At 39.3% G+C, this 144,179-nt stretch overlaps 6 protein-coding genes across 9 annotated transcripts in view; all 6 read right to left on the bottom strand.

The window, feature by feature from the left end:
- Positions 1–10,687, bottom strand: part of mapk12a (mitogen-activated protein kinase 12a) — a 14,535-nt gene extending 3,848 nt beyond the window's left edge. Inside the window, exons 1-7 of the mRNA XM_062036062.1 lie at positions 10,154–10,687; positions 5,188–5,317; positions 5,040–5,098; positions 4,849–4,960; positions 4,738–4,767; positions 4,557–4,604; positions 527–641 (exon numbers count right to left, since the gene is read on the bottom strand). Of these exons, the coding sequence (XP_061892046.1) occupies positions 527–641; positions 4,557–4,604; positions 4,738–4,767; positions 4,849–4,960; positions 5,040–5,098; positions 5,188–5,317; positions 10,154–10,272 (613 nt within the window). The 5' untranslated portion in view covers positions 10,273–10,687. The remainder of the gene's footprint in view (positions 1–526; positions 642–4,556; positions 4,605–4,737; positions 4,768–4,848; positions 4,961–5,039; positions 5,099–5,187; positions 5,318–10,153) is intronic.
- Positions 10,688–15,828: 5,141 nt separating this feature from the next.
- Positions 15,829–35,750, bottom strand: selenoo1 (selenoprotein O1). The gene is made up of 9 exons (XM_062035347.1): positions 35,087–35,750; positions 30,203–30,406; positions 29,937–30,114; positions 28,036–28,166; positions 27,640–27,917; positions 26,967–27,135; positions 17,825–18,010; positions 17,444–17,600; positions 15,829–16,477 (listed from the first exon to the last, which is right to left on the bottom strand). The coding sequence occupies exons 1-9, from the start codon at positions 35,644–35,646 to the stop codon at positions 16,247–16,249; spliced, it is 2,094 nt and encodes a 697-aa protein (XP_061891331.1). The 5' UTR covers positions 35,647–35,750; the 3' UTR covers positions 15,829–16,246.
- A 19-nt stretch (positions 35,751–35,769) lies between these two features.
- On the bottom strand, positions 35,770–53,593 carry trabd (TraB domain containing). Its single transcript, XM_062035348.1, has 10 exons — positions 53,521–53,593; positions 53,032–53,075; positions 51,790–51,856; positions 48,219–48,385; positions 47,758–47,898; positions 47,366–47,476; positions 47,141–47,280; positions 43,303–43,475; positions 42,968–43,064; positions 35,770–39,606 (listed from the first exon to the last, which is right to left on the bottom strand). Exons 2-10 carry the CDS (start codon positions 53,053–53,055, stop codon positions 39,435–39,437), a joined length of 1,092 nt encoding a protein of 363 aa, XP_061891332.1. The 5' UTR covers positions 53,056–53,075; positions 53,521–53,593; the 3' UTR covers positions 35,770–39,434.
- Positions 53,594–54,048: 455 nt separating this feature from the next.
- On the bottom strand, positions 54,049–83,112 carry panx2 (pannexin 2). The gene is made up of 6 exons (XM_062036148.1): positions 83,012–83,112; positions 81,191–81,789; positions 71,748–72,862; positions 70,081–70,216; positions 69,615–69,800; positions 54,049–55,916 (listed from the first exon to the last, which is right to left on the bottom strand). The coding sequence occupies exons 2-6, from the start codon at positions 81,417–81,419 to the stop codon at positions 55,591–55,593; spliced, it is 1,992 nt and encodes a 663-aa protein (XP_061892132.1). The 5' UTR covers positions 81,420–81,789; positions 83,012–83,112; the 3' UTR covers positions 54,049–55,590.
- Positions 83,113–86,743: 3,631 nt separating this feature from the next.
- Positions 86,744–112,530, bottom strand: mlc1 (modulator of VRAC current 1). 3 transcript variants are annotated; one of them, XM_062035432.1, is made up of 12 exons: positions 112,400–112,530; positions 107,131–107,390; positions 104,647–104,736; positions 102,238–102,291; positions 102,066–102,167; positions 101,876–101,977; positions 101,733–101,804; positions 101,548–101,664; positions 98,086–98,142; positions 93,989–94,111; positions 93,742–93,906; positions 86,744–87,108 (listed from the first exon to the last, which is right to left on the bottom strand). In XM_062035432.1, the coding sequence occupies exons 2-12, from the start codon at positions 107,374–107,376 to the stop codon at positions 87,064–87,066; spliced, it is 1,173 nt and encodes a 390-aa protein (XP_061891416.1). In that variant the 5' UTR covers positions 107,377–107,390; positions 112,400–112,530; the 3' UTR covers positions 86,744–87,063. The 3 variants fall into 3 exon arrangements, with proteins under 3 accessions (XP_061891416.1, XP_061891414.1, XP_061891415.1); XM_062035430.1 differs by having other exon boundaries at positions 86,744–87,836; XM_062035431.1 differs by having other exon boundaries at positions 86,744–87,836; positions 107,131–107,387; positions 112,400–112,529.
- A 6,989-nt stretch (positions 112,531–119,519) lies between these two features.
- The window catches only part of btbd11b (BTB (POZ) domain containing 11b), a 235,948-nt gene continuing 211,288 nt past the window's right edge, over positions 119,520–144,179 (bottom strand). Inside the window, exons 7-17 of one of the 2 annotated variants that reach the window (XM_062035657.1) lie at positions 143,042–143,143; positions 140,627–140,720; positions 140,381–140,516; positions 136,635–136,855; positions 136,359–136,537; positions 131,106–131,211; positions 130,771–130,873; positions 127,384–127,465; positions 124,568–124,636; positions 120,437–120,550; positions 119,520–120,367 (exon numbers count right to left, since the gene is read on the bottom strand). In XM_062035657.1, the coding sequence (XP_061891641.1) occupies positions 120,158–120,367; positions 120,437–120,550; positions 124,568–124,636; positions 127,384–127,465; positions 130,771–130,873; positions 131,106–131,211; positions 136,359–136,537; positions 136,635–136,855; positions 140,381–140,516; positions 140,627–140,720; positions 143,042–143,143 (1,416 nt within the window). In that variant the 3' untranslated portion in view covers positions 119,520–120,157. The remainder of the gene's footprint in view (positions 120,368–120,436; positions 120,551–124,567; positions 124,637–127,383; positions 127,466–130,770; positions 130,874–131,105; positions 131,212–136,358; positions 136,538–136,634; positions 136,856–140,380; positions 140,517–140,626; positions 140,721–143,041; positions 143,144–144,179) is intronic. The other variant, XM_062035658.1, reaches the window with a different exon arrangement.

Raw genomic sequence — 144,179 nt, forward strand, 5'->3', positions numbered from 1 at the left:
TATTTTCATTGTTTACGGTTTCCTGCGTTTTATCAACTCAATTATTAGACATAGGCAACACTGTATTCCATGCTATTAATTTAAAACATTTCACGCTTGTTAGATAAATAAAATGTGGTAAATGTTGCGATGTGAAAAAATATATATATGATATACGTATTATCTATACTTTTTTTGATGTGCAATTACACCAAAAAGTACAACAAAGATGTGCACTGTTTTTTGTCTTACAAGTAAATTTTACTTGATTAATGGACTTGCTACAGCGCAGATATAAATAGTTGACTCCCAAAAATGCTGTAGAATCAGTGGATCACAAAATGCAGCAATGCAAATGCTTTGAGAACATACAGTAGCTGTCCTGACAAGAATTTACTTGCCAAATACTCTCTTCACTTACTTACAAGTTCACGCCTGTTAACTGAAGGTTTCACATTTTTTTTGTCAACTATCTGGCAGTCTTGAGTTTGCACATATATATGTATGACAAAAACAGGGTTTTTCTTGACAACAAGATATCTATTACCAGTCTGGGTGTAGTGCATCCAGCTCAAGATGACCTCTGGTGCTCGGTACCACCGAGTCACCACGTACCCGGTCATCTCACTGTCTGCCTGCCGGGCCAAACCAAAGTCCAATATCTGACAGGACAGGACAAAGTAAATCACAACAAGGTCATCGTGACATCAGGATACATTTTGTCAGCGATAAAAAAATCCACCCAGTCATGTTGGTAATTGTTTAATTTATTTCAAACACGCTTTAAGTTAGAATAAATGCTTTTAACATGTCTGAAAGCCAGTACAAGGAAGCCAAGCTTATTTTATCCTACCCATTTTTCAGCAATTATTTATAGTTTAGCTTGATTGTTAATATAAAATGGCAATGATATCGGTCCAATATCAGCAAAAAATATATTGGCTGGCTTTGATATAAGCTGCAATACAGACTTTCCTGCAGTGTGTTTACTTGTACAAAGCTAGACAGCCAGTTAACATCTAAATGCCCTTCAATAAGCACACAAACTTGGTCTTTTCTTGTATTTTAGTCAAGTAATTTACAACAGGTAAACATGATAGGCTATAAGCACGTCCGACCGGTAGGAGGCCACGGGGAAGACCCAGGACACGCTGGAAAGACTATGTCTCCCCCGGATGGCCTGGGATCCCCCTGGAGGAGATGGACGAAGAGGCTGGGGAGAGGGAAGTCTGGGCTTCGCAGCTTAGGCTGCTACCCCTGCGACCAGACCTCGGATAAGCGGAGGAAGATGGATGGATGGATGATTTGTGCTGATATTGTATCGGTATAAGCCAATACTCTAGGCTCCAATATCCGTATCGGAAGAGACAAAGGTGCATCGGAACACCCCTAGTGATGTCAATAGTAAGATGAATGGCTTGAATAGTAACATGAACATGAATAATAGTATTGTTGGTCTATACACAATAAATACATCAAATAAAAATAGTCACCTAATTTATTTTACATTGTTCAGAAAGGCTGCCTGCTCTGTGAATTACTATCAAAGTGGAGGTGCATATTTATGTTTGTGGCTATAATGGAAAAAGGTCACTGACAAGTAAATAGGGATGATGTTTGATAAGAAATTATCGAGTTCGAGCCTATTATCGAATCCTCTTATCGAACCGATTCCTTATCGATTCTCTTATCGAATCCAGATAGGTTGTTGTATATGGAAAAAAAACACACAATATTTGGTTGAACAAAAGCTCACTTTTATTATATAAGAAAAAAATTCAATCTAATGAATAAATAAATATTGAGTGTTACCCCCCTAAAAAAAAAAATATATATATATATATATATATATATATATATATATATATATATATATATATATATATATATATATATATATATATATATATATATTGACTGTTGTTACCCAAAGTATATTAAGTGGGATTTTTCAGAAAAACAAATATATACAGTAACACAAAAACAACCTGTCTCTGTGATCACTATAGGTGTATAAATAATAATATAGTGTTAAATAAAATCAGTCCCTTGGGCACAAAACTGAAAATAATACAGCTCTCCAAAAAGTGCACTTTTGCTGCTATTTGACATAACTGTTTGTTATGATATGTTGAAGAGGTTAATTTAGCCTACTAATGTGTATTTATAAATGGTTGATTTATATAGGCTAGTTATGTTTGTTATGATGCTTTGACATTTTTGCACTTTTATTTCTTTATTGAAAGAAAATTCTATGAAGACAAAAGTTGTTTGCAAATGTGGTTACAATGCTAAAAAATGAAAAGTTAAAGCTACAAAAAAGAAATACACTTTATTGAGTTAACATTATTTCTTTATAGGGGGAAAGATGTGATTTTATGAGCTAGGGAATATAACAACTACACTACCCAGCATGCAACGGGAGTGACGAGCATGCGCGGTAGCCCCGAAAAGTGTTGTTGCATGACGTCACCGGCAGCTAAGAATGAGGTTCTGAGCACGCTGTGAAAGTAAACGTCAAGAACTCAGCCAACACGCCTCGTCTGCATTATTTATAATTAGACAGACAACACATATACAGTGTGATTTTGTTTTGTTTACAAGGAAAGAAAAACAAAAGTTAAAAAAGGGAGATCATGTCATATATGTTGTATATATATGTATGTGCTGCGGTTGCTTTAAGAACGTTGCGACAGCTCCCATAAAGGAGGTGCGTTGCTAGCCTGGTTGCTATGTTTCCGGTTGGTCGTAAAAGTGTTCGTCATGTGTTTGTACCCTGCTCAAATCTCTCAGTAAAGTTATTCATTGGATTATGCCTTTTGTTTTGAACTTTATTACACCTTGGAGCGCGGTCCATTGTTTTTCCTGCTTTCGGTATCTGCGCCTAATGACTGAGCAACGTGACGTCATTTCTTGTGATGTCCCACGGGGCATTTCTGGTCGGGACGGGAGTCGTTCCGAGGGATTCGAATAAAGAACCAACTCTTTTTCTTTACTATAGTGGTCTCGATAACAGGTAACGGTTCTCAAAAAGGGATTCGAGTCCGAGGACTCGGTTCTTTTCTTATCGAACAACCGGGAAAACCGGTTTCGAGTATCATCCCTACAAGTAAATGTAGCTTTAAAGGCCTACTGAAACCCACTACTGCCGACCACGCAGTCTGATAGTTTATATATCAATGAAGAAATCTTAACATTGCAACACATGCCAATACGGCCGGGTTAACTTATAAAGTGCAATTTTAAATTTCCCGGCAAACTTCCGGCTGAAAACGTTTCGATATGATGACGTTTGCACGTGACGTCAACTGTTGAAGCGGAAATATTCGGAGCCCATTGAATCCAATACAAAAAGCTCTGTTTTCATCTCAAAATTCCACAGTATTCTGGACATCTGTGTTGGTGAATCTTTTGCAATTTCTTTAATGAACAATGGAGACTGCAAAGAAGAAAGTTGTAGGTAGGATAGGTGTATTAGCGGCGGACTACAGCAACACAACCAGGAGGACTTTGAGGATAGCAGACGCGCTAGCCGAACGACCTCACCTTAACTTCCTCCGTCTCCGGGCCGCCGACCGCATCGGTGATCGGGTGAAGTCTTTCGTCGTACCGTCGATCGCTTGAACGCAGGTGAGCACGGGTCGTGATGAGCAGATGAGAGCTGGCGTAGGTGCAGAGCTAATGTTTTTAGCATAGCTCTGTCGAGGTTTTGTAGCTAAGTTAGCTCCAATGGTGTCGTTAGCAACAGCATTGCTAAGCTTCGCCAAGCTGGAAAGCATTAACCGTGTAGTTACATGTCCAGAGTTTGGTAGTATTGTTGATCTTTTGTCTATCCTTCCAGTCAGGGGCGTATTTGTTTTGTTTCTATATGCAGTTAAGCCCGATGCTATCACGTTAGCTCAGTAGCTAAAGTGCTTCACCGATGTATTGTCGTGGAGATAAAAGTCACTGTGAATGTCCATTTCGCGTTCTCGATTCTCATTTTCAAGAGGATATAGTATCCGAGGTGGTTTAAAATACAAATCCGTGATCCACAATAGAAAAAGGAGAGAGTGTGGAATCCAATGAACCCTTGTACCTAAGTTACGGTTAGAGCGAAAAAAGACACGTCCTGCACTGCACGCTAGTCCTTCACTTTCACGTTCCTCATCCACGAATCTTTCATCCTCGCTCAAATTAATGAGCAGAGCAGAGCAGCTTTATTTGTCCATTCTTAATGGGGTAATCGTCGCTTTCTCGGTCCGAATCGCTCTCGCTGCTGGTGTAAACAATGGGGAAATGTGAGCAGCCCTTCCTCCGGTGACGTCACGCTACTTCCGGTAGGGGTAAGGCTTTTTTTTAATCAAAGACCAAAAGTTGCGAACTTTATCGTCGTTGTTCTATACTAAATCCTTTCAGCAAAAATATGGCAAAATCGCGAAATGATCAAGTATGACACATAGAATGGATCTGCTATCCCCGTTTAAATAAAAAAAAAAACATTTCAGTAGGCCTTTAACATGTTTGTTTTTGTTTTGAGTTTTACTACAACATTGCTTGTGTTTGGGTTATGAGACAGGAAGTGTGTGTGACTGTACCTTGAGCTCACAGTCTTGGTTAATGGCTAGGTTTCCTGGTTTGAGGTCCTGCAAAAGTTCACATGCGTGTGAATTTAAGTAAGGCACTGAAGCAAACAAGTTGAATCAGCGTTAAGAAGTGGCTGTTGGGATAGGACATGTGTGGATTAGATAACATTCAGGGCAACTAAATGCAACTTACCCTGTGAATGATGCCAGCAGAATGAATATACTGTAATAAAAGAAGATAAAAGAAGATATGAAGAACAACAATTACAGGCATACAACAAGAGGTACAATGACACTTATTCACCTTTAGCCCTTTGAGAATCTGATAGACTAAATACTGGATTTTTTCTTCAGACAGCCTCTGCAGCTTCATCAGCTTGCCCAGGTCTGTTCCCATGTACGGCATCACCAGATAACTTGAGGGTAAAGGGTGCATTTTGAGTATGAACTGAACAGCAACTTACCATACACACAAGCAGCATTATTTACACCTACAAATCGTTAAACTTGTCCAAAGAGAGGTCTGCAGTAAACACATCTAATAGACCAATCACCTGCAACAGAGAAACACATACAGCATCATTATGTATAAGCGTGTTATATTTTAAAATAGTACAATAGAAAAGGGAATTGTCCTTCTTACATTTTCATGTTTCATGTGTTTGAGGAGCCTGAGCTCCCGGTAGGCTCGTTTGGCAAACAGATCCGACTGGAAAGGTCGATATAGTTTCTTGATGGCCACTTTGATTCTGGTTCTGAAGTCCACTGCTGAGCTGCGAGGAGAAAATGCATCACAGCTTTACTTCTTTAAAGAAAAAAAAAGATTTGTACAAACACAACAACTTTGAAGAAGTATCAATGTGTTTAATGGAGTAATAAACATAGGCATTCAGACAGTCCAAATATAATGTGTTTATAGGCAAGGAGGTAACAGATAGCCAAAGCTATTTCGTGATGAAAAAAAGAAAGAATTAAAAACAAGTGTAAAATCAAGTAGGGTGGCCATATTTAACGCATGGGATTAATCACAAAAATGATCACATCATGTAGAAACGCAGATTAATCGCACAGTTAATCACGTGAGTTATTAAACGGTCGGTGATCAGGTCAAAGCATACATCAATGAAAAGATGAGTGAGGAGACTAACTGTTGTGCTTCCTGGCAAATTCCGCATCAAAATGCAGCCAGACGGGAGTTTAGACAAAACACTGTAATACAGAGTTTTGATAAAATAAATGATGTGCATTCAAATAAAGATTTAAAAAATGTTCCCGTATGTAATTCTGAATACTGGGGTCTTTTTTAAACATAAATTACTTAACTAGTTACTGTGATTAATTGCAATTAATCAAAATGTATGTGTGATTAATAAATAATAATAATAAATAATTGTTTGACAACATTAAATCAATATATTAAATAATAGAAATACATGAAAAATAAATACTGTAGATGAAATATAAATTATTAAATAGCAGACAACATTAAGGACATTTATCAAATTGGATCCACTGCAAGAAATCTGCTTAAATACAATCATGGTTACTTCTGAGAGTTATTAATTTCACAACATATAATTGACCTTTAACAATAAACATTATTACAGAACATACAAACAACGATTTTAGCCAGGAACACCAACCTGTCAACTGCTTCATTATGCTGTGTGACAGGCTTTGTTCTGAAAAAAAAAAACCTTTAAAAAAGTAATTAATTATAGTTACTCGTTACTTTACAAAAATGTAATTGAATTTTTCCCTTAACGAGGCATCTCCTCCTGACTACCGTAATTTCCGGACTATAAGCCGCACCTGACTATAAGCCGCACCAGCTAAATTTAGGGGAAAATACAGATTCCTCCATATATAAGCCGCACCCGACTATAAGCCGCAGGGTTTTGATGTGTAATTAGCGTAGTATATAGGGGTTCCTGCTACCACGGAGGGGATTGTCGGGACAGAGATGACTGTTTGGGAACGCAAAGCGTCCCATTTATTAACAATAAATCTTTCAATCATTCAATCAAACTTTCACATCTTTGACATGGCGAACAGCATTCGTGCAGAGTACAAATAATACAACGGTGCAAAGTAATACAAAGTGCTCGCCTGTACGTTATCAAAATAACCAGCCTACCGGTATATGAAAAGTCAGTCTTTAATCATTGTGTCATCGTCTTCCTCCTGCGTACTAAAACCACCGAAATCCTCTTCGTCGGTGTCGGAGAAGAACAGGCCGTAAATAAGCCGCACCCTTGTATAAGCCGCAGGGACCAGAACGAGGGGAAAAAGTAGCGGCTTATAGTCCGGAAATACGGACAAAAAAGTTTGATCATATTACGCCTATACTGGCTCACCTGCACTGGCTTCCTGTGCACTTAAGATGCGACTTTAAAGTTTTACTACTTACGTATAAAATACTAAACCGAGAGATAGGATAGGATGGAGCTAGACGCTCCATCCGATCTTGCTGATTGTATTGTACCACATGTTCCGGCCAGAAATCTGCGTTCTAAGAACTCCGGCTTATTAGCGATTCCCAGAGCCCCAAAAAAGTCTGCGGGCTATAGAGCGTTTTCTATTCGGGTTCCAGTACTCTGGAATGCCCTCCCGGTAGTTAAGTTAAGTTAAGTTAAGTTAAGTTAAGTTAAGTTAAAGTACCAATGATTGTCACACACACACTAGGTGTGGCGAAATTTGTCCTCTGCATTTGACCCATCCCCTTGTTCACCCCCTGGGAGGTGAGGGGAGCAGTGGGCAGCAGCGGTGCCACGCCCAGGAATCATTTTTGGTGATTTAACCCCCAATTCCAACCCTTGATGCTGAGTGCCAAGCAGGGAGGTAATGGGTCCCATTTTTATAGTCTTTGGTATGACTCGGCCGGGGTTGGAACTCACAACCTACGGATCTCAGGGCGGACACTCTAACCACTAGGCCACTGAGTAGAGATGCCACCTCAGTAGAAGCATTTAAGTCCCATCTTAAAACTAATTTGTATACTCTAGCCTTTAAATAGACCCCCCCTTTTAGACCAGTTGATCTGCCGTCTCTTTTCTGCTCTGCCCCCCTCTCCTATGTGGAGAGGTTATCAGGTGACCACGGATGATTCGCTCGCTGTTCAAAGTCGGGACCCGGGGTGGACCACTCATCTGTGCATCAGTTGGGGACGTCTGCGCTGCTGACCTGTCTCCACTCAAGATGATCCCCTGCTAGCCCCACTATGGACTGGACTCTCACACTATTAACTAGATCCACTTGACGTCCATTGCACCGGTCGCCCGGTGGGGTTTCTGCGGTCCCCTCCAAGGTTTCTCAGAGTTTTTTCTTGCCCTGATGTGGGATCTGAGCCGAGGATGTTGTTGTGGCTTGTGCAGCCCTTTGAGACACTTGTGATTAAGGGCTATATAAATAAACTTTGATTGATTGATTGAAACTTTGAATTACTAATTAAATTACTCTTAAATAAATGTAATTAATTACTACAGAAACTAATGTGTTACTTAAAAAAACCTTCAAATATCTGGCATAAATGCAGTTAAGATGAGTTTCAGTGTGTGCTTGTGCCTTTTAAAAGGCAGTGCATGTTGCCTAGTGACATGTGACGTCAGCGAGCCACTCAGGAGTCTGAGTTTGAGCTGTGTTTGTTAGCTTAGTAGGCTAGCGGCTGTAGTTTGTCGGCAGCTCTTTTGAATCTTTCACTGCTTCGTGTTACCTCTGCTTAATAAAAGGATCGAATGTGCTTCCATGGCTGTATGTTCTTGTCAACAAACAGCATATTGTTTGAATAGCAAGTTTGTTCAATATTCCCTCCGACCCTCACAGTTACTAGCGCCAAGTGCGTTTGTGTCAAGTGGTGGTGAAAAAAAACATTGTCTTTTACTGACCAGTTCCTTCAACTAAGATCTAGTTGCATCAATGTTGAACAATGAGTGTGTGAGCGAGGAGGAGCAGTCCTGCTCCCCTCTGTGCATGTCACAGGTGGGGTGGTGTGGGAGGATACACACAGCGCTCAGCGCAAGTGATCTATCATTTGGTTATAGTTTAAATTTATTTCAAACATGCTACAGAGATGGGCGAAAATGTTTACATTAGTACAAATTTGGATGGATTTATTTTAGGCGCAAGATGCGACAAAAAGGTTGAAATCCCTTTTCGCACATGAGCAACAGTTGTAGTATTTTTTAAGTCACAGGGTCTATTTTTAGGCGCATTTGCGAGTGAATTTGTTGCAACGTACATCACTGGTTATAAGGTATTTATTTAAGAAATTGTTGAATATTATGGTTGTAGTTGTGCCTCTGAGAGCTTCTAAGACAACATATTAGAAACATCTGTACGTATGATGCAGCCTACAATAATAATATCAACTAATAGTAATATGACATTGTCCATCTCAATCTAGTGATACACCAAAGAATCACTCAATTAAATATTCAAACACAGTGTTACTGTTCAAACCAGGGGTCCCCAAACTTTTTGACTCGGGGGGGCCGCATTGGTTTAAAACAATTAGGCCGGTGGCCAAATATATATATATATATATATATATATATATATATATATATATATATATAAAATGCAAGTGCGCCCTCTTTCAGTCAATTAGTGAATGAATGAATATATATATATATATATATATATATATATATATATATATATATATATATATATATATATATATATATATATATATATATATATATTGCACTTGCATTTTCCCATCGATAATGTGACATCACGCGATTTCACATTATCGATGGGAAAATGCTTTTTTATACAATACTATTTGCCTGAGCGGCTAGGATACACCGAAAGTAACAAGCGGTAGAAAATGGATCAGAAAGGACAGATTAAAATTTTTTTTTTAATTATTTAAAATATATATACTTTTTTTTTTTAAACTTGGGACTTCCCGCGGGACGGATTTTGGACGCTGGCTGGCCGTAGTTTGGGGACCCCTGGCTCAAACTGTATCCAATATTACTGTGGCCAAATGAATACTTAGACCTACTATGCTACTGTATTTTAATATTGGTCATTATCGTGGTAGTTGGAGAGCCACATCTTTTCTGAGGTGGTGCTTGGTGAAAAAAAGTTTGAGAACTGGTCAACTGAGCTTGGAAAAAATGTGATTTTCAAAAAAAATCTCCATTATTTCATGTATGTGTATATTCATGAGACAGAAATGACGTATAATATACAACAAACAAGATATACTAATTTTGTGAGACTTGTTTGTTATTGTCTGACTAAGCCCCGCCCACTGGGGTAAATGATTGACAACAAATCTGCTAGAATCAACGTATAGTTCTAGGAAGACACCAATAGAATTGAACGAAACCATTTTACATTGTGTATGTGTGACAAAATGTATATATATATATATATATATATATATATATATATATATATATATATACACATATAATTGTGTGAAGATATACAAGGTGTCCTTTTTTAAAACACGACACAATTGGGTTGCCAGGCTGAATGTATAGCGCCATCTGTCCCTCCCTACGACCCTTTGTTAGCATGGCACTCCACATAAAAACCTTTAAATTGACTTTTTTTTGATCGATTTTGACCACTTTTGTTTACATTTTACTCACCACACAGTGCCGTAAGCTCCCGTCCCCACCTGCTTCAGTTCGCGGTACCTGTCTGGTACTTCCCATAATGTTTTGTTGATTTCCCGACGATAATAGCCCGGTCTTACACGGTTGGTCATGTTTGTTTGCGATTAAAAAAATTAATTTCTTCTTCTTTCGAGGTTCAGTCTTGTTAGAAAGCTACACGTCCATGGTTCCAGCCTTCGTTGCGCCTTGGTGGGGATGTGTGTGTGAGGCAGGACGCACCCTAAAGTCGACCAAACCACTCCCGTCCCGACTCCTCCTGTATGTTTGAACGGTGGCTGCTAGCAAAGGTGAGACACCTGGAATGTGTAACGTGACACGTAGGGGACTAGTTCGTTGCGTTGCCAGATGGGAAATGACAAATGATCGTACCAGAAACGTAACCACGATCATATTTTGCGGAAAAGTGACGTACATACCCGATTTAAACTAGCTCAGTGCCACGTGATAAAACATAACGTCACCACAGACCTTGTACAGTTGAACTTATATTGCATTTCGAAGGAAAAAGCTGCCACGGGCAGATCAGCGCCTCTACCTGGCTGTAAAGGGGCACTTTTATTTTTTAGGAATCAAATTGCTACATTGTGGGCTGTTTTATTATTTTAATTATTTTCAAAGCCAAATAGGACATACGAGACATTAAGCCTTTTTTTAAAACCGTGAAATCATTTGACTCTTTAAAAAAAAAAAAAAAAAAAATCTCATTAAACTTCAGTCTTAAACCAAAATATGTTTTTTTTAATATTCACAATTTTGAAGGCCGTTTGATAAGATAATGTCACAGGTTTAAATAGGTAAAATAGCTAATCTTATGCAAATGTATACGAACTGACAACTGTGACATTTGATTAAAAGGCCTTCATAAAGGATATGAATGATTACATTTGGTATTTTTCTTTTGGGGCCCTGTGATGAAGTGGGGACTTGTCCAGGGTGTACACCGCCTTCCGCCCGAATGCAGCTGAGGTAGGCTCCACCCCCCGCGACCCCGAAAGGGACAAGCAGTAGAAAATGGATGGATGAATGGATTTTTCTTTAGGGATGAAGTTGATTGAGAGATTTGAGCAAACAAACAAAAATCCATCCAAAATGTCTGTATGGCCTTTGAAAAACTGAAGGTTTTATATGTCCTGTTTGGCTCTGGGGTGTTGTTGAATAAATGTCAGAGTAGCAGACGTCTGTGGAATAATTGGAAATTGAAATTTTTAAGTTTACCAGGAAAGTTTACCCTCTTTGAAAAAAATTATGTATAATGGAGTAACAACAAAAATTCTACAAAAACATTTACAGAAAAAAGTCAGCATTTCACTCCTGGGGGTTAATTATTGATCATCCATTATACAGAGGGTGACATTATTGTACATACACAACACATATTGTACGTTTGGTGTGCTGGGTGATTGATCCAATTAAGTAATTTAAGTGTCATATCGGATCAGTATATTATAGTCTGATTAGATGCTGTTAAGTTTCTTTTGTTTGAGTTTGAGTTTATTTCGAACATGCATGCATACAACACGATACATCACAATTTCCAGTTTTTCTATTTGACATGTTTGAAAAGGTGTAGGAAGAAGCAGAGCTTATTTAATCCTACCCCTTTTCCTTTACATAGCAGTTGCTAAAACTTTTGTTCACTCCCTGTTCTCAATTTATTCACAATATACTCCATAACTAATAACATTAAAATAAATAAATAATCATTAGTGCAGAAAGTTATATTTCATATGGTGAGATAAGTAAGATTATCTAGAAAATGAATGGATGGATGAAATAAATTCAGAATGTTCATCATGGTTCTTCTTCTTTGTATTTTGTAAACTCTTTAAGTTTGAAGACTTTCTTGAAGTGGATTATATTATCAGTACATTGTTTGATTTCTTTGGTTAATCCATTCCACAATTTAAATCCACATACTGATATACTGAAGGTTTTAAGTGTTGTACGTGCGTACAAATGTTTTAAATTACATTTTCCTCTAAGGTTATATTTCTCCTCCTTCTCTTCTGTTGATTTTTACAAATATTTGTGTGTTATTGTAGCGTTCAAATCTCTTGCCTATTTATACAGTTTAGGAACTAGGGGAATATTCCCTTGGACACAGGGTGCAAAGGATTTCAGCAAAAAAAACAATAGTAGTTTTTGCATTTTGTTAACATATTTTGTTTAAATAATTGTATGTAATTAAAGGGAATAACAGTTATTTTGTTGATATAGTTACATTGTATTATACTTTTGTATGCCTTATTATACACACGAGGGATAATAAGGACTTAGACATGAAGACTGTGTGAAAAATCACACACTTTGGGCTGTCTTTTGAACATTGTTGATGTTATAAAGAACAATTCATTAAAAGAAATCACACAAACCTGACGAGCTACAGTATCACTTCCTCAATGAGGACACTTGAAACTGGTATAAACTGGTTTATGCTGGCTGGATTTCATTTTAGGGTATACGGTATCACCTTGATGCAAAAGACGACCAGAATATACCAGAAATACTACTTCATCCTGCCAAATTTATGACATATACAGTATATTTTTCCTTGAGGTCACATCATTATCACAATTTGACTGATTAATTATTCTGTTTTATGTATACAACCACTGGCTACAATATTATGGCCACCTGCCAAATCTGATGTAAGGGTGTCCGAAATGCATCTCTGGGGCTATGTTCAGTCTGCAGCTGATTTTCTAATTGGCCCATATGGCACATAAAGTGCATACGGAAAGTATTCACAGCGCTTCACTTTTTCCACACTATGTTACAGCCTTATACCAAAATAGAAAAAAATATTTTTTGTACTCAAAATTCTACAGACAATACCTCATAATGACATTGTGACTTGTGTTTAATGTTTGCCAATTTATTGAAAATAAAGAATCACACATACAGTAGGTACGAAAAGTATTCAGACCCCTTTAAATTTGTCACTCTTTGATTCATTGCAGCCATTTGCTAAAATCAAAAAAGTTAATTTGATTTCTCATTAATGTGCACCAAGCACCCCTTCTTGACAGAAAAAAACAGAAATGTAGAAATCTTTGCAAATGTATTAAAAAATAAAAACTGAAATGGCACATGGTTAGACCCTTTGCTGTGACACTCTTATTTAACTCACATACTGTCCATTTCTTCTGATCCTCCTCGAGATGGTTCTGCTCCTCCATTGGAGTCCAGATGTGTTTACCTAAACTGATTGGACTTGATTAGGAAAGGCACACACCTGTCTATATAAGACCTTGCAGCTCACTGTGCATGTCAGACAAAATGAGAATAATGAGGTCTAAGAAACTGCCCAAGGAGCTCAGAGACAGGGTTGCAAAAAAATTCTGCAGTACTCAAGGTTCCTAAGAGCACAGTGGCCTCCATAATCCTTAACTGGAAGAATCAATCAATCAATCAATCAATGTTTATTTATATAGCCCTAAATCACAAGTGTCTCAAAGGGCTGCACAAGCCACAACGACATCCTCGGTACAAAGCCCACATAAGAAGAAGTTTGGGACGACAGCATCTCTTCCTAGACCTGGCCGTCCAGCCAAACTTAGCAATCGTGGAAGAGCCTTGGTGAGAGAGGTAAGGAAGAACCCAAAGCTCACTGTGGCTAAACTCCAGAGATGCAGTAGGGAGATGAGAGAAAGTTCCACAAAATCAACTCCACTCGTTGGGGTTTTATGGCAGAGCGGCCGGACGGAAGACTCTCCTCAATGCAAGACGTATGAAAGCCTGCATAGATTTTGACAAAATAACACATGACGGACTCCCAGATTGTGAGAATAATTCTCTGGTCGGATGAGACCAAGATTGAACTTTTTGGTGTTATTCTAAGCTGTATGAGTGGAGAAAACTGGCACTGCTCACCAATACAATCCCCACAGTGAAACATGGTGGTGGCAGCATCACACTATAGGGGTGTTTTTCAGCTTCAGGGACAGGACAACTGGCTGCAATTGAAGGAAAGATGAATGTGAATGTGGCCAAGTACAGAGATGTCCTGGAAGAAAACCTCTTCCAGGGGGCTCAGGACCTCAGATTAGGCCGAAAGTTCACCTTCCAACAAGACAATGACCTTAAACACACAGCTAAAATAACAAAGTGGCTTCAGAACAACTCTGTGACCATTCTTGACTGGCCCAGCCCGGGCCCTGATCTAAACCCGATTCAGCATCTCTGCAGAGACCTGAAAATGGCTGTCCACCAATGTTCACCATCCAACCTGACAGAACTGGAGAGGATCTGCAAAGAAAAATGGCAAAGAATCCCCAAATTCAGGTGTGAAAAACGTCATCATTTCCAAGAAGACTCATGACTGAGCTCAAAGGGGTGCGTTTACTTAATACTGAGCAAAGGGTCTGAACAGTTATGACCATGTGATATTTCAGTTTTTCTTTCTTTTTTTTTTTAAATAAATTTGCAAAAATGTGTACATCTGTTTTTTTCTGTCAAGATGGGGGGTGCTGAGTGTACATTATTGAGTAATAAAAAACTTTTTTCATTTTAGCAAATGGCTGAAATGAAACAAAGTGAAAAATTCATAGAGGTATGAATACTTTCCGTATCCACTGTACATAAGTATTGACAGCCTTTGCTCAATACTTTGTTGATGCACTTTTGGTAGCAATTACAGCCTCAAGTATTTTTGAATAAGATGCCACAAGCTTGGCACACCTATCTTTGGGCTGTTTCGCCCATTCCGCTTTGCCCGTTCCTTCTTTCCTATTTCTCTTTGCAGCACCTCTGAAGCTCCATCAGGTTGGATGGTAAGTGTTGGTTTTCATCCAAGATGTCTCTATAATTTGCTGCATTCATCTTAGTCTAGTCAGGGAGATGACCAAGAACCTGGTGGTCACTCAGTGGAGAGAGGAGAATCTTTCAGAAGGACAACCATCTCTGCAGCAATCCACTAATCAGGCCTGTGTGGTATAGTGGGCAGACAGATGTCATTTCTTAGTAAAAAGTTTGCCAAAATTAGGGATGGGTACCTTTCACATTTGAACTGATAATGTACCAATTACCGGTACCTGGGAATCGATACACAGCAGCAGCCCAACTCAGGTACCGAAACAAGGCACCATTGGATTTTACGTGAATCAATGCCCGGCAGGACCGTCAGGATTTAGTCAGTGCCAAAAATGTAACAGATTCCATGCCCATCGCTAGCCAAAATGTATCTGAAAGAGACTCCGACCATGCGAAACAAAATTCTCTGGTCTGATGTAACAAAAATGTAATTATTTGGCGTGAATGCCAGGTGTCATGTTTGGAGGAAACCAGGCACTGCTCATCACCGGGCCAATGCCCTCATTAGAGTGAACTATCATGCTGTGGGGGTATTTTTTAGCAGCAGGAACTGGAAGACTAGTCAAGATAGAGGGAAGGATGAATGCAGCAATGTCTGTAGATGTTCTGGATAAAACCAAGGCTTCTCAGCCAACCCGATGAAGCTTGAGAGGTGCAGCAAAGAGGAATGAGTGAAACTGCCCAAAGATAGGTGTGTCAAGTTTGTGGCATCACTTTAAAAAAGATTTGAGGCTAATTGCTGCCGAAGGTGCATCAACGAAGTATTGAACAAATGCTGTGAATAACAAATTATAACAATCAGTGCTCTACATACACCACTGCAAACTACAATCACATATTTTTAAACTAACATTTATTTGACAGTGCTAGTGTGTATTGGATTACAGAGCAAGTAGGCATTAACTGACTAGAATGTATGCATTCTATTTGGCGTATGTTAAAGATGCCACACCACAGTTTATCAGCCTCAAACGGGTCCACGCAAGACTTGTCGTTTGAGTCGTCATTAACAGCCATCAATGCCAAACAGACGAGGAATAAAGTCCACTTATTTCCCGACTGCTTTGTGTCACCGATGTGCTCTATGGGGTGTTGAATCTCAGTAGTACTTTCCTGACACCTGCCCACCACAACGATATAAAAGGTTGTGCAAACAATTCACAAGGGGTATTAAATGTGAAAAAAAACAGGAAGTAAAATGCTAAAACTTCCCTCACGCTTTGGCAGGCCAGATGATGACGCTCAGGGAAGTTATTAAGAAGATCATGTGACACAGATTCCCTGAGAACAAGCTGGAGGTTTGCTGTCGTACGGAATAGGGTCTCTGGCTGTCGAGGCAGATGCCACCTCTTCCTGTTGCTCCTCCTCCACATTGTCGTCTCTCTCACCCTGTTGGGTGGCACCGCTTTGGCCCACCCACGCAGGAGCCTCTAGACCTGGCTGCGAAGAGAAAGGCTTCTCCAGAACTTTAAGGACCCGCTGAACCTGTTGTATAAACACATATTAAACATAATGGAGGTAGATTTAGCAATCTGACAATGGGCATGATAGTGTCTCAGTGCAAAAGGCAAGGTCTATAAAGAACTGCTCGGAATAAAATGATTAAAACAAACAAAATAAAAAATTGATACATACATTATGTTCTTGCTCAGGATGTACCAGTTTAACAGTCCTATCAAATATCGGATGGGATTCTATATTCGATACAAGCAGTACCACAGCGTGTTTACTTTTACAATCCTGGACAGCCCGTTAACATCTAAATGTCCTCCCACAAGCACACAAGTTTGATCTATTGCTTTATTTTAGTAAAGTAATTTACAATTTGTAAACATGGCAGGCTACAATATACTGTAGACTACTAGGAGCTAGCAGCTACAGAACAACTATGTACACATTAGCAAACAAGATAGACATGCATAAGTGTCCTTAATTGAACAATATAGCAGAACATATGTCAATATAAACAAGTATAACATTATTATTTATACATATTACTTACAGATATGAAGTCCCCAAGGCAAAAGCATATTGGGAAGTACCCAGTAAAAAATGTATCCACATCATTCAAATCACTGCATAATGAGCTTGACATAATGAACTGAAAGACTGCATAAGTCCATTCCAGAGGGTTAATAATACATAGGTTAATGTTTTTCATACCTCCCATTATTCGGTTTGAGTACTTACACTTGATGAAGCCTTTTCTAAAATTTCACATCACAAAATAATAATTGTATGATACACATCAGATCAATATCGGTGTCGACTAATACTCAGGGCTCTAATATCGTTATCGGAAGTGAGTTATTGGATGTTCAAATTATTTAAGTCCTGATATTTGTATTAATTTAAAGTATTTATCTAAAATGACAAATTACTGTATCTCGTAAAAAAATGGAAGAAGAAATTAAACTTGAATGAAGATCAACATTAAGAAATAGATCGTACCTCAGAGAAGTCCCCATTCTCAGCGGCCTCTATTGCATTCTGGGCTATGTAGTTCCGGAGTACCACACGTGGGTTAGTACTGTCCATCACCCTCACCCTCTCTTCCTGCACGGCCTGCACATCGCTCTGGCCCTCCAGTTCCTGCGCCAGACGCTTCCTGCCAGAGTGATACCACAAAACACTAATAGGAACAATAATGGAACAGCCAACAGCCCATTTCCTGCCCTTTTTCACTCTACGCCCAATTTATCAGTGACACTTCCACCGGATATCTCTCTTTCGGGTCAGGAAGTTTCACAATCACCTGTCAATTTTAAGCCCCAGCTGTTTTATGTTGCCACCAAATGAGGCATTGTCTCTATTCTCGTCTGTATATTTCACCTATAGCGTGTGATCCAGCGGGTCCACTCCTCAGTCTGTTTGGTTTTAAGCTCTTCATCGGTGGTCTCCATTAGTTCTTTCAGTTTGCTGAGTCGGTCGAGCTGCCTCGCTATTGTTGTCCTATCTGAGATCATCTGGAACAGTGCAGGGTTGCTCTCTGCCATGGAAAGCAGCATCGTCAACTCCCTGTTGGCAGCAGACACAAATAATGAGTCAATGTTGTTAGGTAGACAGTATATACAGAAGTATTGGGACACCTAATTAATAGAGTTGTGCACCTCTGCAGCTACAACACCTTCAACTCTGCAGAAAGAGCATGTCTGTGGAGTTTTTTTCTCCATTAATCCAGATGAACATTGTTAAAGGTTACAGTTTTTCAACACCACTCTCAAGCATATCTTTATGGACTTGCTACGTGCATCACGGCATAGTCATAGAGTAATCCACAATGTTTTGAAAAAGTCTAGGATAATTCAAAGACATCTGCCCAACTGCTAAAAGCTAATTAACTGACTGTTTACACGGTGTGTCTCATTACTTAATATTAAGTAAGAAAAAAATCGAATAGAAACCAAAGGGGAACAAAGGACAGTGACAGCAGCTCTCTCTAATGCCAAGCCCCCACCCTCAAACCTCTCTTTTTAGGAGAGAAAGCAGTATAATCTCTTTGAAAGGATAAAAATATCACAATCTTGCCAGCAGTCAATGGGAGATGTACAGTCATTCTCAACACAACTGGCTACCAAAACAAGTTGCTTGTACTTCTCAAAGACACTAACATGTGTACTTTCCTAAAAGAGACCCAACCAGTGGGTACAAAAGGAGAATCACTGAGTACCTACACATGTTAAAGAAGTCAGAAACATCAGCCATCGACTTTATTACCGATTATACCCAGAAGAGACTATCGCTGGTATTTATGGGCTTCCAAAAATACACAAAGATGAGGCTCCTCCCAGACTCATTCTCAGCAGCATTAACTCTGACATTACTACTAAGTATGTGGCTAATATCTTAGCACCTTTGGTTGGCAAAACACCACATCATGTCTAAAACTCCAAGGTGTTTGTAGAGGTTTGTCACCTCCCTGTTCACCCGTATTCCAACCCAGGATGCAGTAGAGACTTAGAGACTGTGTTTACTACATGATCACACCTTACAGGATGGAGCCACACTAAACCCACAACAGATATACCATTTGCTGAAACTTTGATTAATACTTTATGCTTTCAATTCCTGGGAAAATGTTACCGACAAAAACAGGGTTGTGTCATGGGTTCATCTGTATTCCAAATTGTGGCAAACCTTCACATGTAAGACATGAAAAAGAGAGCTCTGAGCTCTTTAAGGGAACATCACCAAGTCATTGATACAGATATGTGGATAACACATGCGTTAAAATCCGAAGCCAAAAAGTGCAATCCTTCACTGAACATAATAACTCAGTGGACAAAATCCCAAAGTTCAAACATGAGGATGTCAAAGACAGTAAGTAACCTTTTTTTAAACTGACGTCCACATTGTAGAGGACATGGGTCTCCATGTTGGGATTTACCAAAAACCCACACATACTGATCAATACCTACTTTTTGACTCACACCACCCATAGCAGCACAAACCGGGCGTAACACAGAGCGGATAATGTACCAGGCGACAGGCCAAAAAGAAAGCGGATGGTTATCCCTGCTGGTCCTTTGTGAAAAGTACATCCAGTTGTAGAAGAAACAAGAACAGAGTGGATGAAGAAGAAAAAGGTGACAAACGCAATAACATTGTCATTCCATACGTATCAGGTTTATCTGAGGAACTCAGAAGAATTTTCAACCAACACAACATTCTAGTACACTTCAGACCAAGCAACACCCTGAGACAGTGACTAGTGCACCCCAAAGACCAGTCACCACAGACCCATAAAAACCATCTGGTGTATGCTGTCCAGTATAAAGATAAATGCAATGATTTATACATTGGGGGAACTAAACAAACCACTTAGCCGGCGTATGGCACAGCAAAGACGGGCAAGTCAAGACTCAGCTGTCTACTTGCACCTCAAAGAGAAACAGCACTTCTTTTAAGGACCAAAATGTACAGATTCTGGACAGGGAGGCTGAATAGTTCGAAGGGGGAGTGAGGGAAGCCATCTAGAAAAACATTCCTGAACAGAGGAGGTGGTCTGCAACACCACTTATCTCCCACATATAACACTGTCCTTTCAATTATCCCTAAAAGACTCTACAATTTAGGCTCCAACTAATCACAACAGTTACAAAACAGAGATGGCCCTTTTTTGTGCAATTTTTACAACTGAATTGAATGCTAACCTGGGTGATTCCAGTCCAACAACGGATTTTGGGCTGGAAGTGGTCGTTCCACAGCGATCTGACGAATCTAAATCTAAGACTGGATTTGACCAATCTACGTCTATGAGCATGAACTGATGAAGTCTACTTGGATGAGAGGCGAAACGTCAAATACAAACTAAACAGTCCAGTTCCAATCAATTGAATGCTATGAAAATACAATGACCTGAATGAATGAGAATATCCATAGGCATGTTATTTTTACTAATTCACATGTGCTATGTACAGAAATTATGGCAGACAATCTGAAAAACAGATTAAACAGTAATACAGGTAAGTGTTTAGAAGTGGCTCTGTCAGGGTGGGATCAGTTGGTTCTAACTCTAATATATCACCATTAAAAATGATGGCTTTTTTGTATTTCAGTACACAGTATCTTATATTTTGTTATCTTAACAGAAAAGAGTATTGCAGTAGCTTTTATGCAACTTTTGAGTCATTATTTTGACAGGTTGTGGCTCAATTTCTTGTTTTTGTCTGAGGAACTGAGCCTGCAACAATTTTTCACCATATTTAGTGAAGTAAATGTTTTGAACCATATTCCACATAGGATAATCAAAGTCGATGAACTTCAACCCATCTTCAAATGTTTGGACATAATTATTTTTCAAACTCCGACCTCAGGGTTTTCCGACGTCGTAGCGCCCCACCACGGCAAAAAAAAATACAAAAAAAAATATATATATATATATATGTAAAAAAAGCAATATTGTATGAATGGATACATAATATATTGCCTATTATGTATGCACTGTTGGCAATAATTAGTTTGAAAAACATCTGAAATCATTAAAAAGTGTTCCGATACGTTTTATTTTGAAAAAAACGTGGATCTGAATCGATTGTCAGCATAAACACTACAGCTGGTCGCACACCTGATCGGCCCCTAAACAGAGATGGCACTTGGCAAAAGTAGAGAAAACAAGTTAATAAAAAAAACGTTTTTCAAGTTAATTAAAGCATTTGAAAACCACCCTAATTTTGACATGACTATCAACAGTAGCGTCATATTTTTATGCAGTGTGCATCTTCGAACCTCCATTTTTTTGTCTCTGTGTGGAGTTTGCATGTTTCATCATGTGTACTCCGGCTTCCTCCCACATTCCAAAAATATGCATTTTACCAACATATGCTACCTAACATTTTTAGCTTCATTGGAGACTGGAAATTGTCCATAGTTATGAATGTGGATGTGAATGATTGTCTTTCCATGTATGTGCCCTGTGAGTGGCCATACTAATTTTGGTTAGCCTGTCAATAGGATGCATTTGGTAAGTGACTTTTGAACGGAAGTACACACAGTGGTGGGCCACCAAACCAATATGGCTACTGTACAGCAAACAACGCACAAACTCTCCCGAGTACACAAGGGGCATAGATCTTACCACTAAAAGCAGATACTGGCAACAAAATCTAACTATGCAATGGAATTCAGGGTTTCCCCTAGACTGCCAACATACCTGTGGCAGTGGGGGTGTGGTAAGGAAAATGGCTATGGACGTGATCACCATGAGGTCATTTGAGTAATTTGCAATGATATTTTTTCTTCAAAAAGGCTCAAAAATATATCCATACATTTAAAAACAAATATGTTATTATTAATTAGTATTAAAAAGTATTTTTTCGGTGGTCGAGTTTTCGGTACATCACTCGTCAATAGTGCGCAAATAATAGGCAATATATATAAATTCATACTGTGATGACCAGCTGGTGTTAATATTTTATGTTTGAATTTGAGGTCAGTTTTTCCCATGTTTGCAAACACATCGTCCCTGCCTGAAAGGTGATAGGCGGAGAATGAGGAACTGTTGTTTTGTGTCTGAGGAAGCGTGGACTCACGGAGACAAAAGTGTTTGCACGAGAGGAAAAGCCTGCTGGAATTGTGCCGTTTGTTATCATAAGATTGGTAATAAAAATTAAAAATAGCGCCAGAATTTGTGTGATTTCTTCTGGGGTCTACAATACATTATATTTGATTTGTATAAAGAAAAAAAATATATATATATACACTATATGGCCAAAAGTATTTGGCCACCCCTCCAGGTGTCCTAATCACTTGGTCCAGCCACAAGTGTAAAAAATCAAGCACTTAGGCATGGAGACTGTTTCTACAAACATTCATGAAAGAATGGGCCGCTCTCAGGAGCTCAGAGATTTCCAGCGTGCAACTGTCATACGATTAGGGTTGGGTATCGTTTGAATTCGAACGATTCCGATTCCGATTCTTTGTTTCGATTCCGATTCCTGACGATTCTCGATTCCGATTCTTTTAAGAGGCAGGGTCAAAAAAAAGTTTAGGATATTTTAAATGAGCTAGCTAACCTAAAGTCTTTTTGAATGAAATAGTCTGACATTCTCCATCAATTTTAATTCTATTAACTTTTTATGAACTTTACTATAAATTCCTCACAGGGCTGTTTTCAACTAGAATATAAATATCCAAATCTATGAACTTGAATATAAATATTATAAATTATGAATACATTTTCCCAGGGGTACACTTTCCTCAAGAGAGCTTTATTTTTGCAAACCTCATGAAAACACATTTACACACAAGTGTATGATCCTGCAGGAAACCTCATGAAAACACATTTACACATAAGTGTATGATGCTGCAGGAAACCTCATGAAAACATTTACACACACAAGTGTATGATGCTGCAGGTACTTAAAAATGTTACCGTGCTCCCACTGATGGGCTAACCTGGTGCAGAAAAGCAAATAAACAATAAGAAACAACTTGCAAAACCCAGTCCAGATTAGCAGCAGGTACAGTATAAAATCAGAGACAGTTCTTGTTTAGGAAAATGACCATATCCGCCTTCTCAGGCAGGATGCGTGAGCGTTCTGGACAGATAGTGTCTCCTGCTGTGGAAAATACACGTTCGCTGGGTGTGGAAGAAGCTTGAACGCATAAATAGGAGAAAGCGAGATATGACAGCAAAGGATAAGTCTTTTGTTGGTTCCACCGGACCACCACCATGCAGCAGGGTCGTCAGACATAAGTATCGGTGGAACGTCCTGGTACATCTGCAGCTCTCTCTCTCCACTCGTTTCTTGATGGACATGGAGCTCTGTTATTTCGCGGTTATTTCATTTTTTTTTATAAAGTAAAGCCACACTTTCGACCGCCGACGCCCGCTATCCATGCTTGAGCTTGACTGACTCGCTCGGCTATGCTAACACTTCCGGCGGTGGGCGCTTCTTCGTTGGTGTTCAGCGGCTTCTTCTTCCGGTTCGGCGGACATATTTTTTTCCGGTCGGCAGACTGGGTATCGAAACTAGGAATCGAAATTTAAACTTTTGAACGATTCCGGGAGAATCGGAAAGTTAGTCCCGGTTCCAATCGATACTCGATACTCGATACCCAACCCTACATAGGATGCCACCTTTGCAACAAATCCAGTCATGAAATTTCCTCGCTCCTAAATATTCCAAAGTCAACTGTCTGCTTCATTATAAGAACATGGAAGAGTTTGGGAACAACAGCAACTCAGTCACGAAGTGGTAGACCACATAAACTGATAGAGAGGGGTCAGTGGATGCTGCACAGTCAGTTGCTACAGAGCTCCAAACTTCATGTGACCTTCCAATTAGCCCACGTACAGTACGCAGAGAGCTTCATGGAATGGGTTTCCATGGCCGAGCAGCTGCATCTAAGCCATACATCACCCAAAGCGTGGGATGCAGAGGTGTAAAGCACTAGAGCAGTGGAGATGCATTCTCTGGAGTGATGAATCACGCTTTTCCATCTGGCAATCTGATGGACAAGTCTGGGTTTGGAGGTTGCCAGGAGAACGGTACATTTCAGACTGCATTGTGCTGAGTGTGAAGGTTAGTGGGGGAGGAATTATGGTATGGGGTTGTTTTTCAGGATTTGGGCTTGGCCCCTTAGTTCCAGTGAAAGGAACTTTGAATGCTCCAGGATACCAAAACATTTTGGACAATTTCATGCTCCCAACCTTGTGGGAACAGTTTGGAGCAAGACACTTCCTCTTCTAACATGACTGTGCACCAGTGCACAAAGCAAGGTCCATAAAGACATGGATGACAGAGTCTGGTGTGGATGAACTTCACCGGCCTGGACAGAGTCCTGACCTGAACCCGATAGAACACCTTTGGGATGAATTAGAACGGCGACTGAGAGCCAGGCCTTGTCGACCAACATCAGTGTGTGACCTCACCAATGCGCTTTTGGAAGAAGGGTCCAAATTCCTATAAACACACTCCGCAACCTTGTGGACAGCCTTCCCAGAAGAGTTGAAGCTGTAATAGCTGCAAAAGGTAGATCGACATCATATTGAACCCTATGGGTTAGGGATGGGATGGCACTTCAAGTTCATAAGTGAGTCAAGGCAGTGGCCAAATACTTTTGGCAATATAATATAATATAATATAATATAATATAATATATATATATATATATATATATATATATATATATATATATATATATATATATATATATATATATATACGTATATATATATATATATATATATATATATATATACGTATATATATATATTTAAAAAAAAAAAATTTTTAAGGTGTGGCAGTAGTTAAAATGCCGTGGCGGCCACATTCAATTACATTAAGGGAATCTATCCCTATATGTTATCAAAAAATGATTTGTCGAGTGACCGCAAGGATTATCCGTCAGTCGCATTCCCAGACATATCGAACCATATCTGGTGCTCTTGACATCATTCTACACGACAAAACAGATGAAAGCTTGGAAAAGCATGATCTACCATTTATTTGTGTGTGGCTGGGTCAAGGAAATTGGTATCAAGGTTCTTCAATCATGCATTGATTTGTTTGGATAAGGTTGCATTTCATGATTTAATTTTGCGTCTAGTCATGTCTGTTGCGTTTTTGTTGTTGCACGCACTGTTTACGAGTTTGCACGTTATTCCCGTCTTTGTCAAAATAAAAAGATAGATCTCAATGTTTTGTGTACGTGCTGAAATCTTCATTTATAATTACTGCCTTTTGTAAAAGCTTAACTCTTTTAGGTTTAGCTCACAATTGCTTCCTTTTATTTAGACTTGCCGAGTTGGTGCTTTACAAAACACTTGTAGCAAAAATTTTAGTTTTAAGAACTCAGAAACAAGATAAAATACAAATTAGATCAAAATAATACTTAAATGGGAAATGCTAAACGTTAAAAGTATATCAAACAAACATTTAACAAAGTGATCACTGCAAACTCTTGCGTTCTTCGACTCTACTCCCTTGGTCTCGAGTGCGTGACACTTTTTTTCGTCGTCTTTCGTAAATTCTTTCGCTCTTTTGCCCTTCTTTATTACCTTTTGAAGAACTCTTCAGAAACTTTTATCCCTTTCGCGATTTAAACGGTTCTCACAGCCTAAAACAACGCAAGCATAGGGCATTTTTCTTTGAGAAAGGCAAAATGCCGCCCAGAACGCTATTACAACAGATGCTCGCTGGCCCACCACTTTGAGCCTCGCATAGTTAATGAGAAGGACATGACATCAGGTTAGTACAACCTATGAGCTGCTCCATTGTACGTTGTACGTTAGCATTAATTTGGCGGCATTATAGCTAATCTTCATCATGTATAATTGCATTTCTTTTTCCCAGTTTATTTCAAATTGTATTAATTAAAAGTGATTCCTACATTTCACGTGCAAATATGAGGTACTTTCCTTAGTGTGCTTAGTTTTAAAGTGACTCCAATGTGGAGAATACCAATAAACCATCTGGTTATTTTTTAATCTCGAATTCACAACTTATTTGGAAAACTAAATTCCAACATTCAGGGAGGGCAGAATATAATGTAGCTGGTGTTACATTTTACCAAAAGCAGCAACGATTGAAATAAAGAGAACAATATAGGAAAAATTATCCATTCACCCATCAATTTTCTACAGCTTGTTGTTCCTTATAACTAATAACTTAAAATTGTTTTTAAATACACAGCACATGTTTGTTTGTAGATATACATACAACATTTATATCCACCATTGCCAATCAAAATGATCATGACGCCATAGATATGATGCCACATTGACCACGCCCCCTCCATGCCCTAGCCATGCCCCCACCTCCACATATATATTGGCAATCTGGAGCACAGTTTGTTCTGATAATTTTCGTTAACCTGTCAATGAGATGGTCCATTGTACGTTAGCATTAAATTAGCGTCATTAGACCCAATCTTCATCCCGAATAATTGTATTGTTTTTCAGTTTATACCAAATTGTAATATTAATTTAACGCGATTTCTACATGTATGTGCACCCCATGTGTATATTGATGTACTTTTCTTTCGGTGCTCAGTTTTACAATGACTTAATTAACTGTTTACATATTTGGCAAACTAAATTCCAACATTCAGTGAGGGCAGAATATAGTACAGCATGTGTTACATTGTAAGATACTCAGTTGGAACTGAAAAGAGCAAAAAATGTATGTTAATACTCTTAACACAGATTTTTAAATACATGTAGACTTTTTAAACCAATTTAAAGAAGATATAGGCATCATCGACGCGATACAAACTCTATGATGTTATATCGGCCACGCTCCATCACACCCCAAGCATCGCCCCCCACCACCCCGAGTATATTGGCAAGACATCCTATCCAAGATGCTGTGTATAAAAATAGAAAACTAATTACCATTTAGCTGTGCACTTTAACATTTATTCTTCCAAAAAAAAAAACACACTTCCCTTAAAAATTATACTCAAAAAAAAAAATTCTGCAAACTCTGTTGTGTTGTGTGTTCAGGGTGTAGTGGCCCAAACAGCTCACCGTGGGTCCATGGTGGGTTTGTTGGCAGCTTTGAGCTCATCCAAAGAGGCGCAATGCTCCAGTAGCAGCTTTTCAACTTCTTTGACAAGGTCCTCTTCTGTGTCACTTTCTCCCTCAGTGGGACACGAGATCTGACTTAAACTGCGAAAAGTGTTGGTGAAGTCAGCGCCTACATAATAATGGACCACAAGAATGAAAAAGGGGGAAAAAAACACGTGAAAGACAAAGTGTGGATTTTTCATATGTATTTTTCATATATATATATATATATATATATATATATATATATATATATATATATATATATATATATATATATATATATATATATATATATATATATATATATATATATATATATTATATTATATATATATATATATACACATATATATATATATACACATATATATATATATATACACACACATATATATATACATATATATATATATATACACACACACACACACACACACGCACACACACATATATATATACACACATACATACACTTACAGTATATATATATATACATACACACACACACATACATACATACATATATGTGCATGCATGAATGCATACACATACATACACTACACAGATACATACATCAATGTAGAATGTTTCCTTCACTGACAATGTAAACCATTAGACACTCCTGTCTCACCCGTGTCGTGCATTGTTTGCATCAGCTCTGTTATCAGCATCTCATCCTCTGGTTCCTCCTTTTTGAATAAACCCAGCTTATTTCTCATAATATTAAGGTAGAATCTGTTATACGAATCCAAATATTCCTCCATAACAGCCTTTGCCCGGTCAGGTGGAAGCTCTGGATCGAGGGCCTCTGCTAACTTGATGAGATTCCACCGGCAAATAGCCGGCTGGGCCTGGTAAGAGTATCGCCCTGAGTTGTCTGATGCGTTGCAAATGAAATTCGGATCGAACCTAAAGGGAAATAAAAAGGGATGAATAAAAAGGGGATGAACATAGACGTTCTGCATAAGGAACACTAATGCATTGTATTTCTAGTAAAATGTCACTTGCAGTTTTGCAAATATCTCACCTGTCCATGAAGCCATAAGGACCATAGTCCAGTGTGAGTCCTAGGATGCTCATGTTGTCCGTGTTCAGGACGCCATGGCAAAAACCTACACACTGCCACTGAGCTACCAGTCGAGCCGTCCGACACATCACCTTCATACAAGCGGGAGTCGTGGAAAGAGAGGGCAGAAAAAGTGTTGAAAGTATAATTATTTACATTTATTTATCTTTGAATTAGGCCACATGCCCATGGACAATCACATACTTTTATTGGTCAATTTGTTTAGCTTTTTTGTTTATTATTTAATTAATCTTGCATTCACACAGGAATTTGAAAAGCATGATTCTACCATTAATGTCTTTGTTTGAAAATTAAGTCCTTCTTTATGCTTCTGGTTGGATCCAATGCTAATTATACAGGTGGATATTACGACACCTGGTGCTTGAAAGTAGAGTTGCAAAAATTATTATTTCAAAGTAGGGAATTTGAAAATTATTTAAGGGGGACATTACAGAAATTAGTTAGAACTAGGGCTGCAACTAACGATTAATTTGATAATCGATTAATCTGTCGATTATTACTTCAATTAATCGATTGATAATCGGATAAAAGAGACAAACTACATTTCTCTTCTTTCCAGTATTTTATTGGGGAAAAAAACAGCATACTGGCACCATACTTATTTTGTTTATTGTTTCTCAGCTGTTTGTACATGTTGCAGTTTATAAATAAAGGTTTATAAAAAAAAATTAAAAAATTAAAAAAATATTTAAATAAAAAAAAAAAATAATAATAATAATTGCCTCTGCGCATGCGCATAGCATAGATCCAACGAATCGATGACTAAATTAATCGCCAACTATTTTCGTAATCGATTTAATCGATTAGTTGTTGCAGTCCTAGTTAGAACCAAAGTGTAGAATGTACATGCGTTAATCAGAATCAGGAGTATGACTGTAACTGATTGTTGATATTCAAAAATCAAACACCACTCCTCCAATTAATACCATTTCAAATGTTTATGTGTTGAATTGTTGAATACATTGTCACTTAATGTTTCATACTTTCAGTATTTTTGTTTAGTTTGGTTCTTGATTTATCTATTAACTGGTTTTAGGCTCCACATTGTTTTTTCTTTTACTTTTTAACTCTTTTTCTATTGTTTATGAACATAAGTAGTGTAAATGATTGATTTGTTGATTGATAAGTAGTATATAGTGATGCTGCTCCCATGGTAAAAGTGTAATTCCGATGTTATGTGCATTTAAAAGAAGAAAGAATAAGGTAATCAAAAAAAAGTATGTATTTTACTTAAAAGACACATTGAGGCTAAAAAAAATGTTTTTTAATTCATTACAAAAAGTAATCGACGGATTACTCAATTACTAAAAGAATCAACATCCCCAGCTCTAATGAGATAAATGAAATACTGTAATATTACTCGTAACTAATCACTTTAAAGGACTGCACTTATATTTCATCAAAACATGTAAATACTAAATACATTTTGTTTGTTTCTATTTGAGCGACATGAGATGGGTTTTTTTTAAGTAAGTTTCAAATAGTGTCCCTGTTTGACAGACGCCTACGAAGAAAATACGGTTCACAGGTATGATGCACTAAATCGGTGTCATTGATTTTGCACTATTGTTGTTTATACTCAATTAAGTTATGGTTCAATATATAAACCTTGAGTAAGGGCAAACAGTTTTGGCCAGCATCCCTGAATGGTTGGCCATAATCACATAACGAAGGCAGGACAATGGCTCTGCACAGGCAGTCACTGAGACATTAATCACAGCTTAACGTAATAAGAGGATCCACATGTTGGGCTTCACTGTCTGACGTCAAGTCTTAAATCGACAATATGCTGTACCAACATTGCTGTAAGAAACATCTCAGAAAGGTAGAAGTGGACCCACCTCTCTGAAGAAAGACACATTCCTCTCCACCCTGTCAGAGTACTGCTGCTGGATATCAGGGTAGAAAGTCTCAATGACATAATCCAACATTTGTCTTAGCAGCTCATCATGTCCATAGCTTGGACCCTGACGACCTGTGAACTCGTCTGCCTGCTTAAATATCTCAAAAGAACCAAACCTGTTCATTGAGGGAACAGTGACAACAATAAACTCCAAGAAAGACAGCATGTTTTTTACATGTTTGTGGGCAAACAAACACTTCTCACCTGAGAAAAGTCGGCGCGATCCGGAGGACCACAGAGCATCTCTCATGGCGAGGGTGTCCGCTATAGTAGATGTCCCTTATGACTCGGCTGTCTGATGTCACAACAGAGCCTGCTCTAGTGGTGGGGACACCAAGGAAGTACATTGCCTCGCTGCAAAGAAACTCTCTTATGCTGGAGCGAAGGACCTTGCGGCCATCAGCCTGTCTATGGAGAAACAGAACATCCAAAATCAATGTAAAATTTGGTATGCGTCGGAACTCCGCTTCTTAACACACATTATACACAGCTAGTCTGCCAGAGAATAAGATAAAGTACAGTATTTACCGGACTAGGGAGTGCACCCGTATCTAAGCTCGTAACCACCAAATTTGAGAAGAAATTAATATTTGCCTTTGATTGATTGAAACGTTTATTAGTATCGAACAGTTCAGTACATATTTCGTACAATTGACCACTAAATGGTAACACCCGAATACATTTTTCAACTTGTTTAAGTCGGGGTCCACGTAAATCAATTTATGGTACACATATATACTATCATCATAATACAGTCATCACACAAGTTAATCATCAGAGTACATACATTGAATTATTTACATTATTTACAATCCTGGGGGTGGGATGAGGAGGGTTGGTTGATAACAGCACTTCAGTCATCAACAATTGCATCATCAGAGATATGGGCATTGAAACAGTGTAGGTCTGACTTGGTAGGATATGTCCATATATTAACTGCACCAGACTATAAGCCGCAGAGATATACAGGTTGGAAAGATTTTGTAAATGTTTACTTACATACCTTAATTGTTTTCAAACAGTGCCTGTCACACGGCAGTTAAACGGATGATCAAACAAAACAGAATTCATCGTCATGGACCCAATAGTTGGGAAAGCTAGCTCTCCAATCAGCTAAACAAATTCAACAACTCAACAGTGACGTTTTTGTGAATTTACGAAACATTACAAAAAGGATGCCATTATAAGTTAATAATAACAACAGACCCTTGTAAAAGTGCTAGCATATTTGCTAATGCTAATGACGCTAGCTTGATAACATTACGATAGCACGTACAAATATGCATTAAAACACTCCTACAGACATCACACATGGGACTATGTAGTAAGTATGAATTGTTTTAGTTATATTGTAAACTTTACAAACGTTGCTTGGAGTGATGAATGACGAATCCTTACGAGCAGAAACGCTGTAGACGGTTGTACTTCCGGTTCAAAAGACGAGACAGGAAATACATTTTCAACCAGCAGCACCTGCAGTGAGTGAATTTGTCCAAAAGATGGCGCAGTAGCACAAACAAAAACACATCTTTTCAGGGTCTGTTGGTGTTTTCTTTGAAAACTCTTTGTGAATACAAAACATTGATTCAACAATTCATACGAATTAGTTGCACCGTTTCATAAGACACGGGGGTCAAAGCTTGGGAAAAAGGTTGTGGCTTATAGTCCCGAAAATACGGTAATATGAGTGATCGGTGTTGCCAACTTAGCAACTTTTATGCTATTTAGCGTGTATTGAGACACCTTCAGGTGCTCTTTTTATATAAAAAAATACTTACTGGAGACAGACATGAAAGTGAATATTGATTGCTCTCCTCAACGAGCAGTGAGTGCTACTGTGGGCACTGTCTTGTTTGTGACGTTAAAAACATGACAGAAAGACGTGACTGATTAAAGTTCATTTGTGGTTCCAAACAGGTTTGTAATGCTTTTCAGCTTTTTTCTACTCAATAGATCTGAAATAAAAATAAATATTTTCAAAACAAAAAAAGTTTTTGGGTAACAAATTATTCTTCAGGTAACAAAAAAAAAGTATGTGTTGCATATTGTTTTTTAGTTACAAATTGTCAATCAGTGTTTTGGTTACCGTTATAACATTCTGGAATATATATTATTTTGTTCATCATTCTATTTTACTTAAATCCATAGATAAATTCCTTAGACTAAACTACAAACACACATAATGCAGCTGAGATAGGCTTCAGCACCCCCGCAACACCGAAAGGGACAAGCGGTAGAAAATGGATAGATGGATGGATAATGTAGCTCACTGTTTTCATTTAAGAGAGGCCACTGGTATGTCTTAGGACTGCATTCTACCTTCCTATGCTACTTCAAGGATACTTGCAATTTTGCTACTCCTTCCAATACAATATAGGTCATCTCTGTCCGATAGAAGGAACACGGGGTCAAAGACAGGAATGTCTTAGCTACTACATATGCTCACTCTGAAAATAAACCATGAAACTCACCCAGAAATGAACCCAACCATTACTCAACTTGGAACACACTGCTTCATCATGACTCACTCTTGCAGCTTGCAGAGGCTCGTTCAGGACATAGATTGCTCGTGATATGGGCTAACATACTTTAGCAATATTGATACCAACGCTGTAACATTTACCTGTGACAAGTTTTTGTTAAATCTTCTATTGGACTTGACCTTTGCCTCTGGGATATACGTATAACATTACAAATTGTTTGTTTCATTTTTTGACTACTAAACTTCAATCTTGTGGGAGGGGATTATAAAAGCCTTTATTTGGTCGGTATCTGGCATAACCATATGGGCGTGACCCTGTGGAGAGAATTTTTTTTTATATACAAACAAACCAAAAAGTAGCAGATGTGCTAACAAAATGGATTTGAAATCTGAAAATAAATGTATAACAAAAAAAAAGTTTTTGGATGCACATCATTTTTGGGGGTTATAAACTGTGGGGGTTTCAAATTAATTTATCGTTTGCATAAAAAACACAAATTTGTCTCCATACTGTAGTTTAGGGATATGAAAGGGGCAAAGTATTAGCAACAAGTGCATGTCAAGACTAGTTTAGTAACCAGTGTTTTTCAACCTTTTCTGAGCCAAGGCACATTTTTTTCCATTGAAAAAACCGAGAGGCACACAACCAGCAGAAAACATAAAAAAATGAAACTCAGTAGTCGATATTGACAGTAAAACGTCGTTCAATTGTTGGATATGAATTCAAACCATAACCAACCATGCATCACTATTTGTCTCAAAGAAGGTGTGCGGTCACGACCTGTCACATCACGCCGTGATTTATTTTGAAGTTTTTGGTGTTTTCCTGTGTGTAGTGTTTTAGTTCTTGTATTGCGCTCCTATTTTTAGTGTTTTTTCCTGTTTTGTTGGTATTTTCCTGTAGCAGTTTCATGTCGTCCTTGAACGCTATTCCCCACACCTGCTTGTTTTTCGTAATCAAGACTATTTAAGTTGTGCGGACGCTATCCTTCTTTGTGGGGACATTGTTCATTGTCATGTCATGTACGGGTGTACTTTGTGGATGCCGTCTGCTCCACACGCTTTAAGTCTTTGCTATCGTCCAGCATTCTGTTTTTGTTTACTTTGCAGCCAGTTCAGTTTTAGTTTCATTTTGCATAGCCGTCCCTAAGCTTCAATGGCTTTTCTTAGCGGCACTCGCCTTTTGTTTATTTTTGGTTTAAGCATTAGATACCTTTTTACCTGCACACTGCCTCCCGCTGTCGTCTGCATATTGTGATCACGACAAACATCTACAAAGCAATTAGCTACCTGCTGCAACCTACTGATATGGAAGAGTACTGTATTTTTTGGACTATAAGTCGCAGTTTTTTTTCATAGTTTGGCCGGGGGTGCAACTTATACTCAGGAGCGACTTATGTGTGAAATTATTAACACATTACCATAAAATATCAAATAATATTATTTAGCTCATTCACGTGAGAGACAAGTCGTATAAGATTTCATCGGATTTAGCGATTAGGAGTGACAGATTGTTTGGTAAATGTATAGCATGTTCTATATGTTATAGTTATTTGAATGACTCTTACCATAATATTTTACGTTAACATACCAGGCACGTTCTCAGTTGGTTATTTATTCCTCATATAAGGTACACTTATTCAGCCTGTTGTTCACTATTCTTTATTTATTTAACAAAGACCAAAAAATGTGAGCACATTACACCAATTCTTAAATCCTTACATTGGCTCCCTGTACATCAGAGAATTGATTTCAAAATCCTCCTGCTCACATATAAATCACTACATGGTCTAGGGCCGAAGTATATTACTGATATGCTCCCACTATATAAGACCTCTAGATCACTAAGATCTTCTGAGACCAATCTGTTAGCGGTTCCAAGAGTAAACTCAAATCAAGGGAGAGCATCATTCAGTCACTGTGCAACAAATAGCTGGAATAAACTTTCTGAAGATGTCAGACTTTCCCCAACTCTGACTACTTTTAAAACTAGACTGAAGACTTTTATGTTCACCTTAGCTTTCAGCTAAATCTTTTAATCTTTTAACTTTTAACGTCTGCTCTGTTTTTATTTTTATTGTCTGCATTTTAATTTTGCTTTTATTTTCTTTCATTTCACTTTGTTGTCTGTGAAGCACTGAGTCTGCCTTGTGTATGAAAAGCGCTATACAAATAAAGTTGCCTTGCCTTGCCTTAAATTGCCTTTCAAATGTCTATTCTTGGTGTTGGGTTTTATCAAATACATTTCCCCAAAAAATGCGACTTATACTCCAGTGTGACTTATGTTTTTTTCCTTCTTTATTATGCATTTTCGGCCGGTGCGATTTATACTCCGGAGCGATTTATACTCCGACAAATACGGTGTTACACGGTTACGCTGTCGAGCTCTAGACAGTGCAGACACTCAACAACGGCACTTTTGCGGATTATAATTACTGGTTTGCAAAACATATTTTTAACCCAATTAGGTGAAATTACATCATCTCCCACGGAACACCAGACTGTATTTCACGGCACACTAGTTACTAAGTGAGCAGCTGGATTGTGGCTGATGCAGTGTCTATTGTTGTCAAGCATTACGTGTCCAATAACATATTACTCCGTACCTGGAATAAGGTGTAAGGCCAGCTCCCTTCAACTGAATCTCCCACCGGCCACTCGGGTTTTCCTGCAGCAGAATAGGGTCTTGGTCGGGTGGCGCCCTCACCTCCCCCAAGTAGCAGGCGGCCCCATCACCCAGCTGACCGGCGAACTGGCCAAACTGGTGGCCGCAGTAGCAATGCGCAGCGGTCTCGGATCCAGGCATTACTTTAGAGCCGCTCAGATAGTCTGCGCCAAGCAGGTCGTCCATGACCTCGTCTCCATTGAGTCCCAGCAGGGCCAAGGCTCCGTGGGACACCGCCACAAAGCGAGGATTGGTCAGTGGCTGCGGAATGACTCGGGAAAAACATGCCCCTTTCACCTGCCGCACGCCATGTTCCTCACTGGGGTCCACGGGAAGTTTCTTTAAAACGACGTTGTCGAAGTTGAGCCGCTCCAGCGAAGAACGACTCACGGCGTGACCCATTTCATCCATTCCAGCCGAGTTTAGGAGCCTAAATGCGGGCGCACCTAGTCTGAAAAGACGTGACGTTCTTGATCCTAGTCGATGTAGCGCAAGAGCCATCAAACTAATGTGACGCCCATCTGCCGGCTTGTTGTCTGGCGTAGTTACAAAACTTTCTTCGTCATGCTTTCATAATCCGGAAGTAACGGCGGATGTTTGTGTCCACAGGGTGTTACCTTATTTTTCGTCCGGTCAGAAACGCACCGACGGAAAAAAAACAAGGTTGATTCAGTACTGTATATTTTCAAGGCACATAGACATTATACCTGTATTTAATCATCTCATTTTTGATTGGTTCATACAGTACATTGGGTTCAGATTTAATGTTGGCTTTGCAGTGATAGCCATGAAAATGCTACGTGGAATGGTAAACAAAATACAGAAAATAAATAAGGTTCAGCAAAAAAACGTCGTACTCATGCTGTGCAACCAAAACCAGTTGGAAAGCAAGTACCGTATGTCGTTTTTGTGAACGCACACATTCTAAGGTTATGTGACGCTTTTACAAAGAGCAGACACTGTCACTGAATTTTTGTTGGTGCAAATTAAAAGTATACATCAATCAACGTTGTGAAACCATTAAATTATCTTGTTAAGACTTTTTAATACTGCTGCATTATAAAAAAAAACAATGGAGCAATGAAATTAGCAGAGTTGCAGCAGAGACAGCAGAGTTAAAGGCTTCCTCACCCCCTTAGATCCAGACCATTCAACTGGCCAAATCCAGCTCGGGAACAACACCATAATGGTCCCCCAGTTCATTTCAAAACTTGGAAAACGCCCATTTTTGCAGCAAATTCCTAAAAAACAGAGAGTTCCTGTGGTATAGACTCGGAACTTGAACCAATGTAAACACATTTGCAGATTCTTGCTTTGACATTTTAATCTTCTACGCCCAGCATCAATTTGTATTTCACATGGAGGTTTATTTTCTTCAAAAACTTGTAACTGATAGAAGAAACATACTACAAACAAAATGTCCACTGCAGAGGATGATAGTTTTCAAAATAATAGTGAAGACGTAAGTCCTTACCTTTGTGGAAAGGTAGCCCTATAACAATTTAGTTAAATAGATCTGCATTAGACCAATTGAAAATGGTCATTTAAAGCAGCCAAAGTAAGATACGTTTTTCCTAATTAGTAGTCCCCTGAAAAGTGAAAATTACATTTTGCATTTGAAGACAAATACAGCTGGAAGGGCTTATATGGCTACAGTACAAAGAGCTGGTGAATTGTAGGTCAGATGATGTAGTATTGTGAACCTTTAAAGATAACTTTCTTTACAAAAAAAAAACCGTTAGGAATTAACCTTAACCAGAGATTGAGACCTGATGTGTTCAATGCCAAACACTTGGTGCCTTTTATTTAGCTACACTCAAATCCTGTGGGTTTGTGATGACATTAATGATTATCACTATAATTATGCATCACAAACCCTGAGGATAATGAGCCTTCCCTGCAAAGGGTCTGAATTAAATGTACAAAGGGCACTATATTGTTTAGATTGAGGTCAATATATAACATGTTAAATCACATGCTTTGTTTAAAATAATGATTTCAAATTACTTTATAATTTCACAAATATGCATTGACCATTTAGTAACATAAAGATGGATGCATATACCCTTGCAGCTGCACAGACAGGCACTTGGTTTTTGACATAGGCAAGACTGTGAACATGTGTAACACTTTTTTGTTATGCCAGTCGTGTTTCAGTCTTCATGTGTATGCATTTTTAATTACAGGTATTTCAATATTTGTAAATCATTTCATCGCATAACTTGCTGTACCAAAAATATATTACGTATATGCATAATAGTAATTTCTATTTTACAAACCTCGTTTCCATATGTGTTGGGAAATTGTGTTAGATGAAAATATAAACGGAATACAATGATTTGCAAATCATTTTCAACCCATATTCAGTTGAATATGCTACAAAGACAACATATTTGATGTTCAAACTGATAAACATTTTTTTTTTTTGCAAATAATCATCAACCTTAGAATTTGATGCCAGCAACACGTAACAAAGAAGTTGGGAAAGGTGGCAATAAATACTGATAAAGTTGAGGAATGCTCATCAAACACTTATTTGGAACATCCCACAGGTGAACGGGCAAATTGGGAAGAGGTAGGTGCCATGATTGGGTATAAAAGTAGATTCCATGAAATGGTCAGTCATTCACAAACAAGGATGGGGCGAGGGTCACCACTTTGTCAACAAATGCGTGAGCAAATTGTTGAACAGTTTAAGAAAAACCTTTCTCAACCAGCTATTGCAAGGAATGTAGGGATTTCACCATCTACGGTCCGTAATATCATCAAAGGGTTCAGAGAATCTGGAGAAATCACTAAGCCCGTGACCTTCGATCCCAAAGGCTGTACTGCCTCAACAAGCAACATCAGTGTGTAAAGGATATCACCACATGGGCTCAGGAACACTTCAGAAACCCACTGTCAGTAACTACAGTTGGTCGCTTGCAAGTTAAAACTCTCCTATGCAAGGCGAAAACCGTTTATCAACAACACCCAGAAATGCCGTCGGCTTCGCTGGGCCTGAGCTCATCTAAGATGGACTGATACAAAGTGGAAAAGTGTTCTGTGGTCTGACGAGTCCACATTTCAAATTGTTTTTGGAAACAGTGGACGTCGTGTCCTCCGGACCAAAGAGGAAAAGAAACATCCAGATTGTTGTAGGCGCAAAGTTGAAAAGCCAGCATATGTGATCGTATGAGGGTCTATTAGTGCCCAAGACATGGGTAACTTACACATCTGTGAAGGCGCCATTAATGCTGAAAGGTACATACAGGTTTTGGAGCCACATATGTTGCCATCCAAGCAACGTTACCATGGACGCCCCTGCTCATTTCAGCAAGACAATGCCAAGCCACGTGTTACATCAACGTGGCTTCATAGTAAAAGAGTGCGGGTACTAGACTGGCCTGCCTGTAGTCCAGACCTGTCTCCCATTGAAAATGTGTGGCGCATTATGAAGCCTAAAATACCACAACGGAGACTGTTGAACAACTTAAGCTGTACATCAAGAGAAGCTTAAAAAATGTGTCTCCTCAGTTCCCAAACGTTTACTGAGTGTTGTTAAAAGGAAAGGCCATGTAACACAGTGGTGAACATGCCCTTTCCCAACTACTTTGGCACGTGTTGCAGCCATGAAATTGTATAAGTCAATTATTTGCAAAAAAAAAAAAAGTTTATGAGTTTGAACATCAAATATCTTGTTTTTGTAGTGCATTCAATTGAATATGGGTTGAAAAGGATTTGCAAACCATTGTATTCCGTTTATATTTACATCTAACACAATTTCCCAACTCATATGGAAACGGGGTTTGTACGTTATATTTGTATTTCCTTCCCTCCACCTTTGCGCACATTGCACAACTACTTAATAAAGTGCTGGCCAATTATCAAAAACTGGCACAATAATTGAGGAAGGAAAGCGGGGATATCAGTGAAAGTCTTTCCAGGGCAATTAGTACAAGAGGATTCTTTGATTGATGTGATATTAAACTGTAAAATAATATACCTAATAGGCTATGTAATAGGAGTTGAAGTATTCATAAATTATTAATGGTATTTTTTTTAAACCTTAAAAAAATACAGGCTTTTCACTAAATAGGAAAACAGTACTGTTTAAGTTTCTTTGGCAGTATGGCCCTACCATGTCCATAGGTGCACCACAGTGAGATGTGGAGATCTCCGCCTAGAGGTCCTTGTGGGCTGATTAACCCATCGTCGAGCTGCACCTCCTCTTTTAAGGCCATTGGTAAAAAATGTACTGTTTTCATGAATCAACTGTGCCAATGATGGCTTTCAGTTCACCAGTGAGGTCAAGCTGGGAATGGACGCAGATTGTCCACAACTGATCGGACAGCGGACGAAGACAGCATGGCTCTAACTAAACTCCCTCCGGCACGGTAGCATACATATCCCAGCATTCCCATCATGACGCCTTTAACAACCACATGCAAAACCCAGCCAAACTGGGAGGGGGGTGCAACACTGCAGAAGGAAACAGGAAAAATACAATTATTATTGACAGATTATGCTAAACAGCAGTACCTTGGTTTTTGAAAAAAACAAATTCCAAAATAGTCTCTATTATCGGTTTTCTTAAAACAAAAAATTGCGTCCAACAAACTGGTCTGTTTGCCCGCAAACTATTTTGAGCAATTAAGTATGCAAACTTGAAATGGCCTCTAAAAATGGATAGTACTTCTTTTAGGGTTAAGAGACTACAGAGAGACTCCAGCCAAGGAAACCTTTAATCAGTTTTATTTGTGTGTGGTGGTTCATTGTTTGTAGAACACACACAAAAATATGAACAACTCTGTGTCTGTCTCCGTGCCCTGCACTGATAAGACATTCATGTGCACTGCGTATTTGTGAGTGGCAAAAAGGATTGTAGTGTAAAGGTTCCCAGATAAAGCAGGTTGCAGGGGGGGTTACAATACAAAAAGAGAGTCGGGCCTGTATGTGTATTGCAAATGGATGTACGCACGAACGCACACATCTAATGACTTTTCCCGGGGATATTGGAGACTTTTTTGTGTCTCGGAGAATCTGAGGTGAAAGCAAGTAGCAGTCAGTCTTCAGCGAGCAGTGACGGCTGCTGCGCCAACAGCAACATGCTAGTTACATCGACAAGAAGCAGAGGAGAACGCTACGCTGGCAAAGTTTAGTGATTCAATGTTGTCAACAAAAGTAGCATATAAGATAAACATATGCCTTTGCTAAACGGACAGCCAACGCATGCAGGACATCTAACATCTGCAGAATCGTTTGTATCGCCACAGCTGATCTATCGTACAATACCTTGATAAGGTACAATAACAGTAAGGATAAACTAACTGTACTACACAAACAAGAGCATCAACTTGCAACTACAGAGTGAATGTAAATGTATTTTGCTTCCTGGAGAATGTTGGAAACCTGTAAGTAATCACAACGAGCTGGGGTCACATTGTACCAAAAAAAAAAGAGATCGGCATTGTCATCTGAAAAAGATAAATAAACTTATTTGTTTCAACAACTGTTTGAACTAAAGAAGAGTAAATGGTGCACTATATTAAGTTGTTTATGAGTGTGTTTACTACATTATAGATTAGTAACTGTACCTTGTTTGCAAGATTATTGCGAACTGCAAAGTCTTTCAAAATATGCACTTCATTTTTACTATACTTATATTCACCAAGTTTTGAGTATATCAATGACTTGCAGTTCAGTGTGACATTCTGTCTACTAAATTGCATTTGTACCCAAATATTGGGGTATTTTCTTCAGCAAATTTTATTTATGCAAGCAAATTTCCCATAAATTAATCACAGGTTTAGAGTGTAATTAATCTGATTTAAAAAATAATCACTTGACAGCCCTAATTTAATAAAATATATAAATACATATACAGTATATATACTCCTATTCATATGTATGTAACATATTCATTTTTTTTTGTGTTTTTTTTTTTTTTTAAAGACTCAGTTTTGTGTTGTTATTATTGGATGATGTCAACATTTTGGCTTTTTCTCATTGTACTTCTTGTTTTTGTAAGATACCTAGGATCAATGACAAAGGAGTCACGGACCACAGATGGCCCCTGTGCCACACTTTGGGCACCACTGCTTTAGAAGCTAACGGTTTATGGCCACTATAGTCTTAGTACTGTACTACATTTGTTCATCCTATGTCACATCATGGATTCAAGTCACATGGTTAACTTACGTCGGCGCTGGAAGTAGTAAAATCAGCTGTTGACCTGACAGTTTTTTTTTACTGTGATAAAGAGGATAAGTTCTTCTTCAGCCGCCGCCTCGTTTTATCATATATTACTGCCTTAGCACATGTTAATGTTTACTTTTGTGTATAAATTTAACACAAAATCCATACTTTGGAACAATGTTAACAGACTAATATTTGGCTTGTTGCCTTCCTGTCGCAGGCAAGCGATAATGGTCGTGGTTGAGGGAATAGTTGTTTGATGCTAGAAAATGTTTGCTGCCTTGAAACGATCAGCCGTAATGCATTGTGGCAGTCCGATGATTTTTGTGCATGTCATGCCATGCGCATAAGTGGTAAATGGATTATACTTACAGTGTTTTTCTACCTTCAAGGTACTCAAAGCGCTTTAACATTGCGAGACGAGCGGGTGTAGTGTGTGGCGTTACTCATATCACTGATTTGGCTGTACTGTTTTATCTCTGGGCTGCTCGCAGTGGCGTCTTGCAGCTGAGGGAAGCAATCTAGTGTGTCTGGGTGATTTTCTGTCTGGTCTTGGCATTCGTGATTGACAGTTTGCTTGCTTGGACATATATTGGCAGCGGAACTCAAATGAAGGAGAGCGGCTTTGCCGAGGCTAGCTTTGTTTGCAAGCTCTGTTCAGCACCATCACTTCATTTCCACGAGATAATTGCAGATATCTTTGGTGCTAGGGTCGTCTCTGGCGGCCTTTTTGCACTTTTCAGGCACAGAGGCGGTGGGAACCTACAACAGGTTTCTTTGCTGGTTAAGGGCGTCTTCATGGGGTCTCGGTCTTGGATGCTGGCTGCGTTTTGGAGTGGTTAGTGGTATGAGGTTTGATTTGTCAAAGCCAGAATTGTTTTCTTTCCTTGCTTATTGTTTGCAGGGCATTCAGTTTGGGTGGCACTGGGGTGATTTCCTTTCACGGAGTAAAGAAGTCCCGCCAAACCGATGCCATGTTTGTTTACACTGTAAAGTTAGGGTTTAGGACTGCCAACGAGGAAGAGGAGTGCTTGATTTGTACACTCTAACAGCACAGTGTGGAAAATCCTACCTCGTTACAGAATTATTATTTTTTTCGGTTTTCAGAGCTATTTTTAATGTTATTAGATTTATTGGTGTGACTTCATAATTCATAATATACAAACAATAACTTTCGTACACACCTAAAGTAGAATGAAACAGCTCTGTGTGGCTATTCATTCCACTCCCTTGCCCTCTCTCTGCTCATGGCCGTATATAATGTGTTTTCTGTTAATATTTTTGGGTGTCTGGAATAGATTAATTGGATTTGCATTATCCAAAAACATGCACCTGGGGATAAGTTGATTGGCAACACTAAACTGGCCCTAGTGTGTGAATGTGAGTGTGAATGTTGTCTGTCTATCTGTGTTGGCCCTGCGATGAGGTGGCGACTTGTCCAGGGTGTACGCCGCCTTCTGCCCGAATGCAGATGAGATAGGCTCCATCACCCCCCGCGACCCCAAAAGGGACAAGCGGTAGAAAATGGATGGACGGATGGATTTGCATTATTTCTTATGGGAAAACTCATCTGACCTTTTGGAATGGATTACAAACCAAAACCAAGGTACCACTGTGATCGTATATGATGTTAAATATACTGTACCTCATAATCTCACTAACGTTGAGATGGTTATCCCAGTTTCTTTCAATGCCAGGCACATGACCCATTCCAACAACTCCAACTACAACAGCAGGCACTTCTGCAAAAGTGCATATCATAAAATAAAAATTAAAAAAACACACAAATGATTACGTTTGACCAAAAATGAAGGTTATTTTTCTTACATGCAAAAAAAATTCACACATTCTGTATAAAAAAATGAATATAATTGATTAAACTTTACCATAATGAAAAAAAAAAGCTAATGAAATCAGACCACATGGACTATGTAGAAAAAACAAAACTGCTACATAAATGCTTTGTAGTTCGATACTTACTCTGGGCATTAGGGGGAGCCTCAACACAGCGTGTAGCCTGGCGCAATGTGTGCGTGAGGTAGATGTCTCTCTCGGCCACAATAGTCTGGTGAAGAGCTGGGAACTCACCGATCATCTCTGACATGGTCTGTTCCAGCAGGTCCTTCTGTTTGCACTTCTCAACATCCTCTTTGCTGAAACATGGCATAAAGTGCAGCATACTAAGAGCTCAGGGTAATATGCACATGTTATTGTTTTGTTGTACTGAACTGTTGCGGTTATAGTGTATGTGACATAAAAAGAGGAACTAGAAGATACAGAAGGCCTGATATAATCTTCACAGTCACTGTTTCTTTTTGTTGGTTCAAGGTTTACTCCTGACTTGACTTGACAAAACTACTATAGAAAGCTGCAAAAGTTAGAAGAACAATTAGGCTTCAAACAGTAACAATTATTTTGAATACACTGAATTGGAGCTCCTTGCTGTGTACTAAACACCAGTTGCAGATTGGAAGCGGAAGACAAATATTAATTTGCTGTAAATACATTTGGTTATAATTGGTTTAGTTTTGATGGTCACAGTAATCCTTGACAGCATTAGCTGTGAGTAGATGACTTTTAAATAATCGACCCCAAAAGGGACAAGCGGTAGAAAAAGGATGGATGGATGGACTTACTATTTTATTATATTATTAAAGGGGAACTGCACTTTTTTTGGAATTTTGCCTATCGTTCATAATCACTATGACGACGGATGGATTTTTTTTAATGCATTCTAAATATTAAATACATTTGATCAAAAGTCCGCTTACAATGGAGCCCATGGGACCTGTTCAGTTCTGCCTATAGAGCCCCTAAAAAACACTCCAAACACCTCCTTTAGGGTTTTATATACACATTATGTAAGTATATAGGTAATGTAGTAACAGACACATTTATAATAACATTTAAAGGCCTACTGACATTTTTTTTTTTTATTTAAACGGGGATAGCAGATCCATTCTATGTGTTATACTTGATCATTTCGTGATATTGCCATATTTTTGCTGAAAGGATTTAGTAGAGAACATCGACGATAAAGTTCGCAACTTTTGGTCGCTGATAAAAAAAGCCTTGCCTGTACCGGAAGTAGCGTGACGTCACAGGTTGAAAGGCTCCTCACATTTCCCCATTGTTTACACCAGCAGCGAGAGCGATTCGGACCGAGAAAGCGACGATTACCCCATTAATTTGAGCCAGGATGAAAGATTCGTGGATGAGGAACGTGAGAGTGAAGGACTAGAGTGCAGTGCAGGACGCATCTTTTTTCGCTCTGACCGTAACTTAGGTACAAGCTGGCTCATTGGATTCCACACTCTCTCCTTTTTCTATTGTGGATCACGGATTTGTATTTTAAACCACCTCGGATACTATATCCTCTTGAAAATGAGAGTCGAGAATGCGAAATGGACATTCACAGTGACTTTTATCTCCACGACAATACATCGGCAAAGCACTTTAGCTACGGAGCTAACATGATAGCATCGGGCTTAACTGCAGATAGAAACAAAAGAAATAAACACCTGACTGGAAGGATAGACAGAAAATCAACAATACTATTAAACCGTGGACATGTAACTACACGGTTATTGCTTTCCAGCCTGTCGAAGCTTAACAATGCTGTTGCTAACGACGCCATTGAAGCTAACTTAGCAACGGGACCTTACAGAGCTATGCTAAAAACATTAGCTATCCACCAACGCCAGCCAGCCCTCATCTGCTCATCAACACCCGTGCTCACCTGCGTTCCAGCGATCGACGGAGCGACGAAGGACTTCACCCGATCATCAATGCGGTCGGCGGCTAGCGTCGGATAGCGCGTCTGCTATCCAAGTCAAAGTCCTCCTGGTTGTGTTGCTGTAGTCCGCCGCTAATACACCGATCCCACCTACAGCTTTCTTCTTTGCAGTCTTCATTGTTCATTAAACAAATTGCAAAAGATTCACCAACACAGATGTCCAGAATACTGTGGAATTTTGCGATGAAAACCGAGCTTTTTGTATTGGATTCAATGTGTCAGAATACTTCCGTTTCAACGATTGACGTCACGCGCAAACGTCATCATACATAGACGTTTTCAAGCAGAAGTTTTGCGGGAAATTTAAAATTGCACTTTATAAGTTAACCCGGCCATATTGGCATGTGTTGCAATGTTTATATATCAATGATGAAATCTTAACTATCAGACTGCGTGGTCGGTAGTAGTGGGTTTCAGTAGGCCTTTAATATTTACATATTTTGATCATTTTAAGCATACGTGGCGCATTTTAAAAAAAATAATTTGCTTTTTTTTCCTTCATCCCTGATTTCTGCTCACTGCAGACTTTGAGAGCCAACAAACATAATAAAACATCACTTACTTGTCTGCAGTCATTAGTATGCCGACAACTGGGATGTTTATACAGTATATTCCCATTTAGATGAAAAATGTGTCATAATTATTGCGAAGAAACGGGGTGGGGTTAACAGGGGGCGGGGGTCATGCGCTTTTAGTGTCGTCCTCGTCAGTTCCAGATCCTGAAATGGCTTTCAAAGAGTCCCAACTTGTCGGATTTTATTCTCAGCAATCTACTTTTCAGGTGAGTGGCATGATTTATGATCTACAATAAACTTACAGGTAGCAGGGAAGCAATGAAGTAGCAGACCACTAAATTATGTAAACATAGGCACACAAGCTTGAGCTATAAATAGTTTGTGTGCGTTGGTGCTTATAATAAGAATACAACAACAAAGACTTGGTTAATATTCAAATCATGAAATTTAAATTGAATATTGTTGGCGCTTTTTGAATGGTTATTTGTCAAATTTTATGGGTGGACTAATGGAGCTCCCATTGGCTCTGCTGTAAGCTGACTTTTATTTACGTTTATTTAATATTTAGAATGCATTAAAAACAAACATCTGCCCGTTGTCAGGTCTTTCACAATGATTGTGAACGATAGGCAAAATTTTAAAAAAGGGCAGTTCCCCTTTAAATGGGTCATATTATGATTTTTCATTCTATTTTTAAAACACCTAATTTTGGTCTATATAACATGAAATAAGGGTTCTTTAGTCAAAATATTGCATAGATTTTGCAGTAAACACCTATCTTTAAGCCACTTTTTGCCTGCCTCTCAAAATAAATTAAAATTAAAATTGAGAAGCAGGCACAAAGTGTCTGAGAGTTGTTATATTGTTGGTATACACATGTATATACTGACAATAAGATGCTTTTCTATTTTTTATCACGTTAATACTTTTTACTGCACTGCTGCTTTGACCACCTGTAAACAATAGAGGCTTGAGCCAGTAAGCTACGCTACGAGCTACATCGCAAACTTAGTAACGGATTATAATACTAACTGGTCCATTGCCAAACGCATTAGACTGATGCAATTAAAAGTATTTTTTAGGTAAATCTTTCTTTATTTTGCTGGCTGACTCACGCAAGAATGTTTGGTTAAATGTTTACATATATGGATAATAAGTCAGAGCAAATTCCAAACGGACTGTTTGGAGGAAGTATGAAGGAAGGCAAGATTGTTTTATAAACATCTCAGCAATGCCTCCACGGTTTGATTTCCAATTTCCGAGGCTTTTGCAGATCCCAAATACACAAACCGGTACAAATAGGTAATAAAAGTTTGTTTTGCATAGTAGAGCCCTTTTAAGTAGGTGGATAAATATTACTTTTTCTGGTGCACACAGTTTTCTTTCACCCAGAACCAAATAGGTTTTCAGAGAACTTATAAATTTGACGTCTCATCTGAATGAGATTTGTAGTCTTTATAAATGTGTCCCTTTCTGGTGATGCAACTCCAAAAGTGTGTTATTGTACCTGATTGGGTCTGAAAGGAAGCAAAGACCCCAAGCCAGACGGACCTTTTGCCACCAGCTGAGTGCAGCGATGGCTCTTTTGAACGTCACAGGGATGGGTCTGTCTCCTAGATGAAACTTACAGAATGGCACACGCCCAGCCTGTGTGCAGACAGACATCAAATTAATAAAGCAAGAGGAAAAAAAGTGATAAAGGTTGTGGGGTGAAATTGTGACAATGTTTTACCTCTTTGAAGGCTTCCCTGAACTCCCCTCCAGGAGCCATGCCGAGCTGCTCAGTGATGTGAGCAGAAACTTTCAGCAGAAGTATCTGCATCAGGCCAGACATCAACCCATTCTGACAAACAGAAAGAACCAAGTTGAACATGTATGCCTTCTTCAGTGCCTAAGTTATACAACACTGCTGCATCTGTGCAAATTGGCCTTTTTTGAGTATACAATACACCTTTACTCTTTTTTTCGAACGAAGCAGTGAATTGATTATTCTGTATTGCTCAATTCGGAAAGTACTGTGTATTTAGCCCTATCCCTGCAAAAACCTAAACCGTACAGTTTGGCATAAACATGGCTACATTATGTACTGTATGGTTTGCTCTTTCTCGTCATTAAAAGTCTCACCTGCTTGACGGCCTGCTGGACCTTTTCCAGGTTAATTTCTTTGGCTTCCCTCAGCAATGTATTCTCATCCATCTTCAACATGGACACTCTGTACTGGCACAACTCCACCACTACCACATCTGGCTGGACAGCCCGGATTGTCTGCAGGACGGAGGGGAAGACATACAGAATGTGAAAAGGGGATGAAAATGTGCCCTGACAAAGGAAAAGCAGACCAAAACAAAGATGGCAAACACCTCAATGCCTGATAGACAAAAATCAGCACAACACTCGAAATTATCGACAAGATTCCTGCAATTTCAAAATAACAAAGCCCTCTCAATATCTGCATGTATTATCTTGCCACATAAAGGACATTCGCCACATGACTATCTGTCCTCCTTTAAATTGCAGGCCGATGGCGCACACTCACACTGAACTAATCGTATTAATAAAAATGTTTTAATAACAAATGGGTTTACCCTGGCCACATCCCTTTTGCTGCTGTCACTAAAGTGGGCAGTGCCCACTAGGTACAGCAGACTGCCATCAGGGGATTCAAGACGGGTCACTGTCTCTGGTAGCTCAGGTGATGACTGCCGACGCTGGGCTCGATACTGCCATAGCAGCTCCATTGCTTCACTGTTGGCTAGACAAAGATAACAGACAGTTACCAAGAGTAACACAAAGCTTGAAGGTGCTCTCACAATCACTTTTACCAAGAGTAACACAAAGCTTGAAGGTCCTCTCACAATCACTTCAAAAGTCAATATGGTGTTTCAATGTCTAAATCATACCAGATGTATTTGATCTATCAAAACTGTTGTGTTGTGGAATAAGTGGTAAAATTAAAGAGCTGGACAATAGATACAATTTAATCTTGATTTCAGCTTCTCACGATTATAAAAATGTCATCGAAAAAACGATTCATAGGCCGTAGAATGTGCATGCAAATCCCTGAGCTTGTAACAGTGAAACAGATGAGTAAGCATATGAGTGTAAAAAAAACTAAGTCCACAAGAAGTGTGGGATCTTATCAGGATTGCTGCTTTTTATTTGATGCAGCGGTAGTATGCCTAATCAATAATTTCAACAAACAAATAATGCATATGAACGTGGCAAAATCACACATTGGCCAATAAAAATGAACTTGCTGTTAAACGTAGACTATCACGGCAATTGACATGAATGTGACTAAAATGCTGCCTTTGTGAGGAGAAAGAACATTTGTTTGGGAAAGTAATTTCAATGGTACTGCTCAATCATCCCAAAAACACTCAACCGCCCCGACTTAAAACTAAACAATGTCAAGACGGCCACTTGAAACACCGGCTAAACTCCAAAGCTAAAGCAAGCAAGAACAATCCATACATCCACCACAACACATCCAATTTGTTTCTGACAGCAGTCGCAACTTGAGAGGCTCGTTTTTTTCCCCCCATCAAACTCAATCCATCTCCACACGTCAAGCTCAGAACAGCTTCCATACTTCCGCCCTTTCCAATAACAGCGCTGTGCACCACATCCGGTCAGACTGCGCTAACAACATAAATGTTTCAAAAAGTACCTTACACAAACATAATGTGCTTAAAGTTACAAAAGTTATGCTTTGACTTAAAATGCTGGTCAAAATTGCCCAAAGATGCATCACACCAACTAACGTGAGGATATCTGCATTTAATTAACAAACATTTTAATAAGCACACACTTTACCGTAAAAAGTAAAAAACAGAGTTGTTTTATGGAAAAACTGATGTTTTCTCCTGTAGCTGGTGTTATTTTAATTTTTTGTTGTTTTTATTATTATGACAATTTTTCTTGTTTATTGGTTATTAATTTATATCCTGTTGTTTTTGTTAAATTGTATTATAAAGTTGAGTTTTGATGGTAGAATAAATACTCTTGCTTTTAAATTAATGAAGAAGAGCGTAATTTCAATTTCAACCAAAATACTCTGATTATTTTTGCCATAATCGTCCAGCCCTGGAATTTAAATAGGCTTTGCTGCATCCTAATCATTTTCTGACATGTTGAATCATATAGCTGTTAATATGAGTCTGTAACTTTACATAAATAACCTTAACCAAACCAAATTCTGTATTCATTAATGTAATGTTTACAGTTAACTAATTTATTGCTCATAATTGTGGTTGGAAATGTTTGTAGTGTAGCATTGCATTCAAGGTAGACAAGGTTTCCAAAATAAAATATAAAGCTCAGAATGAGTTCAAAACAATAATAAACAATAATGTTGAAGCACAGTACAATCCATCAAGCGGTGCGGCTTCATAGCTTACCAAAGTCGTACTAAAACATTTTGATAGATTTTTGACCACCGTGTGTAATGTTCGGTATTTTCCAATGGAACATATAACATTTTGTGTTGTTTACTTGAGTCATATTCAGTCTACACGTATCTCTTATGTGTGACTGCCATCATATTGCAGTCTACATGTACCTCTTATGTGTGACTGCCATCATATTGCAGTCTACACATATCTCTTATTTGTGACTGCCATCTACTGGTCAAAGTTATCATTTCACCATGTACCAAATTAAATAGCTTCAAGGTCGGTAAGCACAACCAAAATTATTCCGTACATTAGTCGCACCGGGTTATAAGGCGCACTGTCGAGTTTTGTGAAAATGAAAGGATTTTAAGTGCGCCTTATAGTCCGAAGAATACGGTAATGTTGAGTAAAAATAGAAGCATATTAACGTTTTCACATACAGTAAATCCTATTAAAATATGTTTAAAAGGCAGCATTGTTAAACTTTGAATATGACAGCGCACCACCGTGACATCATCAGAGGAGTACACGTCTCTGTTTGTGCCGTGTACACGCATACGCTGAGTGGAGAGTTTTAGAACTCTACACTTTGGCCAGTCTGCGACAAAAGTATGCGTTTGCGTATGGACAAGAGGCCTAAACGTAGAGATAAGCATACGTTTATTAAGTATCCGTGTTCGTGTGGACATGGCGTAAGTCAGTGTTTTTCAACCACTGTGCCGCGGCACACTAGTGTGCCGTGAGATACAGTCTGGTGTGCTGTGGAAAATTATGTAGTTTCACCTAATAGGGTTAAAAATTATATATAAAATGATAATACGCAAATGTGCCGTTGTTGAGTGTCTGCACTGTCGAGAGCTCGGCAGCGTAACCGTGTAATACTCTTCCATATCAGTAGGTGGCAGCAGGTAGCTAATTGCTTTGTAGAGGTTTGTCGTGATCACAATATGCAGACGACACCGGGAGGCAGCGTGCAGGTAAAAAAGTATCTAGCGCTTAAACCAAAAATAAACAAAAGGCGAGTGCCGCTAAGAAAAGCCATTGACGCTTAGGGATGTTTATGCAAAATTAAACTAAAACTGAACTGGCTGCAAAGTAAACAAAAACTGAATGCTGGACGACAGCAAAGACTTACAGCGTGTGGAGCAGACGGCGTCCACAAAGTACATACGTACATGACATGACAATCAAAAATGTCCCCACAAAGAAAGATAGCGTCCGCACAACTTAAATAGTCTTGATTGCGAAAACAAAGCGGGTGCGGGGAATAGCGTGCAAGGAAGACATGAAACTGCTACAGGAAAATACCAACAAAACAGTAAAAGCCACCAAAATAAGGAGCGCAAGACAAGAACTAAAACACTACACAACACAGGAAAACCCCAAAAACTTCAAAATAAGTTACGGCGTGATGTGACAGGTCGTGACAGCACACCTACTTTGAGACAAGAGTTATAGTGATGCATGGTTGGTTATGGTTTGAATTCATATCCAACAATTGCAAGAACAACTTTTTATTGTCAATATCGGCTGCTGAGTTTAATTTTTTTATGTTTTCTGCTGGTGGTGTGCCTCGGAATGTTTTCAATGAAAAAAATGCGCCTTGGCTCAAAAAAGGTTGAAAAACAGTGGCGTAAGTATCTGTGTTCGTGTAGACATGGCCTTAATTACAAACGACCAAACAGAATATTTTTTCCTCAACAACGATCAGTCAGCACTGGTGAAAATACCTTTGTTTGAGAGGTTACAAAGTTAATCTTACCAAGTCCTGGAGGAAGGCACGGCGGTGCATCTTCTGAGGAGTCATCTGCTGGTCCCAGAGATTCATCCTGTGACAAAAAGTGAAAATCTAGAGATAACTATACCAAGTGATATACCGTATTTTTCGGAGTATAAGTCGCACCGAAAATGCATAATAAAGAAGGAAAAAAAACATAAGTCGCACTGGAGTATAAGTCGCATTTTTTGGGGAAATTTATTTGATAAAACCCAACACCAAGAATAGACATTTGAAAGGCAATTTAAAATAAATAAAGAATAGTGAACAACAGGCTGAATAAGTGTACGTTATATGACGCATAAATAACCAACTGAGAACGTGCCTGGTATGTTAATGTAACATATTATGGTAAGAGTCATTCAAATAACTATAATATATAGAACATGCTATATGTTTACCAAACAATCTGTCACTCCTAATCGCTAAATCCCATGAAATCTTATACGTCTAGTCTCTTGCGTGAATGAGCTAAATAATATTATTTGATATTTTTCGGTAATGTGTTAATAATTTCACACATAAGTCGCTCCTGAGTATAAGTCGCACCCCCGGCCAAACTATGAAAAAAAACTGCGATTTATAGTCCGAAAAATACGGTAATCTGATGATATAATTGTTGATGACTGAAATATGCTGTTAGCAACCCAACCTAACGCCCCAACCCCCTCCACATCCCACCCCCCGGATTGTAAATAATGTAAATAATTCAATGTATATACTCTGATGATTAACTTGTGTGAAGAATGTATTATGCTGATAGTATATATTTGTACCATGAATTGATTAACGTGGACCCCGACTTAAACAAGTTGAAAAACTTATTCGGGTGTTACCATTTAGTGGTCAATTGTACGGAACATGTACTGTACTGTGCAATCTACTAATAAAAGTTTCAATCAGTCAATCAATCAATCAAAAAAGTATTTCTAGTTTGACAATTAGTGCTTGTTAGCAGTTGGGTTTAAACTCAGACATCAAAACAGATACTGTTGCCACAGCTGTCAAAACAGAAACAGAAACACACAACATACTGTAACGACATGCTGAGGTTGATGTTGAGTTCTTGAGTGAGTAATATTCAGAATTCCCATTGTTATGAACGTACCACGCCTGTAAGGTGATTGTCGAAGAAGGAGGAGGAAGCGTTCACAACAATGGGAATTCTGACTATTACTCACTCAAGAACACATCATAAACCTCAGCAGGTCGTTACAATACACTAACCTCTGAATTGTTGTCTTGGTCCATGTCAAGTCTCTTCAAGCTGGCTGTGCCAAGAGAAGAAAAGGGAGACATGTGTTGACAAAGTGTAAAGGCAGATGACGGTGCGGGTCTGGGCTGACTGCTGACGTCGCTTTAGCATATTGGCAGTGGCGTGTGTACACACGGCTAACAGACTTCCATGGACTGCGGTTTATGCCATGTCACTTAAAAGCGATAAGGGCTTATTTACAACAATCATGTCAGTCACACCACGTCGACGAATAAGATGAACACTACCCAGATATGTGTAAAGAAACGCCGACCTGTCTTAAGGAACTACAGTAGTTGGCTAGCTAAACACCCAACGTTTACTCGGTTAGGGTAGCAGGGTGATGACCTGCTAACACCAGCTATATTTGAGCAAAAACGTGTTAAGTCTTTTGTCTTACAAAACAACGTCATAATAATACAGTAATGGTTAAAAACACTTGTCAAAAAAGATTTACTTACTGGACAAACCGAGCCTGCTTCTCGCTACTACCTTAGCACTTCTCGTCCTGCCGTGCGCAAAGCACCATGGGTAATGTAGTCATTGACTGACGCAACAAGCATTTTCTCAAGAAAATCATTTTAATTTGTTGTCATTCTAACTAACATGTTACAATCTACACTCTATTTATGATCACGTCTGCAGAAACTGTTTTTTCCCCCCAAAAAACTTGGTGTCTTACTCGTGCAACAAGCCTGTTTGAAGTGATTTTTGATGTATTTGACAAGATAATGACAATTTATTATCAATCAGGTTTAATTTCAAATGTAAGGGGAAAATGAATTCATTAATTGACGAGCCAAGTCTTGCCGTGTACAAAGCATCGTGGGTAATGTAGTCATTGATCGATACAACAAGCATTTTCTCAAGAAAATCATTTTAATTTGTGTTAATTCAGTCTAACATACAATATACACTCTATTTATGATCATGTCTGCAAAAACTGTTTTCCCCCCAAAAAAACTTGGTGTCTTACTCGTGCAACAAGCCTTTTTGAAGTGATTTTTGATGTATTTGACAAGATAATGACAATTTATTATCAATCAGGTTTAATTTCAAATCTAAGGGGGAATTAATTCATTCATTGACGAGCCAAGTCTTGCCGTGTGCAAAGCATCATGGGTAATGTAGTCATTGATCGACACAACAAGCATTTTCTCAAGAAAATCATTTTAATTTGTGTTCAGTCTAACATGTTACAATCTACACTCTATTTATGATCACATCTGCAGAAACTGTTTTTTTCCCCAAAAAAACTTGGTGTCTTACTCGTGCAACAAGCCTTTTTAAAGTGCTTTTTGAGGTATTATACAAGATAATGACAATGTATTATCAATCAGGCTTAATTGCAAATCTAAGGGGGTAATGAATTCATTCATTGACGAGCCAAGATATGAAAAACACTCTACACACAATAAATTGTTGATTCAGAACTCCCTATCCATTTGCTTACTCACTATAGTGTAAAGTGCTATTGTAGCCCTACGGAACAGTACCTGAAAATACAAACAACAAATCAAACCCTCTATTCATTCTTCCATGATTTTGATGATTTGGTGAATGTTGTGAGGCTGATTTACACAGACACATTTAGGTTAGGTAACCATCAAAAATATTTGCTGCTTCCCACTACTTTCCCTTTTTTCACTTCATATTGTATGAGTCCTTTTAAATGTCATCTAATGTACATTAACCATCCTAGTAATGCCATTTAGGTCACTTGAAACTCAACGTCTAGTGAATTCCAAGATGTTGCATCAGAAAAAACCGAAAACTTACCTTTGCCCTCAAACCTTCTTATACAATATTTTGTTGTGAAGTTGACACTTATTCTCTTCCTGCAATACAAAATGACCTACCATAATGGTGCGCGAAAAAAGTTGCATCAATCTCTGAATCCTTATTTGTGAAGAAAGAGCAATAACAAAGCCATGATACATTTGTATAGCTTAAACAATTCACAAACACATCATCATATACACTGCCTATGCATGTATGTAGCCTACTGTGACATACAGTACAGTACGATGTGGTAAGCGCAAACATTATTGCCACAACTATATTGTGATCTTTTGCATATTACTTGTGCAGATCTCAACGACTGTTTTGCGTGAACTACCTCTCTACTGTAATAAAGGGACACATCGTTATATGTATTTCACCTTTTTTTTTTTTTAAAGACACATACAGTCAGATATGTGTTTAGAAGTGTTTGAAGAAAGTTCACTCTTATCACCATTCATCAGTAACTGTTTGACCCTTGCTCTGCAGCACCCTGTTGAATTTGATCACTGCTGGTTTCTTTAGAGGGCAATGAGTTGGTCACAGTCATCCTGAGATATGAATATGACATAATTTCCGATGTTGATACTCTGGCCAACATTATCATGCTTCTCTTTGATCACATTAATAGTCCATTTTAATTCTAATCACTGCTTTCCTAGTGTGACTTCATGATAGTACAGGTGCTTGTGAACACAGAACTGTGGTGAGTAGAAACCATTCAAGGAGGAAATTGTGCATATTTTGCTTTAACATTCCCCTGCAGCTATGAGTTCCCCGGGTCGCCCTGCTAGCCTGTCTCTACGTTTTTTCTCATCCTCTTCTTCCTCAAAGAGTGTATGGTGAATACTCAGCAGCTGGTGTGTAGGGGCTTTGGTGAGAGTCGGTGGCTGAGACCCAAGATTCTCAGCCTCCGTAATAGGCTCCCTTGGAGGAAGAGGAGGAGAGGGTTTGGGACTGAGGAGGTCCTCACTGGAGGGTGGGTTTGGGCTACCGCCATTTACAAATGTGCTGGTGGGCAGGGTCAACGTAGAAAAGGCAGCAGCAGTCGATTCTGGAGAGCAAACTTTAGTCTCTGGAAAAACAAGCATGAAATAACAGTTAGAGATGCTACCTCAGTCGAAGCATTTAAGTCCCATCTTAAAACTCATTTGTATACTCTAGCCTTTAAATAGACCCCCATTTTAGACTTGTTGATCTGCTGTCTCTTTTCTCCCCTGCCCCCTCTTCACGAAGGAGAGGGGGGGCACAGATTAGGTGACCACAGATGACGCGCTAGCTGTTCAAAGTTGGGACGCGGAATGGACCACTCATCTGTGCATCAGTTGAGGACATCTCTGCGTGGCTGACTTGTCTCCACCCAAGACGATCTCTGGCTGGCCCCACTATGGACTGGACTCTCACACTAGGATCTAGATCCACTCGACGTCCATTGCACCGGTCGCCCAGGGGCGGGGTCCCCACATCTGCGGTCCCCTCCAAGGTTTCTCATTGTAATCCCATTGGGTTGAGTTTTTTCTTGCCCTTATGTGGTATCTGAGCCGAGGATGTCGTTGTGGCTTGTGCAGCCCTTTGAGACACTTGTGATTAAGGGCTATATAAATAAACGTTGATTGACTTTGAATATCAACTGAGCAACAAGGAACACTCATGACTCACATGAAGGTACCAAATTGGCCAGCAGATTTAAAACAATGTCTTAATGATCAAGGACAAAGTTGCAAATTATAATCAAATGTGATTGTAAGCATTTTTGTGAGCAAGTTTTTCATCATGACTTATGGCTCTTTGATTTGTCCAGGATCATTATTTTCAGTGATGTTGAGTTGACCTGGAAATATTTTCATGATGCATGATGTATCAATATTATAAACAAACATGCTCCTCTGTGTAAATTCAGAGTGAAAGGTAAAAATAATCCTTGTTTTTTTCTCCTAACCTGTCCAGTCTGCTGAAAGAAAGGGATGATGCGTGGGCCAAGGCAAGAAATACCAAATAAGGGGCTATCTGGGTGTTTTTTAGGCAGCTCAGAGATCGCTTTACTTCTTTTGTCAATAGGTCAAGCTCTGAGTTTTATCTTGCGCAAACCATCGGTAGCTTAAATGATCCCAAGAAAATTTTGGAAAGTCATAAAAACTTCTTATGGAAGTAAAACCACAAATGAGATGCCAACTAGTATTGTGAAAGACTCATGTAGTCTAACTGACAAATCAGCCATACTTAATTGTTTTAATGAACATTTTATTTCTTCAGGGTCTTTATTTGACTACTTATCTCCACATCCAAATCAGCCGAATGTTCAGAAGGTTTGCATGTCACCATCTCTTCACACTTCTGTGGCTCATACAGTACATTTAGTTTTACTCCTCAAGGAAGCCTTAATACTGGCGGATCCTGGTAAATCTGCATGTCCTGACAAACTTGAGCCCTTCTATTTAAAGTAAGCCGTTGATTTTATTGCAGAACCTCGTACGCATATTTTTTCATCTTTCCTTGTTCAGTAATGAGATTCCTAACATATGGAAATCGGCCTTTGTGTTAGCTTAGTTGAAAGAAGGTAATCCCACAGCTGTTAACAACTATAGACCCATTTCCAAGTTATGCACCATAGCTAAAGTTCTTCAAACAATTGTTAAGGAGCAACTTAAAGAAATCTTAGACACTTATGGTCTGCTTCCTCAACATCAATCAGGTTTTAGAAAGAGACATAGCCCATAACCGCTGCTACCAAAGTTGCGAATGACATTATTAAGGCATTGGATTGCAAACAATATTATGCAGCTCTATTTATCGACCTGTCAAAAGCCTTTGATGCGGTCGACCACATAATTCTGGCAAACAGACTGCATAGGATTGGTCTATCTCAGCATGCTGTAAAGTGGTTGGACAGACCCAATGCGTCCAATTTGCTGGGTGTACCTCAAGGTTCCTTATTAGGTCAATTGTTGTTTTCCATATATGTTAATAATCTCTGTGATAATGTGTCGGATGCTGCATTCCATTTTTATGCAGATGACGCAGTTTTATATTGTTCATCCCCCGCAGCAGCGCAAACCTTTGAGCCCCGGCAGTCTGAATTTGATGTTGTTCAGTCCCAGCTGACTCAGCTGAGACCAGTGCTAAATGCAGAGAGATCTAAGGTAATGTTATTCTTCAATGACCAACAACCGCCATTGAACATTCCAAAAATATCAACTGCTCATAGGGTTGAACTCGAAATGGTCATGTTGTTTAAGTGCTTGGAGATTGTTATTGATGAGAACTTGTCCATTAAATCTCACATAAAAAACTTGTGGATGAACTTAAAATTACATTGTTTTTTTTGTTTTTTTTTAGAAAAAAGTCCTGTTTTTCCCTACAAGTTAGAAAACGCTTGATTATGACCACTTTCATGCCTTTGCTAGATTATGGAAACTTGCTTTTTATGAATGCACCCAACACTTATTTGCAAAAACTGTAAATACTGTATATCACTGCGCCTTATGTTTTAATACTGGCTGTGGCAACCTTGTCCAACATTTCACTTTGTACGCAATGGCAAACTGTCCATCTAAATCACTTCTTGGTCTGGCACCCCTTTTATGTGTGTTCTTGTATGTATAGAGACTCCAGTCACTACAGCTTAAGGTCACATGACATCCTTTGATTGATTGATTGATTGAGACTTTTATTAGTAGGTTGCACAGTGAAGTACATATTCCGTACAATTGACCACCTAATGGTAACACCCGAATAAGTTTTTCAACTTGTTTAAGTCGGGGTCCACTTAAATTGATCTTAGCATGTTTGTTCCTAGAGCCAACACAACTCCTGGGAAAAAAGCTTTTAGATTTGCTGCTCCCTGGCCATGGAATGACTTGCAAAAAAATCTGTGATTGCCTGAGCTGATCTCTTTAGGGGAATCTCAGGCCATTTTAAAGGATCGAGAAACTGTTTCTGTTGGTCTGAATATTCTCATTCATCCAGGTCATTGTCATCTCAGGGCATTCAATCGATTGCAACTGGACTGTTTGGTTTGTCTCAGGGCATTCAATCGAACGTCTTCTAAGACAAACCAAACAGTCCAATCGTGATCAATTGAATGCCTTGAGGTGTATCTATTGGGGATTGTACTAGTTTTTAAATAGTTTTTACTTAAACAGCAAGCACATGTTATATTTTTTTGACGTATCACGTGTTTTTATGTTAATATTTGCAAATCATTTATTTGTGGTTGTAACTGTGATGTGTGGCTGCTGCTGTTTTTGTTGTTATTTGTATTTCTGTAACTTTTCACTCCTAAAAAAGAGATTTTAATCTCAATGAGTTTTTACCTGGTCACATAAAGGATATTGATTGATTGATTGCCCAACAGTCAATTACACAACCTTTGTAAGTCGTGATCCTAGACTAGCTTTACAAAAATCTGCTATATAAACCACTATACAGATTGTGCGTCAAATACCGTAGCTTCACTACATCACAGATTAAAGGCCTACTGAAACCCACTACTACCGACCACGCAGTCTGATAGTTTGTATATCAATGATGAAATCTTAACATTGCAACACATGCCAATACGGCCGGGTTAACTTATAAAGTGCAATTTTAAATTTCCCGCGACACTTCCGGTTGAAAACGTCTAGATATGATGACGTATGCGCGTGACGTCACGGAGAGAACGGAAGTATTCGGACCCCATTGGATCCAATACAAAAAAGCTCTGTTTTCATCCCAAAATTCCACAGTATTCTGGACATCTGTGTTGGTGAATCTTTTGCAATTTGTTTAATGAACAATGGAGACTGCAAAGAAGAAAGCTGTAGGTGTGATCGGTGTATTAGCGGCGGACTACAGCAACACAACCAGGAGGACTTTGAGATGGATAGCAGATGCGCTAGCCGCCGACCTCACCTTGACTTCCTCCGTCTCCGGGCCACCGACCGCATCGGTGATCGGGTGAAGTCCTTTGTCGCTCCGTCGATCGCTGGAACGCAGGTGAGCACGGGTGTTGATGAGCAGATGAGGGCTGGCTGGCGTAGGTGGAGAGCTATTGTTTTTAGCATAGCTCTGTGAGGTCCCGTTGCTAAGTTAGCTTCAATGGCGTCATTAGCAACAGCATTGTTAAGCTTCGACAGGCCGGAAAGCATTTACCGTGTATTTACATGTCCATGGTTTAATAGTACTGTTGATCTTCAGTCTATCTTTCCAGTCAGGAGTTTATTTATTTTGTTTCTATCTGCATTTGAGCCCGATGCTATCACGTTAGCCCCGTAGCTAAAGTGTTTCGCCGATGTATTGTCGTGGAGATAAAAGTCACTGTGAATGTCCATTTCGCGTTCTCGACTCTCATTTTCAAGAGGATATAGTATCCGAGGGGTTTTAAAATACAAATCCGTGATCCACAATAGAAAAAGGAGAAAGTGTGGAATCCAATGAGCCCTTGTACCTAAGTTGCGGTCAGAGCGAAAAAAGATACGTCCTGCACTGCACTCTAGTCCTTCACTCTCACGTTCCTCATCCACGAATCTTTCATCCTCGCTCAAATTAATGGGGTAATCGTCGCTTTCTCAGTCCGAATCGCTCTCGCTGTTGGTGTAAACAATGGGAAAATGTGAGCAGCCCTTCCTCCTGTGACGTCACGCTAATTCCGGTATAGGCAAGGCTTTTTTTTATCAGCGACAAAAAGTTGCGAACTTTATCGTCGTTGTTCTCTACTAAATCCTTTCAGCAAAAATATGGCAATATCCCGAAATGATCAAGTATGACACATAGAATGGATCTGCTATCCCCGTTGAAATAAAAACATTTCATTTCAGTAGGCCTTTAAATAAAAACAACTTGTTAAAATAACTTTTTTTAAAGCATATTTTGCATGCTTTTTTTTTCTACCTAATTAAGTTTTTATTTAAAGGGGAACTGCACTTTTTTGTGAATTTTGCCTATCGTTCAAAATCCTTATGAAAGACATGATGACGGATGTAATTTTTATGCATTCTAATATTAAGTACATTAGATCAAAAGTCAGCTTACAATGGAGCCTATGGGAGCTGCTGTATTCTGCCTATGAAGCCCTTCAAAAACATCAAAACACCTCCACTAAGGTTTTATAAACATGCTGTAAGTATATACAGTATATGTAATGTAGTAACAGGCATATTTATAATAACATTTAATATTTATGTATTTGGATCATTTTAAGCATACGCAGCACATTAATTAAAAAAACTCATCACAACACTTTTTTTTAGACAACATTACTGATTAATACTCACTGCAGACTTCATAAGAGCCAACAAACATAATAAAATGTCACTTACTGTACAATGTTTGCTGTCATTAGGATGCCGACTGCGAGGATGTTAATTTATTCCCATTTAGATTTAGAATGCCTCATAGTCCTCACAAAGAAAAGTGGGGTGGGTCTTTTCATGTCGTTCTAGCCATTTCCGGGTCTAATTTGATTGTCATAGTGTACGAGCATGTCGAAGTACGTTCTCAGCCTTCTTCTATCCAGGTGAGAGACATTATTTATGATCTATAGTAAACTCCCAGGAAGCAAGGAATCGCGAAAGCAGCAGACCACTCGATGATGTAAACATTGGCACACAAGTTAGTGATCACGGCGCCGCTATAAATAGTTTGTGTGGTAATCTGTAAATGTCCTTGCCTATTTCTGTTGTCTGCACTCCATGTTCACTCTCTCTCTCGTTCACAGTATGGAGTGCAGCTGACGCAAGGCAGCAGCACACACCTGACTGTAATTAAAAACAGCCTATTTAACCAGGCTGCTGACAACCGGTGAGCGCCGGAACTTTGCCATTGCTTGCAACCTGTTGGTCGTGCCAAAAGAACTCACTAGTTCATCGTGTGCTTTTCATCTCAGGTTGGCCCGTATTATTCCTAGCCTTGTCTAGCGTTTTATTTTGTATCCAGTCTATTTACTTCTTTCATGAAGTATAGTTTTCCTAGCCTTGTCTAGCGCTTTTAGTTTTGTGTGTTTTTTCCCTCTCAGTAGTTTTTTACATGGTTTGTTTTGTGTTTTCCACCATCGCCTTTGTTTTGCTACCTTGTGCTTCCGCCTAATAAAAGGAAGAACAATTGTAAACACAAATTCGTCTCTGCATCCTTGGGATCCACCTCACCAAACCCTAACAGAAAGTTCCGGCCAAACTATGGAACCCGCAGAGACAGACCCCTGGAAAAGAGCATTGCAAGGCCAGGCTCAAAGGATCAACCAGCAGGGGGACCAGCTTGACCACCTGAGCCGAGGTCTACAGGGGATGTCGGAGCGTCAAGACGCCATGTTGGAGCGAATCAACATGCTGTTAGCCACCGTCGTACCCACCTCGACCACCGTGCCTGACCAGGCATCCACCCAGCCTACACAACCCGCTAGTACTAGCAACATACGGCTTTCCCGACCCGAACGTTTTTCCGGGGAAAAGGAAGACGTAAGACAATTCCTGACGCAGTGTGAACTTCATTTTGAGCTAAACGCTTCCGCTTTCACCTCTGAGCGGGCTAAGGTAGCGTTTGTGATCTCTCACCTGTCTGGCCGTGCTGGCACCTGGGCGACTGCAGAATGGAACCGTCAGACCACCTCCAGCTCCACATACGCGAACTTTTCCAAATCCTTGAAGCAAATCTTCCAACGACGACTCCCAGGTAGAGAGGCAGCGAGATCCCTTTTCCGGCTGCAACAGGGTTCACGACGGGTCGCGGATTACGCGATCGAGTTCCGCACCATGGCGGCCGATTGTGACTGGGGTCCCTCAGCACTATTGGACGCTTTCTTCCTGGGTCTCGCGGACGAGATTCGTCACATGATGATCCCGCTGTCACTCCCGACGAATCTGGATGATCTCATCGAGCTGGCGGTGCAAATCGACTTCCGCCTATTGGAGGAGAGGAGGGATCGACTAGGAAGACAAGCCCCACCTTGCAGCCAATCAGCGCCTGCTAGACCTGCCATCTGCAAGACGGAGCAACTCGAAGACAACCCCCCTTCATGGCAGATAGATGAGCCGATGCAACTGGGAGGCCACCGACTCACCGCCGCCGAGAGGGAACGTCGCGTTCACCTCCAACTCTGCCTATACTGTGGGGCCGCTGATCATCTCATCTCCCGCTGCAAGGAACTGCCGCGCCCCGCCGCACGGCCACGAGTGCGCCCTCACTCGCCAGAGGACACGTCCACCAGAGGTCGTCGTTCTCCTTCGCTGGCCGCAGGCAGAATGCAGCTAAAAGGTACTCTTTCTTGGTCTAACCAACAAATAGACATTTGCGCTCTCATTGACTCAGGAGCAGATGATAACTTTTTGGATTTTGAATTCATGAGACTCCATAAGATTCCTGTTGTCAAACTATTTGTGCCCAAGAGGGTGTATTCTCTTGATGGGCGCCTATTAGCCAGCATAACCCACCAGACACTCCCACTCAACCTGCGCTTGTCTGGAAATCATTGTGAGAAAATAATTTTTCTTGTTGTGCCATCACGGTCCGCGCCCGTCATTCTAGGGTTAACCTGGTTACATAAGCATAACCCGCACATAGACTGGCCTCGTTCGGCCATTATTAATTGGAGTGTAACCTGCCACACACATTGTCTTCGTTCCGCAGCAGGATCTCGTACACCGCCACCCACCGCTGTTATAGAGAACATAGACTTGACAAACGTGCCCAAGCACTACCATGACTTAAGGGCGGTGTTTAGCAAGGATAGAGCACTCTCACTTCCCCCCCACCGACCCTACGATTGTGGCATTGATTTGCTAGCCGGGGCGGCGTTACCATCGACCCGTATGTACAAGGTGTCTAACACCGAACTCAAAGCACTAGAAGAATACATAAACACATCTATAGCTGCCGGCCTCATTCGCCCTTCGACCGCACCTGTAGCCGCTGGATTTTTTTTTGTCGAAAAGAAGGACAAGTCCCTACGGCCTTGTATAGACTACCGCACTCTTAATCAGATTACTATCAAGAATAAGTATCCTCTACCACTCCTTGATTCAGCTTTTACTCCATTACAATCAGCAAGGTTTTTTACTAAACTCGATCTACGTAACGCTTACCATCTTGTTCGCATCCGAGAGGGGGATGAATGGAAGACCGCATTCAACACTCCTCTCGGACATTTTGAGTATCTTGTCATGCCTTTTGGACTTACTAATGCACCTGGCGTTTTTCAGGGTTTCATTAATGACATTTTTCGGGACATGACAGGTCGTTTTCTCTTTGTTTACTTGGACGATATATTAATTTATTCATCTACATTTGACGAACATGTGCAGCAGGTTCGGTTAGTCCTTCAACGATTGCTCGAGAACAAACTGTTCGTCAAGGCGGAAAAATGCGAGTTTCACTCATCCTCCATTCCATTCTTAGGTTTTATCATTGAGGAGGGTAGACTCAGACCGGATCCCGCTAAGGTAAAAGCAGTAGTAGATTGGCCCACTCCGGTTTCCAAGAAGCACCTTCAGAGATTCTTGGGCTTCTCTAATTTTTATAGGCGATTTATTCGTAATTTTAGTCGCGTCGCTGAGCCACTTACGAGGCTAACCTCTACTAAGGTTCCGTTTGAATGGGGACCCGAAGCCAATTCCGCGTTCTTGAGGCTGAAAAGGTTGTTTACTTCTGCCCCTGTTCTGTGTTACCCTGACCGTTCTCTCCAATTTTTTGTTGAGGTGGACGCTTCTGATTCAGGTGTAGGGGCCGTACTCTCCCAGAAATCTACCACCGACCAGAAGTTGCACCCCTGTGCTTTCTTCTCTCGTCGCCTATCCCCTGCTGAGAGAAATTATGACATTGGCAACAGGGAGCTTCTGGCGGTCATTTTGGCCCTTCAGGAGTGGAGACATTGGCTGGAAGGGGCGGAGCAACCATTCATCATCTACACAGACCACAAGAACCTGTCCTACTTAAGGACCGCACAGAGACTGAACCCCCGCCAGGCCAGGTGGCAACTATTTCTGACCCGTTTTAACTTTATCATCACTTTCCGACCTGGTTCTCAGAATGGGAAGCCCGATGCCCTGTCCCGTGTCTACTCTTCATCCTTTGAGAATTCTTCACATGAACCAATTGTTCCCCATACCCACGTCATTGGGGGACTCCAGTGGGACATCGAGCGGCAAGTCTTGGAGGCCCTGAAGTCGGACACATCTCCTCGGGGCTGCCCACCAGGCCGGTTGTTTGTGGCTCCTCGGCTCCGCTCCAGCGTTCTGGATTGGGCACATGGGTCGAAGATCGCTTGCCATCCAGGTATTCGTCGCACCAGTTTTGTCCTCTCCCAGCGTTTTTGGTGGCCATCCATTCTGGCAGATACGAAGGCGTTTGTGGCAGCATGTCGGATCTGCGCCCGGAACAAGGCATCCCACCAGGCTCCAGCAGGACTGTTACACCCATTACCCATCCCCTCCCGCCCGTGGTCACACATAGCTGTGGACTTTGTCACAGGACTACCCCCCTCCGAGGGTAATGACACTGTCTTGACCATTGTGGACCGGTTCTCGAAGATGGCCCACTTCGTGGCCCTCCCCAAGCTGCCGTCAGCTCTTGAAACTGCCCAATTATTAGTGCTCCACGTTTTCCGGCTGCACGGCATCCCCACTGATGTGGTATCCGACAGAGGACCACAGTTTTCCTCGGCCGTCTGGAGGGCATTCTGCAAATCTCTGGGGGCCTCCCCTAGCCTGTCCTCCGGCTACCACCCTCAGAGCAATGGACAGACCGAGCGGACCAACCAAGACCTGGAGGCAGCCATCCGGTGCACTTGTCATCAGCAACCTTCGACCTGGTCTGAGAATCTCCCATGGATCGAATACGCTCACAATTCCCTCATTAGCTCCGCCACCGGCCTGTCTCCATTTCACGTCGCCTATGGGTTCCAACCACCAGTTTTTCCTTCTACCCAACCCAGTGCCGACGTCCCATCTGTTACTGCACACCTACATCGGGCTCACCAGGCTTGGCGCAACACCAGGGCGGCGTTAAGAAGAACATCGGCCAGGAATCAACTCTTAGCCAACCGCCATCGCACACCAGCCCCACACTACCTGTTGGGACAGAAGGTCTGGTTATCGTCTCGGGACCTACCATTGGCCACCGAATCTAGGAAACTGGCTCCCAGGTTCATTGGACCATTCCCCATTGCCAAGATCATCAATCGTGTTGCAGTCAAGCTCCATCTCCCTAGATCTCTCAAGTGCCATCCTGTTTTTCACGTGTCCCGCATCAAGCCTGTCTCATCCAGCCCGCTCAGTCCTCCGGAGGTACCGCCTCCTCCACCCAGGCTGGTGGATGGTCACCCAGCATTTACTGTAAACACCATCTTGGATGTGAGAAGAAGGGGAAGGGGTTTCCAATACCTGGTGGACTGGGAGGGGTACGGCCCAGAGGAACGGTCATGGATCTCTAGATCGCTTATAATTGACAAGGACTTGATCAAGGACTTTTACGTTCGATTCCCAGACAAGCCAGGTAGGTCGCCAGGAGGCGTCCGTTGAGGGGGGGGTACTGTGGTAATCTGTAAATGTCCTTGCCTATTTCTGTTGTCTGCACTCCATGTTCACTCTCTCTCTCGTTCACAGTATGGAGTGCAGCTGACGCAAGGCAGCAGCACACACCTGACTGTAATTAAAAACAGCCTATTTAACCAGGCTGCTGACAACCGGTGAGCGCCGGAACTTTGCCATTGCTTGCAACCTGTTGGTCGTGCCAAAAGAACTCACTAGTTCATCGTGTGCTTTTCATCTCAGGTTGGCCCGTATTATTCCTAGCCTTGTCTAGCGTTTTATTTTGTATCCAGTCTATTTACTTCTTTCATGAAGTATAGTTTTCCTAGCCTTGTCTAGCGCTTTTAGTTTTGTGTGTTTTTTCCCTCTCAGTAGTTTTTTACATGGTTTGTTTTGTGTTTTCCACCATCGCCTTTGTTTTGCTACCTTGTGCTTCCGCCTAATAAAAGGAAGAACAATTGTAAACACAAATTCGTCTCTGCATCCTTGGGATCCACCTCACCAAACCCTAACAGTTTGTCTGCATTAGTGCTCATAATAACAATATTACAGATACTTGGTTAATATTCAAGTCACAAAATGTAAATAGAGTATTGTTGGCGGTTTTTAGATTGTTATATATTGGGTTTTATGGGCGGAATAGAGGATCTCTCATAGGCTCTGCTGTAAGCAGACTTTTATTTACGTTTATTTAATTTTTAGAATGCATTTTTTAAAAATCCATCCGTCCTCGTGTCTTTCATAATGATTGTGAACAATAGGCAAAATTCCCAAAAAAGTGCAGTTCCCTTTTATTATTATATCGGGATGTCTCGATCAACATTTTTGACCTCCGATGCCAATTACTTTTTTTGTTTTTTTTGCCTCAGATCTGACTTGGTTTGTAGAACTGAAATTGTTTTATAGCAAGTAACTAAAGTAAACACAATAACACATTTTCATAAAGCTTTTTTGATTACATTTCAAATTTGCTTGTATTGTGGTAAATCGGATGATTTATGTGGTATTAAATGCTACATACCGTTTTTTAAAAACAAAATACAGCGTTGTGTGCACAATAACTAAACAAAAACCACTATTGGGTCCCATTTAAATTATTTAGGGTTTGCCCTCAAAGCCTTCCTGTATTCAGAGACTTACTCTCTGAGTTAATAAACAATAACAAAAATGACTCCATTTGTAATGATAATAACAAGAAAAACAAAATATTGACCTTATCACTTTATTATCGTTTATACACTGTTACGTATAAATAGTATCGACACCTGGACCGATCACCCCTATTTTATTTACATTGACGCTTTAGAGGTTTGCTTCTTCTGTTGTCCTGCACTTTTGTGTGTGTGTAGCATGTTTAGCCATTATTTTTTGTCTGGCCTTACAATAATGATATTTGGAAGAAACTTAGTTTATTTTCTGCCATGGTGGTGTTGATTAGTATCTTAGACGCGGCTTCTGGACGACGAGCCGGTGTTCTGAGAAGACACTCACCCTCCTTGAGTTCATGCACCTCCTGCATTTGTGTGAAAAGGAATATGGAAATGTAATAGTGTCTCCCTAAGCGTGCATCCATTTTGAAGGAATCGTTCACGTGAGTACAATCTTTAGCATGTAAACACTGGGACACAGCTGCGGTCATATGGACATTTCCAGTTTCATATGTGTTACAGTGCAGTATTTGTCTTATTTTCTATTGTTGTATTGTGGCATTCAATAAAGTTATTCACCCAGCAGGACTTCCGTTTCGGGAACTATGCTAACAACAAGGGTGTTCATTTTGGTGCTATTTTTACCGCGACAATCCCAAATTGACCAACTTTTGGCAGATCAAAAATGTGATGCAATTCCTCTCCAACTCCTGCCTCATCCTCATTGGTGAGCCTTTGACACAAGTGATATTAAAAGACAACAACAGGAAGTTTCAGTGCGGCACTTCAGGCTAACTTAGATAAACTGTGAGCAATCAACAGCTTTGTGGAGATGCACTTTATCATCCACCTCGATAACATAGCTTTGGCATGAGCTATGTGGAATGGCAATCCAAGATGGAATGTTAACAAGTAAGAACAAGGCTAATGGTTGTAACTGCGATTGTGCAGTTCACCAACATTTGGCAGAAAAACACACAACACATGGAAGCCCAGTTCTAACTTACAAGAATTACCCAAGATGTGACAAAGCGTTTCCACGTTGTGGCCGTGTTGTAGTGGCCGGGTGACGGCCATAACAATGACGCTTGGAGAATTCTCCGGGCCATCCGGTGAATACTGTAGTCTACAATAGAATGCACGCAAGGCTACCATATTGGGTAAAAGGAGTGTAAAGTTAACTATATGGGTGTTATTTATTTAGAATGTCTAAAACAGTTTTTATCCTCTAACTGTAAAAATATTAGATTCATTAATAGGAACCCTACTTTGCAGGAATCCGTTTATCGTGGCCCCTTACCGCAATAAACGAGGGACGAATGTATATCTTATTTTGTTCAGGGTTACAGAGAAGCTGAAGCAGGCTTTCCACCGAATGGTATAGTTCGAGTTAATTCGTCACCGTGCCATTCAGCTCTGTAAATCCTGCTTAGGGTTGTGTTAATTAATGTGGTAATTAAACGAAATGGCTCCATAAATTCTGTGATTTCCTAGCGGCGGGTTGGTGTAAGCCCTCTCCACACGAAATTTGAAAAACTGCGGTGATAAAAGAAATAAAAATCCATCAACACCGTAACGCCCTAATTATGTGCTGTGGTTAAATAAGGTTTAAATGATTGAAAACCTGTCCCATGTTTCTTGTAACACAAGCTTGGTTTTACCTGTCCGTATATAAACACTAAAGCCGAAGTTTTAAAAAACGGTTACCCTGGCTGGAATTTTCAAAGCACTCATTAGTTTCGGACAAACACCTATGTTACTTTGCATGTGGACAAAAGACCAAGGTAAATTTATTTTTAAAATAACAGACGTAGCAAGCCCACCATACTGTACTACAGCAAACAACACCCAAACAAAAGGGTGCTGAAAAGATACACAGTAGTCACAAAAATGGCGATCTTTTACAATGGAAACACAAAAAAATGGGTTGGACTGAACCAAAACATTCTATTACTACTCCTACTACAAAACATACTGCTCGTGTCGGTTTTAAGGATACTTCTCACATTAATAAGATGTCAGCATATGGTAAAACAAGTTCATAGCTTCTGATACACTTGAATACAATCATTTGTTCGAAAATAAATTCTGAGCCAAACAAGGTAACATAGGCTTGCAGTAACTTACCTGTAATTGCACCAGAAACGTGAACAATAGTGTGTGTGCCTTCAATGTATACTGCATCCATGTTGTGCTCTGATGGCAGAGGGTTTGTGGTTGTGGTCTCCACTTTGGGTTTACGAATGGTCAGCATGTATGGGTGAACATCCAGAGAAAAGTTCCTTGCGTGCTTTTTCTCTATTCCGCTTATATCTACAATCGGAAATGAATACATTGATTAGATCGCAATATTGCCCTTCTCATACATTTCTCTGAATTTTCATGAGTCACTCAGTTCTACAGATAAGCTAAGCCTATGTGACTCTCTCAGCTGCACTATGATAGAGGCTATCAATCTTCTAAAGGAGGGAACCAAATCTCATAGTGAGAAGCACAGAGAGAGGGAACTCACCGCCCAAATGAACCGAAGTACTGTGCATAATTCCAAGATAGTGCTTATCATAGGACAAAGGCACAACATATAGGTTTATACCTTTTGTTGCAGGATGCTGTGTGCTCTTGCTATCCTGAAGGGGTGCAATAAAGCTGTCTGCTACAGTCTTTCTCCGGAGTGGTTTAGGTTTTTCAGGCTTGGCATTATTCTCCAAACGATTCAGAGTAAGAGGTTCCTTTTCAGGAGTGGGAACAGGTCAAAACACCATTAACAATAATCAACATGTAGTAATATTTAAAAAAAACATTAAATGGATGCCCTGTTTGTGGTCGACTTTCATTTGTTGACATGAACTACACCAAATTATGGTGAATACAGTGGAACCCGTTTGAGTCAACATACGTCAGATTAGCTAAATCATGTTGACATAAATATTTGTCAAATAAACCAATGTTTTCATGTTTACTTTTCCCAGAGACACAAGGAAAATGAGCATTAACAAAGGTTTTTCTAACCTACGGTATCATATTCATCTATTTATGTGGGTGCATTTTGTTAGTTGCGGAAAAATCTTCGCAGAAGTCTACTGCAAAAGAAAAAAGTACCTTTGGGCCAATGCTGAAACTTTAGAGGTAAGAGGCAGGCCCTAGGATACGATACCGGTACCTGTTTCCGGTAATTGTATGTGTGTTAATAAATCTTAATTGTTTAACAAAAAAATATTATTTTTAATGTGAGCTGATTATGATAACTGTGCTTTCCAATTGTTATTTATTATTTTCTTATTATATTTACGAGTCACATTTGCAAGTATTGCATAGGAGACTTTGCATGCGGTTGCAATTCCAAGACGTTAGATATAGTAGTAGTTGCCTAGTTAGAAAATGGTATTTGCCATGAAGCTGAATGTGCCAGTATAGTCTTATGTTGAGCCAAACAAAATGTTTACACTGTGAATTTTGTACTTATTACACAATTGCTGTTTGATTATAGAGTCTTCATCTGATTTGTAGTTTTCATTACCAAATTATTAGTCTTAAAATCACCATGTAAAATCCCTAAAGTTAATCAGCAACTTGACTATGGCAAAGCCAATGTAAATTAGCATGAAGCAAGCACATTTTGTAAAGTAGGGCCTTACTGTACTTTTCAGCGCCTTTTTGCTTTGTTGCCATGGGAAATTTCAAAAGTTTGCCTACAGGCAGGGTGGCTAAGTCCACTCTGAATTCTGCTTAAGTGTTTCAGCCAGTCTGCGATGAGGTGGCGACTTGTCCAGGGTGTACCCCGCCTTCCGCCCGAATGCAGCTGAGATAGGCTCCAGCTCCCCCCACGACCCGAAAGGGACAAGCGGTAGATAATGGATGGATGGATGGATGTTTCAGCCAGTCTTAAGTTTGCAGCCGGACGTGATGTCACGACCAATAAAGGTATTGAAATATGTCACCCTTTTATTTTCCGCGAATCGGTAGTACTGACAAAATTTGGTCAGTGGCCTATAAAAATACTGAATTCCGCACCCATCCCTAAACACATGTCGACATAAACTGACCCATTTTAATAGAAATGACCCTTTTTGGGTTTCAAATTAAACTTTGACCAAGGCATTGAACCACGGCACCGCATTGTCAACACCGGCTCAAGCGACCACTTGTTAGTGATAAGATGAACGCAGTAGACCACGACTTGGTCGTCATAGACAGGTTGTCGAGTTTATTAAATTCTACTGTGTAATTGCGTTTCTCAAGAACATTTGAGTCCTTACTTACCTTGAATGATTGTGGAAGAGGATTTGAGGAGGGGATCCATTTAATCTTCTTGCGTGGTCGTTTGATGACCAGCGGCTCTGAAGCGATCTCGCCCACTCCAAGATCTGAAGGATCCATGTTGGGATCTAATGTTTGGATGCCCGAGTCCCTCACAGTCGGCGTTGCATCATGGTTGGACTGTGCCAGCGCAGCCAGCAGCTGCCGGACCACATTATCATACATGAGGTCACTCTCGTTGGTGATGAAGTCCAGCCTGTTTAGAGACTTGATGTGGTCCCTGTTCTCGTTGCAGAACATGGCCAGGATATTGATGTCACAGAACTGAGACTTCTGCCAACGCCGCCGTGTTTTGATACCTACTTTGTGAAGTTTGTCAAATACAAAGTTAGATTTACGCACCACAAACAAATGCAGCAGATTAAGCAGGATAATGAGGTTCATAGTGCAGAGTAGCGCCAGGTCAACTGCCGCCATGATTCTTTGTAGCTGCACAGCCGGCAGCTTGCAGTTTACCCGTAGCTTAAGCTCTGGATAGCTGCTAATGTCTGGGAGCTCGCCAAGGGAACAGGTAAACTCATTCTGCCTTTGTCGGGCATAGTAGGCGCTCAGGTAGGAAATGGGGATGGAGCTGAGGCAGATTATAGCCAAGTGGCGTGCCAAGTAAATCTTAGCCAAAAAGTTGCTTTCGCCTCGTCTTTCTAAATACTTCTCAAAGAGATTTTGCTCGGGACTCTTCTCCTTCTCAGCATTCTCTATGATTTCTCGCCTCTCTCGCTCAGTGATGCCAGGTCCTTTGGATTGGATCTGCTTCTCAATCTTGGGGGCGCGGCCCTCAGCAGCTCGGTGATAGCAGTTATCAATCTCTTGAAGCAGGAAATTAAGTTCCGACGTAAGCCGAGTCGAGGCCAGAAACTCCCAGCCCAGTGCCGGGATGTACATGATGCCGGCGAAGGCCAACAGGGCGTAGGGCAAGAACTTGTGCTCAAACAGTGAAGGACAGAGGTGAGAGTCCACACCAAGTCTTGCATCACGCAGCTCTGTCCAGCAGTAGCCTCTCGCGTACAGGGCCTGGTCTCGGGTGAAGTTGTGGGGTGTGTAACAGTATATGGACTCCTCTGGAGAATGAAGAAGAAAAAAAGTGTTACTTTAAAATGTGTTTGGAGATCAAATAATTATTTGCCATACTATAACGAGTTGGGCATCGCTTTGATTTGGGCGATTCTGATTCAGATCAAGTTCAGATTCAGGTTCTGTTAGGGGCATGGTAAACATATCAGGGCAGCATGGTGGAACAGGGGTTAGTGCATGTGCCTCACAATACGAAGGTCCTGAGTAGCCCTGAGTTCAATCCTGGGCTCGGTATCTTTCCGTGTGGAGTTTGCATATTCTCCCCGTGACTGCGTGGGTTCCCTCCGGGTACTCCGGCTTCCTCCCACCTCCAAAGACATGCACCTGGGGATAGGTTGATTGGCAACACTAAATTGGCCCTAGTGTGTGAATGTGAGTGTGAATGTTGTCTATCTGTGTTGGCCCTGCGATGAGGTGGCGACTTGTCCAGGGTGTACCCCGCCTTCCACCCGAATGCAGCTGAGATAGGCTCCAGCACCCCCCGCGACCCCAAACGGGACATGCGGTAGAAAATGGATGGATGCATATAAATATCAATCCTTTCAACTTGAACATGAATGTTATGAATGAGTACACTTTCACAAAAGTTCCACTTTATTTTTGAAAACCTCATAAAAAGTTCATGTAGTAGATCGTAGTAGTAGACATACTTGCCAACCCTCCCGGATTTTCCGGGAGACTCCCGAAAACCTCCCGGGACAAATTTTCTCCCGAAAATCTCCCCAAATTCAGGCGGAGCTGGAGGCCACGCCCCCTCCAGCTCCATGCAGACCTGAGTGAGGACAGCCTGTTTTCACATCTGCTTTCCCACAATATAAACAGCGTGCCTGCCCAATCACGTTAAAGCTGTAGAATGATCGAGGGCGAGTTCTTGGTTTCTTATGTGGGTTTATTGTTAGGCAGTTTCATTAACGTTCTCCCAGCGCGGTAACAACACACAACAACAGCAGTCACGTTTTCGTCTACCGTAAAGCAGTTCGTCTGCCGTAAACAGCAATGTTGTGACACTCTTAAACAGGACAATACTGCCATCTACTGTACATATGTGACAATAACATCTACGGCTTTTAGAGAGTGCAGTGCACAACTGCGCACACAACAAGGAAACGAAGCAGAAGAACGAGGAAGATACAGCCGTGGCGACGCCGACGACGAGTAAGATGAAGAAATACGCTTGTAAGTTCCAAGCCGCAGCTGCGATTGGACTTGGATAGCCTCCGGGAAGAAGTAGTGGACTACCAAGTGCTTGGCAGTGAAGATCTTCCTCAGGAAGCAAAGATTGACCGGTTTTGGGCCATGCTAGGGAGAGATGGAAGATTCCAGACTCTAGCGCATTTGATGAAAGCACTTTTGTGCGTGCCACACAGCAATGCATCATCAGAGAGGGTGTTCAGCATGGTTAGAAAAAGAGTGACAGAGAATAAAACAAGGATGGACAATTCAACCCTTAACTCAACAATGAGTAGATGAGTGTTATGTGTGTGTATATGTGTAAATAAATGAACACTGAAATTCAGGTATTTCTTTTATATATATATATATATATATATATATATATATATATATATATATATATATATATATATATATATATATATATATATATGTATATATATATATATATATATATATATATATATATATATATATATACATATATATATATATATATATATATATATATATATATATATATATATATATATATATATATATCTATATATATATATATATATATCTTTGCTCGTTGCCGGCAATATATATATACATATATATATATATATATATATATATATATATATATATATATATATATATATATATATATATATATATATATATATATATATATATATATATATATATATATATATATATATATATATATATATATATATATCTTTGCTCGTTGCCGGCAATAATTCAACTCTTCCAAAACAAAATAATCTGTTTTAAACATGAGATGGAGTAAACACAGTATGTGAAGCCATTCATTTTAAAATAAATTATTTTGTTTTGGAAGAGAAACATGTGAGAAGATCTTGCCTGGTGTCATTATAAAGATATATAATATATATGTCATCATCTTACATGACACATTTGTATTAGTGTCTTGTATTTTGTATTATTTCCTGTTCAGCGCTCTTATTTTTGGTTCCACTTGCTGTTTGCCTCCATTTGCCACCTTTCTCTGATTGGCAACCAGGACACACCTATCCTTGGTTGCCAATCAAAACACTTTTTATGCCGGCCCTGTCCCCACATCTGCCGTCCCCTCCAAGGTTTCTCATTATGATCCCATTGGGTTGAGTTTTTTCTTGGCCTGATGTGGGATCTGAGCCGAGGATGTCGTTGTCGCTTGTGCAGCCTTTTGAAACACTCGTGATTAAGGGCTATATAAGTAAACTTTGATTGATGGATTGACTAATGTAGGTAGCATGTGTTCTGCAGGGATCCTGATTGAGCACCCCAATTCATCACATTCAGTCTTTCGCTCAAAAAAACAACAACATTCCCCTCAACCGTTACAATAGAATCCTTGAAGAATGAACATGGGACAAGGACAACTTCATTATATTTTGCTTCATAGTTGCGCTTGCTTTTTTATTCCACAAACATTTTCAATTCAAGCTTCACCAGCCTGATCTATGAAGTAATGACATATCATCTTACAAAAAACGGGTTTGCCTTTAGTGGTGTAGCGCTTCACATAGCTCAACAGCATGAGAGCAAAACATCACTGACTTGACTGGCCACACTACATGTTTGGCTCGTTTCTTTGTTTTTGGCAACTATTAAAAAACAATTAAGAAGAAGATAGATTTGGGGACACATTTCAGTATGGATATACAGTATGTTCAGGTCTCATGGTCACAGTGGGGAAATACTCTGCATTTGCTTCTTTGTAATAAGTATTTTATTGACCTAATTATAAGATGACTGTAACATTTTCAAGATAATTTTAAAAATCAAAATCAGTGCTGTCAAATAATTAAAATTTTCAATCAGATTAATTTTAGGTTTACTCTGGATTAATTTTAGATTAATCATGTCATAATCATTTTTATCCTATATTTAATTTTGCATGAGCAAAAAGACTCACCAAAGAAGGGAATATATATGCACTTAACATAATTGTTAAACACCATTACCATCATGTTCATGTTAAAAAAAAAAAGTTTTTCTATACAAACATTTTTGCACAGTAGTGTGGACTTGTTACTCGTTTTGTGTTATTAATGTGCTATTTTAGGATCAAAGTGCTTCGGTGAGAAGAAAACTACTTCCTGCACAATGTGTACAATACTTTTGTCATGATCTGGCAACTCGGCTACCACCTGTTTGCTTTGTGTTGCAATGCCTGGTTATCGGGCTATGGGGCGGAACCACCTTTGCGCATACCAAATACCCATTTTAACCTGACTACTTAAGCTCTCCAGTTCATACACTCGGCGCCCGCAGATTCTTGAGGGTTCACCCTTCCAGTCGTGTTCGTTCTCCAAGAACATGTCCGCCACGTCCGTCTCATGTTACAGCGGTTATTGGAGAATCGGCTATATGTCGGTGTCATTTCAGGGGTTCGTCAATTGTAGAGAAGGGCCATCTCAACCTGATTCTGCCAAAATCCAGACAGTAGCTGAGTGACCATCTCCTACATCAAGGAAGCACTTGCAAAGGTTCTTGGGTTTCGCTCACTTCTATCGGCGATTCTTCCACAACTTTAGCAGCAACATCTATTAAGGTACCTTTCAGGTGGACCCCAGAAGCCGCCACTGCCTTTTCTTCACTAAAACAAATGTTCACTAAGTGGATCCTGCTTTACAATTTTATTGTCGAGGTTGATGCATTGGAAGGCAGCACAGAGGCAGAGGGGTTAGTGCTCATGCCTTACAATAAGAAGGTCCAAGGTTGGATTCCCGGGCTCGGGGTCTTTCTGTGTTGAGTTTGCATGTTCTCCCAGTGACTGCGTGGATTCCCTCTGGATACTGCGGCTTCCTCCCAACTCCAAAGACATGCACCTGGGGATAGGTTGATTAGCAACACTAAAATAAGCTCTAATGTGTGAATGTGAGTGTGAATGTTGTCTGTCTATCTGTGTTGGCCCTGCGATGAGGTGGCAACTTGTCCAGGGTGTAGCCCGCCTTTCGCCGAGTGCAGCTAGAATAGGCTCCAGTACCCCTGCAACCCGCAGAGGGAAAAGCGGTAGAAAATGGATGGAAAGATGTTGCATTGGATACGGGGGTTGGAGCAATTCTGTCCCAGCGTTCCCTGGTCGACCAGAGTCTTCACCCTTGTGCCTTCTTCTCACTTCGCCTCACAGCGGCTGAAAGAAACTATGGTGTAGAGAATAGATAGCTGCTGGCCATCGTTTCCGCGCTACAAGAGTGGAGGCACTGGCTAGAAGCAACTGCCCCACAATTCCTGGTTGTCACAGATCTTAAGAACCTGGCATACATAAGAAATGTTCAAAGACTTAACTCCCGCCAAGCATGTTGGTTACTAATTCTCACACGCTTCAACTTTCCCATTACCTACAGACCGGCTCCTGCAACACCAAGCCCAATGCGGTATCCAGAATTTACAGTCCTGCCGCTGAGGAGACCACTCTGGAGACCATCATACCTGTGACTCGAGTGATAGGCTCACTCCAATGGGAGGTGGATAGAAGGGTGTCCGATGCCCCCACCAAGACCAAGGTCCCTGACAACGTTCCTGCAGGCAAGCTGTTTGTCCCTAATGAACTGAGTTCTGAAGTCCTGCAGTGGGGACACTCGTCTAAAATATCTTGTCATGTTGGCGTGAAGCGCAATTTGTTCTTAGTCTCACAGAGATTCTGGTGGCCAGTGATGGGAAGAGATGTCAAGGACTTTGTCAACACCTGCTCCGTTTGTGCCAGAGGAAAGGCCTCCGATCGCCCTCCAGCCGCTCTTCTCCATCCACTACATATTCCGTCATGGCCATGGTACCACACTGCATTGGATTTCATTACAGGCCTTCCAGTTTCTCGGACAACTCTGTCATGCTTAATATGGTCGCCTGACCGGGTGCCTGGGGGGTGTATGAACTGTCATTATCTGGCATCATCCGGTTCACCCTTTAAGTTGTGTTCATCTCCTTTGCTGTGTCTTTACTCATGTTCCTCGTTACTGTGGCTCTGTATACTTACTGTAGTGTATACTTATTCCTCTCCACACATTTTGTGTGCAATTTCTGATTTCTCCACAACGTTTGTGTGCATTCTTTTTTTTTTTTTTTTACATTCCTTTTCGAGTGCGTTTTTTTGTTATTATTTTTATTTCTTTTGTCTCTGCAATGGGGTCTTACTCTGGCAAAAGCAGATTGTCACAATGTTTAGTTCACCAAGTGTTTCGACATATGTTTTTTTGTACCTCAATTTCCAATAGAAAGGGCCAACATGCTGTTTAGCTTATTCCATATTGACTTACTTGCTTTTGCAGCCTGTCAGTACCAGATCAACTGAAGGTCTGTGCATGTGCTACAGTAACACTATTGGACGAATGAGTTACCAAAGATGATTCAGTGTTTTTGAGTCATTTTGCACTTCATTGTGTGCAATTTTGTAATCAGATTATTGGATCAAACAAAACAAAAATACAACAATTTGTTGCAATTTAACAAAGAATATATATATTTTTGGATGGATGCATGGATAGTCTACATTTTCCACAAATACTAATTATATTATATAAAAATTGCACTTCGGTCCAAGGAATTTGTCTTGTGTACAGGTTTGTCACTTACCACTGTGAACCCGTGTACACAAACGCAGTCCAAGAGAAGTAATTAAAAATTTGCAATCATGTTGTTGTTACAACATTATATACATTCAAAGATAGCTAACATTGGTAGCTAAAGTTTGTTGAATCGCTACCAGTTACGTACAGGCGTAATTTACGTCATTATGTGCTAAAACTTGGGAGAATGCGAGGTATAAGGCTTACAAAGAGTGTCCGCCCTGAGATCGGTAGATTCGTGAGTTCATACCCCGGCCGAGTCATACCAAAGACTATAAACATGGGACCCATTACCTCCCTGCTTGACACTCAGCATCAAGGGTTGGAATTGGGGGTTAAATCACCAAAAATTATTCCCAGGCGTGGCCACCGCTGCTGCTCACTGCTCCCCTCATATCCCAGGCTGTGATCAAGGTTGATGGGTCAAATTCAGAGAATAATTTCACCACACCTAGTGTGTGTGTGACAATCATTGGTACTTTAACTTTGACATTTACAACACAGTTAGTGCTTTCTATGGCATCCGCGTAAAGGTTGAAAACAGCCTCTTTAATCTGCATTAACTTTGTCAGATAATATACTACAGCAGTTATTTGGTTACTCTGCTTCATTAGTCATAACTCTTCCTCTGCTGTTTGAGTCATTGGTGGTATGTGAGCGACAGGAAGATAATCTTTGACTCTCTAGAAAATAAATCATTTGGCGCCACTTGTTGGTTTGCATGCATACATTTCTAGACGACAACTATAAGATAGCGTAATTTTCAGGATATGTCTTCCTAAACAGTGGAACATTCATTTACGGACCCCTCATTATATAAACTTTTCGATTTACCAACCACAGACCAAATCAAAATACGTTTTGTGGTACGAACTTGTCTCAATGTACCAACATTTCATCCACCCATTGTGTGCCTGCTGCGCTACGATCTCCGGAGCTCCTTCAGGCAGCGTAGCAGTGTTGTTGTTAGCTACTGTGCTAAGTACTACCGGTACTTGTGTTTTGCCATTTTACAGCATGTTTCTAGTTTTGCTAGCTCAATATGAGTCCAAAGAAAGCAACAGACAAGCAATGTGTGGTGTTAAACATTAACCGACAAGGTAAAGTGGATGCAATTTTGGTGCTGCCTTAGTGGCTCCCTGGAGCATTTCTAAAAAGGATTGAAAATGGAAAAAGACTGGGGAAAAATATTTTTTTTGTTTTAGTATGTTTTTTGTTTGAGGACAAACATGACACAAACCTTCCCAATTTTTAGAAAGCCCACTGTTTAATGTGTTTGTGTGTATGCTTCATAGGATTGGGTTATTTGATGAACATAGTTTTGTCCTACTAATTTCGTTGGTTCTTGAACTCACCATAGTGTGGACTAAGACGCAACAGTTTGTTTAGATGTAAAATCTTCCACTCCTTCCTTGTCTCATTTTGTCCACCAAAAGTTGCATGCTGTGCGTGAATGCACACAGGTGCGCTTTGTTGATGTTATTGACTTGTTGGAGTACTAATCAGGCATATTTGGTCAGTGCATGACTGCAAGCTAATCAATGCTGACATTCTATTTAGGCTTGCTGTATGTACATATTGCGTCATTATGCCTCATTTGTAGGTAAATTTAATATACTCATTTAATATCCTTTACTTTTATCCTCTTAGTATATAATTTAGTTTTGTATGTCTCATGACATCTGTATGTAATATTGGCAGCATTTCCAAATTGTTGTTTGTGTGCCATGTTGTTCCAGACCACAGCAAACATTACCTAGCTTGCCAAAGATTGTAATAAATCTATTAAAGAAGACAGCCTGCCATTTCCTTTAACTTGGACACACACATATATACCTTTGGTCATTAAAAGCCAGTCATTTCCAGGAGTTATCTCACCTTCTGAGTAGCCTCTGATTTACTAATGGTTTCTAATGTTGTAAAAATGTGTAGAATAAATATTACATTTCAACATTCTGTTAACGAAGATTTGCTTCAGCCTGCGACACACAGTCATTTTGATAGTAGGCTTATATAGCTAATATAGACACGTCATCTGTTGCCTTCATTATAAGACATGTAAGCGGCTTTTAATTTTTTGCGGCTACAGACAGATTTGTTTTTTGTATTTTGGTCCAATATGGCTCTTTCAACATTTTGGGTTGCCGACCCCTGAGCTAGTTGTTGTTGTTGTTTTGTCTTTGTTATTGAATAGAAAGTTGATCCATCACCCCTTGTTTTATATACTATATATATTGTGTTCAAAGTGTTCAAACTTTTAATACGATATACACTTTTGTCGATGAAGGAACCCATTATTCATGTTTGCATTGTTTCTTATGGAGAAATTTGATTTGATATACAAACTTTCTCCATAATAAACCCGGTTTAAGAACTAATCAAATTTGTAAATCTAGGTTCCACTGTATTTGTGGGATCTGAGCTGAGAATGTCGTTGTGGCTTGTGCAGCCCTTTGAGACACTTGTGATTAAGGGCTATATAAATAAACTTTGATTGATTGATTGATTGATTTGGGTAAATGTCGTAAATGTGCAGGTGCATTTATTCACAGAGCTCACCTGCAAAGTTCCTGGTGAAGACAAGGGTGACCAGCAGGATGGGGATGATCACCGTCCCTATGGTGACAACCCGATCGAAGGGCAGCTCCAGTTTAAGCTGCACCATCAGTGAGGCCAACGCGCCGCCTTTTTCATCTTGAGATGAGCCCGGCAGGATGAGCTCCTTCAGTTTCTCACCAGCTAGTAGAGCAGTAGCCATGTCTAAGTTTTGGTCAAGGACGTTCTGCATCTGGGAAATAAATGACACACTACGACCCTGTCTAGGCTGTAGGGGACCACCACACTCTTCTAAGTGCACTTAAATACCACAGTCTGATAAATATCCACACAGAAAACCATGAGCAACCTGAGCCTCTGTCGCCATAGATGGGAAATAAGCTGGTATTGCTTTGTTTTCTGCTTTACTCCAAAGCGTGACGATCCTGCAGTTCCATGTTAAAGACAGCACACATGATGAACAAGAGCACATGCATCCTCTTCCTTCTGTTGCATCCAGCCGCCACTGCTTCAGATCACACTGTGTAAGTGTGCTCTTAGTTTGGAATGTGTCCTTCAGATCCCCTGGGAGGTGACCAAGAGATGCTGAGAGCACCGCCTTCCTGAAAGACACAAGGGCATGGAACAGGCGTTTTATATGCAAGTGTCACATTGCAGCAAACGTAGAAGTGAGCTAATAACCCCTTGCAAATGTCCACCGTTTTCTCTTTAGGAAATGTTGCTGTTTGTATCAAACGTCCTTTGCACTAAAACTATGTGGCATAAAGGACAACTTCCATTATCTGGCCAGTGAGGTGTTAGAATAGACTTCCTCACAAGGGCATTTATAATTTTCCAAGCAAAGAACCACAATCGATTCAGAATAGTACAGCATGTGCAGTTTTGTATTTTAGAAGACAAGGTCTGGACTCCTCTTGGTCGTCTGTGAAGGGATGACTCGACTGTTCCTGAGCTGAGTGCGTTCATGCATCCATGATGTTCATGCATTTTTGAAACCAGACTCTCTTAAAGGTTGTGTCCTTTGTGTGGACTTCCTTCTCTCGTGTTTTGTCCTTGTCTAAATGTATTCTCCTGCAAAATACGAGCACGTCTTTGTCTTTCAACCCCATTTTTCTGCAAAGTACCATTAATGGCTGAGAGATGACAAACTTGGGACCTGCACAGAGGGAATTACAGCACTATCCCGTGCACTTTGGGAGAAAAAAAAACTTGATTCACACCCTAAAACGTTGCATCTAAGGTCAGACGAGTGATAACTTTGTATAATTTGAATTGAAGTGGACGGCTTGGCACTTTAAAGCGCTGGCATCTGAAAGTCGCTTGGCGCAGGTCCAGCCGGACAGATGATGTCCCACAGTTGGATGATGCTTCTCATGTTGAGACAGGGAATCCCTCGATTCTTCTCTAATCACTTGGCACGCTTCTGGATGTCCACTACAAGAAATTATTTAATTCCTAAGACTTTAATGACAATTGTCTGAGACATTCTAATGTATGCAAGCTCTCAGGTTATTTAAAGAGGGCATTATTATGATTCCATATTAGCATGAAGATGGGGTCCATTTGGAAGAAACGCATGGCAGTGGGGCTGCAAAACATTAAAAGTGTATCATCTGGCAGTACGCGTGTGAGAGAGATCTGTTCCTTTGTGTTGGTGCGTGTGTGTGTGTGTGTGTGTGTGTGTGAGTGTGTGTACCAGTGGAGCTCCTCCCGCGCGCTCTCCAAAGATGCTCCGACACATGATGCTAACATTGACAAAACACATCCTTTCTCCAATGTGATGAAGACAAAGCGTGCATGAATATAAAGATGAAATTCACCCACCTTCTTGTCTGGAAGCATCTCCCCAGCAAACTGAGAGTTAATAATCTGCAGTGCGGACGAGCAGTTTACAGCATGTAGCCGCGCACACCGGTTTGTTCCGCCTTTACCCCCGCTCTAGCACCCTCCCTCCCCCCCTCTCATCCTCTCATCACTAGGGATGGGAGATGCCGCCGCAAATACAAGGGCAGTATTGCTGATGCCAATACTGCGTGATACCAGTAGATTTTGTTAGAATTTTTTAAAAACCTGTAATCCTTGTATATATATATATATTACCAAAAGTATTTGGGCCAGCCATCCAAATGATGAAAATCAGGTGTCCTAATCACTTGGCCCGGCCACAGGTGTATAAAATCAAGCACTTAAGCATGGAGACTGTCTCTACAAACATTTGTGAAAGAATGGGCCGCTCTCAGGAGCTCAGTGATTTCCAGCGTGGAACTGTCATAGGATGCCACCTGTGCAACAAATCCAGTCGTGAAATTTCCTCGCTCCTAAATATTCCAAAAGTCAACTGTCGGCTTTATTATAAGAAACACACGTGATTTTTATTGATGACACGAGACACACAAACATATGTTTATACAGTATACATACATATATTATACACTACCGTTCAAAAATTTAGGGTCACCCAAACAATTTTGTGGAATAGCCTTCATTTCTAAGAACAAGAATAGACTGTGGAGTTTCAGATGAAAGTTCTCTTTTTCTGGCCATTTTGAGCGTTTAATTGACCCCACAAATGTGATGCTCCAGAAACTCAATCTGCTCAAAGGATGGTCAGTTTTGTAGCTTCTGTAACGAGCTAAACTGTTTTCAGATGTGTGAACATGATTGCACAAGGGTTTTCTAATCATCAATTAGCCTTCTGAGCCAATGAGCAAACACATTGTACCATTAGAACACTGGAGTGATAGTTGCTGGAAATGGGCCTCTATACACCTATGTAGATATTGCACCAAAAACCAGACATTTGCAGCTAGAATAGTCATTTACCACATTAGCAACGTATAGAGTGTATTTCTTTAAAGTTAAGACTAGTTTAAAGTTATCTTCATTGAAAAGTACAGTGCTTTTCCTTAAAAAATAAGGACATTTCAATGTGACCCCAAACTTTTCAACGGTAGTGTATTCTGTATGATTGTATTTGTTGACTGTCTCTACAGTGTATTGTATACATGTATACATATTTATCAATATAGTATATATGTACATATATGTATGTATACTATATATGTACATAAACAATATGTAGAAAATCAACAAATACAATTTTACACTTATAGACGTAGTATATATACAGTATACTGCATATATACATATATGTACACATATATATATTTATGTACATATTTTTGTAAGATTGTATTTGTTGACTGTCTCGTATTGTTGATTTTTTATTGATTTATTTATATATATTTTATGTATTATTTATTTGTATTTATTCAAGAACAGTAGGACAGACATCTACATTCTTAATTAAATACAAAAATACATCGTTTTAACGTGTTCATATACTGGAAGAAAATGCATGATCCTATTTGGATCCTTTAGTTCACATGTGATCATTTCGGTTCACCGAAACAATATGCTTTCCAGTTTGTTGTTTTTCTAAAGTCTTCCTTCTGAGTTTTTTTCTGTTCATAATCATAGTCCACACATTAAAAGCAAAATCCGTACTGGCAATACTGGCCATGTATTGGCTTGATATCAGATTGATATCAAAATGTGCAGTATTGCTCGTCTGCAGAGCCTCTCAGTGGTCTCCTGTGGGTTATGATTAGAATGTATAACGTATTCTTCCTTACAGCAACTGTAATGGCATGTTCTTCATTACCCTTGTACGTAAATGTACCACACCTGGTCCAACTCAAGGCCTAAACCAGGGGTCGACAACCCAAAACGTTGAAAGAGCAATATTGGACCAAAAATACAAAAAACAAATCTGTCTGGAGCCGCGAAAAAATGAAAAGCCATATATAAGTGTTATAATGAAGGCAACACATGATGTAAGTGTCTATATTAGCTATAATAGCCTACTATCAAAATTACTTTAAAAGTTTTATATAAGTCTTATAATGAAGACAACACATGACGTAAGTTTCTATATCAGCTATAATAGCCTTCTATCAAAATGACTATGTGTCGCAGGCTGAAGCAAATCTTCGTTGACAGAAATGTTGAAATTTAATATTTATTCTACACATTTTTACTACATTGGAAAACATTAGTAAATCAGAGGCTACTCACAGGGTGAGATAACTCCTGGAAATGACTGGCTTTTAATGACCAAAGGTATAGATGTGTGTGTCCAAGTTAAAGGAAATGTCAGGCTGTCTTTTAATAGATTCATTACAATCCATGGCAAGTTGGGTAACGTTTGCTGTGGTCTGGAACAACATGGCACACAAACAACTATCTGAAATGCAGCCAAGATTACATACAGGGGAGAAATGCAAAACTAAATTATATACAAAGAGGATAAAAGTAAAGGATATTAAATGAGCTCAAATATACCTACAAATGAGGCATAACGATGTAATATATACATACAGCTAGCATAAATAGCATGTTAGCATTGATTAGCTTGCAGTCATGCACTGACCAAATATGCCTGATTAGCACTCCAACAAGTCAATAACATCAACAAAGCGCACCTCTGTGCATTCATTCACGCACAGTTTAAAACTTTTGGTGGAAAAAATGAGACAAGGAAGGAGTGGAAGATTTTACATGTACACAAACTGTTGCGTCACAGTCCACGCTATGGCGAGTTCAAGAACCGACGAAATTAGTAGGACAAAACGATATTCACCAAATACTGTCATCAGTGAAGCATACACACACATATATTAAACAGTGGGCTTTCTAACAATTGGGAAGGTTTGTGTCATGTCTGTCCTCAAACAAAAAACATACTAAAACAAAAAAAAAGATTCCCCCTCCCCCATCTTTTTCCATTTTCAATCCTCTTTTAAAAATGCTCCACGGAGTCACTAACCGAGATCAAGTAGGTCAGGTAGCTTTTACTGTATGTGATTTCCCCCAGCTTCTTATTCTTATTTGATTTTCTTTCGACATGCAAAAAAAAAAAAAGTTAGCATACCACCTTGATGTGATCCACATCTTTTGAAATATTGAAAAAGCACCGATGGGCAAACATTCCAATTTAGAAGGTAAATTAATAATCTCTAGTTAGAATTACTATAAAGAAGGTGGGAGGTTGAAACTGTAAACATGACAGCATCACGTATTGTTTGTTCTCAATTCACTCTGCTCAGACGATTGAGCGCGCCAAAACTGAGCTGCTGAATATCAGCAGAAGGTGGTGTTGTTTTGCAAAGTTACTTCTCTTCTCTCAAAAGCTGAGCTGCCACAAGTCAGCCAGCTTTCCTCCTCAAGCCGGTTTGTGCCGGTCCTAGTGCTCTGTGCACTCATATCTAATAAGAGTAATGTAAGAAGCCATGATGACTTGAAACAAGCAATGCAGCTTCCTGTGAAATAATCATCATCATAGTAATATTTGCAGTATGTTATTTATTTATTGTCTAATGGACAATCCTTGTAGTTGTTTTGCATGGTTAATATTAACCACAACGCTATACATGTGCAAACATTAATTTAATCTTTCAATTCATTCAGTATTGACATGTATTGAATTTTATGGAATACTTTATACCCGCTTGATTTATTGAACACAATTCCAAAATAATACAATTATAGGATGAGTGATCTCTAAAAAGTGCAAACTGTCTTTATTATACACAACCCTGCTGTTCCAACACAATAAATGGATCAAGATGCAATTTAAACACAATTGGATTGGATCCTTACTATGCAAAAGCCAACAAATAAAAACTAAAACTTCAGCAGAGACAATTGGTGTGTATCTATAAAAAAAAAATCCAAAAAAAAACAACTGCTGCAGTGGTACCTCGGTTATCTTTAATAAGCGGTTTGTTACATTCTGTGTTGGTCTCCAATCCCAGGATGCGGAGACGGCAGGCGAAGTGCAAGTAATGATTAGGGATTGCCAGCAGGTGAGTATCCTAATTGCAAACTGGGGGCAGGTGCACTAGCCAAAAGTAAGGTGTCTGGGAAACAAAGGCAGACAAGAAGTAGAACAAAAAATAAAGGTGTTGGTCAATAAATATTATAAAATATAGAAAGCTAGTAATAATGTTCAAACTGTCACGTGGGATCATGGCACTGTTCAACGTACAAAAAAATGAAGCCATTTCCCCCCCCAAAAAATGATGCAAAGCCAATAAATCTGTTCCAGACACCCAAAAATATTGAAACAAAACAAATTTGATAGAAAATAATTAAAGTTTTACATGCAGAAATCAATGCAAAATACATATACATGAAAACTTAATTGTATTAACAAACAGTTAACATCACTTTTGAATTGACTGATGACTTCATACTTTGAATTCAGAAGTGCTGACACTTGCAACTTTCTTGGGCCCCACATTGTCATTTTTTGCAGTCGTACCCAAAAAAAAGCACAGACTGAGTCACTAACACGTGAGACTCTTTGTTTGGGCACTCGATTCAGCATAATCACTTAAGAGTGGGGTGTACCAAAACCGAGGTACCACTGTTGAGCTAAAAATGTTCACCCATTCAATTGCTATCTTCTAATTGAACAGATTTAATACCGTTTGCAAGACGAATACATTTTTTTAATCTACGTCCCACATTTTATTTACAAGCAAAGTTGTCTTTTTTATAGAAGGGTTCATTGAGTCATTTGCACCATAACGGCCTTCCTTGCTCTGTCTTTGTTGAAATTCTGTAGCACTCCATTGGATGATTGCTGACAGAGTAGAAGAGAAAAGAAAATGAAGCATCATGAAATTAGCAACGGTAATTCAGTCATGTGACTAACTCATACTTTATCATATAGGGACAACATGTGGATTTCAGATGGGGTGGGGACACAATGGGCTTAAGTGTAGGCCAGAGGGACGTGACTGGAAGGGATTACAGCCATGTTTTGGAGTAATATGAATACATGGGAAACATGTAATGATAATGTAGTTTTTTTGTTTTTTTTACCTCGTACGCTATGCAACAAATTATAGCTTTCCTATTTTTAGTTCCGAAATCCTAGTTTGCGCTCTTATTTTGTTCCAACTTCCTGCTCTGTATGTGTTGCAGGGCATGCACCACTGCATTCAACCATAATTCTCATCACCTTAGTGATTATGCTTTTCACCTGCTGCTGATGATCATCTGAGGACTATATAAGCCTATTTAAAAGCTTAGTTCATGGGTACCCAAACTTTTTGACTCTATATATATATATTTATATATATATATATAATAATGGATTAGATTTTATATGGCGCTTTTCTATTATTAGATACTCAAAGCGCTCACAGAGAAGTGGGAACCCATCATTCATTCACACCTGGTGGTGGTAATCTACATTTGTAGCCACAGCTGCCCTGGGGTAGACTGACGGATGCGAGGCTGCCAGTTTGCGCCTACGGCCCCTCCGACCCCCACCTATCATTCATTCATCATTCATTCACCAGTGTGAGCGGCACCGTGGGCAAGGGTGAAGTGTCCTGCCCAAGGATGTCGATTTTGGATGTCAAGAGGCGGGGAGCGAACCTGCAACCCTCGGGTTTCTGGCACTGCCGCTCTACCCACTACGCATATACATCGAAGAGCAGGGAAACCTGCGAAACAGGCAACAGGCTTGTAGGCCTGTTTTGCAGGTTTCCCTGCTCTTCAGGGGATTAAAAAAAAAAAAAATTATATTCCGCTCTACCCGGGCGCTAGCGGCGCAGTGTCAGGCAAGTGCGATGCCACGTTATCTCGATGGGAAAATGCATTTTTAGACAATATGATTTGCCTGAGCGGTTAGGAGACACAGAGAGTTACAAGCGGTAGAAAATGGATTAGAGAGGACAGATTTAAAAAAATAATAATTAAAACTAAATCAAAATCAATAATATATATATATATATATATATATATATATATATATATATATATATATATATATATATATATATATATATATATATATATATATATATATATAAATATATATATATATATATATATATATATATATATATATATATATATATATATATATATATATATATATATATATATATATATATATATATATATATATATATATATATATATATATATATATATATATATATATATATATATATATAGTTTGGGGACACCTGGCTAAGTCGGTTGTGGGATTAGTGTTTGTCGTTCCTGAGGTTAGTGCTTTGCTATTCTTTTTGTTGTAAGCTCTCTGAAGGCTTAGCCTTACATGCACAGCTTTCCCTGTGCTTTTCTGTGCATTGCCCTGCTGCACTGCATTTTTTTTTTCTACTGTTGTAAGTTAAAGACTCTGTACCTGCACGCTGCCTGCTGTCTCCTGCATTTTGGGGTTACAACTGTACCGCGACGACAAGCGGATTGTAACCGGATTGGTAGGAAAGGAGGTGTAATGTGCATTGTTATTCTCTCAGTGGTGACAGCTGGGGTGTTTGTATCATAAAGTTGTATTTCCTTCGAGTGTAGCATAAGGCCTTTTTTGGTTTGATTTTTTCTTTATTTTACTTGCTCATGATTCATATTGCCGTTTGGAGGCCAATGTTTCTCTCCACCTGCATCCAACTGCCTGTTGGCGCATTTACACACTAAAAAATGTTGGGTTAAAAAAGAACCCAATTTTAACCCAACTGCTGGTTCAGAAAAGGACAAACCCCTTATTTGAGTTATTTTAACTCAACATTTTGGGTTTAATTTTTTTCAAAACAACTTTTGCTTTGAATAATTTAACCAAAAAGTTGAGTTATGATAACTTAATGTTGGTTGATTCATAAACCAACTATTGGGTTAAATGTATTTACCACAAAAGCTGAGTTATGCTCACTACAATGTTGGTGTGATTCCAAACCCAACTATTGGGTTGCGCAATTTAGCGCTCCTTGACCCCATATTTGGTTAAAAATGATACATTCTACTGCTGGTTTGTCCTACTCCTTCCCAACTACTAATCAAAATTATTTTAATTCCATTAAAATATACTCAAAAGCAAGTTATGAGTGACATTTTTTTTACAAGAATTGCCGTGTATGGTCATAGTTGGGGTCGCATTTTACTGCGTGGATCGTTCTACCAGGATGCAGACGGGACTCCGGAGGCAATGTGCAGGTAAGGAAATTATTTACTGTCCATAAATCATGCGGGATACAAACAAAAGAGCGCCAGCGTGCCGATAGCACGGGAAGCTAACGGAATAGCAAACAAGAAAAGCTTAGCATGTAAACAGGCAAACAACAAGGCGAATCTTAGCTCAGGAATCAAATTAGTAGCCGTCGTAACTGTTGCGTGGAAGCAAATAAAAAAGCCAGACTGAGTTTGGCGAAAAGCAGGGAATAAGTAGCTCTCTGATTAGTGCCCAGGAGCAGGTGAGTGTCCCGAACACTAATCAGAGGCAGGTGAAAACAATCATGGCAACTAAAACACAAACCCAGGGGTGCTCAAAACAGGAACTGAGGGAGTCAAAAACTAAGCAAACAATAGTAGTTATATACAGCATGCTCAAATATTTTTATGTACATAAGATGTGTGATTGTGAATAATGTTAATGAGATTAATCCTTAATAAAATTCCTTTAAAAAAAAAGTACCTTTTTAATTAAAAAAAAACAACATTTTACCCAAAAATGCGTTACTCATTGAAAAACAACCCAAAAATGGTTCAAAATTTTGAAAACCCAGGAATTGAGTTAAAATAATACCCTTATAGCCCAAAAAATTGATTGCTCTTCATAAAAATAACTCCAAAATTTAACCCAACACTCGCATAAATTGGGTTATCAAAATATCCCAGCATTGTTTAGTGTGTAACTGCTAATTGGTCAGATGCTGTGTGCTGTCAGTCATTGCAGTGTCCCGTTAGCAAGAAACCAATCAATGAGCTTGTGTGTGGTCTAAAGCGGTGGTCCCCAACCACCGGTCCGGGGACCGGTACCGGTCCGTGACGCATTTGCCACCGGGCCGCACAGAAACATTAATTGATTTATAAACTAACACATTTTCTCCAACTTAACTTATCGTCCGTCCCACTAAACACACCAATAAGCTTGTTTATAGATGTATATTACAACTCCTGACAGGAAGTCACCATTTGTTATAGTACATTAATGAACATTAATGAACATATACAATTTGAAAGTGTCAGGTTGTAGCCAAAGGCTAATTTTCCTCTGCAGGGTTATTGTACAGTATATAGCAGGGGTTCTTAACCTGTTTGACCTCAGGACCTACACTACAGAGGGACCCAGGGCCCACTCCATTATTAACACTGAATTAGTAATCTTACTCTTGATTTTGATCATATTAAATAAAATAAAATATCTGACCTACTTACAGTTCCCTACCTTGTAAAATGATATAAAAGCATGTGTTAATCACAAAGACTAAATGATTAATTTGACAAATAAACCTTAGGCTTAGGTCAGACTGATTCGACAAAATACATTTACATACATTATACATTATGTTCTGCTAAAAGTTTGATCATATTACACCTATACTGGCTCACCTGCACTGGCTTCCTGTGCACTTAAGATGTGACTTTAAGGTTTTACTACTTACGTATAAAATACTACACGGTCTAGCTCCATCCTATCTTGCCGATTGTATTGTACCATATGTCCCGGCAAGAAATCTGCATTCAAAGAACTCCGGCTTATTAGTGATTCCCAAAGCTCAAAAAAAGTCTGCGGGCTATAGAGCGTTTTCTATTCGGGCTCCAGAACTATGGAATGCCCTCCCGGTAACAGTTAGAGATGCTACCTAAGTAGAAGCATTTAAGTCCCATCTCAAAACTCATTTGTATACTCTAGCCTTTAAATAGACCCCCCTTTTAGACCAGTTGATCTGCCGTTTCTTTTCTTTTCTCCTCTGCCCCCCTCTCCCTTGTGGAGAGGGGGACACAGGTTCGGTGGCCATGGATGAAGTGCTGGCTGTCCAGAGTCGGGACACGGGGTGGACCGCTCGCCTGCGCATCGGTTGGGGACATCTCTGCGCTGCTGACCTGTCTCCGCTCGGGATGGTCTCCGGCTGGCCCCACTATGGACTAATATGTTAGATCCACTATGGACTGGACTTTCACAATATTATGCTAGACCCACTCGACATCCATTGCATCCGGTCTCCCCTAGAGGTGGGGGGTCACCCACATCTGCGGTCTTCTCCAAGGCTTCTCATAGTCATTCATATTGTCATCCCACTGGGTTGTGAGTTTTTCTTTGCCCTTATGTGGGCTCTGAACCGAGGATGTCGTTGTGGCTTGTGCAGCCCTTTGAGACACTTGTGATTTAGGGCTATATAAATAAAGATTGATTGATTGATTGATTGAAAATAAATAAACTAAATCAATAATAAATATTAGGGATGTCCGATAATGGCTTTTTGCCGATATCCGATATTCCGATATTGTCCAACTCTTTAATTACCGATACCGATATCAACCGATACCGATATCAACCGATATATACAGTCGTGGAATTAACACATTATTATGCCTAATTTGGACAACCAGGTATGGTGAAGATAAGGTACTTTAAAAAAAAATTATAAAATAAAATAAGATAAATACATTAAAAACATTTTCTTGAAAAAAAAAGAAAGTAAAACAATATAAAAACAGTTACATAGAAACTAGTAATTAATGAAAATTAGTCAAATTAACTGTTAAAGGTTAGTACTATTAGTGGACCAGCAGCACGCACAATCATGTGTGCTTACGGACTGTATCCCTTGCAGACTGTATTGATATATATTGATATATAATGTAGGAACCAGAATATTAATAAGAGAAAGAAACAACCCTTTTGTGTGAATGAGTGTGAATGAGTGTAAATGGGGGAGGGAGGTTTTTTGGGTTGGTGCACTAATTGTAAGTGTATCTTGTGTTTTTTATGTTGATTTAATAATTTTTTTTTAAAGAAAACAAACAAAAAAATTATACCGATAACAAAAAAAAACGATACCGATAATTTCCGAAATTACATTTTAACACATTTATCGGCCGATAATATCGGACATCTCTAATAAATATGTTGTTTAACCAAACTATCAAAAAAATTTAAAGTGCAAATGAAAATACCACGTTAGTCATAATTTTTGCGCTTAAGAAATGTATCTATGAATTTCACTCTGGTTGTTTTATATTGTCATTACTGCCACAAGCGGTAGACAAGTGTATTACAACTAAGTACCGCTGTGGCCTATGCGGACCACAGCTGAAAAAACACATATATTACATTCTAGGGCCCTATGGTTAAGAAACACTGGTATATAGTATATGCCAATCAACATGCCGGCAACCATTTTTTTGCAAAGAAACACACCCAGGGCTCCCATTATTTCAGCGTTATAGTGAGCTGATTTTTTGGCTGTTTTTATCCGCCACACCTGAAAAGCCGCTCCGTGAAAATAATGCATACATTAAACCGGTCCCTGGTGGAAAAAAGGTCGGGGACCCCTGGTCTAAAGGGAAACAGGCTTCAGCTTGGTACGAGTCCTTGACTAGGCTCCATTAGACATACATTATTTTTGTCCCCTCCCAAATGATGTCCTTGGTTGGGGTTTACATCATAATAAACACTTTAGAGAAGTGAGAGACAGACGAAAAATGTGTGGTAGTGTGTGTTGAATGTGTACCTCACAGTACTGGCTGGAGGTTCCCATTCTGTTGTCACAGGGTTGTGTTACCCTGGTGCGGAGCCGACTCTTGTAGGAGGCACAGTGCACCACGGTGGCTGCGTTTAAAACTGCCTGCACCAGCAGTAACACCAGCAGGATCAGCAACAAGATGTCGTAGGATTGCTGCGACCACGGCCACATGAAAACAAGGGAGTCCCGTCATTTAATTTGTCACAAATAAATGGGGGGGTTTAATCCCGCCCACCTTGGCAGTGGGCACATCGTGCAGGAAAATGTCAATAAAGCTGATCACACTGCAAGAGAGGAAGCCGGACGCTGAAAAGAGCAGAGGAGACGTCACGCTGCTGATGGCGATCAGCACCTCCACCTGAAGGATAGGAGACAGAAACTTTTTAGAATAAAGTTGGGAGGACAAGTTTAGTGGGGATGACGAGGACACATATTTATGGCATAAAACCTGCTAAACCCTACCCGTCTTAAGAAACACTCAAGGAGTGGAATAATAGCAACCATCATACAATCCTAAAAAAAACTGATTTTTTTGTTTATCTGTTCACTCTCAATCTACATACTAAAAAAATTATCCTTTTTTTGCCTTCAAACATAAGAGAAGAAAAAAGTGTATTTATTTTTCTCAAGCTGTGCCTCTCCCAAATTTCTATAGATATAAGAATGTTACAACCTACGGCAATCAATTTCCTCTATTTTTTAGTTTTGGAATCAGGGACGAAAGAACAGCTGATAAGCAGGGGTGTATCGATTGATCGATATTTCGATAGATTGTTTCATATTCCTAAGTTTCAAGTATATCGATCTGTGCTTGGCAAGTTTGCCTTCCGGAAGATAGGTATCGATCCAAAATTGTTTTAAAAGGGAATCGATCGATACTAGAAAAAGAAAACATTGGCTTTAAAGGCCTACTGAAACCCACTACTACCGACCACGCAGTCTGATAGTTTATATATCAATGATGAAATCATAACATTGCGACACATGCCAATACGGCCGGGTTGACTTATAAAGTGCAATTTTAAATTTCCTGCTAAACTTCCGGTTAAAAACGCCTTTGGATGATGACGCATGCGCGTGACGTAGCCAGTGAAACAGGAGTATCGGTAGCCCATTGAAGCCAATACAAAAAGCTCTGTTTCATCTCAAAATTCCACAGTATTCTGGGCATCTGTGTTGGTGAATCTTTTGCAATTTGTTTAATGAACAATGGAGACTGCAAAGAAGAAAGTTGTATGTGGGATCGGTGTATTAGCGGCTGGCTGTAGCAACACAACAAGGAGGACTTACTTGGATAGCAGACGCGCTAGCCAACGCTAGCCGCCAACCGCATCTGTGATCGGGTGAAGTCCTTCGTCGCGCCGTCGATCGCTGGAACGCAGGTGAGCACGGGTGTTGATGAGCAGATGAGGGCTGGCTGGCGTAGGTGGAGCGCTAATGTTTTATCGTAGCTCTGTGAGGTCCGGTTTCTAAGTTGCTAAGTTAGCTTCAGCGTCGTTAGCAACAGCATTGTTAAGCTTTGCCAGGCTGAGAATTATTAACCATGTAGTTACATGTACATGGTTTAATAGTATTGTTGATCTTCTGTCTATCCTTCCAGTCAGGGATTTATTTATTTTGTTTCTATCTGCATTTGAGCAAGATGCTATCACGTTAGCTCAGTAGCTTAAGAGCTTCGCCGATGTATTGTCGTGGAGATAAAAGTCACTGTGAATGTCCATTTCGCGTTCTCGACTCTCATTTTCAAGAGGATATAGTATCCGAGGTGGTTTGAAATACAAATCCGTGATCCACAATAGAAAAAGGAGAGAGTGTGGAATCCAATGAGCCAGCTTGTACCTAAGTTACGATCAGAGCGAAAAAAGATATGTTTTGCACTACACTTCTAGTCCGTCACTCTAACGTTCCTCATCCACGAATCTTTCATCCTCGCTCAAATTAATGGGGTAATCATCGCTTTCTCGGTCTGAATCGCTCTAGCTGCGTTGAAAAGAATAGGAAAATATGAGGAAGCGAACAACTGACTACGTCACGCTACTTCCGGTAGGGGCAAGGCTTTTTTTGATCATAGACCAAAAGTTGCGAACTTTATCGTCGTTGTTCTATACTAAATCCTTTCAGCAAAAATATGGCAATATCGCGAAATGATCAAGTATGACACATAGAATGGATCTGCTATCCCCGTTTAAATAAAAAGAAATCATTTCAGTAGGCCTTTAAGAACAGCAGACTTTATATGAAGTTTGGCACTTTTAAAAATGTGTTAAAGGATGTTAAACGTTAAGTCTATTTGCCCGTCTGTGACATCATCAACACGAAAATGGCGGACAGCTACGGTGGTTGAGAAAGGTCATAACAAACCCGCAAGACAATATCATAAATTACAATCTGGAGCTGAAGGTACCACAAGAAGATGGAGTCGTAGAAGCTTTTGAGAGGGAGAAAAACAGATGAGCTGACCTGGCTGCAGAAGTGTACCTGAACGGCTGGAAGACTAGAATCTTCTCAGTGTCTGAGGAAAAGTTATAGTGAAGGGTTGCGTCATCCGACAGGCTATCAAAGCCTTGTCAAGTGCTGCCAAATAAAGAAGCTATTATCTCTGGAAAAGGCGAGGTGATATAAAAAAAAAGTAGAAAGAGATGGAATGCAGCCAGAAATATACACCAGCTGGCTCAGGGAAAGCCCCTGCCAAGCAAAGTCCATTGAGGGACATGTAGTGGGTTGTACCTGAGATGCTGCGTACAACATTAAGCCCTCTGGAGACACTGTGGGCTTTAATTACCATTATGTCCATGAACCAGGTTGCTCAGCTGATTTTTTTCACAACTCAAACCTGATGGCTAACATCAAGAGCACCAATTAACCAAAGGGATTGAAACATTGTGTTCTATTTTCCTTTACTGCTTCACTTTTCAGACAGGAACCGTTGTTTTCAACACAACAGGGCATAGGATGCGAGTCTCACGTATATATATCCATCCATCCATCCATTTTCTAGCGCTTATTCCCTTCGGGGTCGCGGGGGGCGCTGGAGCCTATCTCAGCTACAATCGGGCGGAAGGCGGGGTACACCCTGGACAAGTCGCCACCTCATACGTATATATACATGTATATATATATATATATATATATATATATATTCCTTGTGCACTAATTGACTGAAAGAGCGCACACTTGCCGCGCAAGCGCAATGTCACGTTATCAATGGGAAAATGCATTTTTAGACAATTTGATTTGCCTGAGCGACTAGGAGACACCGAGAGTAACAAGCAGTAGAAAATGGATTAGAAAGGTAAGATATAAAAAAATAATAATAAAAACTTGGGACTTTCGTTGGCCGGATTTTGGATGCTGGCGGAACCTGAAAACTCTTGTCAATTCTCATCCCTGGATGTACCATATTGTAACTAGGGGTGTGGGAAAAAATCAATTCGAATTCGAATCGCGATTCTCACGTTGTGCGATTCAGAATCGATTCTCATTTTTAAAAAATCGATTTTATTTTATTTTTTATTATTTTTTAAATATTTTTTAATATTTATTTTTATTTTTTTATTTTTTCAAATCAATCAATCCAACAAAACAATACACAGCAATACCATAACAATGCAATCCAATTCCAAAACCAAACCCGACCCAGCAACACTCAGAACTGCAATAAACAGAGCAATTGAGAGGAGACACAAACACGACACGGAACAAACCAAAAGTAGTGAAACAAAAATGAATATTATCAACAACAGTATCAATATTAGTTACAATTTCAACATTGCAGTGATTAAAAATCCCTCATTGACATTATCATTAGACATTTATAAAAATGCATCTCATAAGCTTGACAACACACTGTGTCCAATATTTTCACAAAGATAAAATAAGTCATATTTTTGGTTCATTTAATAGTTAAAACAAATGTACATTATTGCAATCAGTTGATAAAACATTGTCCTTCACAATTATAAAAGCTTTTTACAAAAATCTACTACTCTGCTTGCATGTCAGCAGACTGGGGTAGATCCTGCAGAAATCCTATGTATTGAATGAATAGAGAATCCTTTTGAATCGGGAAAAAATTGTTTTTGAATCGAGAATCGTGTTGAATTGAAAAAAAAAATCGATTTTGAATCGAATCGTGACCCCAAGAATCGATATTGAATCGAATCGTTGGACACCCAAAGATTCACAGCCCTAATTGTAGCTGTACAATTGTTCGAAATAAACTAATACCATAACCATCAAGAGAGGTATGCCAAATCGTTTTATTAGAATCAACTTTTTTTAAGTAAAAACTGTGTATTGTACCCAATCACAAATTCAAAATGTTGTACTCACCAGACATTTGTTGGGGTATTCGGATACAACATGACTGGCAATTGCACTTGGAAAACACTGCAAACATAAAGAGATCACATCCAGCCAATGAGAATATGTGACACGTTTTGGGCACTGCTGTAAACCACATCCAGACCGGTGTTTCTTAACCATAGGGCCAGGCCACCTTGCTGGGCCTTTAGAGGGCTGCCCGAAATCTGTTTTTCAGCTATGGCCGCAGTGGTACTCAGTTGTATTACACTTTATAACCACTTGTAGCAGTAATAACAATATCAAACCAGCATTATTTGGGAGTGATGCATCCCCATGCCGCACACTCTTCAATTAAAAGAAATGTATGATTAGGAGGAGCAGTGTCGCTATCATTGAAGAGATTGCTTAAAACTGGGTTGTCTCTGTATTAAACCAAAGTCGTGTATAGAGAGAGTATGGCCAACTCAACAAGAGGCGCCATCTTTGCTACCAATGTTGTGTGCGGCTGTGTCTGGAAGCATGCAATAGTTTTCCAGACAAAATCGACCAAAATAATAAGTGTAAATATATTTGTAATCATTCTTCAGCTCATAAACTTACAATAAGACATTATTTTATTTAAACAAACTATAATTTTGCCGGCACAAGAAACGTAAAACAAATACACAGAACGACCAAAAAAATGATGAATTACACTCATTTTGCCAAAATCTTCATTAGCTTTGGACCAACAATCATGGGAAAATTATGACTTTTGTGTGAAGTATGTCCACTGTGGTGGCTGCCTCAAATCTATTGTTTGTAGTCAACGTGCTACGCCTGTACTTTTAGAGTTAAACAAACTTTAATAATCCACTATCATATATTATTACACCCAAAATGTGGTTTCTTTTACTCTTTCAATGTGTACTCCGTCTATTTCTATTTGTGTTTGACTTTCTCTTCTACTGTTACCGAATAGTTTTACCGAGATTCAAGGATAGTCTGTTTTTGGTCAAACCATCTCTTTAATTTGTTAATTTCTTCTGTTTTTATTTGTACTAATTCTTCTGTGTGTTCTGTCCTGAACAAAATGCAGTCAAAGTTGGGAGCAGTCATGGCGCCCTGTAGTCATGTGAGTGCCTTTTGACCAATCATAGATCGCCTGAAACCTGGTTGGCCATACTCTCTCTATACACGACTCTGCATCAAACAAACAGACGAGGTTTTGGACCTAAATTCATAGATACGTTTCTTAAGCGCAAGAAATATGACTAAAGCATTTGCTCTTTAATTTTATTGACAGTTTATATAAGAAAGAAAATATATATAAGTTGTGATTTGTATTACTACTGCATAATTGTATGTACATTTATTTTTGCTCAGTTTTTATGAGTCCCTTTTGCAGTATATATGATTCGTATTTAATTATTTCAGTTAGCTTGAGCTAATCTTTGATAATAATCTTTGTGATTAACACATGGTTTCATGTTAATTGAATGTATTAATGGAAAGCCCCTTGAGATGCAGCATCTCGTTTTCAAGGGGGACCAAAGACATTTAAAATGAACACAATACAGTACAACACAGAACAAGTTACACAACAAACAATTACAGACAATCATTAAAGACAATGTTGCTCAGATACCTCTCAGCTCACACAACTCTCAGAATTTATAATATTTACAATAGAATAACATATATTGCAGTAAAATAGATGTTATATTATTAAATTAAATTCCAACTAAGGACATACTACATACAGTGGCATTCAGTTTTAGGTGGTTGATAAAGACCTCAGAGAGACAGGCAGATGATTCCAGTCATTGACAAGGTTTATCCTATTAAACTGTAAGTAGGTTAGATATAATTATTGGAAACAGTTAAATATAACGTAAGATTACAAATTCAATGTTAAAATTTGATTGGATTTCCCTCTGTTGCGGAAAAATTAGGCCCTAAGGTCAAAAAGTTGAATAGTTCTTTAAAGGCCTACTGAAACCCACTACTACCGACCACGCAGTCGGATAGTTTATATATCAATGATGAAATCTTAACATTGCAACACATGCCAATACGGCCGGGTTAGATTAGTAAAGTGCAATTTTAAATTTCCTGTGAAATATCCTGCTGAAAACGTCTCGGTATGATGACGTTTGCGCGTGACGTCACGGATTGTAGCGGACATTTTGGGACAGCATTGTGGCCAGCTATTAAGTCGTCTTTCCACAGTATTCTGGACATCTGTGTTGGTGAATCTTTTGCAATTTGTTTAATGAACACTGAAGACAGCAAAGAAGAAAGCTGTAGGTGGGAAGCGGTGTGTTAGCGGCCGGCTGCAGCAACACAAACACGTAGCGGCTACATCGTAGCCGGTGTTTCATTGTTTACATTCCCGAACGATGACAGTCAAGCTTTACCATTGGCCTGGGACAACAGAGACTCTTACCAGGAGGACTTTGAGTTGGATACGCATGCTTGTGGAGATGGGACAACAGAGACTCTTACCAGGAGGACTTTGAGTTGGATATGCGCTACCGTGAGTACGCAGCTGCGGCTTCCAAACATTTGATCGCTTACCCGTACGTGCGTGCCGCTATGTGCATGTCACGTACGTAACTTTGGGGAAATATATGTGCTGTATGAACTTTGCGGAGGTGAACGGTACTTTGGACTATGTGATTGAGTGTGTTGTGCGGGTGTTTGATTTGTATTGGCGGGTTATATGGACGGGAGGGGGGAGGTGTTTGCTATGTGGGATTAATTTGTGGCATATGAAATATACTGTAAGCCTGGTTGTGTTGTGGCTAATACATCGTGGCCGGTTAGCTCAGTTGGTTAGAGCGGAGTATATATATGTCTTGTGTTTATTTACTGTTTTAGTCATTCCCAGCTGAATATCAGGTCCCACCCGCCTCTCACAGCATCTTCCCTATTTGAATCGCTTCCACTGCCCTCTAGTCCTTCACTCTCACTTTCCTCATCCACAAATCTTTCATCCTCGCTCAAATTAATGGGGAAATCGTCGCTTTCTCGGTCCGAATCGCTCTCGCTGCCGGTGGCCATGATTGTAAACAATGTGCAGATGTGAGGAGCTCCACAACCTGTGACGTCACGCTACTTCCGGTACAGGCAAGGCTTTTTTTATCAGCGACCAAAAGTTGCGAACTTTATCGTCAATGTTCTCTACTAAATCCTTTCAGCAAAAATAGGGCAATATCGCGAAATGATCAAGTATGACACATAGAATGGATCTGCTATCCCCGTTTAAATAAGAAAATCTCATTTCAGTAGGCCTTTAAAGCAGTGCAATTACAGTATAGGCCCTAAAATAAATATATCCTCTTTAGAAACCGCGTTCACTTTATTAGTTTTTGGCCTATTTCTTTCGTTACAGAGAACAAAAAGGATCTTACGCCTCTTTTAGTGGCTCTCATTATAAACTAATATGTGTCACTATACTAACCAGTTGTTTGCATGTAAAAAGAAGCTTTAACAAGACAAACTTACAGCTACAAGGATCCAAAAAAATGTGACGGACAAGTAGGGTCCGGGAAGCAAAGCGTCCATGTTGAGTGCAATGATGCCTCCGAAGACCGCAGAGATTCCCACGATGACTTCAATCACCTGTCACAGATGCACTCCCATCACCCACAGCCACTCGCCATCTCACAACATGGCCGGCATGTACTTACAGAGTACGCTTTGAGGAGACGAGTAGGGAAGACCGGCGGAGTTGAGACCAAAGATTGATCGTTTGTTTCAGACTGGAGGACAAATGCGGAAAACGTGTGTGTAAGATTTAGGGCGGTTAAGTGGGGACAGGCATCAGACACACCTTCCTATGGCGGCAGCAGTCCTCTGTAGAGCGAGCTGACAGGATGACAGCTGTGGCCATCAGCACTTCCAGTAAAATCATCAAGATGAGGTTAAAGTTGATCTGAGCGAACATGAAAGAGAAAAGTTACCGTAGACCGAGTCCACAGATTCACTAGATGATATTGCAACACAACTGCCGGGTGATTCACATTGACAGCAGAAGGGTTGAGGACCAGTTTACATCCAAACCAAACCAGGCAGGTGGTCGTCACTGCAAAGGTGGACACATAGATCACCTGGAAATCTGACACCTTGAGGAAGAAAGCGTACTTTAGGACCCACGGGAAAAGTTGTGCTGATGTTTCTTTGCTGGTCACTCACCGCAACACGTTTGTTTTTGGCAATGGCAAAGCTCGCTATGGCGGCCGGAATGCCCTGGGGAGAAAAGTCAAACATCCATGAATAGCTATAGACAGTCGACCCCCGTTATATCACTTTTAAGCATACTCTACATCAGGAGTGTCCCAAATTTTTAACTGGGGCCGTATTGGGCTAAAAAAAATGGTCGGGGGCCCAAAACCGACTGCATGCAAAGTAACTATATATATCAATCAATCAATGTTTATTTATATAGACCTAAATCACAAGTGTCTCAAAGGGCTGCACAAGCCACAACGACATCCTCGGTACAGAGCCCACATATACATATATATATATATATATATATATATATATATATATATATATATATATATATATATATATATATATATATATATATATATATATATGTATATATATATATATATATATATATATATATATATATATATATATATATATATATATATATATATATATATATATATATATATATATATATACATGCACATATACATATATACATATATATACACATATACATATATATGCACATATACATATATATATATATATATATATATATATATATATATATATATATATATATATATATATATATATATATATATATACACTCTGATTATTTTTTCGCACACTCTTGGAATTCTCTTGATGAGCTTCAAGCGGTAGTCACCTGAAATGGTTTTCACTTCACAGGTGTGCTTGAAGCTCATCGAGAGAATGCCAAGAGTGTGCAAAGTAGTAATCAGAGCAAAGGTTGGCTATTTTGACGAAACTACAATATAGCACACGTTTTCAGTTATTTCAGCTTTTTTTGTTAAGTACCTAACTCCACATGTGTTCATTCATAGTTTTGATGCCCTTAGTGACAATCTACAAAGTAAATAGTCATGAAAAGAAATGATGAATGAGGAGAAGGTGTGTCCAAACTTTTGGTCTGTACTGTATATATATATATATATATATATATATATATATATATATATATATATATATATATATATATATATATATATATATATATATATATATATATATATATATATATATATATATATATATATATATGTATATATATATATATATATATATATATATATATATATATATATATATATATATATATATATATATATATATATATATATATATATGTATGTATATATATATATATATATATATATATATATATATATATATATATATATATATATATATATATATATGTATATACATACATACATACATACATATGTATGTATCTATGTGTGTGTGTGTGTGTGTGTGCGTGTGTGTTTACATATTATAATAATATAGAGATATAATTGATAAATATTATAATTGGATATCAAGAGTATGTGAAAGTTCATCTCCTACTTTGTTTACTTCCGTGACAACCTTTTTAAAGCTTTGTAATCAATCAGAAATATCAAACAGCTAATGGTCCAACATGGATAAATGCGGAGAGTGTTTTGCATTTTTACCATTGCCTTGCAATGGATTTAAATTGATTTAATAATATCCACAAAGTTACGTGAGCAGGTTGTGTTATGTGTGACCATGTGTGTTGACATTTAGTGCTGGTTGATTTTTTTTTTTCTGCGCCATGACTAGGATAGGTTGTTTGGTTCGGGTCATAATGCTGTGTTTGTACTGTCAAGAAAGCACACGTCATGGTCACTGACCTGAGTTTCTTACATTGTCCACAAGATGTTGATAATTTGCCACCTTCTTGGTATTAAAACTAAACAGGAGAACACCTTGCACGGCCAAGTTGCTTATTGAAATTGAACACGTGCCAAATTGAAGATGCCAGCGGGGCCGCATTTGGCCCGTGGGCCGGGGTTTGGATAACCCTGTTCTACATGTATAAGGCCTAGTTTAAAGGTTAAATTATGTTTTATTTATGTCATATATGTATTACAGTGCAGTATTTGTCGTGTTTTCGATCATTATATTGTGGCGATTGATAAAGCTCACTATGCGGGACTCCCGACGTGTGATCAAATCAATCAATCAATTGATCAATTAATCAATCTTTTCCTGAGAACCACCATCCACTGCAGTAGACATTTGTGTTTTTGCACAACAGGGCAGTTGTTTTTTTTTACTCGCAAAGAAAAGGATACAAAACAAATGCCCACTGCAGTGGACGCAGGTTCTCAGCAGGTTATGTAACAATTGCTAGAGGCAGTTAATTAAGCTATTTAAACATCCACATCCCAGCTTTGCGTTATAGGTGACAATTAATATAATATCTAATAATACATCCCGTTAATTATCGATTGTATTTATTTTTATAATATGCTGAGGGCCAACAAAAAAAAAAACAAGCTGCAGGTCTAAACTGCAGCTGACCAAGTCAGTCATAAGTATGTGACTTACAGAGCCTGCAGCGCAGCGTAGGTAGTCCATGGCAACAGGAAAGAGATTGCCCAGGTACAGAGAGAATCCAGAAGTGATGAGAAGACTGCCCTATGGTCTCAGACACGCACACACACGTATATATATATATATATATATATATATATATATATATATATATATATATATATATATATATATATATATATATATATATATATATATATATATATACACAGACATGTATAAAATGATACAATAATTGTCATTATCTCACGTATACACTTAGAAACTAGACCCATGCAGAAGAACATCTCTTCCTAAAGAGTACTGTGCAGAAGACACCATGCATGACACGTGTCGTTTTAATGTTTGTCTGGATTCTGATACAGTTAAACATAAATAAATGATATATATTAGCAATGACATTAATCTGCAGTGTAACTGTTATGCCTTACAATCTTTGCCTTGACTCTGATAGTTTAGTTACCTTTTACAGTATACTATCCAGCCGCCATATATTTTAACTGCTGCACATCTATACCCCAAATGTGTCAAAGTATCAATAATGTAGTATGATAATCGATACCAGTATGGGAAACCTTGATATCGATATTTTTGGCAGTGTCGATCGGGCCAGGACTATCATCTTTTTAAACAGGAAAATTAAGTCTAAATGTGATGTGTAGGACATATTATGTAATAATAACAATAAAACCTACAAAACCCGAAACCAGTGAAGTTGGCACCTTGTATGTAATAAATGGTAAATAAAAACAGAATGCAATGATTTGCAAATCCTTTTCAACTTATATTCAATTGCATAGACTGCAAAGACAAGATATTTAATGTTCGAACTGAGAAACTTCTTTTTTTTTTTTGCAAATGATCATTAACTTAGAATTTAAAGGTGGCAACACAATGCAAAAAAGTTGGCTCAGCGGCATTTTTAACACTGTGTTACATGGCCTTTCCATTTAACAACACGCAGTAAACATTTGGGAGCTGAGGAGATACATTTTTGAAGCTTTTCAGGTGGAATTCTTTCCCATTCTTGCTTGATGTACAGCTTAAGTTGTTCAACAGTCCGGGGGTCTCCGTTGTGGTATTTTAGGCTTCATAATGCACCACACATTTTCAATGGGAGACAGGTCTGGACTACAGGCAGGCCAGTCAAATACCCGCACTCTTTTACTATGAAGCCACACCTGTTGTAACACATGGCTTGGCATTGTCTTGCTGAAATAAGCAGGGGCGTCCATGATAATGTTGCTTGGATGGCAACATATGTTGCTCCAAAACCTGTGTGTACCTTTCAGCATTAATGGCGCCTTTACAGATGTGTAAGTTACCCATGTCTTGGGCACTAATACACTCCCATACCATCACAGATGCTGGCTTTTCAACTTTGCGCCTATAACAATCCGGATGGTTCTTTTCCTCTTTGGTCCGGAGGACACGACGTCCACAGTTTCCAAAAACAATTTGAAATGTGGACTCGTCAGACCACAGAACAATTTTCCACTTCGTATCAGTCCATCTTAGATGAGCTCAGGCCCAGCGAAGCCGATGGCGTTTCTGGGTGTTGTTGATAAACGGTTTTCGCCTTGCATAGGAGAGTTTTAACTTGCACTTACATATGTAGCGACCAACTGTAGTTACTGACAGTGGGTTTCTGAAGTGTTCCTGAGCCCATGTGGTGATATTCTTTACACACTGATGTCGCTTGTTGATGCAGTACAGCCTGAAGGATCGAAGGTCACGGGCTTAGCTGCTTACGTACAGTGATTTCTCCAGATTCTCTGAACCCTTTGATGATATTACGGACCGTAGATGGTGAAATCCCTCAATTCCTTGCAATAGCTGGTTGAGAAAGGTTTTTTTCCTAAACTGTTCAACAATTTGCTCACACATTTGTTGACAAAGTGGTGACCCTCGCCCCATCCTTGTTTGTGAATGACTGAGCATTTCATGGAATCTACTTTTATACCCAATCATGGCAACCACCTGTTCCCAATTTGCCTGTTTACCTGTGGGATGTTCCAAATAAGTGTTTGATAAGCATTCCTCAACTTTATCAGTATTTATTGCCACCTTTCCCAACTTCTTTGTCACGTGTTGCTGGCATCCAATTCTAAAGTTAATGATTATTTGCAAAAAAAATTTTTTTTATCAGTTTGAACATCAAATATGTTGTCTTTGTAGCATATTCAACTGAATATGGATTGCAAATGATTTGCAAATCATTGTATTCCGTTTATATTTACATCTAACACAATTTTCCAACTCATATGGAAACGGGGTTTGTACATTTAGCATTGCTGTATTCACACAGTATTCTATGGGTTCAGTTCCTGTCATTGACTTACTGACAAAGGAAGCAGAGAATAAGATTCTTGTCACCGTGACAAACAGATGCCCAAGGCGGGTGAATCGTGCCAACCTCGGAGCATGTGTGTGTCCGAGTGAGCACAGAGGCGAATCCTATCATATGCCACCTCTCACCCCTATCAGGACGCTGTAGAGCCAGGCCCTGTAGCTGAAGCAGGGGTGCTTTAGAGGCTCCGGCTGGGCCAGCTGCAGGTCACTGGCCCTCACGTCCACAGTGTAGCTGTCCCGCTCTGAGCCTTCTTGCTCCCTCCTGTCCAATCCTCTGCTCCCTTTCCTCCCCAGTGAGCCGCCACCTCTTTCCAGCGAGGACATGTGGCTGTAGGTGAACTCCTCTCTCGCGGACACCTCCTCGCGCTGCATCGCCGCTACTGCTGCTGGACAGGTAGATGGAAATCAAAAGTGAAAGTGAAAGTAAAAGACCCGTATCGGACACATGTTTTGACCCAAATTGTATATACTGGTACTGTAAAAAAAATAATGGGCTTTTTTTTAGGACTGTGTAAAGTCAGTACTTGCAGTGTTGTCACTTCTGCACTGCAAAAACTGAAATCTAAGTAAGATTAAATATCTCAAATAAGGGTGATATTTGCTTGACAATTCTTCTCACTAAGCACATTTTATGTTGGAGTGTTTTACTTGTTTTAAGGGTTTTGGTCCTAAATGATCTCAGTAAGATATTACATCTTGTTGCTGAGATTTTATGACCTATATTGAGTAAAATATGCTTGAATCTAGAATATCAACTGATGCAAAGCTGGGTCTGTCATCAACACTCACAAGTATAAAACTAATTTTTTAAAGTAATAATTTCTTACTTCAAGCATGAAAAAAAAATCATGATGCCGAGCGCATATCATTATGTCAAGATAATGGCACTAGCATTTACTTCATTTAAGAATATTTTTCAACATATTGAGCAATAAGGTCTCTTTTTTTTTCTACCAAGAAAAGTGCACTTGTTATTAGTGAGAATATACTTATTTTAAGGTATTTTTGGGTTCATTGAGGTTAGCTAATTTTACTTGTTTTGGAAAGGCTTGACAAGCCAATTTTTATTTTTCTATTGGCAGATAATTTTGCTTAGTTCAAGTAAAATACTGCTAATTTTTGTATATATATTTTTCTTGTTTTTGAACACTGACTTTTTGCAGTGTGCAAGTTGTTGAGAAATACAGTGGGACTTAAAAAAATGCTTTTACATTTTTTTACATTTTTTTAAATTTTTAATTTTTTCATCTGCTTTTTAATTTTTTAATTGCTTTTTTTCTACTTTACTGAGTCTTTGATTTATTTTGTACTATTTTCAATTTTGTCTATTATTTGTGCACTTAAATGTTTTAAGTTGTTCTTGATTTATAGTTATGGAAATTGATTGACCACAGCTGTGACTCTTTAAGCGTATCAATTCCTGTTGGAAATTGCACACTGACGAAGAAATTGTCGAAACCGGTCTGTGTTTTGCAGCGCCTGCGCAGTCTATATTAAAATTATTAGAAGGACACGAGTGTTGCTGGCCTTGTTTTTTCTTTAAGTACACTTTTTGCCGTGCACCACTTTATTTTTGTTTTATTAAGTTTTTTTATTTGTTTTTTCCTATATATGTTTTCTTTAACCAACTTAAGAGTATCCTAACATAAAAGTGTTTTCGGCTCATTGTTATGTTTTAAGTTACAAGCAAACATTTGGGTAACACTTTAGTGTTGGGAACATATTCACTTATTAATTAGTTGCTTATTAACATGCAAATTAGTAACATATTGGCTCTTAATTAGTCATTAATAAGTACTTGTTAAGGGTTAGGGTTAAGGTTAGGGTCCAATCCTAACCCTAACCCTAACCCTAATGTCCAAATAACTCTAAATTAAGTCTTTGTTACTTACAATATATTCCCCATACTAAAGTGTTACCAAAATAATATTTACTAAGCACCTCCGCAATTAGTTGCAGTACAGAAAATGTCACACGGGACTTCGTAAGATTCGACCAAAACATCTGGTCTAGCATTAGTTTAAGGCTAGAGATTGACATAACTTTGTTTTCCAACTATTGGAAAGAAGAAAGTGAGTACGGAAGACAGTGCTGAGAAGAAGAAGCGGATGGTATTTATTGAATTAAAGACAGAAATCATCAAAAGCATAAATGAGTCGAATCAATTCGGGTGTATCATTGCTCGTATGCACTAGTCTAAACTAGAATGAGTCTCACGCCAGCTAAAAGTATTAAAATATCTAAACGGCGGAACATTTATACATGAAAATATGGATAAGCTGCTGAATGTGTGTTTGACAGAGAAGCAGCTGGAAGGAGACACCGTACAGGCCCACTCTCCAAAGTAATACTGAACATTATTATTACATTACTTCACAAAACTTTTGTCGCTGTCCATGGTATGTTTTATGGTATTCTTCTTATACAATATTTCTGCTCGAAAAGTTTGAAGGGCACGCTTCATGTTAAGATTGTGCTGTTTTTTGTGGGTTTGGGGGGATGCAAGTGTTCTAAATTAAGAGCTCAACCACAGAAAAAATTAAGCTTCTGAGATGAAGTGCTACTGTATCATATAACATTTTACCAAAAAAATTATACTTCTATATAGCAGCACATTTTGTGACTGTATAGAACGTTGAGTTGTGTAATCGATGCTATAACAAGCACAATACATCACATCATCAGACAAATGTGTACACTACAAACATGAAATCAAGGTCAAATATGCTAATTTAAGACTGGCAAATATTTTTTCTTTAGTGATGACTAAACTCTGAGATAAAAAGCTTCAAGAAAAAGCTTTCAACACGTATAATAATTGGACATGTCGTCAGGGTAGGCAGCAGAGCAGAGCCTCATTGTTATGATGAAAAAAAATTCATAATAAAAAACATAAAATAATTAGTATTTGTCATTAAACCGTGTTATAAATGTATTTTCTGTATGATTACAATCGTTTGTTCCCATTTACTTGACTAAAAGTCATATAATTTGCATACAAATTAACATTAAGCTTGATGGGTACCATTTATATTATAAACTTTATTTTCTAAAGATATTTTTTAATTGTATATTTTTTTTTGCAGTACAATGATAAATGTCGCTAAACTTAATTTCAGGCATATAGTCTTGCTTAAATTCTATTTGAAAGAAATCACATCATCAGACAAATGTGTACACTACAACAATAAAATCAAGGTCAAATATTTTTTCTTGTTGTGTTTCCAATTTATTTATGTTAAGTAGTGATGACTAAACTCTGAGGTAAAAAGCTTCAAGAAAAAGCTTTCAACAAGTATAATAATTGGACATGTCGGGGTAGGCAGCAGAGCAGAGCCTCACTTGTTATGATGAAAAAAAATTCATAATAAAAAACTAAATAATTAGAATTTGTCATTAAACTGTGTTATACATTTATTTTCTGTATGATTACAATCGTTTGTTCCCATTTACTTGACTAAAAGTCACATAATTTGCATACAAATTAACATTAAGCTTGATGGGTACCATTTATATTTATTTATATTATATTTATTATTATTTATATTATATTTATTTATATGTATTAAGACTGGCAAATATATTTTGTTATTATGTTTCCAATTTATTTATGTTAAATAGTGATGATTAAACTCTGACATAAAAAGCTTCAAGAAAAAGTTTTAATAAAACGTATAATAATTGGACATGTAGTCAGGGTAAGCAGGGTAGATCACTTGTTATGATGAAAAAAAAACTAATAAAAAAAAGAAACATTAGCATTTGTCATTAAACTGTGTTTTAAATGTATTTTCTGTATGATTACAATCGTTTGTTCCCATTTACTTGACTAAAAGTCACAGAATTTGCATACAAATTAACATTAAGCTTGATGGGTACCATTTATCTTATAAACTTTATTTTCTAAAGATATTTTTGAATTGTAAAATCTTTTTTTTTTGCAGTACAATAATAAATGTCGCTAAACTTAATTTCAAGCATATAGTTTTGTGGGGAGGGGGCGTGGCCTGCGGGCCTGCCGCGGAACGAGGTGTGCCAGGACCGGCCTCGAAGACAGCGACAGGTGCGTAGATGGCCCATGTGGGCCTTGTTATCTAATCACCTGTCGCCTTTATTAGCAGCAGCCGGAAGGAGACACGTTGTGGGAGCTGGAGCGAGAGCGAGAGAGACGGACAGGAAAAAGACAGTTTGCTGGAAAGCAAAATCCCTGCGAGACTTTATGAAAATAAAACAGTGTTACAACCCTGATCCGGGCTCTCGTGGCAGTATTTGGTGGTCTGAGGAACCCACGGGAGGGCAACCTCCACATCTTGCTTAAATGCTATTTGAAAGAAATCACATCATCTGACAAATGTGTACACTACAACAATGAAATCAAGGTCAAATATTCAAATTTAAATCTGGCAAATATTTTTTCTTATTATGTTTACAATGTATTTATGTTAAGTAGTGATGACTAAACTCTTTGAGATAAAAAAAGATTCAAGAAAAAGCTTTGAACACGTAAAATAATTGAATATGTAGTCAGGGTAGATCACTTGTTATGACGGAAAAAAAACAACTAATAATAAAAACATAAAATAAATATTAGCATTTGTCATTAAACTGTGTTATAAATGTATTTTCTGTACGATTACAATCGTTTGTTCCCATTTACTTGACTAAAAGTCACAGAATTTGCACACAAATTAACATTAAGCTTGATGGGTAGCATTTATATTATAAACTTTATTTTCTAAAGATATTTTTTTAATTGCATAATTTTTTCGAACCTTTGACCTCTAAAGGCCTTAGTGGCCACATGCGTGGACAGCACCTTTTAGCTCTTATTTCCAAAATTGTGTACACTACTGGACACTTATACTGCTATCTGGTGGTGTCAGAAGAGTATAACATACAATGGAATTTGGAAAAAAAATTTCATGTCACTACACATGAAGTACACGTTTGTGTACTTATGGACTAAGTTCATCATATTAAAAGATGATTTTTAGTTTTTAATTCTAATTAGGGTCCAATAAGCCCAAATAGCAAAGAGAAATAAAAAAAAAAGCATGTAAACAAACAGCTTGGGCCTTAAGAGGTTGATTCAACCTTAATTTCCGGCATATAGTCTTGCTTAAATATCAGTTTTTGCAATGATGTGGCATATAAAGGGTGACGTCATATACACTTGCATTTATTGCATACCATCAGTCTACTTGTGTATGCAGTGAAATCGAACTATTAAAATACTTGAAATTCATGATCCTGTTTGGGAAATACACCACACTCCCAATGTACACACACAAAAAAAGGAACCTTTTTAAAACCTTCTACCCTTGATGAATTATTAAGTGACATATTTCATTAATTTAGGCTCGATATCATTCCCCACTTTGCCATTTCCTCTTACCTTTCGTCGTGATCCCGGCAGAATAACGCCAAATATTGTCCAACAAAACGTATCCTGAACGGGTTCAAATCAAATCAAACGAATAAGAGCCAACTCGTTACACTCCATCTCCCACTTTTACACTCTCTCCCCGCCCACTAGTCGCTCCCCCCCCACCCCTCTTTGCGCTCTTTTTCACAAAACACACCACTGAAAACTTGTTCTCCCCCTTCAGCCCTTCAAAGTGTGCTGCTAAAACACACGGCTGTTGTGCTGCCAGCCAACTTTTGTGCTCTAAAGAGAGGAGAGCGCCTGTGCATGACAACGAGGCCAGAATGAAGGGGCTCGCGCCGGGGGCAGAGTTACGAGGGCACAGTAACGAGGGCAGACTCTTTCTCTTTTTCTCCGGCTGGAAAGTGTCGAGAAGGGCACGTAGCAAACCGGAACGTTTTTAACGGTTTTCAAGATCGTGCATCCAAGTGCAAACTGTATACCCCATGATGAAGAAAACAACAGTGTAGCAAATAAGGTGTAGTGTACATGCGGGATTATTCCATGCAGTGTGTCATGCTGCATTGTCCTGTAACCATAGCAACTCCTTAACAATGCCCTACACCCCTGCTCAGGCCCAGACGCACTCACTGCCAAATGCCATAGCAGTGAAAGTACGTCATCAATACGTTTTGTTTTTTAAAACAATGGCACTTTGCTGTTAATAAAAAGGCCCATTCCACTGAATCTAAGGTAATACCATTTTTTTTAACCCAATGCGGCCCCCAGAGTCAAAAAGTTTGGCCCTAAAACATTGCATCATTCATAAAATACATCCCTGCACAATCCTGTGCCCTAAATATTTTTTTATGTTTCTTTTAACACTCAATTATTGTTATCTAATTCTAATTTTATTCTACCATGACGTGGACCCCGACTTAAACAAGTTGAAAAACGTATTCGGGTGTTACCATTTCGTGGTCAATTGTATGGAATATGTACTATAGCAGACCTGGGCATTCTGCGGCCCGCGGGCCGCATCCGGCCCTTTGTGCGTCCCTGTCCGGCCCGCGTGAGGCCAATTATAAATTACAAAATAAATTTTAAAAAGTATCTATGTCGAGTGTGCAATACAACGGTGCTGCTTTTGTTTTGAAAATCGTTATTTGTATTACTTCCGTGTGGACGTATGCGTGTGCGTGATTGTGTGTGAATGTGAACAGCTGCAATCACAAATTACAAAATAAAGTTGAAAAAACATCTATGTCGTGCGCGCAATACAACTGTGCTGCTTTTATTTTGAAAAGTATTATTTATGGGCGTGTGTCCGTGTGTAACCTGTGAGTGAAGGTGCACATGCAGCGACAAGTGATGCACGGTTTACACCCGAGACGCTAAAAAGAGAAAAGTTGATGAGGAATGGCGTGTTTCCAACAAGACATGGACTGCAAAGCAACGTCCCCTCTAAGGTGCGTGCCTGCGCAAATGCGCACTGCTCAAGCGTCCGCTGTGCGCAGCAAATATATGCCGCGCACCAAATCAAATCCCATCTGAATTCTAAACAAAATAAACATATTTATTCTATGTAATTATGCAATGCAACTTTGAGTGACAGTGACAACAAGCGGCTTTAACGGTGTTCGTCAACACCGTTCAATTGAACACCGTTCAATTATTGTAACGTCTATCGAGATGCTTCGAGGACAGGAATTATATCGATCACTTTATTGAGCAAAACTGTTTATATTCGGACATAACCACACTAAAAACATGAGTAAAACACTTATATCTCGAAAAACTAGTCATTTTCTGCCGTACAAACCAGGCCAAAACCAACTTGTCATCTGTCACCAACACGCATACTAAACCACTGGTGCGTTTACGGCCACACAAAAAGTCGGACAACTCAAACACCACACAAAGTTACACTATGACTCCTCAGTCTTACGTGTGCTTATTTTACTGTCATTTATTATTAATGTTAATTTATTTATATTAGTCATGGAATGCTGTTACACACACTATGTTGAAGTATTACTATTATTATTAATTATTATTATTATTATTATTATTATTATTTATCTTACGGTATATATCAAAAATATTATTGAGCAAAATTTAATTGAAATATTGTCGATGTGGCCCTCCAGCAGTGCTCGGGTAGCTCATGCGGCCCCCGGTAAAAATTAATTGCCCACCCCTGTACTATAGTGTGCAATCTACTAATAAAAGTCTCAATCAATCTAATACTATCGAAGTGAAGTGAATTATATTTATATAGCGCTTTTCTCCAGTGACTCAAAGCGCTTCACGTTGTAAAACGCAATATCTAAGTTACATTTTTAAACCAGTGTGGGTGGCACTGGGATTAGGTGGGTAAAGTGTCTTGCCCAAGGACACAATGGCAGTGACTAGGATGGCAGAAGCGGGGATCGAACCTGGAACCCTCAAGTTGCTGGCACGGCCACTCTACCAACCGAGCTATACCGCCCCAATTCTATTTGTTGTTCTAGCTTTTTTTTTTTTTAAATGCACTGTAGCACTTTGAGATTGTTTGTTGAATGTAAAGTGCTTTTACAAATAAAATATATTATTATTATTATTATTATTATTATTAAATGCACAATAAAATCAACTGTAAAATAAAAAAATATTACAGTGTCTTCTTTGCCTGTTTTTTGAAAAGCCCCAAATCTGAGTTTTATTTTGAAGAAGGAAAAAGTTAAAGTTAAAGTACCAATGATAGTCACACACACACTAGGTGTGGTAAATTGTGTCCTCTGCATTTGACCCATCCCCTTGTTCACCCCCTGGGAGGTGAGGGGAGTAGTGAGCAGCAGAAGTGGCCATGCCCGGGAATCATTTTTGGTGATTTAACCCCCAATTCTAACCCTTGATGCTGAGTCTTTGGTATGACTCGGCCAGGGTTTGAACTCACAACCTACCGATCTCTGGGCAGACACTCTAACCACTAGGGCACTGAAAAAACTCAAAAGTAGCGTGCAGTACCGGAATCCAACAGAGAGGCAGCAGATGCGTAAAGTATCCGATTTCCCGCTTGCCTGAGCGGTAAGTACTCATAAATAAGCTTAGGCGAAACTCAGGGGTTGGGCACAGCCGTATTATTGCTGTGGAAATATCTTGATAAATATGAGCAGGCTGCTGCTTACACATCTGTTACGTAACTTGCGTTGGTCTGGAACCCAGGATGCAGAGACAACAGGTATAGTGCAGGTAAAAACTTTTATTTAATAAAAAAAAACGAATAAATAGTGCACATGAAGCATTGAAAGCTATCCACATTTTAAATACAAAACAATGAAACGAAGCAACTTTGATGCAAAAAAAAAGTCAACCCGAAGGTTGACGCCTATCGATTTTTAATCCCTTGACAATACTTAAAATCTCAGCTCCTGTTACTGAAATCATTGTTGGTTTTATTTGTTCATTTTTACAACACATTTTGGGTTGAATCACTGTGAGTTGGTTAAAATTCACACTTCGGTTGTGTTCCAGGGCTTTCACTCCTGTTACCCTAAAAAAAGGGGTCCCCAAACTACCGGGTCCAGAAACGGCCCGCCAGCGCCCAAAATCCGGCCCGCGTAAAGTTTCAATTTAAATAAAAAAATCATTATAATTTTTAAAAATCTGTCCTTTCTAATCCATTTTCTACCGCTTGCTACTCTCTGGGTCATATGGTCTAAAATTGTCTAAAAATGCATTTTCCCATTGATAACGTGACATCACGCCGCAGTGTCGGGCGAGCGCGCGGCAAGTGCGCACTCTTTCAGTCAATTAGTGCGCATGGAATATAAATATATATATATATATATATATATATATATATATATATATATATATATATATATATATATATATATATATATATATATATACACAGCCTGGCCTCCGGCCAAATTTTTTTAACCCAATGCGGCCCCCAAGTCAAACAGTTTGGGGACCCCTGCCCTAAAACATTGCATCATTCATATAATATATCCCTGCACAATCCTGTGTCCTAAATATTTTTTTGATGTTTCTTTAAACACTATTAATTGTCATCTAATTTTATTAAAGACTCACTGCTGTTACGCAATTGCATCAGCTTTGGTATACGAACATCATACAAAAATAAAATAAAGTTGCTTGAAATGGCAACATTTTGAGTTGTTCATGTGTATTATCAGATTTAGAGATGAAAAAGAAAATATATTTTTTCATAAAGTTACACTACGCAAATGGCAACAGCTCAATGGAATGGCCCAAATAAAACCTATTGGTTAATCTTTTTCCTTTGGAAGTCCCTTATTCATAGAGGCAGTTTCCTGACCACACACATGCTATGAACTCTCCAAGGGAGGGTGGAGAACAAAGACGTACTTGTTCTCACCGCCTGCACCACTTTGATCATATTTTTCCCCTCAACTCCTAACATCTGTATGTTTCCGCTCCCTGACTGCAGAGAACACAGGAAAGAGGAAGTCAACGACATGAAGACATTGCACATCTGAAGCGCCGTGGTGTCATCCGAGACATTATTGCATGGCATATGAGGTTTATGATGATATGCTGTGATGTAGTAACCAGCAGCTGTGAGCAATTTATTTTGCATTCACATCACATACACACATTTCTGCAAGATGAACCGTTTTTTTGTTTTTTTAAACAACTGGGGTGACAACAAAAATGTTAAGTGGGATTCAACAGCTGATGTCAATATTTAGAATTATTTTTGTGCAGTAAAAGTCCTATTTTAGAGTGTGTTTTTCTTTTGTACCATTACTTTTTACTACTAAGCACTAGAGTGACAAATTGTTCTTGCGTGTATTCAACATAATTGGCCAATAAAGAGAACTTTAATTATTCCAAGTTATCTTTTCAGGCCGTCGTGCTGCTCATTAAATTGGGTCCCAAGGTGCGGACGATAGGCAAACAACTTTAGCAGTAGAATAACTTGTGCCAAATTAATGAACAAAAGCAGAAACAGTCCAAACGACAAGTAGTTGCAGCTTAACAGTCTTACTTAGACATAAAGGCACAGGAAAAGGCCGGAGCTGTCACCATCTGGTGGGCGTTGCTTGCAGCATGATCCCAAGGATGCAGGGATAGCAGACGACTTGCAGGTAAAAGTACAATTATTGGCAGCAGGGAGGTGCAAAAGAAGACAAGTATAGAATGATCCAGCACAGAAGGAACTAAATCGAAGTAATTAATGAGAATCAGGTGTGCTGGCAGGAAATGGAACAGAAAGTAAAGGTGCTTCAAAACACAGAGACCAAACAGGAAATATTGACAAAACAAGAGCACCAGGACAGAAAGTCATTCGAAAACACAGGAAGTAGAAACGAGAAATAAGAGCACTGGACAGGAATTAAAATGCCAAACATGACCAAAATGTCAGTTGCATTCTTGACAGTAGTTCCCCTTCCTATGACAGGTACCATAAGTTTTAAGTTCAACAGAAAGTCTAAAAAATCAAGGGAGGGTGGAGGGAGGAATGGCAAAGGGTCGCCAAACTGCGTCCGCCGCCTCAAAGGACCGGCCAACAGTCTAGATTATGTGGTCCCGCAACCAGCGGGCAAGAGCCAGGTGTCGCTTCTGCAGCAGGCGAGGACGGCGAGCGCCACATGGGCGCTTCTGCAACAGGCGGCGAAGCTCAGGCGATGACCCCATCGGGAGAGAAACAGGCGATGACCCCACTGGGAGAGAGACAGGCAATGACCCCACTGGGGTTGAGACAAGCGATGACCCCACCGGGAGAGAGATAGGCGATGAGCCCACTGGAAGAGAGACAAGCGATGACCTCACTGGTTTTGGGGTTTGTATATGTATATATAAATATATACACACACATAGTCGAGATTTCTGTGGTTTATCTGTTATAAAGTGCTCAATATCGGGGTAGAGCGGAATATACGTTAGGTCAGGAAAAAACACAAGAGGCTATATCATCCCTACAAGCCTGTTTTGCAGGTTTCCCTGCTCGTCAGGGGATTTTATAAAATCCTGCGAAACAGGCTTGTAGGGATGATATAGCCTCATGTTTTTTCCTGACCTAACGTATATACACACACACACACACACAAAAAAAAGGGATTACTAATATATGCCTATGTATGTATATATATATATATATATATATATATATATATATATATATATATATATATATATATATATATATATATATATATATATATATATATATATATATATATACACACTACCGTTCAAAAGTTTGGGGTCACCCAAACAATTTTGTGGAATAGCCTTCATTTCTAAGAACAAGAATAGACTGTCAAGTTTCAGATGAAGGTTCTCTTTTTCTGGCCATTTTGAGCGTTTAATTGACCCCACAAATGTGATGCTCCAGAAACTCAATCTGCTCAAAGGAAAGTTTTGTAGCTTCTGTAGCGAGCTAAACTGTTTTCAGATGTGTGAATATGATTGCACAAGGGTTTTCTAATCATCAATTAGCCTTCTGAGCCAATGAGCAAACACATTGTACCATTAGAACACTGGAGTGATAGTTGCTGGAAATGGGCCTCTATACACCTATGTAGATATTGCACCAAAAACCAGACAGTTGCAGCTAGAATAGTCATTTACCACATTAGCAATGTATAGAGTGTATTTCTTTAAAGTTAAGACTAGTTTAAAGTTATATTCATTGAAAAGCACAGTGCTTTTCCTTCAAAAATAAGGACATTTCAATGTGACCCCAAACTTTTGAACGGTAGTGTGTATATATATACACACACACACACACACACACACACACACATATATATATATATATATATATATATATATATATATATATATATATATATATATATATATATATATATATATATATATATATATATATATATATATATATATATATATATATATATATATATATATATTTGTATATTTATATTTTTTCCTTTTATCAATCCATCCATTTTTTATTGTGGCTGAAACACTCCTTTGTGATCCAGGACCACATTCATTGGATGCCAAATGAAACCACTTCCTAACTGTGATGTAACCTTTCAGCAGAGCCAAAATGTAACACGCAGAATAAAGGACTCCCCCTTGTGGGTGTTTTCCTTTTCCCATTTGTAGGCAGAGACAGTAGAGGTAATTAATAATTATACTCTTTATGGCGGAAAGATAACAAGTCACACACATACACTGCATGTAGTTTTCACAATCCCTGCGACACGGCTTTAGGATCGAAGGCGCCCAGAGAACTCTCACACAGAATGACAACACCGTTGAGAGTGTTAGACGTTTAGTGAGCCATGCCGATGACAGATCAATTTGCACTCTTAGACAAAGCAAAAGCAGCTGCTTAATAAAATGCTCCAACACGCTTTCCCTTTGACATGCAACACTGACAACGTTTACAGCAACAGTAAGACACGTGAGAAAAAAAAAAACATCTGTTGATATTTACATGTGACATACATTGATAGATTTTTTTTTTTTTTATCAACAATATTTACACAGCAGTGTGGAAACTCCACATAAAACACGATGGACGCCACTCGCCGTGTTATTTGGCTTTAAAGAGTCAATGATGAGGAATCACAACATTAGACAGCGACAACTCCTCTTGCAGCCTGTTGAGAATCTGCTTATAAAAAGCCTGCTAAATGTTTGATGACGTGTATGAAACGTAGTATATTAGCCATGACATGAGGAGGATTACAGCTGTCTGATATAGACGACAGCCTCCAACACGGACGTCATACTGTTCTTTTATTGCAAAGATCTTCCGCACCCTGGGTCAGGGGTTTAGACGATGGATCCCTTGGAGGACGACAGGTGGATGGACTGGATGCGGACAGCCAGAGTTTTCTCCAGGTTCTGCAGGATGTCACAGCTAGGACTATCTGGAGGTACGTTGTACAGCAGCTGTTTGAAAGGCTCCACCTCTATGAGCAAGACCATGTTCTTCAAGAAGTAGCCCTCGATGTAGGATGCCAAGTCGGGTGCGTCCAGAAACTGTGTGAAGACAGTAAGACCAATGAGCTGATAGGCAATGGGAAAAGAAACCAGTTGTCTTGTTTTCACCTTGGTGTGGTTGTAGATCTCCACGCACGTCTCCGTGTTGATGTTCTTTGAGCAGATGATCTCACAATGCCTCTGCAAGGCCTCCAGCTGGAAGAACTTGGACGCAGACAGAAGCTGCAACAACAAGTCTTACAATTAGATGCATATTGTTTATACCGTATTTTCCGGACCATAGGGCGCACCGGATTATAAGGCGCACTGCCGACGAGCGGGTCGAGTCAGGTCTTTTTTCATACATAAGGCGCATTAAAGGGGTCATGTTATGATTGTTTTCTAAATTAAAAACACTTCCTTGTGGTCTACATAACATGTAATGGTGGTTCTTTGGTCAAAATGTTGCATAGATCATGTTTTACAGATCATCTTCAAGCCGCTTTCTGACAGAATGCGCCGTTTTGTGGGCGGTCTTATTTACGTGGTTCACCCTCGGCAGCGTCTTCTCCCCGTCATCTTTGTTGTAGGACGTGCCAGGACGAGAGTCAAAGAAGTGTCAAAAGATGGAGGTAACTGTTTTAATGACATTCAGACTTTACTTAAATCAATAACAGAGCAGCATCTCCTCATCCATGGCTCACTAGTGCAACAACGCCGGAAAAGTGTCCCGTGAAAAACCGTCCCGTGAAAAGCCGTCCGACCGGAACTCTCTAATAACTAAAGTTCCGTGGGTGAATAATGGAAACTCACTACACTGGTAGTTTTTAGCGCTTCCACAGCGAGATACACTACCGTTCAAAAGTTTGGAGTCACATTCAAATGTACTTATTTTTGAAGGAAAACACTGTACTTTTCAATGAAGATGTCACGTGGGGGGGTCGCAGCTGGCTGCGGGGTTGTTCTTCCCATGCAAAAAACGGCTCCGGACGACAGCGTGAAGGTGAGCTTGGATTTATTCAAGATAAATCACTAAAACTATCACACATGCAAACAATAAAGCAAAAAGGCAAGCGTGCCTAAAACACATGAAGCTTAATTACTTGGCACAGATGACATGGCATAATCAAACACTTACTTGACATAAACGCGTGACAAACACAATGCAGGCAGAACGAGTGATGAACAAAGATAGACTTAAATAACAGTGACATGATTGGAACAAACAGGTGCGTGACTCAAAACGTAAAACAGGTGCGTGACATGACAGGTGAAAACTAATGGGTGACCATGGAAACCAAACCAAACAAGGAAGTGAAACCAGGAACTAAGAAAGTGTCCAAAAAAACAAACAGCACATGGCCAAAACAAAAACATGATAAACAGACATGACAGAACCCCCCCCATACGGACAGATCCCAGATGTCCAAAAAACAAAACACAAAACAGGATCAAGAGTCATGGGAGGGCGGGAGGGCGGAAGGGGGACATGGCGGTGGGTCGCCAGGCCAAGTGGCCCCGAATCCACCGAGGCATAGTCATGTGGCGGCGGCGAGTGGAACGCCGCCGCCGCAGGCGAGGTGGACGACCCGGGAAGGGCCACACCCGTGGCCGACGAGAAAGTGGGCGCACCCGGCGTGGCGGACGACCAGGCAGCGGCCACATCCGTGGCAGACGAGAAGGCAGGCGCTTCGTCGACGTGGCAGTAGCAGATGACGAAGCTTGTCGTGGTGCGTCGGGCGGCAAAGCTTGGCGTGGCGTGTCCTGGCAGCGTGGGTCTTGGTCTTGGCAGCGTGGGTCTTGGTGTTGGTCTTGGTGTTGGTCTTGGCAGTCTTGGTAGTCTTGGCAGTCTTGGTCTTGGCCTTGGCAGTCTTGGTCTTGGTCCTGGTCTTGGCGTGGGTCTTGGTCTTGGTGTGGGTCTAGTACCGGAGCTTGGCGGCGTGGAGCTGGAACCGGAGCTTGGCGGCGTGGAGCCGGAACCCGGAGCTTGGCGGCGTGGAGCTGGAACCGGAGCTTGGCGGCGTGGAGCCGGAACCGGAGCTTGGCGGCGTGGAGCCGGAACCGGAGCTTGACAGCGTGGAGCCGGTACCGGAGCTTGGCCGCGTGGAGCCGGTACCGGAGCTTGGCCGCGTGGAGCTGGTACCGGAGCTTGGCCGCGTGGAACTTGACGTGGTGCAGGTGGCCTAGCTGGGGGCTGTGGCTTGGCATGGTGACGGACTGGTGGTGGCGGCCGGGATGGAGGTTGCTGCCTGGTTGGGTGCAGCTGAGCCACCCCACCAACACAGCTCCCGGTCCCAGCCCCCCCCTCAAGGAGCGGATACCAGACGCGCTCCCTGCGGTCTGGCATCTTCTTTAGGGGTGGGTGGAGGGTGGTCAGGAGGGGGGCAGAATTCTCCCCATTAAATTGTCCAAAATGTCTATTTACCACCCCCACATAAGACTGGGTCTGAACAAATCTAAATTTTGAAAAAAATTTCTCAAAGGGATTATTTTTTGAAACAAAGTCCTTAGTGGGCGGCTGACAGAGGGCGTAAATGGAATCTAAAAAAAAATCTTGGTGTCTGACGTCATTACCAGTGGGCGGGATGACGTCATCATATATACATATATACATATATACACTACCGTTCAAAAGTTTGGGGTCACATTGAAATTTCCTTATTTTTGAAGGAAAAGCACTGTACTTTTCAATGAAGATAACTTTAAACTAGTCTTAACTTTAAAGAAATACACTCTATACATTGCTAATGTGGTAAATGACTATTCTAGCTGCAAATGTCTGGTTTTTGGTGTAATATCTACATAGGTGTATAGAGGCCCATTTCCAGCAACTATCACTCCAGTGTTCTAATGGTACAATGTGTTTGCTCATTGGCTCAGAAGGCTAATTGATGATTAGAAAACCCTTGTACAATCATGTTCACAGATCTGAAAACTACTACAAAACTGACCTTCCTTTGAGCAGATTGAGTTTCTGGAGCATCACATTTGTGGGGTCAATTAAACGCTCAAAATGGCCAGAAAAAGAGAACTTTCATCTGAAACTCGACAGTGAAGGCTATTCCACAAAATTGTTCGGGTGACCCCAAGCTTTTGAACGGTAGTGTGTATATATATATATATATATATATATATATATAGATATATATATATATGTGTGTACCGTATTTTTCAGAGTATAAGTCGCACCGGAGTATAAGTCGCACCTGCCGAAAATGCATAATAAAGAAGGAAAAAAACATATATAAGTCGCACTGGAGCCTGGCCAAACTATGAAAAAAACTGTGACTTATGGTCCGAAAAATGCGGTATATATGTGTATACATATATATATAAAATGAAAAAAAAAAAGGAAATACGACCACATTAGTCCAGTGCTCAGGTCACTGCACTGGCTTTCTGTTGCTCAGAACATATACTTTAAAACAGCTCTCCTTGTGTAAAAGTATTTTCATGGTCTTATGCCAAAGTACATCTCTGACATGAACCATATGAACCATCCCGAGCTCTGAGAACCTCAAGGAGTGGTCTCCTGCTGGTATCCAAAGTCAAGACCAAACATGGTAAAACTGTGTTTCGCTTCTAAAATCTGGAATAATCTTCCTGAAAATATGAGACAGACCTTCATCCATCCATCCATCCATCCATCCATCCATCCATCCATCCATCCATCCATTTTCTACTGCTTGCAAAGTCTGCAATCCAGTCTGATAACACTCTTATTTAATTGCGCATATGACAACTAAAACCATTTTATCTACAGCATTTGATTGATTTTTGATAAATTACGATTGTTTTTATGATGATTGTATGTTCTGATTTTAATTTGAATTATTTGTCCTTCTTTTAATTTTCTTTAAAACACTTTGAATTGCCTTGTGTACAAAAAGTGCTCTATAAATACAATTGCCTTACCATTGTCATAGCCACTGGGGAATGTTCAATTTCTCCTAATTAATTTTTGTTATTTTTAACAGAATGTGTTGTGTTATTATCCATCTGCATGGTGAGGCACATTTGTAGTATTTGGATGAGTGTGACTCTTACTAATTGCCATCTCATAAGGTGTTTCTTTCCTTGCCCATACTTTTTTCTTCTCATCATTCCAGGAACAGTGAAGGCTTTTCTGGCAAAGTCTAATCTGTTTTTTTCTGTGCATGAAAGTTAGCACCTCTGTGTAAACACGCTGTAATTACAACAATGAAGGCGAGATTTCACAAAACTGTTAAAAGAGACAATTTACCAGAAGATTAAACTAACCTCCATAACATCAGGGTTCCTAATGTGCAATGCTTCTGCTCCGCCGAAGTAGAGATACTGCATCACCAGCTGAGAAGGAAATTGGCACAGCTTAATGCTTCACATGGATACGTAGAATACAGCACAGTACAGTACGCCATGGTGTTTAGGGATGTAACGATTGATCGATATAGTGATAAATCCATTTATATCCCTACATTTCAAGTATATTGGTATGTGCTTGACAAGTTTGCCTTCCAAACGATTGGAATTGATCCAAGACCGTATTAAAAGGGAATGGATCGATGTTATCAATACTAAAAAAAAGAAAACATTGGATTTAAGAACGGCCAACTTTATATTAAGTTTAGCACTTTCGATAAAAGGGAGGTTAAACGTCAGGTTTGTCTGCCCATCTGTGGCATCATCAAAACAAAAATGGCGAATACCTAAGGTGGTCGAGAAAGGTCACAACCAACGCAAACACCACAAGACACTATCATTAATTACAACACAAAAACTATCAACGACAGCAAGATTGTAAAAGCCACAATATTTAAAACACCACGACACAATAATATAAAGTCACAGCTTAACTTTAAACCACAAAGAATGCAACGGAACAAAGTTACGGCGACGCACCAGCTTGAGTCAGAAAGTTAAAAACAGTGTAATAAACACTCTAAGTATATTAGTATTATTGAAAAAGTAAAAAAACACTTTATTTATGACTGAAAAAGTGGTCAAACTTCACTTAGTTTCCAACTTTCATTATATCCTTGGCCATTTGGTTCATGTGTCGCTCAAACTGGTCCGCTTTCATTTTCGTTATGTCTTAATGATGTTCCGTGTTTATTCAAATGAGAGTAGTAGCAGGTCAAACCAGTGCTCAATTAATCTGAAAAGATTTTGTTGTACTCAATTTCTCAGGTAAATCTACGGCTAATTCAACCAAAAAAGATACTGGTTGCACGTTATTTTGGATATTTATATTTCATTATTTTTATTAGGGCTGTCAAAATTAACGTGATAATAACGCGTTAACAATAAATTCCTTTAACGCCGATCATTTTTTTTAACGCGCGATTAACGCCCATGCGTTCTGACTTCTTTTTTGACCCTCAGTTCATTCTGTAGCTTGGGGAAATGGAATGGTGTTCAATTACTGTTGAGCCACAAGCTTGAAAATAGCGAACAGAAATGCACAAACAAACTTGTACAACATGTAATGTATAGAACAGTGGTTCTTAACCTTGTAGGAGGTACCCGAACCCCACCAGTTTTATATGCGCATTTACCAAACCCTTCTTTAGTGAAAAATAAAATGCTTTTTTTTTCAAATTCAAGACAAAGTTATATGTTTTTGGTAACACTTTAGTATGGGGAACATATTCTAAGTAACAAAGACTTAATTTAAAGTTATTTGGTTAGGGTTCGGGTCAGGGTTAGAGGGTTAGGGTTATAGTAAGGCCATGCCGAATAAGGCATTAATAAGTACTTAATAATGACTAGTTAAGAGCCAATATGTTACTAGTTTGCATGTTAATAAGCAACTAATTAATGGTGAATATGTTCCCCATACTAAAGTGTTACCATGTTTTTTTTACTGGTGCACAAAATGAACCGTGCATGAACATCACCTTGTTCAAACAACAAAACCAACACAGTGCATAAACTCACAACAAATTACACACCTGCAAATCAGTCAAATGTTGCCGTATACGTAATACGCCGATAGGGGGAATAGAGTCGGGTGTGTTTTGACCTCCGCCGAACCCCTGAGGCCGACTCACCGAACCCCTAGGGTTCGATCGAACCCAGGTTAAGAACCACTGGTATAGAATATCAGAAGCATATATTCAGGTAGAAATATCCCATTTTAATCTACCAAACATCTTTGACGAATCAAATCCAATCGTATCAATACATATTTTGTGTTTTAATGACTGAAACTGGTATCTGAACACGGTGTAGCTCCTCCTCCGAATGCAAGTGGTCCAACAGCAGGAATACGAATTCTGTATTCCAACAAAAAACAAAATCTGGCAAGACACCAACGCACTGCAGGTAATTTTTTGTTCTCTTTAAACACGTGTTATGTCCTTTTTTTGTGTAGATCGGTTTAAAAAAGCATAATGTTAAAAAAACACTTTATTGAATCAATGCAATTGTCCAGTCATGGTTATAAAAACTTTTAAATTATCTGTCTATGGTGCACTTATTAATGACCAAAAAATATATTTATCTGCGATTCATTTTGAGTTAACTATGGACAAACTGTGATTAATTGTGATGAAATATTTAAATTGTTCGACAGCCCTAATTTTTATGTTGAAAAACAACAGCAAAAGTAGCTGGTAAATTTACTGTTAAAATGTTGGTTACTGTACTTTTATTGAAAATGTCTTAAATATTGAAAATGTGAGCAGAAAATGTTTCCTATTGTCGATTCAACCTATAATGTTGGTTACATTTTATTCAAATAAGATGTGAATGCATTGGCCGTTATTAATTGTTTACTTGCTTGTTTGTATTTATAATTCATTTATACCTAATTCCCTTACAAGAAATAACAGGAATATAGGAAATTTCACCTGCAGTATCCAGTACCCACTATTTATTTCACAGGCAGACTGGTTAATTTTTTATTGTATTTTTTGCTAAAAAGTTACTGATCTTTTTTTAAACTCACTGAATTGTTTCGGATTGTATCGATCTAAAAACATATACAGTATATATCGTCCGTGAATCGTATTGGCAACCACAAATTCTGAATCTAATCAAATCATTGTTAAAACTAATGGTTACACCCCTAACTGTCATTCAAGCTGCATTACCTGAAAGATGTGATATTTCACATGGCTTATTTCAATGCAGGTGTTTTCACCACAAGGTCTGTTTGCCAGAAGAGTTTTGAACCTTCACAAAAAAAAAAAGACATTGAAAGAGGTTAGTGCAGGGGTCAGGATCAGGCCCGTGAACAGGTTTTATCCGGCCCGCGGGATGAGTTTGCTAAGTATAAAAATTAACCTGACATTTTTCAATGAAAGAAACTGTTGTTCTAAATGCGTCCACTGGATGTCGCAATAGCAATTCTATGTATCTTTGTAGATGATGCTACATATGTACAAAATAAACCACATGATGTTCGATGAAAATGATCAAACTACATGAATAACATCCTGTAATTTCATTTTGATATCATTTTTTTTATCTTGATAGATTGACAATTAACACCAACGAGTTGACTGATCACATAATTTATTCAGAAAGTATAAATAACGACAAATAAAGATAGAATACTATTAACCGCAACAAGTGTTAAAAAAAACCCCAACAACATTCTGATTTGTACAATTTCAGAATGTGCTTGTTCTATTTCTAAACAAAGAAAACAATCTGAGGTTTTCTTTATTTTTAATTTATCGTGCCGTGATTTTACCAGTCCGGCCCACTTGGGAGTAGATTTTTCTACGTATAAAAATTCACCGGAATTATTTAAATGAAAGAAACAGCTGTTCTATAGGTGTCCACTGGATGTCGCAATAGCAATTCTTTGTATCTTTGTAGATGATGCTACATACTGTATGTACAAAATAAACCACATGATGTTCGAGGAAAATGATCAAACTACATAAATAACATCCTGTAATTTAATTTTATCTTGACATTTGAATTTGATTTTATCTTGATAGATTGAAAATTAACACCAATGAGTTGACTGATCACATAATTTATTCAGAAAGTATAAATAACGACACATAAATACAGAATACTATTGACCGCAACATGTAAGTGTAAAAAAACCCCCAACAACATCATGATTTGTACACTTTCAGAATGTGCTTGTTCTATTTTTAAACAAAGAAAATGATCTGAAGTTGTCTTTATTTTTAAGTTATAGTATGTACACCAGGGGTGTCCAAACTTTTTCCACTGAGGGCCGCACACGGAAAAATTAAAGCCATTTTGATATTTTTCATTTTCAAACCATAACAAAATATATGCATGTTTTATTTATTTTACCTTTAGGGGTCACGGGAACCATAAAGGGTCTCAGTCATTAAAACGTTAAAAATAAGTCAGATTATTATTTTTTTTAAATTATTTTACGCTTACAGTAAATCTCTATATCAACTTCAAGTTGATATAAAGTAATACACATTAAAAAAAATGTTTTATGGCTTTTCTGTCAAAAACAACTTAGTTTTTTTATAGTAAAACTGAAATATGCAGTATTTAGTAATTAGAGCCCTAAAAGATCAATAATGCAGGACACCATTGATTTTAATTATTTCATATTTTTGAGTAATCACAGTGAAAAGATAAATAAAGAATCACTAAATATATTTGGGATCCAAAAGGTGCCCCACTCATAAAATTATACATTTTTATTAGGTTTTTCTTTTACTTTCAACGCTTAAGTTACGAGATCAACTTCAGATATATCTGTCGATTTTATGCTGGAACTATTATTTTGTTTGTTTTATGCGCTTTTGTCAAAGAAAACGTTGATGTTTTTATATGGCTACTACACAATATATGCAATATTTACCACATAACACATTTTAAAGTGAAATATTTGAAGTAATTGGAGCCCTGAAAATAATTAATTATAACATGGATTTTTTTTTTTGGAGCAATGGCAAAAAAAGAAAAATGAAGAAAGACAAAAGAAAAAAAAAAAGCCTGCATGGCAGCTTTTGTGTCAACATTGCAACTTTTTCTCGTTAGATTTCACCTCATTCCACTTTTTTTATGTTCTTTTTTAATTTTACAATAGTATTTCCAGAATGTGCGGCGGGCCGGTAAACAATTAGCTGCGGGCCGCAAATGGCCCCCGGGCCGCACTTTGGACACCCCGGATATACACTAAAGTTAAAGTCCCAAACGACAGTCACGCACACACTAGGTGTGGTGAAATTTGTCTTCTGCATTCGACCCATCTCCATGTTCACCCCCTGGGAGGTGAGGGGAGCAGTAAGCAGCAGCGTGCGCCACGCTCGGGAATCATTTTGGTGATTTAACTACCCAATTCCAACCCTTGATGCTGAGGAGAGGCAAAGGGTCCCATTTTATTGTAGTCTTTGGTATGACTATGGGCGGTCTCGGGGCGGATGCTCTAACCAAAAGTGAAGTGAATTACATTTATATAGCGCTTTTCTCAAGTGACTCAAAGCGCTTTACATTGTGAAACCCAATATCTAAGTTACATTTAAACCAGTGTGGGTGGCACTGGGAGCAGGTGGGTAAAGTGTCTTGCCTGAGGACACAACGGCAGTGACTAGGATGGCGGAAGCGGGGATGGAACCTGCAACCCTGAAGTTGCTGGCACGGCCGCTCTACCAACCGAGCTATACCGCCCCAAGGCCACTGAGCTGAATACACTAGGACGGGGGTCGGCAACCCGCGGCTCTAAAGCCGCATGCGGCTCTTTAGCGCCGCCCTAGTGGCTTTCTGGAGATTTTTCAAAAATGTATGAAGAATGGAAAAAGATGAGGGGAAAAAAAAAATATTTTTTTGTTTTAGTATGGTTTCTGTAGGAGGACAAACATGACACAAACCTCCCTAATTGTTATAAATCACACTGTTTATATTAAACATGCTTCACTGATTCGAGTATTTGGCGAGCGCCGTTTTGTCCTACTAATTTTGGCGGTCCTTGAACTCACCGTAAAGTTTGTTTACATGTATAACTTTCTCCGACTTTCTAGGACGTGTTTTATGCCACTTCTTTTTCTGTCTCATTTTGTCCACCACACTTTTAACGTTGTGCATGAGTGCACAAAGGTGAGTTTTGTTGATGTTATTGACTTGTGTGGAGTGCTATTCAGACATATTTGGTCACTGCATGACTGCAAGCTAATCGATGCTAACATGCTATTTAGGCTAGCGATGTGTACATATTGCATCATTATGCCTCATCTGTAGGTATATTTGAGGTCATTTAGTTTCCTTTAAGTCCTCTTAATTAAATGTATATCTCATGACACATGTAATATATGGCTTTTAATTTTTTGCGGCTCCAGACAGATTTGTTTTTGTATTTTTGGTCCAATTTGGCTCTTTCAACATTTTGGGTTGCCGCCCCCTGCACTAGGAGGAAAGGGCAGCCATAGTTGGGAAATAAATCACCTAAAACAATTTTTAAGCAGCCTGAAAATCATTTAAATGTGCAATCAGTCATAAAATACAACATACTGTTAGTTCCTGGTGAAACGTACCTGTTGGAGGCTGTGAAGAGCAGGACTTTATGGGCGTAAAAAGGTTTCCCCTCCACCAAAAAAGTCACATCCGACATCTCCTTATTGTTGAGGAAGTGAGGATCTATAAGATACAAACCCGGTTTTATTTCTAAGTGAAAAAGCTCCAAAGTAATTCATGTTTTACTTCCAATCGCCGAGCACTAGAGGGCGCTCTGTCCCTTTTCTGTCCGTTACACGCTCATAACAGTAAACTATACATTTGGGATCTGATAACACACAGCTGGCTTTTTTATTGCATGCTGATGCCGGGCATAAAACAGCATCTCTCTAACCACACAGTGACAGACTCTCACCGAGGCGCGACGACTGCTTGCGCTTGATCTCTGCCAGTTTGGGGACGGGATAGGGCCCGTAACACTGGGTGAAAATAGCCGACAGCTGCTGGCTGATCACTTCGTTCTGACCAAAACACACAAAGTGGCACACATTGAACGTTTCATTTCACACGTACAAGAGGTGCATCAGATCCGTTTTACACCAACGGCTCCTAAGAGATGAGCAGGAGGTACAACTGTGAAAAAGAAAAAAGGACAAGACAAGGATGCTCCTACAGTTATTCCCATCTCGCCCGTGTGTGTGTGTGTGTGTGTGTGTGTGTGTGTGTGTTGCCACAGCAGAAGGGGAACGAAGGAGCAGTGTAATTTGCTACAAGACCGCCCCCCCCCCGTGTGCAGTCAGACTGCTTGCTCTTAATGAAGCTTGACACCAGAAAAGAACCTAGTAACATCCAGCAGGAATAAATAGGTGTCTATACTGTGGAGAATAGATGGAGGAAATCGACATCTGACGACATAACCATCGAGATGGGCTAGCGACCCGCGGGCCGTGCACGGTGCACTTCCTCTCCCCTGGCACGGGACGCGGGTCAGTACGGGGCACGTGCACCATTTAGCCGAGTCATAGAAAGACTGCAATGCGATGAACACAGAACTTTCCTCCAGAAGGTCTTATCTTTGTCCATGTGATGTCGGATGAAACAAAAATTGAGCTGTTTGACCACAATACCCAGCAATATGTTTGGAGGAGAAAAGGGGAGGCCTTTAATCCCAGGAACACCACACCTACCGTCAAGCATGGTGGTGGTAGTATTATGCTGTGGGACTGTTTTGCTGCCAATGGAAGTGGTGCTTTACAGAGAGTAGATGGGACAATGAAAAAGGAGGAGTACCTCCAAATTATTGTTGGGTGTTCCAACAGGACAATGACCCCAAACACACGTCAAAAGTGGTAAAGGAATGGCTAAATCAGGCTCGAATTAAGGTTTTAGAATGGCCTTCCAAAGTCCTGACTTAAACGTGTGGACAATGCTGAAGAAACAAGAAAACCAACAAATTAAGCTGAACTGCACCAATTTTGTCAAGAGGAGTGGTCAAAAATTCAACCAAAAGCTTGCCAGAAGCTTGTGGATGGCTACCAAAAGCGCCTTATTGCAGTGAAACTTGCCAAGGGACATGTAACCAAATATTAACATTGCTGTATGTATACTTTTGACCCAGCAGATTTGGTCACATTTTCAGTAGACCCATAATAAATTCATAAAAGAACCAAACTTCATGAATGTGTTTTGTGACAAACAAGTACCGTATTTTTCGGAGTATAAGTCGCACCGGAGTATAAGTCGCACCTGCCGAAAATGCATAATAAAGAAGGAAAAAAACATATGTAAGTCGCACTGGAGTATAAGTCGCATTTTTGGGGGAATTTATTTGATAAAACCCAACACCAAGAATAGACATTTGAAAGGCAATTTAAAATAAATAAATAGTGAACAACAGGCTGAATAAGTGTACATTATATGACGCATAAATAACCAACTGAGAACGTGCCTGGTATGTTAACGTAACATATTATGGTAAGAGTCATTCAAATAACTATAACATATAGAACATGCTATACGTTTACCAAACAATCTGTCACTCCTAATCGCTAAATCCCATGAAATCTTATACGTCTAGTCTCTTACGTGAATGAGCTAAATAATATTTGATATTTTACGGTAATGTGTTAATAATTTCACACATAAGTCTCTCCAGAGTATAAATCGCACCCCCGGCCAAACTATGAAAAAAACTGCGACTTATAGTCCGAAAAATACGGTATGTGCTCCAATCAAAAAAAATAAGAGTTGTAGAAATTATTGGAAACTCAAGACAGCCATGACATTATGTTCTTTACAAGTGTATGTAAACTTTTGACCACGACTGTAAATTAACTTTGATTGATTGATTGACTTTGAAAAACTGCACAGACTCAAAATAGACCAAAGGTCAACACACAGCATACTTGCTTACCTGCGACTACATTTGTGAGCTTAATATGTGTTTTAATTCATGCGATTCCTCCTCTTGCAAGTTTTTAGTGACACCCAAACACATTATATAATAAATAATATAAATCAAGTACACAGACTCAAAATAATCCAAAAGTTGCTCACTCATCTGCGTCTACATTTATGTATTTCCAATGTGTCATTCAGTTAATGCGATGACAAGTTATTAATGATAACCTACGTACAGTTGAACCCCGAATTTTTAAACCCCCTCATTGTACTACATTTTCGACTTATGAACTACAGTCCAAATAAACGGCTTCCTCCCCCCTCTTCCTTTCCGCTGCACGCCTAAAAGATTCACTGACAAGGTGAAGTGGATGTTGAAGTTAAGGAATTTTATGATTTGCCGTCCCGTATCTAGAAAAAAAAAGTACGTACACTACCGTTCAAAAGTTTGGGATCGCCCAAAGAATTTTGTGGAATAGCCTTCATTTCTAAGAACAAGAATAGACTGTCGAGTTTCAGATGAAAGTTCTCTTTTTCTGGCCATTTTGAGCATTTAATTGACCCCACAAATGTGATGCTCCAGAAACTCAATCTGCTCAAAGGAAGGTCAGTTTTGTAGCTTCTGTAACGAGCTAAACTGTTTTCAGATGTGTGAACATGATTGCACAAGGGTTTTCTAATCATCAATTAGCCTTCTGAGCCAATGAGCAAACACATTGTACCATTAGAACACTGGAGTGATAGTTGCTGGAAATGGGCCTCTATACACCTATGTAGATATTGCACCAAAAACCAGACATTTGCAGCTAGAATAGTCATTTACCACATTAGCAATGTATAGAGTGTATTTCTTTAAAGTTAAGACTAGTTTAAAGTTATCTTCATTGAAAAGTACAGTGCTTTTCCTTCAAAAATAAGGACATTTCAATGTGACCCCAAACTTTTGAACGGTAGTGTATTCTGTATTGAGCTGTCAAGAGAAGTGCTTTGTTCCGTATTTTTACATGGGTGAAAGTGGGCAACACAGACGATCATTTTTTTAATGCTCCCGAGTTGGTGAAGCGAAAAGAGCCAATTGTTATTTTGTCAATGTTCCCAGGTTGGCGCCACCAGCAGAGTTGAAGGAAAAAGATCGATAGTGATGTCGCCATAGAGGTTAATTTGTGCTTTTTTATTACAAAAGCCTTCTTCTGACACTAAATTAATGTAACTGAATTTTTTGCATTTGAATTTGACCAAGAAGCAGCTGGAAGGAGTTACTGTAGAAGTCCACTCTCCAAATTATTACATTATTTCATAAAACTACTGCAGTTGTTCACTTTACTTTCTATTGTATTGTATTGTATGTACCTGAAAGTTTGTTTTTATTTTTAAAAGGCATGTTGCATGTTGAAATTGTGCAGTTTTGGGGGCCAAGCACCGGGTAAATAGTGTTTCATTAATTTGAATAGGAGACTATGATTTGAGGTACAAGACTTTTTGAGTTAAGAACTCCGTCACAGAACCAATTAAGCTCGTAAGTTGAGCTACTACTGTAATTAATAACAGCCACCATCTTGCACACAATAATAATAATAATAATAATAATAATAATAATAATGGATTAGATTTATATAGCGCTTTTCTAGACACTCAAAGCGCTTCACAGAGAAGTGAGAACCCATAATTCATTCACACCTGGTGGTGGTAAGCTACTTTCATAGCCACAGCTGCCCTGGGGTAGACTGACGGAAGCGTGGCTGCCAATTTGCACCTACGGCCCCTCCGACCACCACCTATCATTCATCATTCATTCACCGGTGTGAGCGGCACCGGGGGCAAGGGTGAAGTGTCCTGCCCAAGGACACAACGGCAGCGATTTTGGATGGTAAGAGGCGGGGAGCGAACCTGCAACCCTCAGGTTTCTGGCACGGTTGCTCTACCCACTACGCCACGCCGCCCCAATAAATCATTACTTATCACTTACATCCTGAGTGGAGATTTTGAGTTTCAAATAATTTAAAATAAATAGTCCCTATTAGGATGAGTGTAAACATAATGTATGTATTCATTCAATATGTTCCCCATTATAACTCTTTTAAATACCAGAGAGGTCATAATCCAGCAGGTACAAGACATTGATACAACGTTGATCATATACAATACAGGCCAAACGTTTGGACACAGCTTCTCATTTGATGGGTTTTCTTTATTTTCATGACTATTTACATTGTAGATTGTCACTGAAGGCATCAAAACAGATGTGGAGTTATGGGTGAAATAACTGAAAACGTTTTATATTCTAGTTTCTTCAAAATAGCCACCCTTTGCTCTGATTACTTTTTTGCACACTCTTGGCATTCTCTCGATGAGCTTAAATAGGTCGTCAGCTGAAAGGGTTTTCACTTCACTGGTGTCATAATTTTGATGCCTTCAGTGACAATCTACAATGTAAATAGTCATGAAAATAAAGAAAACCCATTGAGATGAGAAGGTGTGTCCAAACTTTTGGCCTGTACTGTATATTTAAAGACAAATCTTTGTGTTTTTATTCAATATGTTGATCAAAATGTCCTCTTTTCTCATTGCTTTTTGCCCTTTGGCTTGATTTGTCCATTTTTTTTTTTCTTTTTTTTTTTTTCTTTCTACAATGTGCCACAAGTCCATAAAAAAAGTACATAACTCCACATGTGTTCATTCATAGTTTTGATGCCTTCAGTGACAATCTACAACATAAATAGTCATGAAAATAAAGAAAACCCATTGAGATGAGAAGGTGTGTCCAAACTTTTGGCCTGTACTGTACATGTCCTTTAAAACTGACTTTGAAACAACGTTGCAAAATAGTTGTATTTGTAAATTGAGACAACGTTGATGTCCAACATTGTATCCACGCTGTTGGTTGGGAAATGACCAAATTTCAATGGTCATTTCAATGGTTGTTTCAGCGTTGTATCTGTGTTGTAAAATATAGGTTGTAAAATGGCCTAAATTCAATGGTCGAATCAACATCAGAACCCGACATTGATTAAACGTCGTCAAAAAGCATGTTGTTCCAACGTTAGGTTTGAGTTGCTCAACGTCAGGACCTAATTCAACAAGTTCTCAATGTTGTTTTCATGTCTTGTGCCCGCTGGGAATTTGAGTGAGATAGCAGCAATTACAGTAGTTATTAATTAAGGTTCACTGATACCCTTGTGAAAAGATATGCAAACAAAAGAAGTCAAAAAAATATGCTAAAAAAAAACAAACAAAAAAACTACAGAGACAAGAGCATGACACTGTGTACCTTGCTGGCTCTGAGGATCTGGAACATAAGAGGCAGGCCGTGCGTGATGAGCTCTTCCGTGTACTCTTCCTCTTCAATGCAGCTGAATTCTTTGAGAATACCCTGGATCAGCGGTCGGCGGTGCTGGTAGAAACACGTACGCAGGGACTCCATCCAAGTGTGCAGTGTCCATGGCACCCCTTAGATCAAGGGACAGATGTAACAACGCGCAAGACATGGAAAATACATTTCTGACATAGACAAAATAAATTATTATGAAATGTTGCGTGAACTAACCAAGGCTTCGTATGTCTATGGTGATGTCAACATGGCCGTGTTCGGAACTGTGGTACATGGCTTCTTTGAGAGCTTTCAGTTTGGCTTTCCCTGTTCTGATCAGGTCCGTCTCAGACAAGCTTTTCCCTTCCAGTTCAGAGCCTTCTGCCAGAATCTCTTCTAGGGATAAAACGTCTCCTTTTCCCTTTTCGGTGTGAGACAGCAGCTTACGAAATACATTTCTGGAAAGAGAAAACCAAGATTGAGGTGAATTGCCATGTTGTTTGTTAGAAGTCATTATCTAATTTGCATCATTGGCCATGACGCAAAACTAACAACTGAACGACTATTTTGTTTATTGTCATAAGAAATCTGAAGCATTAGACCAGCTCAGTGGCCTTGTGGTTAGAGTGTCCACCCTGTGACTGGAAGGTCGTGAGTTCAAACCCGGGCCGAGTCATACCAAAGACTATAAAAATGGGACCCATTGCCTCCCTGCTTGGCACTCAGCATCAAGGGTTGCAATTGGGGGTTAAATCACCAAATTATTCCAGAGTGCGGTGCTCTCTACTGCTCCCCTCACCTCCCAGGGGGTGAACAAGGGGATGAGTCAAATGCAGAGTACAAATTTCACCACACCCAGTGTGTGCGTGTGACAATCGTTGGGACTTTAACTTTAACTTTTAACATTATCTCAAGTTTTTAAACCTTTTGAACAACAAATCATCAAGTTTTTGACTTACGAGTGTTTCATGTGTGCGCTGTATAACACTTATAACATAATCGATTTTCTATTTCCGATTTTGTGCATAATTGAAAAGGGCATATTAACTACGAAAAAATAGTGTCGTACCAAAAAAACGCTCTGTTACCGCAAAATAATACGTTTGTTGACTGATTGTGCCTTTAAATGCAGGTAAATAATCTTCCACTAGATGACAGCAGATAGTAAAACTTTGTTTGTCACAGAATATAATTAGTGCATTTAGAATCACTGAGGAGGCAGTGACACATGTGGATAACTATCTGAAAAGAGAAAAATAAAAACTCTGGAACCACTAAATCAGGGGTGCCCATTACGTCGATTGCGAGCTACCGGTCGATCGCGAGCTACCGGTCGATCGCGGAGGGTGTGTCAGTCGATCGCCAGCCAGGCATTACAAAAATAGACCTAAAAATCTGCACTCAATCTTCACCAAGACGTAACTTTCATCACTTGATTGACATTGTGAGATGACGCTGGCTGCTGCTAACTCATTATTAAGAAAAAATGACCGACAGGAAGGCGAGAAACACTTTTTATTTCAACAGACTCTCGCGTTATACCTACCGTCAAAACTCTAAAGACCGACTGCACAGTTCCTACCTTCAAAATAAAAGCGCTGCTTCATCCTGCCTGCGCTAATAAAATAAGAGTCTCAGAAAGCTGGAAGCTACGGAGTTTGCCGTCAATGTATTTCTTGTAAAATGTATAAAAACGAGTATGGAAGCTGGATAAACAATATGCCAAAAACCAACCACTTTCATGTGGTATTGGACAGAAAGGTGGACTTTTTTTCTCCTACATTTGAAAATGCGGACGTTATTAGCACTACTCTCTAATTCCAATCAATGCAAGTCATCAGAATCAGGAAAGAAAGTAATGTATATTTGTTAAACATGCTTGTAATATCATTAAACACCTTTAACTTGTTAACAAAAAACGTCTCTTTCATAAATAAATAAATATAAATTATATATATGAATGAGGTATATCCCTTCGACTTGATCAATTGAAAAGTACCTCGCCTGCAGAAAAAGTGTGGGCACCCCTGCACTAAATAGATGTTGTTTTTTTTTCTCTATAAGGAAATGGCAGAACAAGATAATGTCTTGTTTCATACGGAGGCGCTCCTGTCTTCTTTTACGTTTTTTACCTGCAAGCCCAAGTCAACGTTTTCAACTGTGCACAACATCGGAAATGGAAAAAATATTTGTTTTCCGTTTTTTTGTTGTTGTTTGTTTTAGGTCTGGAAACAAATATTGAAATTTAGTTGTTTTAGTTTTGGTTTTGGTATTGAAAAATGAATTGTCACGGCCCGGGCGCACACCAGTGCGCATTCATCTGTGCTCCAAGGGCGCGCCAGGCGCGCACTACTCCGGCTGCAGCAAGCGGCTGCATTCAATCATCAGCAATCAACGCACCTGTTGCTGATGAGAAGACCTGCCTTTTTTAAGCCAGCACAACCGGCTATCCTGGGCCAGAACGTAGCGATCGGTTCCCGTACAGTAAGCCGTAATTCAAGCTCTATGCTCTCTCTTTGTGTTCCTTTCTTGTCGTGTTCATTTGTCTCGTGTTTCCTTGTCGATCCAGCAGCCTCCCTCCGTTCCCGCATTACGAGCTGTGTGTCTCGTCTCCCGGTGTTCCCTTCTGGTTCTCTGGCTGCCCCCTTTGGTTCTCGACCTCCCGCCTGGACGCGGACTTTGACGCCTCGCTATTGCCCCCGACTTCCTGCCTGTTCTCACGGACCTCCGAGCCAGCCTTGCCCCTCTTGGACTTCCGCCTCTCGCTCAACACTTCTGGTAACATACTACAATTAATTTTCCACACAATCAGAATCAGAATCAGAAATACTTTATTTATCCCCGAGGGGAAATTAAAAATGTTCAGCACAATCCCATTCATAGTCGTACACCACACACATAGTTTGGATTATTAACACACTTTATTTATTATTTACATATATATTATTAGGGATGTCCGATAATGGCTTTTTGCCGATATCCGATATTCCGATATTGTCCAACTCCTTAATTACAGATACCGATATCAACGGATACTGATATATACAGTCGTGGAATTAACACATTATGCCTAATTTGGACAGCCAGGTATGGTGAATATAACAATATAATATAAAATAAAATATATATATATATAATATAAAAACAGTTACATAGAAACTAGTCATTAATGAAAATGGGTAAAATGAACTGTTAAAGGTTAGTACTATTAGTGGACCAGCAGCACGCACAATCATGTGTGCTTACGAACTGTATTCCTTGCAGACTGTATTGATACATATTGATATACAATGTAGGAACCAGAATATTAATAACAGAAAGAAACAACCCTTTTGTGTGAATGAGTGTAAATGGGGGAGGGAGGTTTTTTGGGTTGGTGCACTAATTGTAAGTGTATCTTGTGTTTTTTAATGTTGATTTGATAAAAAAAAAAAGAAAAAATACAAAAAAAAACAAAAAACGATACCGATAATTTCCGATATTACATTTTAAAGCATTTATCGGCCGATATTATTGGACATCTCTATATATTATGTATATATATGAATAAACAGAGTTAAACAACGTACCCCGCTGCCTGTGCCGTCTTCTTCCCCCGTACAAACCGTAACATAAATGAACGAATGATTCGCGGATTAAGCCAACCCACTGATTTATGGATTTGTGTCCAATAACTTTTGTCCAAATAGTGTACACATATAAAATGGCCTCAACCTATATATTCTGTGAGCAGGTTCTGTATAAAAACAAGATGTACGAAAAACAACAGAACTTCCGTCACAGAATTTTAACCACCTAATGACCCACACAAGGTGTCAATTTTATTGTCCTGTATACTGCTGAGCTCCAGTTTATGGAGTGTATGCAATTATATCGCACAGACAAAGAATGAGCAAGGTGTGTGTGTGTGTTTTTTTTCCCACTTTAGAGTATGGAATGTAGATGTTTACCATTTACAGTAATAAAGCAAAAATGTGCATCACCTGTGGCCGTGTGCAGCTGCCAGGCTATAAGAGTTCATGTCTCCCTGCGGGGCTGTAGAAATGCCATTGCGGTACATGGTCCCCACCATGGGGTCGGCCCCCCGCTGCAGCAGCAGGCTCACCAGCTCAAAGTTACCTGCGCATGAAAAGCAATTAGGCAGGCGCACGATACAATATAAATAGAAACCACAAAATAACGCTCTCTAAGACTCGGCTGAAGATGGAGCTGGTTACACTCGTGCGTACCTGCAGCAGCAGCCAGCTGCAGCGGCGTCTCGGTGTAGTTCTCCATGCCGTCTTGCAGGGATCCCTCCACTGTGGCTTTGGCATCCAGCAGCAGCTACAGGGTTCAGGTAGGGACAGAGTAGAAGACTTAAGTGTGGTGTGGCTTTGAGCTTCTCTCTCACCTAAGACCGAGTTAATGAATGTTTGATTGTTCATTTAGGATACAGGCTGCCTTGGAATTAATTGTGGAGCTGCAGCCAGCTGCCACTCACTATCTTTAGCTAAGCACACAAACTGGAAATAGGCAGAAAGTCAGCCAAGCAAAGCCTGAAGAGCTCTACCCAGCTCTCCACATTCATTAAAAATAATAACTGCCAGTGTCCGTGATAAAATATGTATGGGAAGTGGGATCATTTTTTATCATTTTCTTACAAAGAAGGAGAATACAGATAACTTGACAAATAACCACGTACAAATCAAAGAATCCATTAATATTTACTTCTCAGTTCTATAAGTTATATTACAGCATGCTATCTGTACGCTATAATTAGAGCTGCCCAATTAATCGATTTAAAAGAACCGATTATTTAATTGTTACGATCATTAAATCGATTATTTGTATTAATTTTTTTTCAATTTTTTTTTCATAAAGAAATACAATCATGTGTGCTTACGGACTGTATCCCTGCAGACTGTATTGATCTATATTGATAGAGTATTGTAGTAATGTATGCCCAGATGAGATGTTTCAATGTATATAATTATTACTTTGTATCACTTTTTGGCAACCAAGGATACATTGATTTAATGAATACATCCAAACACTTTTCACCAGTGGTTGGGGACCACTGCTCTAAGGCAGTGGTCCCCAACCTTTTTGTAGCTGCGGACGCTTGAAAATTTGTCCCACGGACCGGGGGTGGGGAGGGGGGTATTTTTTTTTTTTTTTTTTCTTTTTTTCATAAAGAAATACAATCATGTGTGCTTACGGACTGTATCCCTGCAGACTGTATTGATCTATATTGATATATAATGTATATATTGTGTTTTTTATGTTGATTTAATAAAAAAATAAAATTAAAACATTTTTTTTATTTTTTTATTTATTTTTTTTTATTTCTTGCGGCCCGGTGGTTGGGGACCACTGCTCTAAGGGACGTTTTCTTAATAAAATCTAGCATCTTTATATTTATTATCCGTTATTGGAGGCTTTACTCGTGTTTAGAGAGGATCTGAAAATTAGCTTCCCCTAGTTCAGGGGTGTCAAACGTACGGCCCGAGGGCCGGTTTAGGCCTGCGAATAGGTTTTATCCGGCCAGTGGGATGAGTTTGCTAAGTATAAAAATTAACCTGAAATTTTTTAATGAAATACATAGCTGTTCTAAATGTGTCCACTGGATGTCGCAATAGCAATTCTTTGTATCTTTGTAGATGATGCGACATATGTACATAAACCACATGATGTTAGTACATCGTTGAGGAAAATGAGCAAACTACATAAATAACATCCTGTAATTTGATTTTGATATAATTTTATTTATCTTGATAGATTGAGTTGACGGATGAACATTATCACATAATTTATTCAGAAAACATAAATAATGATAAATAAAGATAGAATACAATTAACCGCAACATGTAAGTGTAAAAAACAACAACAACATTATGATTTGTACAATCTCAGAATGTTCTATTTTCAAACAAAGTAAACACACTGAAGTTTTCTTTATTTTTAAGTTATCATGCCGTGATTTTACCAGTCCGGCCTACTTGGGAGTGGATTTTTCTCCACATGGCCCCCGATCTAAAATGCGTTTGACACCCCTGCCCTAGTTGAAAGGCCAGCAGCCGCCAGCGGTACAACATTTCATTACAACTAACACGATGAGGTCAGCGCCCACCTACCCACCCCCTTCTGTTGTCTTTTACAGTGTTTACCAAAACGTCAAAATCTAATCGGAAATCGAGTTTTATGGGGGAAAAAAATCTGCATTTCATTTTTGGCCATAATCGTGCAGCCTGAACAGTAATGACACACTAGGAAAACCTTGGAAAATGATTTGCAACACACTTTTTTTAATTTCTAATGCGTCCTTAGGGATCAAAATGCGGGGCACAAGGTTTAATGATTTTCCGTTCAAGACAAACTACATAAATCCCACTGTGCACATCATTTAGAGGGCACACTGGATTACTTAAATGATTTCGATTACAATTAGTCTGAAGTTTCACCTTCCAAATCACTTAATGGAGTCTGATCCATGGCGGTAAAAGGCACATCGACCGCCGGATTGAACAGACAAAAAAAACAACAACCGGGACCATGTGAAAATGGAAATAAAGAGACAGAAGAAGACAATGATGACGACCAACCATGAGGCTGAAGCACAGTGAGAGGTCATGAGAACATTCACAGATGAGAGAGGACGTCACTACCTGCACCACAGGCACATGTCCATGTGACACAGCAAAAGTGAGGGGCGTCGCCTGGCGCGTTTCGGGAAAGACTGAGTGGTGCTTGTGCACTGAGCTTGGCACCTGGGGAACGGGACACAAGAGGAGGTTTGGGTCGGACGGTCGGTGGGAAGGAGGGAGGGATGAGAGAGAGACATGAAGCCATTAAACACTACGACATGGCCAAGCCAGCAAAAGACAAGCCTCTACACCAGCGGTGTCCAAAGTGCGGCCCGGGGGCCATTTGCGGCCCGCAGCTAATTGTTTACCGGCCCGCCACACATTCTGGAAATGCTGTTGCAAAAATTAAAAAAAAGTGGAATGAGGTGAAATCTAACTAGAAAAGTTGCAATGTTGACACAAAACTGCCTTGCAGGCTTTTTTTTCTTCTTTTGTCTATATTTTTCTTTTTTTGCCATTGTTCAAAAATAAATAAAATCAATGATTAATAAGATAAGAATTATTGACCTATTCAAGGCTCCAATTATTTCAAATATTTCACTTTAAAATGTTTTATGTGGAAAATATTGCATATATTTTGTGGTTTCCATACAAAAACATCAACATTTAATTTGACAAAAGAGCATAAAACAAACAAAATAATAGTTCAAACGTAAAATCGACAGATATATCTGAAGTTGATCTCGTAACTTAAGTGTTGAAAGTAAAAAAAAAAAAAAACAATTTATCACTTTCTGAGTGGGGCACATTTTGGATCCCAAATATATTTAATTGGATTTTATTTATCTTTTCACTGTGATTACTCAAAAATAATAATGAATTAAAATCAATGGTGTCCTGCATTATTGATCTTTTTAAGGCTCTAATTACTTCACATCAAACATTGCTTTCTGAATGTTTTGGGCAGTGGGGGAAATACTGCATATTTCAGTTTTATTATAAAAAACTAAGTTGTCTTTGACAGAAAAGGCATAAAATCTTTATATCAACCTGAAGTTGATATACTGTAGAGATTTACTGTAAGCGTTAAATAAATTAAAAAAAATAATATTTTGACTTGTTTTTAACATTTTAATGACTTAGACCCTTTATGGTCTCCGAGAGCCCTAAAGGTAAAAAACAAACAAAATCCATATATTTTGTTATGGTTTGAAAATGA

Source organism: Entelurus aequoreus, linkage group LG24 (assembly GCF_033978785.1).
Source record: "Entelurus aequoreus isolate RoL-2023_Sb linkage group LG24, RoL_Eaeq_v1.1, whole genome shotgun sequence".
NCBI classification, from domain to species: Eukaryota; Metazoa; Chordata; class Actinopteri; order Syngnathiformes; family Syngnathidae; genus Entelurus; species Entelurus aequoreus.

Excerpts from the sequence above, each read along its gene's own strand:
- trabd (XM_062035348.1), bottom strand. The coding sequence starts at position 53,055 with ATGGACCAAGACAACAATTCAGAG. Across the intron at positions 51,857-53,031 it reads ACCAAGACAACAATTCAGAG|GATGAATCTCTGGGACCAGC; the intron begins GTTAGTGTATTG and ends TTTTTGTCACAG. Across the intron at positions 48,386-51,789 it reads GTGCCTTCCTCCAGGACTTG|CCAACAGTGAAGCAATGGAG; the intron begins GTAAGATTAACT and ends ATCTTTGTCTAG.
- panx2 (XM_062036148.1), bottom strand. The coding sequence starts at position 81,419 with ATGCAGAACGTCCTTGACCAAAACTTAGACATGGCTACTGCTCTACTA. Across the intron at positions 70,217-71,747 it reads CTCTTCCACAATCATTCAAG|GAACCTCTTACTCTGAATCG; the intron begins GTAAGTAAGGAC and ends ACTCCTGAAAAG. Across the intron at positions 69,801-70,080 it reads ACAGCATCCTGCAACAAAAG|ATATAAGCGGAATAGAGAAA; the intron begins GTATAAACCTAT and ends TTCCGATTGTAG.
- mlc1 (XM_062035430.1), bottom strand. The coding sequence starts at position 107,376 with ATGCAGCGCGAGGAGGTGTCCGCGAGAGAGGAGTTCACCTACAGCCAC. Across the intron at positions 101,665-101,732 it reads GTCTCCTCAAAGCGTACTCT|GTGATTGAAGTCATCGTGGG; the intron begins GTAAGTACATGC and ends CATCTGTGACAG. Across the intron at positions 93,907-93,988 it reads ACGATGTGCCCACTGCCAAG|CAATCCTACGACATCTTGTT; the intron begins GTGGGCGGGATT and ends CCGTGGTCGCAG.